Source organism: Numenius arquata, chromosome 2 (assembly GCF_964106895.1).
Source record: "Numenius arquata chromosome 2, bNumArq3.hap1.1, whole genome shotgun sequence".
Taxonomy (NCBI): Eukaryota; Metazoa; Chordata; class Aves; order Charadriiformes; family Scolopacidae; genus Numenius; species Numenius arquata.
The window spans coordinates 75992181-76127862 of NC_133577.1; the positions used below are offsets into that span (position 1 = coordinate 75992181).

The 135682-nt window shown below is 53.1% G+C and overlaps 11 protein-coding genes across 12 annotated transcripts; 7 read left to right on the forward strand and 4 right to left on the reverse strand.

Annotated features, from left to right (window-relative positions):
* Positions 1–7252: 7252 nt before the first annotated feature.
* Positions 7253–18734, forward strand: TRIOBP (TRIO and F-actin binding protein). Its single transcript, XM_074167972.1, has 13 exons — positions 7253–7303; positions 7644–7712; positions 8276–8365; positions 9192–9301; positions 9778–10336; positions 10904–11014; positions 13030–13177; positions 13598–13709; positions 14167–14326; positions 14667–14780; positions 15093–15179; positions 16088–16251; positions 16594–18734. The coding sequence occupies exons 1-12, from the start codon at positions 7277–7279 to the stop codon at positions 16247–16249; spliced, it is 1749 nt and encodes a 582-aa protein (XP_074024073.1). The 5' UTR covers positions 7253–7276; the 3' UTR covers positions 16250–16251; positions 16594–18734.
* Positions 18735–22655: 3921 nt separating this feature from the next.
* Positions 22656–23586, forward strand: H1-0 (H1.0 linker histone). The gene has a single exon (XM_074169098.1). The coding sequence runs from the start codon at positions 22820–22822 to the stop codon at positions 23402–23404; it is 585 nt and encodes a 194-aa protein (XP_074025199.1). The 5' UTR covers positions 22656–22819; the 3' UTR covers positions 23405–23586.
* Positions 23587–26114: 2528 nt separating this feature from the next.
* Positions 26115–32137, forward strand: GCAT (glycine C-acetyltransferase). The gene is made up of 9 exons (XM_074167937.1): positions 26115–26327; positions 26432–26562; positions 27190–27291; positions 27820–27966; positions 28268–28422; positions 30178–30260; positions 30636–30807; positions 31204–31325; positions 31779–32137. Exons 1-9 carry the CDS (start codon positions 26120–26122, stop codon positions 31928–31930), a joined length of 1272 nt encoding a protein of 423 aa, XP_074024038.1. The 5' UTR covers positions 26115–26119; the 3' UTR covers positions 31931–32137.
* A 2720-nt stretch (positions 32138–34857) lies between these two features.
* On the reverse strand, positions 34858–35673 carry LOC141462451 (noggin-like). The gene has a single exon (XM_074144270.1). It carries the CDS (start codon positions 35671–35673, stop codon positions 34858–34860), a length of 816 nt encoding a protein of 271 aa, XP_074000371.1.
* Positions 35674–38206: 2533 nt separating this feature from the next.
* Positions 38207–40039, forward strand: GALR3 (galanin receptor 3). The gene is made up of 2 exons (XM_074168881.1): positions 38207–38556; positions 39154–40039. Exons 1-2 carry the CDS (start codon positions 38207–38209, stop codon positions 40037–40039), a joined length of 1236 nt encoding a protein of 411 aa, XP_074024982.1.
* A 9953-nt stretch (positions 40040–49992) lies between these two features.
* ANKRD54 (ankyrin repeat domain 54) lies at positions 49993–56217 on the reverse strand. Its single transcript, XM_074168918.1, has 8 exons — positions 55971–56217; positions 55490–55537; positions 52962–53060; positions 52445–52516; positions 51990–52037; positions 51736–51860; positions 50746–50853; positions 49993–50067 (listed from the first exon to the last, which is right to left on the reverse strand). The coding sequence occupies exons 1-8, from the start codon at positions 56215–56217 to the stop codon at positions 49993–49995; spliced, it is 822 nt and encodes a 273-aa protein (XP_074025019.1).
* Positions 56218–56583: 366 nt separating this feature from the next.
* EIF3L (eukaryotic translation initiation factor 3 subunit L) lies at positions 56584–66522 on the forward strand. Of its 2 annotated transcripts, XM_074164717.1 has the most exons (13): positions 56584–56667; positions 56762–56810; positions 56935–57145; positions 57692–57771; positions 58068–58129; positions 59518–59587; positions 60288–60361; positions 61400–61571; positions 61843–61997; positions 62826–62996; positions 63966–64463; positions 65435–65515; positions 66264–66522. In XM_074164717.1, exons 1-13 carry the CDS (start codon positions 56635–56637, stop codon positions 66300–66302), a joined length of 1695 nt encoding a protein of 564 aa, XP_074020818.1. In that variant the 5' UTR covers positions 56584–56634; the 3' UTR covers positions 66303–66522. The 2 variants fall into 2 exon arrangements, with proteins under 2 accessions (XP_074020818.1, XP_074020826.1); XM_074164725.1 differs by lacking the exons at positions 59518–59587; positions 60288–60361 and having other exon boundaries at positions 56635–56667.
* A 3571-nt stretch (positions 66523–70093) lies between these two features.
* Positions 70094–91675, forward strand: MICALL1 (MICAL like 1). Its single transcript, XM_074168526.1, has 16 exons — positions 70094–70239; positions 76905–76953; positions 78912–79053; positions 80173–80276; positions 80995–81131; positions 83500–84080; positions 84611–84674; positions 85509–85894; positions 86230–86705; positions 87185–87319; positions 87639–87765; positions 88123–88213; positions 88591–88664; positions 89008–89122; positions 89448–89494; positions 89803–91675. The coding sequence occupies exons 1-16, from the start codon at positions 70094–70096 to the stop codon at positions 89922–89924; spliced, it is 2796 nt and encodes a 931-aa protein (XP_074024627.1). The 3' UTR covers positions 89925–91675.
* Positions 91676–92615: 940 nt separating this feature from the next.
* Positions 92616–97088, reverse strand: C2H22orf23 (chromosome 2 C22orf23 homolog). Its single transcript, XM_074169104.1, has 6 exons — positions 96989–97088; positions 95530–95592; positions 94946–95131; positions 94334–94468; positions 93051–93151; positions 92616–92738 (listed from the first exon to the last, which is right to left on the reverse strand). The coding sequence occupies exons 1-6, from the start codon at positions 97086–97088 to the stop codon at positions 92616–92618; spliced, it is 708 nt and encodes a 235-aa protein (XP_074025205.1).
* Positions 97089–97244: 156 nt separating this feature from the next.
* Positions 97245–101261, forward strand: POLR2F (RNA polymerase II, I and III subunit F). Its single transcript, XM_074168851.1, has 5 exons — positions 97245–97287; positions 97434–97503; positions 97688–97818; positions 99394–99465; positions 101076–101261. Exons 1-5 carry the CDS (start codon positions 97268–97270, stop codon positions 101164–101166), a joined length of 384 nt encoding a protein of 127 aa, XP_074024952.1. The 5' UTR covers positions 97245–97267; the 3' UTR covers positions 101167–101261.
* Positions 101262–104819: 3558 nt separating this feature from the next.
* SOX10 (SRY-box transcription factor 10) lies at positions 104820–114475 on the reverse strand. Its single transcript, XM_074168357.1, has 3 exons — positions 113797–114475; positions 107700–107965; positions 104820–107309 (listed from the first exon to the last, which is right to left on the reverse strand). The coding sequence occupies exons 1-3, from the start codon at positions 114204–114206 to the stop codon at positions 106594–106596; spliced, it is 1392 nt and encodes a 463-aa protein (XP_074024458.1). The 5' UTR covers positions 114207–114475; the 3' UTR covers positions 104820–106593.
* Positions 114476–135682: the final 21207 nt, after the last annotated feature.

The following is a 135682-nucleotide window of genomic DNA, read 5'->3' on the forward strand; positions in this document are numbered from 1 at the left end:
TCTACAGGAAATCGGAGACCCTGGAGGCCTTCCAGGCCCTGGAGGAGGGCCGTGTGGAGCGGCTTGATGGCAAGACCCCAGTGCCACCCAGCAAAGGCCGTGTAGTTCGGAGGCAGTCCAGCCCCAGCCTGCCCAAGGAGGTGAGGCTTGGCTGTGCGGTGGGACCCCATCCCAACTCCCCAAGCTGGGTTGCTTTTCCCTGCCGCATTCTCCTCTATTTCTGCCATTGCTTCTCCCTTCCATTTCCCTGCTCCCCCTTCCCTCTCTTTCCAGCCCTCCCCGGCTGTGGACTGGGACTCTTGGCTCTTAAATGGCAGCAGCCCTTTCACCCTGTGGGTGCAAGAGCTTCTCTTCAGTACAGGCTGGCTCTGCGCACAGGGAAACAGTTGCTGTCTGGGGAACTATTCAACCAAACCATCTCCCAGCTCTAATCCTATCTTCTTCTCACTCACCTGCACTTATTTTTTTTGAAGAGGACTCTTTGCTCTCCCCCCTATCCCTAGGGCCAGCGGCTCTCCTGGCACCTCGAGCAGCGCAGTAGAGACCCCAAGGAGACCCTGCATTCCCCCAGCCCAGCTCGGCACCCCGAGAAGGCCAGCAGGAACCGTGGGGATCCTCCGCGCCCTGCCAGTCCCAGCTGGCTGCTGGAGAGAGGCAGCCGGAGCCCACGCTCTGTAAGCCCAGCCCGCCGGTTGGAGAGGAGGGCAGGGGAGCCCGTGAGCCCTCTCTGGCGCTCAGAGAAAAGCTGGAAGAGCCAAGGGGAACCCTCCTGTCCGCCAAACTCTGAGAGGGGCCGAGCCACCTGGCAGGCAGGGGTTACGGGGCAAGCCCCGGAGAGGAAGAGCCGAGGGGACTCCCTGCATCCCACAGGCCTCAGGAAGGGTTTGGATAACAGCGGACTGAGCCGAGCAGGGGCACCGCTGCGGGCCCTCAGTCCTGGGAGGCATACGGAGAGCACATGGAGAAGCCAAAAGGAGACCTCCCCTTCCGGCCCAGTGTGGGGAGCAGAGAGGCAACGGGTGAAGCCAGGGGAGCCACCGCACCTCGGGGGGCTCAGGAAGCCATCTGAATGCGGCTGGCAGAGCCTCCGAGAAAAAATGCCACCCTCCCACCCTGGGAAAGGTGCCAGCAGTGACTGCAAAGGCAGAGGCAAGCCCCTGCACCCCACGAGCCCAACACGACCACGGGAGCAGGACTGGAGGGGCCAGGGGGATGCCCACCAAGCGCGGGCGTGGGAGAAGGACTGGAAGCGCCAAGAGAAGCCCGTGTGCCATGCAGACTTGATGCGCCAGCTGGAAAGGGACTGGAAAAGCCCTGCTAGATGTTTGGACGTAGGACTACGGCCGGATGACAGCTGGAAAAGGCCTGAGAGTCCAGCACAGCGGCTGGAGGACAACTGGAAGGGTCCCGAGCACACCCAAAACACAAACAACCCAGAGAAGCCATTGGAAAGTGACTGGGAGAACAAGAGGCTTCTCATTTACCATGTGAGTACAGCAGGAGCCAGAACTGATAGGGACCCTGCCAGGTGTAAAACTGGCAAGGACAGAGTGGGTGGGTCTCCTGGGTTGCAACTCTGGTGCACCCTGGCTCCCCAGATCCTCTGCTTCTCCAGGGGAGCTACACTGCCTGCCTGGCACTGGGAGGAGGGAGGATGCTTCCACCCCTGGCCCTCACGGGAGGCAGATGCTCAGATCTGGAATACCAAGGTGAGGACTAAACCCTCACTCCTGCTTTCTCCCCCTGCAGCCCCGGCTGGGTGGAGGTGCCTTCCCACCACAAAGCAGCGCTGGCTCCTCGGGAAGCTCGCAGCCATGTTCAAGTGCCAGTGAGAAGCACAACAAGGTAGGGACCAGGCCCTGGGAATGGTGAGGAAGGGCAGCTGCTCTCACTGGAGGTCACTGCAGGCAGCACCTGGGTCTCCAGCACTTGATCTGGGCAGGCTCAGTGTGGTGTTGCCTTCCTGTGGCCTCCTGGGCACCACACTCACTAACACCCACCTTTCCGTCATCCTTTGCCCATTTCTCAGGTGGGGAAACTGAGGCACAGAGCCTTTTTTTAAAGACAGAAAGGGGTGAGCAGTAGACGTGGGACAAAAACCTCAGCATAGCTGCTTTCTTTCCCTTTATTATTGCCCGGTGCTGTGATGGCACCGAGGGTTTTAGAGGGATGAAGTGGGCTTTAGTGGCATGAAAGAAGATATGGTCGATTGTGTTGGCATTCCTGGGATACCAAAAATGGCGTGAGAGTATCTTTGGACAGCTGCAGAAAGTGTTTTGGGCACCCATGTAGCTGGCAGCTGTGCCCTAGTCCCTGCCCCTGTCCCCTTCCATGTGCATTAGTTGTCTGGGCCAGGTTGTCCCCTGCTAGGGCCTGGCTTGTGCTTCATTCAAGGACAAGCTGCAGCTGGGCAGGAGGCTCCCAAAGGCCTCCGAAACTCGAAACGGGTGACATCCCTTGCCTCAGTTTCCCTGCCCTAGGCCAGAGAGGAGCCCAAAGCCCTGAGATCCCCCTGCACAACTGCGGCTGGCTCACCCTACCTATTCCAGGTTTCTTCAGTGCAAGAAGCATGGCATCAGTGTAATTGCCCAGTGGAGCCTGGCATTTCGTGGTGCACAGCCCCCTGACCCTTTTTCCTTGGGTCCCCCTCTAGCAATTCCCCTTCCCGGTGCCAGCTGGCTTTCCTGGGTACCGGGGACCCCTCCTGCTACCACCTCTGCCAAGGCTGCAAAACGCTACTTTAGGGATTCATTGGGGTGGGTGGGGAAGGGGATAAAACCGAGCAGCTTCAGGAGCGAAGGTGAGGACCCTGCTCCGTGCACACACAGGACGGGACTGCCGAAAAATCCCTGTCCGTGAAAAAATCCCTGCCTGAAAGAAAGCCCTGCCCGGGGAAGGGCTGGGCTCCCGGCGGTCCGTTCCTGGGGCAGCAGCGGCGCAGCCCGTCCCTCCCTGGGCTTCAACTTTGCCCGGGCCAGCGGGGAGGGAAGGGGGCGCGGCTCAGCTCCAGCATCGCCCCTGTCACGTCCCGTCCCGCCGGCCGCCCCTCGCCCCGGGGCCGGCCCCCCCTTTCCGTCCGGCCCGGCGGCCTCGCCCGCCCCGGCGGCTCCATTGGCTGCGGGCGGCCGGGGCGGTGGCGGCTGGTTGCCATTGGCCTGCCCGGGCCCTCCCAGGAAGTTTGGGGGGAGGAAAGAAAAGTTTTTTTGGGTTGGGTTTTGGGGTTTTTTTTTTTTTTCCTCCTCCTCTTCTTTCTTTTTTTTTTTTTTTGATTTAAAAAAAAAAAAAAAAGGGAAAAAGGCGAGCCCCGGGGAGGGCGGGCGGCGGAGCGGGCATGGTGGGGCCGCGGGAGCCGCCCGGCCGCTGAAGCCGCCCCGCCGCCCTGGCTGCCAGCGCCCGGCCCCGCCGCGACCCCGGCCCCGGCCCCGCCGCCGGCCGCGGCGCTCCCGCCATGACGGTGAGTCGGGACCGGCCCACGGGGGGTGGTGGGGGAGCAGGGTTTGGGGAGGGGGGGAGTCCTCAACCCGGCCGCTCTCATCCCCCTCTGCCGGGCCTTGGGGTGCCCGGCGGGACCCCGCAGGGCTGGGAGGGGGCGGGGGGCCGGTGGGGCTGTCAGCCGACGCCTCCCCGGGGTCCCTCCGCTCCCTGACACCGCTGGTCCCCGGGGGACTCTGGCCCCGCCGGGTACTCAGAGCTGTGGCTGAGGCTCGATGCCTCCTTGCTTCCCTTCCCCATCACCGCCGGGCTCCCCTCCTGGGCTCTCCCTGGCCGTTCGGTGGAATCACTTCATTAGCGTCGCTTCATTAGCAGTGGGCACCACCCCACCTACACAGACAGCGCTAACGCTGTGTGTAAGCGTGGACTGGGCTGAGGCCTGCTGAGCTCGCTGCACTGATGACCGCAATCGGATGCGAAATCTGCATTCCCCCTGGACGTGGGGAGCTCCTGCTCCCTGTGGGAACCAGATGCGGTTTTGGGGTAGGGAGTGTTCCTCCCTTGGGGCAAACCTTCCTCGGTACAGATGTTTGCCGGCCCAGAGAGGGAGGGTGTTGAGCAGAGTCGGGTAATGGAGGTGACAGACCGGGCTGTGCCCACCGGCGTTTCACACGGGGGCAAGTGGGAAAGGGAGAGCCTGCCACCCGGTTGCTTTTGCAGCACATATAGATTCGGGAGCCGCGTGTGTGCTCCAGCCTGGCAGCGGTTTTGCTTTCACCAAACCCGAGCTGGAGTCGTTTTGCTTTGTGTTTTGGCCTGAGGCCCACGCCTTGCAGCGCAGGTTCCCTTTTTGGAGGAGAGGAGATATTGCACTTTCCAGGAGGCCAAGAGCCCCTCGTGCAATCTCTCAGAGGTGAGAGGAAGCAGTGCAGCTCTGAGGAGCTTTTGGGAGCTGGAAGAGCGGGAAGCACGGTGATGGCAGAGGCTGGCGATGAGAAGAGCACACCTGACCATTCCATCCCTCCCCTTGGCCACCAAGCTTTCTCAGCCTGCTGCAGCCTCTTCTCCTCCACTTCTCCATCCTGGCGCCTCCATACCACCCAGGAGCCATTCTTTCAATCCCACCCCATCCCCTTTCCTTCTTTGGTGTTTACATTCTTCAGATACTTGCAGGCTGTTATCACCTCCCCTGTAGCCCTTCTTCAGCCAGAGCAGGCAGCTGCCTCTCCTTAACCTGCTGTTGTAAGCCAGTCCTTCCAGATGTCACCTATGTCCCCGGCTGCTTGGGACCCCCTCTGGTGCCTCTACCAGGCCAGCTGCAGGGCTGAACATATAACTGTGGTGGGTATGGATGCACCCAGGCAAAATTGCTGCTGCTGCCTCCTGAGCCGAAGCCTCACCATCCGCAGCCCCGAGCTGCGCTGCAGGGCCATGCATTTTGCCGGAGGTGCATCCTGCCTCATCCTTGCACCCGGATCTCTCCCAGCGGTTCAGTTTTCCTGCATGTTTCCTCCTCCCGCTGCCGGGCCGTTTCCTCTGGACGGGGGGTTCGGTTCCCGAGCTCTTTAATGCTGGATGAGAAAGCTGGATTTGGTTGTGGGGAGGGGGAGAAAAGTGGCTTTAAGTGCTTTGTGCATCAGCTGATGCCTCGTCCTACGGTACAGGCCCCGCTATGACATGAATAGTTCAAAGCCAATTCCAGAGCTGTGGCTCTGCAGCTGGGGGTGGCAGGGAAAACAGTAGCCTTGTGCAATTCACCCGCTTGGGAGAAGCCATCCAGGGGGATTTTCTGGCCCCAGCACTGAGTCAGGGACAGCAGTTCTGGCAGGACTTTATGACGGTTTTCCCAGCAGCATAATTAATCATGTTCATCATTTTGGCACCTAATGCTTTGGCATTGTAAATCCTCAATAAGACGAGACCCAGCTGATCCGTACAAGAGCCCTAGCCAGGAATCCTTTTGCTCCCTCTCTCCCTATGTTGTTTTTCTGCCACTGCGGAGCCTGCCCGGCTCTCTTCTGCCGAGCGCACGTGTGTCCCAGGAGGGGGGGGAGGTTGTGCCTTGACGTTTCGCCTCCTTTCCTTCCCTCCCGCCGCTCCCAGTTTGGAGCCGGAGCTGAAGTCACTGGATTGGAAGGGATAACGGGAAAAAGGGTGGAGCTGCTGCCACAGGGAAGGAATTCATTTTTGGGGTGCTTTTTGAGGGTGGCAGCAGGGTTGGCAGGACATCCGGGTCCATAGGGATGGGGATGCATGTGTCCCCCTTGTTTCTCAGCCACTGGCAGTGCCCATCACCTCGGTGGGAGGTGAGACATGGGAGCTCCCCTGTGCCTTTTCACTCTGGTTTCCCTCCCTTCCCAGGCAGCTCGGGGCCACCGTCGGACGCTTCTGGCTGGGCCTGAAGCTGTAGCAGCCGGTCACCCTCCCCTTGGCGGGCCTCCCCGTGCCTGCTCGAACCAATAGCTGGAGCGCCGGCACATACTGGGCTCTTGCCGCCCCGTAACCTTGGGTGTAACCCAAGAGCGGCAGCTTGGGGAGATGAAAGCAGGGAAAGGCTTGGCCTGGCTGGGCGGCCAGGGAGCTGGGTTTGCAGGGTAGCTGCAGCCAGCCACCAGACTCATTCTGGGGGCGCGGAATGGCCATCAGCTTGCTGAGCCAGCCCTTCTTGCCAGCTCGGTCTCGAGTGGTGGTTGTGGCACTTGAGGACTGCTGGTGGCTTCCCTGGGGCTGCAGGTCTGGTGCAGACCACTGGGAGGTCGAGCTCTGGCACTGTCACCTCTCCAGCACTGCCCCACCTGGCTCAGCTGTCAAAGAAGGGGCTTCCCAGGGAGAAGAGGCGTGTGACTGAGTTATTTGGTGGTGCAACTTCTCTGGAGCCAGCAGGGTTGGGAGGAGGGACCAGCTCGAGCCTGTTTGGCTGAGGGCAAAGCCTGCAAGAGCAGTTCCCCTGAGTCAGCTCTCCAGTGCTCCACCTTGGGAAGGAGATAAACTGGTTGGGATGCTGCACCAGTGGCGTGAGGTTAGGAGGAGGTGGGGAGCGGGGGGAAACTTCTTTCTAGCTCGGGGTGATCTGGGTGAAACTCTGGTCATCCTCATCTTCAGTGTCTGGGCAGAGGGCAGGTTCTGCAGCGGGACAGAGCAGGTGGAGCTGGGTGGTAAGAGAGGAGCCCCCAGCACCTCAGAGAGGATTGAGTCTCAGAGAGGATCAAGCACTGGTTGTGTCTCTTGATTTCATCTCTACCCTGGGGCACATCGTTTAAAGGCAACGTGTTTTCACAGCTGTTAAATTGCCTCCTATATGTTTGCGGTGAGGGCTGTTTTGTACAGAGCTGCTTGCCTCTTTAATAAATGATCGGTGGTGAAGTTACTGGAGGGACATAGCTCTGAGGCACAGATGGCCAAGGTTTGGACAAGGCGTGTCTGGTTCTTTGTGACTTTGCCTCCATCTCCGAGCCAAGCACTCTAGCACTCCCTTCTGCCTGCTCTCTTGCCCCTACCTTCCCCCTCTCTGAATAAATACCTCTGAGGCACCCTGTGGAAACCTCACTGCTGCATATTTTCCTTTAATTTTTTTTTTAAACCTCTTTCCTTATCTCCTGCTTCCTCTAACAGGAATGACTGCCTGCTGCTGAGAGCTAAATCCAGCTCTCCTTCACCACTGGGTCCTACACCCCCATGAGTTTCCTAAAAGCAATGCCAGGCTATTCCCACTTGTTCTGCCACTGGGGACTCGCCTTCCACCCCCTGGCATGAGAAGCCCTTTTGTGGGTCACTCCCAGATGGTAACCCTCTGTTCTTGTCCTTTCCTTTCCAGCCGGATCTTCTCAATTTCAAGAAGGGATGGATGTCCATCCTGGATGAGCCAGGAGAGGTAAGCCCTTGGCAGGGGTCTGCCTCTTCCCCTAGCCCCTGCTGCTAGAGATCCCCTGTAGAGCAGCTGATTTCCTTCCCCCTCCTTCACTGAGGTCACTCCCGCTGGGAAAGGCAGAGGGAAGCCTTTGGTGGCGGTGCCTCACTGTGTGAGCACGGAGGTTCATGCAGCACCCTTCTCCCAGCTGAGGGGTGTGAGGGGGAGCTGGAAGGGACATGGAGGAGGGGGAAGAGGTCGCAGTGCAGAGTGTCCCTTCCTGTTCCTACGCTTCCCCCAGTAACTTCCTATCCATTTCCCTCCTGTCTTTTCCCTTCCCTCCCCCTGCCTGATCCTCCTGCAGTGGAAGAAACATTGGTTCGTGCTGACCGACTCGAGCCTGAGGTATTACCGGGACTCGAACGCGGAGGAGGTAAGCATGGCCAGCCTTTCTCCAGCCCTCTTGTCCTTCCCCACCCTGTGCATGTGGCCAGGGGGGAGAGGAGCACAGCCCTGGCATGACCAGCGGGGTCCCGGGAGAAGTGTCAGCATCCTCTCCTCCTGAAAGGCAGTGGAGGTTGCAAGCTGCTCTTTGCCAAGGGGTGGTGAAGAGGATGGGTGTCTGAAGGCGGGCTGGCAGGGTGGCAAACCCTGGCAGGGGCTGTCAGTGGCGGGAGGTGAGGGGAAGGGGTGACCCCACGTCTGAGCATCTCTGATGCTCTCTGTCCATGCTGCTGGGTTACCCTTGGCTTAAAAGAGGCCACACTGTGCTGGGGAGCTGAGAGTGGAGCATCCGCCGGTGGTCTTGGCTATAGAGTGTTTAGCCTCCACCATCCCCAGTCCATACGAGCTGTGTGAGTGCTTTGAGCCTGCAAAGACATGAGCTGTGGGGTAAGGCAGAGGTGGCCTGTGATTTGGTTAAGGTGCCAGCAGGTGACAGGGGCTTTTTCAAAGCTGGGCTTGCACTGACATCCTAGTGCGTGGCTGTGCTTGCAGGCTGATGACCTCGATGGAGAAATTGACCTCCGCTCCTGCACAGACGTGACGGAGTTTGCAGTGCAGCGCAACTATGGCTTCCAAATACACGTGAGTGTCCAGCACCAAGGGACACTTGGTGGGAATGCGTGCTCCCTCCCAGTGCCAAGATGCTGAGACTCAAGCCATGCAAACCTTGTGCTGGGACAGCAGCCCAGCAAGGCTCATTGGTGACATGTGGGTGACAGTGCTTAAGGACACGGGTGCTGCCCGCCTGCAAAGGAAGGGGGAGGAGGCGGCAGCTTTGGAGGGCTGGCCAAAGGCTGTGCTGGAGGCAACCCAGGAGCCAAGTTAAACGCCAGGAGTGTTTACTTGACCCGTTGGCCAAGGCAGCTTCTCTAGAGCTGCAGGGAGGGAGTGGTGAGTGCTGCAGATCTCAGTGTAGCCTGGCTGACCGTGCTCAGAGTAACAGCCTGTACCCTGGATCTGGCCCCAATACAATCCTGTCCTTGGCTACTTGGTGTAGCAGTGGGAGACGGCTGCTAAGGCAGCACAAAAAAATGGTATTTCTGTGGGTGTGCGAGGTTGGGCACTTCGTGGTCTGGGTTACCCTGTGGCCTCCTGCTGGTGCCCAGCTCCCAGCACCAGAATAGCTGGATTGCACCAGCTCATGTTTGGCCAACGTGCCAGCAAAGTTTCTTTTGCCTTTGCTTGGAGATAGTCTTATGAAGGATGTGTAACAGGCTTCTCTGCAAAGAGCGTGTCTCCACTCCCACCCCTCCACCTGGCCCCAAGAGTCTTCGAGACACCAGGTGGCCTCTCTAGTACTGTCCACCACCCTTGCAAGTGGGTGCCTGGGGAGGTCTCAGGGAGCAAGTGGGACCTGCCTGAACCTCCACCAGGCGCTGACAGAACCTCCATTGCCTCCCCGCTGCAGACAAAGGATGCTGTCTTCACCCTGTCAGCAATGACGTCAGGTATCCGGCGCAACTGGATCGAGGCCCTGAGGAAGAATGTGCGCCCGGTCAGCGCTCCGGACGTTACCAAGTAAGAGACACCCTGCACTGATTCTCCTCTTCCCTGTCCTGCTGCACCTCTACCCTAGCAGGCAGGGACCAGGAAGGTCCCTCTGGAAATCTGGCTGCTCTTGGATGAGCCCTGCCTGCCCAGCGGTTCCCCTGCCCTCCGCTCCTCCAGAACATGGCTTGGAGACACCAGCCGGTGGCAGGGGTTGAGAGCCCGATTGCTCCCTCCCTTGCATCCGCTTTTTGCCTTGCCACATCAGTTTAGCCAGTTTCAGTGCTGATGTAGCTGGAACGGGGGGTGAATCCTCCCCACCCCATGGGGAAGCCAGCTTCACTGAGGGATGGGATGCTGCAGGCCCAGCCCTGCACTCAGAGTGGCGTTTTGTAAGGCTGGGCTGAGCAAGGGCTGAACCTTGGGCAGTTGGCAGTGTCTCCGCTGGCATCCTTTCCCGTATGGTGCCTCTTCTTCACCAGCCACCACCGCCACTCTGCTTTCAGGCTCTCCGACTGCGATAAGGAGAACTCCTTCCGTAACTGCGTCCCACAGAAGGGCTCACTCCGGACAGAGGAGCAGCAGCGGCTGGGCTCGGGCTCTGAGGGGAACTCGAAGGGCAGTCACTGGAAGGCGGACGGGCAGCGCCATGCCTTTGACTACGTGGAGCTGTCTCCTTTGCCACAGGACCCCGGGAACCAGGGGTCCCTGCAGAGGACAAGAGGGAGCTTGAGGATCTCTGACCGACCTTCCAAACAGGAGGACCTGGAGCAGGATCTGGCCACCCGTTCGGAGGAGAGGCGGAAATGGTTTGAGACCCCTGATGGCAGGGTCCCAAATAGTGATGGCCTGGTGGGGGACTCTTCCCGCAAGATGGGGGAGCTGGAGCCCCCCGCTTCCCCGCTTTCAGAGGACCAGCAGATGCGGCTGAATGAGGAGATAGAGAAGAAGTGGCTGGAGCTGGAACGCCTGCCCTTGAAGGACTCGCGGCGGGTGCCCTTGACAGCACTGCTGAACCAGAGCAAAGGGGGCCACGGAGAAACCAATGAGGCGCTGAAAAAGGAGGTAAGAGCATCTCTCCTCTCTGAAACTAGGATTCTGGTGGCTTCCTAGTGTGGTCCCTGGCAGCAGGAGGCTCCGCAGAAGAGCAAGGCAGAGGTGCAGGGAGATGTTCATTCTTTCTGGCTCCATTTGCCACTCCTTGAGTGCATGGGAGCTTTCGCAACCAGGTAACGCGAGGCTGGAAGCCTGCTCTTGCACACCTGGAGAGGTTTCCCAGGCAACATTTTGGTCCAGGATAAGTTAGTTGGTGGCACTGCTTGTGCGGAGTCTGTGTTTCCCAGGAGTACATCTGTCTTCTCTGGCTGTTCTCAAGCCTGCAAGCATTTCACCAACTAGTCTTTGAAAGAATTTGGGATATCTCGTCCCTTCCTTGCTAACGCTTACCAGGCTGGGTCTGGCTATGCTGGTTTGGTCCCTTGGCAGGCTGCCGTTCCTGTGGGAAGCAGACATCCCCGTTGGCCATGCATGGTCCTCCCCATCCCTAAGCCTGAGGTTCGGATATGGCACGTCATTTGGGTCGTGGCGCTTTTCCACCCCTGGCTGAGCATCTCTCTCCCTTTCCTGGCGCAGGTCCAGTCACTGCGGGCTCAGCTGGAGTCCTGCCGGGCCCGAAATGAGAGCCTTCGGGAGGCGTCGAAATCCCAGGGAGACAGCCATGTGCCCCGGGGGTACATCTCACAGGTGAGCAGGGCACCGGACAGGGGATCCTGGGGTCACTCCCAGTCCCAAACTGGGAAGTGCTGGGACTTGGCTCATTGCTGAGCAGGTATTGCTAATCGTTGGGTTGCCATGGTGACCCTAACTGGGCTCACTTGTAATCAATGTTAATTACATAAAGGCTGGTGTGTACTGCTTGGCCTTAAAGGGGCCAGACTATAAATGGGGAGGAGGAGGAGGAGGAGCGTTACGGGAGAGGGTCTGTGCTCTGCTTTGTGTGTGGGTGCGATGCTGGCCTGAGCAGCTGGGATGAGCCGTCTCCCAGCTTGGGAGTGGGTCAGCAGCTTTCTGCCAAGCTGCCTGCCTGTTCCCCAGCAGTTTGCAGCTTGCCACATGCGGTTCTTGCTAGCAGGGGCTCCCAAATCCCTTGTTAAAAGCAGTCCTTCAGGCCCTGGGGAGCTCCTGTCCCTGCCAGAGCTGCCTGAGCACTGAAGGTCACTTTGACAGCACAGTCTGTTCGTTTCCTGGGACTGCACGTGGGAAAGCCTGCAAAGCAGAGTTTGCTCATGCTTCAGCCTCTCTTCTCTTCGTTTATTTATTCCCCCCGCCATGGACTCATCCAAAGAAAGCGAGGTCACATCCCGCAGGGATTTCCTGGGGGGGAGGCTGCCAATGCACCGAGCTGTGGGGATTTCAGGATGTGCTGTACGTGTTGAAAGACACCAGGGGGAAGGAAACTGGGGCTGGCGAAACCCGTTGCAGTGGGTTGGCCATACCTAGCCCAGATAAAGAAGCCCACGGGTGCTGTGGCACCGAGCCCAGCCAGTTAGCAGTCTCTCTGTCATCTTGATTTAATGTTTACAGCTCACAGGCCTTTTTACGGTCAAAAAAAGCAAAAGGAGTAGGGAGGAATGGCACCTTATCTTCCAAATAACTCGTCTCAAAAGGTCAGTGTTTCACATCTGAAGCTAAATGTAGCCTTTCCCCAAAGTGCTTGTTCTCTCTCAATTTGCTGAGGTTCGCACCCAGCCTGTGGGCAGATCACCAAATTGATCTCTTGCCTTTTCCTCTCCTTTGGTTGATCTGTGAAGCTTCCCAACTTCTCTCATCTCAGTAGGGAGGAACAGCCAGCAAGCACTTGCATTCCCACATGTTGCAGCACCCTTTTTATCAACCTTCACCTTAGTACTGGGGAGAGGAAGGGGAGAGGAAGGGGCTGTCAGGGAACACGATGGCTTCCTGGCTCTCTGCTGATGGCTTCAGAGGCCCTGACCTTTTAAAATAATAACTCTGCTGTGGTTTGGTGGTGAACAAATCCTTCCTGAGGGCCTTGGGGCAGCACTGCCAGCATCTGGAGGGAGAGCTCCAGATGTGCTCGGAGGCAAGAACTGCTTTGCTTTGCTGTAACACCACTTAACCATAGCGCTCGGTGTTGAAAGAACCATCCCCTTGGTCTCAGAGCTGTGAGAAAGGAGGTCGAGCTGTGTGAGGAGGATCCCTAATCATTAGGCTTTGGGGAGGGTTCTTTGGCAGCCTCCGTCGGGCCACAGGGTAGTATAGGGTATCACTTTTCAGGAGAAGAGGCTCAGTTTTCATCGATTCCAGGGGATGCTGCTTCATTTAAAAGGCAGATCCTGGGATGCAGTTCCCGCTGTTGATCTCCTCCAGCCAGGCAGTGGAAGGGTTTGGGCTGGGATGTCGGGCACGTTATTCCCAGCCCTTGGCCCAAAAGGGAGGTTCCTGTCTTGATGCTTCAGTTTTAAGAGGAGTAGGAGGAACATTTTGTCCTCTGCAAAGCACAGGGGTGTTGAAACATGCATGGACATGTCAAATGGTTGTGCTCAGTGATAAAAGTGCCACCTCACTTTCCCAGGATGGTCTTTTCTTTCTGAAAGTGGTCTTGCTTCTCTCAAAATGGCCCTGGACTTGGGTGAGGTTTACAAAGGCAAATGTCAGCCCGGCTGGGTGCCTGTCCTGGCCCGAGCCCCTGCATGCCTAGACCTTTGAGTCCCTCCCCCCTCCTTTCCCTGGCACTGCAGGAGGCCTGCGAGCGCAGCCTGGCCGAGATGGAGTCATCCCACCAGCAAGTGATGGAGGAGCTCCAGAGGCACCACCAGCGCGAGCTGGAGCGGCTGCGGCAGGAGAAGGAGCGGCTCCTGGCAGAGGAGGCTGCAGCGACAGCAGCAGGTAGGAGCCGACAGCAAGCCGTGCCCCTGCTCAGATGGGTCCCTCCCACCTCTCCCAAATGCCTCCTGTGAGAAACCAGTCATCCCAGTCATCTGGAGCCACACTGCTTACCCTGCTGGTGTGATGCGGATGCTCAGCACTTTCCTGTAGGCAGACAGGACTGGAAGAGGTGGCAGGGAGCTCCCATGCTGCTCTGTGTAAGTCTCCTTGGCAGCGCTTGGTGTGTCAGGATGATCCCAGGGTGTGGAGAAGGTGGAGGATGCCCCAAGAGCAGAAGGGATGGAGGGGGAACCTGCAAAGACAGGTCTGGAGCCTGCAGCAGTGAGAGCTTGGCTGGTTCCCTGGCTTCCCACATCTTCCCCAAGATGTGCCAGAGCTGGCACAGTCTGATCCCCCATCTCCCGTTGTCCCTCTCCGCAGCCATCGAGGCACTGAAGAAAGCCCACCGGGAGGAGATGAATAAGGAGCTGGGTAGGACACGAAGCTTCCAGCAGTGTGTCTCAGTCTCAGATGCCCTCCAGAAGCAGCACCAGTAAGAAACCACCTCTCCTGCTCCCCTTGCCCAATGCTGCCACCCTATACTGGTGTCACAGCACCCCATCTGTGGCTGTAGCCCACAGTTCTGTCCCCCTTGCTGCCTCCCTAGCTCTCTCCCTTGGGGGCGGTGGGTGCCCAGTGGTGACTGCCAGGGCTGCTGGAGCTGTAGGGCAGGAAGGTTTATCCCCTGCTTGGTTATTTTCCCTATAGCATCACTGTTTTCTCTGTGGCTTCTTCCCTCTATTTTCTTTATGGAAAGCTCCTCCATTTCCTCTGCATGACTTGAAGCCCCTAGAAGCACCACATTTGTGTGCAGGAGGGTGGGAAGTGAAGCCTTGGTCCACAGGGGACGTTATTTTGTGCCGATGACTGATGTGGGCAGAGGCTGCCCATGGCCAGTCAGGGGCCAGTGAGGACTGTGGGGCAGTGATGAGCTGGTGCCTCTTTGACAGGTTGGACGTGGAGTCTCTGAAGCGGGAGCTGCAGGTGCTTTCCGAGCAGTACTCCCAGAAGTGCCTGGAAATTGGGGAGCTCACCCAGAAGGCAGAGGAACGGGAACAGACGCTGCTGCGCTGTCAGCAGGAGGGGAAGGATCTCCTCCGGAAAAACCAGGCAAGAGAATGGCTTTCCCTGCCAGCAGAGACCATGGAGCCTGTTTCTCCCTTGCACAGCATAGCCCCTCTGTTATAATTCCCCTATTTGTTAATATTTCTTCCCTGGTATTTTTATCAGAAAGAGGAAAAAAAATTAAGGGCCTGTCTTAACTATGGTGTTAAATACAGCAAATGCATTCTTTGCTGCTGGTTGTAGGGATCACCATCGCCTGTGGGCAGGGGGTTACAAGGAGGTCTCTAAGCTGGGACAGTGCTGAAGAGCATGAAGATGGAGAGGTCAGGACAGCGGAAAGGCCCGTGCCATGGCTACCCTGACGTCTTTCTTTTTTTTCCTGCAGGAGCTGCAGATGCGCCTCTCTGATGAGATTGGGAAGCTGCGAAGCTTTATTTCATCGCGGGGCTCTGGGGACCGCTCTCCGCACAACAACGAGCGGAGCTCCTGTGAGCTGGAGGTATGAGGGTCCCCCTCGGGGTGTCCTGCTGCCTCCATCCCCACCCCACGCCAGAGGTCTCCTCCTTGTGGCAGTTTTGGCTTGGAGCTGGTGGGAGGGGGGTGCCGGATGGAGCAGCGGGGCCGGTGCAGGAAGGAGGTACGCAAGCTTCCCCTCTGCCACTCTCCCGGGGCGCTCACGCCGCTTCCTGCCCCGGCCCTCCTGGCCCTTCCTTCCTTTTCCACTGCCGCGCTTGCGCCAGGGCCCTCCGGCCTTTCCAAGGCGGTGGCTCTTGAGTCACCTCTGGTTCCTCTCCCCCCGGCTCTGGCCTAGGTGATGCTGCGGGTGAAGGAGAACGAGCTCCAGTATGTAAAGAAAGAGGTGCAGTGCCTCCGGGAGGAGCTGCAGATGATGCAAAAGGTCGGTGTTTTCTGGGAGCCATTGGGAAAGCAGCAGGAGAGGGGAGGGAGGGAAGCACCAGGGCTGTGTATCATCAGCAGGGTTTGGCTGGGTTTGATGGGATGCTCAGGCCAGACCCTCTTGTCACCTGTGCTCCTTGTCCCCGCTCGCTCCCGAGCACATAGCAGCCACGTGCTCCCAACAGCATGGGCTGGCATAGGCTTATCTTGTACAAAGGAATTATCATAGAGACTTTGCTGCTGGTTTCCCCAGATGCATGTACATATAAGCATGGACAAGGCAGAAGCCCTTCTTTCCCAGGTGGGAAGCCCAGATAAAGCCTGCCTGGCACTCAACTTCCCCAGCCACCTCTGTCCCCGAGTTGTCCCCTCACTGGGTGGATGTGTTTCCTTGGGCACCGTTGCTGGGTGTGCTGCTCCCTCCACTGGCAGCAGCTCCTTCAGAGGGATTTTCAAAGACCGCTGCCAAAGAGCTACCTGAAAGAGGCTTTGAGATTCAGTGATGCTCCAGGAGCTTATAACTTTCTCCCTTAAGCTTTTTGCCGTATAAGTGGCTGGGACCAGCCCTTTCAGCAGCCTGCATCTCTGGTGGGGTTTATTTTTCTTGTATGCCTGGCCCAAACGCACACGAGTCATGGTAAAGCCCATATCACCCCCTCGATCTGATGCTGCAGATTCCTGCTGTTGCGGGACCAGCAACTCAGCCTCTTCCCTGGTTCAAGGTTTGAGAAGTGCTACCTCCACACTCTTCTGAATAGTTTCTGCATAGCCCAGATTGGGACGGACTTCAAACCCGGGGCTAGCTCTCCCTTCCTCACCTGCCGGCCCTTCCCCTGCCAGGCTCACCTTGCTGCCCCCCTCCCTAATATCAGCCCTAAAACCTGCTGACCCTTCTCCCTCCCCTGGCAGGATAAGAGATTTGCCTCAGGGAAATACCAAGATGTCTATGCGGAGCTGAATCACATTAAGGTGCGCTCGGAGCGAGAGATCGAGCAGCTGAAGGAGCACCTGCGCCTGGCCATGGCGGCTCTGCAGGAGAAGGAGTCGCTGTGCAACAGCGTCAACAAGTAACGGTGAGCACTGGGGATGCTGTGATGTTCCCTAGAATCATAGAATGATTGGAGTTTGGAAGGGACCTTAAAGATCATCGAGTTCCAACCCCCCTGCCATGGGCAGGGACACCTCCCACTAGACCAGGTTGTTCAAAGCCCCATGCAGCCTGATCTTGAAGCCACCTGCAGGTACAGGTGACTGAGACAGGCTGCCCTGCTTTGACAGGGGTGTAGAAGCTGCTGGTTCCTCCTGCTCCACTGAGTGCTGAAACTTTAGGCTTAAAGTCTTCCTTCTCAGAAGGGATGGCATTTCTGCTCTTGGTGGAGTCTTTCTAAACCATCTCTGGTTTTGTCTCTCTCTAGGTCTGCTCTTCGTTTGTTTATTTGTTCTTGTTTTGTATTTGCTCCATTCCTCAATTGCGGGGAGGGGAAGATGGAATCCCATCCATTATCGCCTTGGCGAGGAATCCCACCCAGCCCCCAGCCTCCTCACTCCCCTCCCAAAGCTTTTTTGATGAACCCCTTTTGCCTGCATACCTGAGCACATTGTTTGGACTGGCTCCTTACATGCACCTTCTTCAGGATTTTATATGTGAAAATTATATTTTATAGAGGAATTTTTCCCCCGGGAAGAAGGGGAAGAGGAGGGGGAAAACCTTTTACTACATCACCAGCGTTTTCTAACCTGAAATAGAGAATCTGTTTTTCCCCCCTTCCCCAGCCCCGTTGCTCCTGGCCACACAGCCACCTTCGGCACATGTTCCTCTCTTCCAAATGTGTCCACGGCCTCCCTAGGATGTACGGTGAGGACCACACTCCCTCCTCCCCATGCCACCCCCAGGGACCTGCGGAGAAGACATACAAGCCATAGGAGGGAGCTGCTGGGGCAGTCTGCCATGGATGTGCTTGCCTGGGACTTTTGAAAGAGGAAACCTTGGCAAAGTCTGCATGATCGAGCTCTCTCAGTGACTGTCCTTTGGCTCCTTCAAGAACCCACATTGGCAGGAGCCCAGAGCCACAGCGTGTCTCCTTTCTGGGGAAGAGGAGCTGTGAGGCTGCTACTGCACCCGCCGGAGCCAACCTCCCCCAAGGTGGCAGCTGCTGCTGCTCTGCTGCGCCCTTCAACTTTTAACTTAATAAAATCTTCCCCTTTCGCTGAGAAAAACGTGGTTGTTAAGGGGAACATGTACCTAACCCCATGTGGCAGTGGGGTGAAGTGTAATTTCTCCAGGTTCCTGTGTGATTTTGGTGTATCCTGACCCATTTCTTTTCTTCTTCTGGATTTGGGGAGGGAAAGCAGCTGGAGCACCCCCTCCCTGGGCAGAGAGCAAGAGGAGCTCTGCAGCGCTGTTATCCAGCGTTCTGCTCTACCTTTGGGTTTGGGGAAGAAATAATCTCCTTCACCACACCACCCCAAAAATCTCATGTGGACCCTCAGCCCCACAGAGGAAGAGCTGAGCCTGGGCTGCATTAGTAAATGCGGTATTGGGGAGGGGGGACAGATGGCACTGCAAGTTACCGGCAGAGTAAACAGTATATGTAGATCCTGGAGATCAGAGGGGTCTCAAATGCTTTCCTCCTCCTGTTTTTGGATGAAGCACCTTGCTTTTTTGGCAGGATGGAGGACCTGGGGGTGACTGCTCCTCGTTCAGCCCCATGCCAATGTAAACACGAGCTGTTGGTCTGCAGGGAGGCTGCTGGCAATGACGGAAGAGCCCTAATTGCAGGCTCATGCCGGGGCTGGAGGCACCGTCTGAAGAGGGGAAGACAAAAGGGGTCAAGAAGGACACTTGGATGGAGGTGACTGGGAGGCTGGAGTACTGCAAGATGCGGGGATGGGAGTGGGGTGTAAGGACACGGTGGCAGCCACAATGAGTTATGGCAGCACACCTTCCCTCAGCATGTGTTAACCTTGCTGTGGTATCGGTGGCCCCTGGGGCATAGGGGTGGGCACAGGCACATGCAGACCCACTCCTCCATGGGCCACGGCTGCGGCGACTGCTTTCCCTCAGTGGGGCAAGCCGCTTCGTAAGTCACAAATTCTGGTAAAACTGGGTTGCAGGCTTTCATCACGTGTGTGAGGCCCTTGGGCAACCCTGTGTATGGTGCAAGAGGCCGGGCACCGAGCTCAGCAGCCAAGTCCCCGTTGCACCCGTGCAGAGTCAGGGCTTGCTCTCGCTGGTGCTTGGCCTCCTGCCTCCTGACTAAACCCTCCCGTCCCTGCCCTGACCAAGGTCCAGGCTTTTCCCTCCACCTCCCAGCAGGACACGGCTGGTGCCATCGAGTTTGGGATAGGGCAAGCATCTGGCATGCTGGGGGCCAGAGATGGGAAGGAAAGAGGGGACAGAGCAGTTCAGGGCAACAGCTTCCAGGCTGCAGGGGATGGTCGTGCTATGGGGGATTGTTAAGGACCAAGAGAGGAGCGAAAAAAAGTGGGGTTCAGGGCACAGTGTTGCAAGCTGGGGGAGGCATGCGTGGTTTTAAGAAAAAACAACTGTTAAAGCAAAAGTCTGTGTAGTCATACCTACTCCTGGGGGAGGAAGCCCCCAAAAGTGGGGCACTGGGGGCAAGTGGAGGGTGAGCAAGGCGTGAACCACAGGCTGCCGGTGCGTGTGACTTACCAGCCCCTTCCCTGAGGGGTTTGGTGTCTCCTGTTTGTTTGGGTTGGTTTGCTGGTGTGGCGGTGTTTTTTTTTTTCCCTTCCTGACTGGGGGCTGCTGACCCCGATAACTGTGTGGCATAAGCACGGGTGAAATGTGTGGGTGCCTGACATGCTGTCAAGCCACCCCTCCTCCGGGCTCTGTGGCTGCAGATCAGCCGCCAGCCGGGCAGGAGCATCCCATCATCCCGGGGTGACAGGGGACCGCCACCTCCCAAACCGTCGCAGCGTTAATCGGGCAGCCTCCGTCTTGCCTGTGGTGGGGCGATACGGTCGCCTCGTCGTCTCTGCATCCCTATCTCCTGAGTGCAGGGGAGCTGGGTGGGGGGGAGAGCGGCAGGGAAGGGAGGCGACTGAAATGCCAGTGGGTGACAGGCATGATGGCCAGCAGAGCCCAAAAAGCACCCCAAAGCGATGCCTGTGCCCCATCCACTTGCTTTCAGCCGGGTTGTGGCTGTGAGAAATGTCCCGGCCTCAAGCACAGGGAAGACCCACAGCCGTGTGGCACCCTGGTTGCATGAGGAGCATTGGGAGCTTGCCCTTAAAAACCACCTTGTAAACCTTTTTTTGTAAATCTTTTGTAAATCTACAGCAGGCTGTAACAATACTCGTTTGCCATTTATTGGCATCATTAAAGCCCACTCTGCCCTTAGCAGCAGCCTGGCTGAGCGGCTTTGTGCTGGGCTGGCCGCGCTGCATTGCACGACTCAAGGCTCGGGGCTGAAGCTCTGATGAGCACAACTGGAAATTCAGCCAATTTCCCAGTTTTGCCACTAAAAAAGCACTGAAGCTCATGGAACTGAGTGCCAGCCAGGCCAAATCCCACTGCTGGGTGTTTTGAGCCTCTTTGGAAATGGAAACCAGGTAAAACAAAATGTTGTCGCTGGCATTAGTCACTAGAAGTGTCCTGGTGCTCTTGGATGGCAGCGAGCAGCCGTCCTGCCCCTACAAGGCAGGGGCTGTTGCCCGGTGCATCCGTAGCACATCCATGATGGATGCGGTTTGACCATTTAAGATGAAATCCGCAGCTGGAAGAGCTTAAATCCCCACGGGGTCTGGCTGAACACAGTGTGGGGAGGGAGGAGAAGGTAAACGGGATTACGGAAAGAATTCCTCTGCCAGGCTGTCCTCTGGGGTTCGTCGGAGAAGCGGGATTTCCCAATCTCTGCTGACTAACGCCAGAAACAGCAGGCACAGGAGGCTTGGAGCGGTTGGGTAGCTCTCCTTGAGGAGAAAAGGGAGTGCAGGGGGTAACCCACCCTACCCGGGGCATGGTGGTAGGTTCCTGTGGCCAAAAACACAGGCACAAGCCTAAACCAGGCATGGGGGAGCGGGTGGCCCATGGGAACAATTTTTCCTTCTGGATGAGCCCCCCCCCGTGCTGCCTGCAGTGGGGTGCCGGCAGCGCTGGACCCTGCTTCCCAGAGGCGGTGGGGCCTGCATTGCCCTGCAGCATCTGCATCCCACCTCCAGCACCGGTATCCCAGTTTTCCCCCAGGGAAAACCCCTCTCCATCCTGCCTGGCCGGCTGGTGTTAAGGATGCATTTGTACAACAGCACAGGGTTCAAGGGGGGCTTTCCAGTATCAAGTGGGGGCATTTAGGGGGTTACCTTGGCCGGGTTAGCCCCCCCAATATGCAAGGTCATCAGCAGCCTGATGAGCTGTGACCACCCGTACGCCTTCCCTCCACCGCGTCGCCTGGGGGCATGGGGTGTTCCCCCTGTTTTGATGGGCTAAAAATTAGGGAGCCGGTCTGGATGAAAGGGTCGGAACCTCCACGTACAGGGGAGAGGGTGTTTGCTCGCCGGCAGCGGCACCCGCCGGAGGAGGCTGAGCAGCCCGGGTCGGCTGCAGGACCTGCCCAGGTGACCGGCTGAGATTAGAACCCTAATTTTCAGCTGGCTAAAGTTAGGTAAAGCATCTGCCCTCCTTTCCTCCCCCCTCAACACACACACCCTCTTTGCCTCCCCGTCACTGCGCTGCCCTGATAATGGCTTTTAAGGCTGGAGGCTCTGTGGTCAGCCCGCGGCACCCTGCCAAGCCCGGGAGCTCGGGGACGACGCTGACACCCCTGCTCCTCCTCTGGCCTCAGAGCCCGGCCTACGAGCAGGCCGTCTACGCTTCTGACGGTTAAAAACTTGGATGCAAATAAAAGCAGATGGTGCCTTATCTGCCCGCGCCCGGCTTTGCCTACGTGCAGGCAGACAGCGATGGCGGTTTATTCCCCGCTAGGAAAAATGAGCAGGCCTTTGGCTGGCCAAAGGGTTGTGCAGAGGCCACCAGAGCTCGCTGCCCCTGCACTCCGTATAGGTCGGAAAGTGATGTATTCATCAGGTCTTAAGGAAAAAAAAAGGGTGGTTATTCCCCTCTGTAATTAGCAGCTCTTTGCTCTTAATAAAATCGAGTGGTTTTCGGGTGCTGTGAACCCGACCCGCTCCCCAAATGGAGGGGGGCATGTGAAAGAGCGGCCCTGGAGAAGGAGGCACAAGGGGATGCCCTCGGCGGGATGCATTCCTGCCACCCCTGGAAAAGCATCAGGGGGCCCAGTGCCTCCTCCCAGGACAGGGGCACACTGCGCCCTCACATAGTACTTGTGTATGTTGGGAAGGGAGCATCAAATATTTTTATTTCCATTTATATTTCTTCTATTATTTCTATTTCTTCTATTATTTCTATATTTATTTATATTCATACCTCTGTATATTTTTATATATGCTTCTGTGTGTCTCCTGGCTGGTGGTTTTCACGCCCCTGGGCATCCAGGGTGCATGGAGGTTACAGGAAGGTGCTCGCTGTGTATTTTAACGCCCTGCTGAAGAACTGAGAGGTTTGGAGGGGCTGGGGTTCACCTCCGAGCACCACACGGCGTCTCGGTGGGCATCAGGCGGCTGGCACCCGCGTGTTTTTAAAAAAATAAGAGGGAAAACATCTAAGTGCTACGGGCAAGACGATGATAGTGGCCACATTTAATCTCGCAGGAGCAGCCGACTGCTTACGCAGCTGGGGAAGGACGGCTGGTTGTCACTGTTACACGTTCCTGCTCCATCCCCTCACAAAGACTTGTGTGCCCCCTCAAAAAGGGGACAGGCTGTTATTTGTGACCCTGGCCACACACACGCAAGGGCTGAGCTGATGTCCCCAAAGCACCTGGTGAGGAGCAAAGAGGGCAGAGAAGTGGGGCAGAGGCATTGGGCTGTGGGGTACTGCTGCTGAGCCTGTTTTGACCCCAGTGCTCCCCCTTTTCTCCTTGGTGTCCCCCTCCCAGTGTCCCCTAATGTCCTCCCCTGTGTCCCTCCTTATCCCCTGATGTTTCTCACTATGTCCCTCCTTGTGTCCCCTTAATGTCCCTCCATGTGTCCTGATGTTGCTCCAAGTGTCCCTGCCCTGTCCCTCCTTGTCTCCCCAGCGTCCCCAAGTGCTTCTCCTTGTCTCCTCCATGCCCCCCCAGTGTCCCTCCTTGTTCCCACCCAGTGTCCTCCCAAGTGCTCCTTCTTGTCCTGCTGTTGTCCCCTCCAGTGTCCTTCCTTGTCCCCACTCAGTGTCCCCCCAGAATCCCTCCTTGTCCCGCTGTTGCCCCTCAAAGTGTCCCGTCTCATCGCCCTGATGTCCCTTACTGTCCCAGCCCGGCGGGCTCCCGGGGCGTGGCGGGGGACACACGGGGACACCAGCGGCGGCGGGAGGGCGGATGGCGCGCGCGGGGCAGTCCTCCCCGCGGTCCGCACCGCGCCTTTAAAGGCTGCCTGCGGCGGGCGCGGCCCCAGCGGCGGCGGCAGGAGCGGCACCGGCAGCGGCACCGGGTCCGCTGCGGTCGTTCCCCACCTCTCCTTTCCCCAGCCTCTCCCCGCTCAGGGGCGGGGGTCCCGGCCCGGGTCGGGCCAGGCTTCCCACCGTGAGGGGATAGCGGGGCATCCCGGGACGAAGCACCAACCATGACGGACAGCCCGATCCCAGCCCCGGCTCCGGCCGCCAAACCCAAGCGGGCCAGGTCGGCGCGGCGGCCGGCGGCCCACCCCACCTACTCGGACATGATCGCGGCGGCCATCCGGGCCGACAAGAGCCGCGGCGGCTCCTCCCGCCAGTCCATCCAGAAGTACGTGAAGAGCCACTACAAGGTGGGCCCCAACGCTGATGTCCAGATCAGACTCTCCATCCGGCGCCTCCTCGCCGCCGGCGTCCTCAAGCAGGCCAAAGGGGTCGGCGCCTCCGGCTCTTTCCGCTTGGCCAAGGCCAACAAGGCAAAGAAGTCTCCGGCCAAGAAGAAGAAGAAGAAGAAGGCAGCCAGGAAATCCACGTCGCCCCGGAAAGCAGCAAGGCCCAGGAAAGCCAGGTCGCCAGCAAAGAAGCCCAAGTCTACCGCCAGGAAAGCCAGGAAGAAGTCAAGGGCCAGCCCCAAGAAAGCCAAGACGACAAAGACTTTTAAGGTCAAGTCGCTGAAGTCATCCAAGCCGAAGAAGGCAAAGCGGTCGAAACCCAAAGCCAAGTCCAGCGCCCGAAAATCACCCAAGAAGAAGTGAGAAGTCTAGAGGCGTTTCGGTACTCTCCCCTTTGGTTTCTGTAAATAGCTTTTGCCTTTATTTTTACCCCCTTCTATTGCATTTTATAAAGAATTGATCTATTCCTTTCTGGAAATCGCTAAAACAAAGCAGTTAATGAAAGAAAAAAAGGAACATCTTTGGTATGGAGAGTTCCAATTTTTAAGAGTTATTGGTCTGGGTTTTATTTCGATGTTTCAGAAATTTCTTGTGTGTGTCTGTTGGGTTTTTTTTTAACACTGGGCTGCTTGTTCTGTGTTGATGGTGATGGTGACTCCGTGTGTCTGTCGGGGCCATACAGGGTTTCAATTCCTGATCCTGCCCCAGCTCCTGGGGAGTTGTGTGTTTGCTGGGGGCCAGGCAGATTTTGCCTATGTCAGAGGGAAAGCGGGAACGTATGGCGGCAAGAGCCACAGCCTTCCTGGGAGGAGAAAAAGGGGTTCCCTGTTCCCTCTTCCGTCACCCCAGGTCCCCACCACGGGGCTGAGGCGAAGTGTGCTGGGCTGCTGGGTGCAAGGTCTGGCTGGTGCTGGAGATAACCAGTCAGCCAGCCAGGCAATGGGGCTGCCCGCCTGCCCGCGGAGCTACCGGGGGGAGTCTTGGGCCAGGAACGGGACAGAGGAGGAGGTGGAGTGGGCCCAGAGTCTGTTCACATTTACTTTCAAAGAGTTGGAGGTGTCCAGCAAGTGGGAAGAGGTTGGTTGATCCCTGGGGAGGAGGGACAGACATGGCTACGAGCATCTTTGCTCCCTGGGGAGGAAGAGCCGGAGCACGGCAGTGGGCATCTCCGCAGGCAAGGCTGGGGTAGGCAGCCAGGGCGGCCCCGCTGTCACCGCGGGGCTCAGGCTTTGTGCCCAGCAGGGACTGGCACGGCTCCAGGGCCTGCCTGTCCCTGCCTGTCCCCTGCCAGCACCTCCCTCTTCAGGCAGGGATGGGTGGTTCTGATGGCCGGGGCTGGCAGGGATCCTGTGAGCCTGCCCTACTGCTCAGCGGAGTCTGAGCCTCAGGCAGGAGGTGCCTAATCCCACTTAGATAGAGACATCTAAGCTCCTTGGATGTCAGGATCCCCAACCACCTGGGCCAGGAGCTCTGAAATCCCAGGGGCTGTAGGTCCCCAGTCCACTTAGGCTTGCTGTGCCTAAATCTTGTGGGCCCAGAGTCTTCACCCTCCCGCATGGCAGCTCCCAGATCCGTTGGCCTGATGATCTTAAATCCCTTCAGCAGATGGTGCCTGAGCCCTTTAGCAACCAAGGATCCCAAATTGTGTAGTTCAGAGTACTGAAATCCTTGGCCTGGAGGCACCTAATCCCTTTGGGCTCTTCTTCCTGAGAGCCTTGGACAAAAGACTCCCAGACCACCTAGGCTGAAGACCCTAAATCCTTTTCAAGAGCCTGGTGCCCTAATCCTTCTGGACATGAGGCGTCTAAACCACTCTGGCCACAGGATCCCAAATCAGCTATAGTGGAGGATGGAGATGCCTGATCCAGCTGGGCTCTTTGTGTCTAAACCCAGTGGGCCTGTGGGTCACAAACCCCTTCAGCCAAAGGTGCTCAAATTCCTTAGGCTAAGGTACCTTATCTCCTTCATCTGGTAAGTCCTAAACCTCTCAAACCAAAGGATTCCGGATCACTTCAGCTCGATGTACCCAAGTCCTATAAACTCTTGGTTCATTACCCTCTGTGGCAAGCACCCATAAATGACCTACACACAAGGATCCAAGTCACCTGTGCTGAGAGGACCCCAAATTCCTTACGTGGGGGCACCTAATGCTCCTGGGATTCTTCATCCTCAAGGTCCATGATGGCCTGTTGCTCCAAAATCCCACAGGTCTTCTGCTCTGATGAGACCCCATCTGGAGTAACTCGTCCAGCTCTGGAGCCCTCAGCACAGTAAAGACATGGACCTGTTGGAGTGGGTCCAGAGGAGGGCCAAAAAAATGATCAGAGGGCTGGAACATGAGGACAAGTATGAGAGCTGGGGTTATTCAGCCTGGAGGAGGCTCTGGGGAGACCTTATAGCAGCTTTTCAGTACTTAAAGGGGGCCTACAGAAAAGATGGGGAGAGACTCTTTATCAGGGAGTGTAGCAATAGGATGAGGGGTAATGGTTTTGAACTAAAAGAGGGGAGAGTTAGACTAGATATAAGGAAGAAATTTTTTAGAATGAAGTTGATGAAACACTGGAACAGGTTGCCCAGAGAGGTGGTAGATGCCCCATGCCTGGAAACATTCAAGGTCAGGCTGGACGGGGCTCTGGGCAACCTATCCAGTCGAAGATGCCCCTGCTCGTTGCAGGGTGTGCGTGGGGGGGTGTGGACCAGATGACCTTTAAAGCTCCCTTCCAACCTAAACTACTCTATGATTCCATGATTCTACACGACCCCCCCTGATAGTTCCTAAATCCCCTGGACGGGCTGGCCGCGAATGCCTCCCAGGGACCTGGTTTGGGGGCGTCTAAACAACTTGGGACAGAGCCTTGCTCCCTCCCCCCCAAAATGAAAGGCTTGAACAACACCTAGAGAAAGGTGCCCGAGTCCCTTTAAGCCACAGGAGCGGGGAGGGGGCGGAACCATGGCGGAGCCCCGCCCCTCACTAGCCCCGCCCCGCCCCCCGCCGGCGAGGGGGCGGGGCCTCGGCGGCCAATGGCCATTGGCCGCCGGGGCCCCGCCCACTCGCCGGCGGGGGCGGGGCCAGCGGGGATGTGGCGCGGCGTGGCGGCGGTGCGGCTGCTGGGGTCCGGCGGGGCCGGGGGTCCCCGGGCCGCTTCGGGGACGGCGGCGGTGGTTCAGCTCCGCCAGCGGCTGGAGAAGGAGCTGGAGGACATCCGTGGGGCCGGCACTTGGAAAAACGAGCGGGTCATCGCTTCCCGCCAAGGCCCCCACCTCCGCTTGGCGGGCGGCGGAGCCGGTGCGTACCGGGGGGGGAAAGGGAGAGGGCTCTGGGCTTCTTCCCCCGCTGCGACACATGCCCTTCTCTCTCTCTCTCTCTCTCTCTCTCTGTGTCTCTTCCAGGGATCCTCAACTTCTGCGCCAACAACTACCTGGGTCTCTCCAGCCACCCCGAGGTGATCCGTGCTGCCGTGGAGGCTCTGGAGAAGTTTGGCGCCGGGCTCAGCTCCGTCCGCTTCATCTGCGGTACCCAGGTACCGGGGCAGCATCCCCTGCCCCAGGGTAGCCTTTCTCGAGGGCTCCGCTCAGCCTCCCCTCTGGGCACAGGGCTAAGGTACATGTGTCCAGGTGAAAAAAAAAAAAAAAACAACCACCAAACAAAAAAAAACCCTGCTTGCCAAAGATCTGGAAATACGCCAATTTAAACCATTACAACCCCTCAGAGAGCAAAGAAACGAACCTGCCCCACCCCCCCTCCAAATTCAGAAAATGAATGTCTTTTCTCCCTCACTTAAGGGTCAAAATTACAGCGAGCCTGGCTTGAAAGGGCTCTGTCAAAGCCACCCGGGTTTATCCCCGTTGGAGGCCTTTCAAGAGCCCCAGCTGATGAAGTGCAGAGAAAACTCAGAGCTGCTCCCCCGTGGGTGGGGAGGTTGGAGTCTCCCTGCTGTGCTTTTGGCATCCAAACCCATAACCGCATTTTAGGGCTGCGTTTGCAAACACCTTCTGAACACAGCTAACTTCTCCCATGCGCGCACACACCTTCTCTGGATAAAACTTGGCTGTTTCTGCCCTTGCAGGCGGCGTCTAGCATCAGCGGGCAAGCAAGAACTTGTGTTGCCCTGCTGGTGATGCTCTCTCCTCTCCTTTCCTCTCTTTAGAGCATACACAAGGACCTGGAGGAGAAGATCGCACGCTTCCACCAGCGGGAAGATGCCATTCTCTATGCCAGCTGCTTTGATGCCAACGCTGGTATCTTTGAGGTTCGTAGGGCTTTCCTTGTGTTGTGCATGGAGGAAGGAGGTGATGGCAATGTGCCTGCCATCCCTTCTAGAGTCTCTGGCGTGAGCTCTGTGCAGCAGAGGAGATGGCAGTGACTGCTGGTGGAGAAGCCTGGCTTGGTGCCCTCGGACTGGGGTTGCCACGTGGAGCTGTTTAAACAGCCCTCACCTCCTGCTTTCCCAGCCAGCTCCAGCTTTTGGGAAGGGCTCCTGTTTCCTGGGAAGTCTGTACTCCCCCTTGGAGCGTAAGCAGGACAAAGGGGTGATCCCTCAGGCTTCCTAGGGAAGGGGAGGGAGGTTTTGAACTCGGAAGCCACAAACAAGAGCCTGGCCTAAGGAAACTGAGGTATAAGGTGGCTGGGAAGGGAAGTGGAAAGTTTAGTGTTGCCAGGAGAGACGTGGCAGCTGCAGTCAAACGCACCCTTGTCCTCTGCACTGAGAGAGGCTGGAAGATCTTAGTGAGATGGCACCCCCGAGCAAAGGATGATCCTTTCTGTTTGGCATGGCCAGGCCCTGCTGACCCCAGAGGATGCAGTGCTGTCGGATGAGTTGAACCATGCCTCCATCATCGATGGCATCCGCCTGTGCAAGGCGAACAAGTACCGCTACAAGCACATGGACATGCAGGATTTGGAGGCCAAGCTGCAGGAGGCGCAGGTACAGAGGTCTGCTCCCGCCCCAACGTGAGGGTGCTCGCTTGGCTGTGCTACCTGCGCAGTAACCAGCCTAGAAGCGTGAGCTCTGCCTTTTCCCATGCAATAGGCATCCGTTTTGCTGATAGGCACAGGTAGGCATGGATAGGCAAGGTGGGGAAGCAGCTGGTTGCAATGCAAACCCCTCATCTTGGTTAGATATACTCACTCCCTACAGGAGTTGGACTACGTTCCGGTCTCCTCTGCCAGCCCCTCTCCTCAGGGTGACAACTTCACCGCTGGGGATGCCGCTCTCCCTCCCACAGAAACATCGTCTGCGGCTGGTGGCCACCGATGGTGCCTTCTCCATGGATGGTGACATTGCACCCCTGAGGGAGATCTGCCAGCTGGCCCAGAAGTATAATGCCCTGGTCTTCATTGACGAATGCCATGCCACAGGCTTCCTGGGACCCAATGGCCGGTGAGTAGCTGTGTCTCCCTGACTGCCTCTGAAGCAAGGCCAAAGGCGCTGATGACCAACATATTTTTGTGTGGGGACTACTGGTGCCACCGTTTCTTGAGGTTTTCACATCCCACCTTTGGGGCACTTGAGGGGATTGAAAGGAGGTACTTTTGCCGTGACCCATTCCAACATAACAGCCACTTCTATGTTTTAAGGGATGGTGCGACCATCTCATCTGCCTTTCCTGGCAAGCAGTTGGACTTCCTGACTTCTGAATCCTTCTCCTCTCAGCCATCACTTTCAAATGCTTGGGTCTTGGGGGTTTCGTGGCGTTAGCTTTGATTACTTCCCTCAGAGTGCTTTTTCCTCCATCCCTGAAGATCCTCCGGGTGCCAAGCAGTGCACTTGCTGCAGGTTTTTGCTTAGAACAGATACTTCACGTCCTTGTTTTTTGGGGGGCATGTGAGCACCAAGTGCTCCATTGCATGGTCCTTCCTGCTCTCTCTCTACTGGAAGGTAGAGACCCATGTGAGACACCACTTGTAGGAACAAGCAATGGGTCCCTTCTCAGATGGAAGGTTAGTGCAGGAGATGACAAGAGGAGAAAACCATCTCTGAAAAAGCCAAAATTTTCTCTCTGAGCTTCCTCCCAGCTCTCTCCTCTAGGCAGATCTCATGTGGGAAGCTGGCAAGTCCACATCAAGCTGTGAAATGGGTGAGAAGTGGGAACTAAGCAAGAGAACTTGCCTCCTTTTCTCGACAAGGCCATGGCAAATGTTTCACCCTGGATCAAAATGATGGTGCAAGAGGCATCTTTTAAGAGAAGGGATGACACTCCTGGTGGCATTTCATCACTAAGAAGAGAGATGGTTGTGCTGAGCCTTAATATATTCCACACCCTGTAGCTGTACTGAGCTTTCTCAAATTTAAGTCTTCATAAGGAAGAAATCATAGGATGGTCTGTTTGTCTTGTAATCTTCCTTCCTTGGGGCACAGTAGCCATCCTGTGAGTTGAGGTAGACCTTGTCTCTCTGTCCCAGTGGGCTCTGTCATCCCACCAGCTGTAAAAACAAGTGTTTGACTGCACTGAGGTCTCTAAGTGCACAAGGACTTGAGGAAGGGGGAACAGTTACTGAACGTTTTGTGAATTGTGATAGTTTCAGTACGAATCTGATGCAACACTGTGTTTTCAGCATCAACACTGTTTCAAGACAGCCAACAGCTGGGTGGCCATGCCCTGTCCTGCCTCTTTGGGCTGGTGGATGTGAAGCTGCAGAGCACATTTGCCACGTCTGGTTGGTTCCACTAGTGTAGACCTTGACATGGGTGCTTTAGGCCTGTGTGCACTTAGGGCAGCACAGGAGTGATGTGCACAGCCCACCTCAGAGGACATCAGCTGCTCTAGCCAGACAACCACTTTTCCCTGATGTATGCTAATGGTGTGGCATATCTGAGGCATGTACAAGACCTATGTCCACATCTAGTGCTCTGTTTGGACTATTAAGCTTCTGTGAGGGAAGTTTGAGTGCTCTCCCATCTGTAAGGAATGAAGAATCCATGCTCTTACCTTGGGATATCCCAGCTTAGCCTTTCTGTAGGAGGAGGACAGGTCTACACTGGGGCTGAACTAGCACAGGGGGGTGTTCCTCCTTTACCAGAAGAGAGGACATCAGAGACCTGGTGGGGCTTTTTTTCCCTTCAGACATCAGGTGTAGAGTGGCTTCCCTGGTGCGTGTTGGCGCAGCTGATAACATGATATTCCTTTTTCTACAGGGGTACAGATGAGCTCCTGGGAGTGATGGACAAAGTCACCATCATCAACTCCACCCTGGGAAAAGCTCTTGGAGGAGCTGCAGGTGAAGGCATTTCCCTGTTGAAGGACCTCCATGCTCTAAAGAGCTCCTCAGCATCACTTTGATGTTTCCTTCCTCTGTCTAATGACAGAGCAACAAATGCATGTTGTCTTCTGGTGGCATGTGGCTCAGTTTGGGACCCTGAGTCACAGGGTTGAGGGAGGTCCTGCCATGTGTTCCTTTTGCCTGTCATCTTCCCTATGCATTTGCCTTTGGGGTCAAGGTGGAAACTCTTGGTAAAAGGCACGAGCTGTGATTTTTAGGCTTAGTTTGTAATCAAATTCCTGCTGTAGGTGACAGGTTGGCTTTATCAAGGGGCTCCCCTCTGAACAGGTCACCCTGGGGTGCCTTGTCCATTTCTCTGTCCTCCATCTGCAGGCGGGTACACGACCGGCCCCAAACCCCTCATCGATTTGCTCCGCCAGCGTTCCCGCCCGTACCTCTTCTCCAACAGCCTGCCCCCTGCCGTGGTGGGCTGTGCGTCCAAAGCCCTGGACCTCCTCATGGAGAGCAATGCCATTGCACAGTCCATGGCTGCCAAGACCCAACGGTGAGGGGGTCATATTGGGGTGGGAACAGGGGGAGAGATTCGTTGGGAATGAGTTGTCCGTGTGTGTTTATTCACCTCCCTGGTGACAGCTGTGAAGGCAATTTGCAAGTCATGGCTGGGGAAGGCTCAGGGGAAATCACAGGATGTGCCTCTGTGTGTCAGACAGATGTGCAGGCAGATGTGTCACAGCTGGATGCTCTGCAAGCTGGGACAAATCTGCCCCTCAAGCAGCTGCAGTTCCTCTGCCACTGAGCAGGAAATGGCAACAGATCACACAAAAAAGAGATATCCCTTCCCTGCACAGGAGATGCAGGGCCTCCCAGGGGAAAGGAAGGCAGCGGTCCCCAAGGACAGGGGTGATGAAGTTTTTACTCAGCCTCTTGTTCTCTCCACCAGGTTCAGAAGCAAAATGACAGCAGCTGGCTTCACCATCTCGGGGAAGGACCACCCCATCTGTCCTGTGATGCTCGGGGATGCTCGGCTGGCTGCAGTGATGGCTGAGGACATGCTGAACAGAGGTGAAACGGGGAGGGAACTCTGGATGCAGACACATGCCTTGAGGGAAGGGACAGCTGGTGGTGGTGCCACCACCATCCCTCCTCCAGAGGATGTTCCTGTGTGAAATTTTTCTTTTCTGTACTCTCCAGCTGCAGGTTTCCTTGTGGTCTCCCACAGATGTTGCTGGCTTCACCTCCTTTCCCTCTGGGGGGTGGGAGTGGGTTTACATTAGCCCTCTTGCCCTGCCATGCTGGACTGCATCCCCATCACTAGCCCCATCACCTTTGCATCACTAGTCCTAACCCTCATTTCCATGCTCGGGAGCAGATGCTGCTTGAAAATCATGAAGCCTGGAAATGGTTATTGAGAGGGGAGGGAGGATCCAAAAGCCTTTCTGTCACTCAGTACCACCTCAGTCTCCTTTCCCCCACCCCCCCAAGCCAGCTCTGACTCTCTATGTGTTTCCTCCCCAGGCATTTATGTCATTGGCTTCAGTTACCCCGTGGTCCCCAAGGGAAAGGCCCGCATTCGGGTCCAGATCTCGGCTGTGCACAGTGACGAGGACATCGACCGCTGCGTTGAAGCCTTCACCGAGGTGGGACGGAAACACGGAGCGCTGCCTTGAGGGGCAAGCAAAAACCTCCTCTGGCACCCTCCTTGCCCATGACCAAGTGCCTGTGCCGGGGGAAGAGGCTTGAGCAGCACGCTGCCGAAAGCAGGACAGGTCCTCGAGACATCACAGCCTGTGGGAGGCTGTGGCTGTTGCCGCATGCTGGCAGTGGTGCTGGCAACCAGCTCTTGTGTCATTAAAGGTGTTCTGCAGTGCAGTGGGTATTTGTCCAGCTCTTATCTGTTCATCCTGGAGCTGCAGCCTATCCTCCATCCTCTCTTGCTGTGACTGGCCACTCTGCTGTGTCTTCCCTGAAGCTTCAGTCTGGGCTCTGAAGTGCCGCAGCTCCTGCTGTCTCCTTGCTGGTATGCCTCAGGTTGCCTGCTTCCTCCACCTCTCCTGTGGGTACAGGAGCATCACCCGGCAGATCTGCCTGCTGTAATTCCCCACCAAGGCAGGGGGGGTTCCCAAGCCCTTGGCAACCTGTGCCACCAGCAGCTGGTTTGGGAAGGAGGGCGTGAGCTGGCCAAAGCTCCAGTCCTCTTTTTTCCCATTCCCATCCTGGGGTGTTGGGTGTGAGGCTTGCTTGGTCACCAGGGCCAGTTCTAAGGCTTTGCCTATCCCTGTGGCACTCCCAGATTTGCCCTGTAAGCTGCATTTTGCCCCAGAAAAGCCATCGGGCAGTGGGCAAGCTCAGGGGCAGAGGCCAGTAACCTGCCTCTGCCTGGGGCTGAGGACGAGGGCAGAGCAGGTGACAGAAACCTGTAATTTTCCTCCATCAGCTGCAATTTTCACACAGCAGAGAACACACAGCAGGCTGGGATCTCTGGATTTGTTCCTCCAAGCCGTGCTGGGGTAGCGATTTAGCGCTTAAGCAGGAACAAGTGGGTCCTGAGCATCTCTCAGGATTGCTTTGTTTGCATCAGTTCTGCTCAAAATGAGACATCATGTGTCTCCTGCCACCTGCCCACGTGCTGAACTGAGTACCAGCTGCCTGCAGCCAGGACGGACAGACTCCAGACGAAATGCGCCTGTGCTGGGCTTGGGTGCCAGAGCAAAGACCTGCTCCGAAAGCGCTACCTGCTGTTAGGCAGTAACGAGGGCAGTAACGCGTCTGACCTGAACCAGAGCCAGCTGCTGGGGAATACAGAAGTTAATCCAGGGCTGCAGTGCTCTCCGTGCTACAGAGGGTGGAGGAGAAATTTATTTTCCATGGGGCTGCTGCAAGACCTTGTCAGAGCATCTGGTAGTGTAACTGTGTGCCAATTTTATTTGATTTTCCACCTCCACGGGGACCTGAGCTCAGCCCGCTGATAAAGTATGATAGGGAGTTCCCTCTGTGTGGGGCCAGGCCCTCATGGTGCCGCAAACCCTCCCTCCTTACCAACAGGCCGTATTTTGGGAATGGGGAATGTAATGGGGAAAGGGCAGGGGGCTGCACTCAGGCCCCTCTTGCAACCTGGAGGAGATGAAGCTTCAGCTAGACGGGACCTTGTACAGGGGGTTTGGGTCCCTCCACTGAATCACTGCAGTTGGAACCTGATGCTCCTACACCCCTTGCTCCCCCCTACTTGCCCACCTCCATTGCACACCTGTATCTCTGTCTCTGCTGTGCCCAGGGCAGGCAGCCCAAGCAGTTTAACCCTGCTCCAGCTTTCAAATCCTTCCTCAGTCATACAGACATCTTGCTGCTCAGCCGCAAGCAAGAACAGCAGCAGCCTCCCTCCCCTGCGATGCACATGCTTGCTCTTGCATGCACAGACGTGCTCCCCCCGCTTCTCCTCCTCCTCCTCCTCTCTTCCCCAGGCACCCTGACCTCCCTTTCCCCTCCATCTCTCCCAGGCCCCTCGGCAGCTGACCCCTGGCTCCGGCTGCCTCTCCGCCTGCTTCAAGGCCAAGCTCTGCAGCAGACTGCGGTTTGCACGGCGGTACGGTGAGTGCCGGAGCCCGGGGAAGGCAGGAGGGTCAGGCGATGGCACTCTGGAAATGAATAATGCAGCGCCCATTGACGGCAGGCGCTGTGTTAATATTGCATTCCCAGGCAAAGCCTCCAGCTCTTTTATTTCTTCAAGGCTTCCTGAGCTAGGTCTGATCCGCAGCTCTTTGCAGCTTTTAGTCCAAAAAGCAGAGGGCTTTTTGCTGGGTAGGATGTAGAGGGAGATGCCACTTTCTGAGGTTGCAATTCCCACCCCAGGCACACTGACCCACCCCAGATCCCTATGCTGATCTGCCGGGTCTCCTCAGTCCCTGGCTACTACCCTCTCCCCCATGTAGGGTAGGTGTCGGAGCCCTGTATCTCTCCTGTTGTACCTCCAAGTAGGGAAATGTCCTGTCCCATCCTGTTTCCATAGATACCCACCCCCACAGATGCTTCCAGCCCTGAGTGCCCACTGCCCCCACAACTTCCTCCACCCGCCTGGCCGAATAATCCTCACCGGGCTATCCCCTCACAGCCCCAAACCCGTCCCCCTTCTCACTGAGGCCCTCCAGCCCCTCTCCACACTGCTGTGTGACCCACCTCCCCCTGACCCTTCCTAGCTGGCATCCCTCTGTCCTTTCTCTCTGCCCACAGGGATACCCCGGGATTGTGGGGCCAATGCAAATGGGGTTTGAACCAGCCGTCGGGTGTTGTGATTTTCCCATCTCACGTCCTTCTCTGGAGATAAGTGCCACCCAAGAGCCCCCACCGGTGCAACCTTCCAGCACTGGCAGGCGAGGGACGAAGTAGCCGTGTCCCCCCCCCAGCACTACCCAGGGACTTTGACAAGAAACAGCAATGCCAGCAGCCGCTCCCCGCTTCCTTCTGGTGGTTTATTTCTCCAGTTGGGACCCCCCCCCACTGACACCCCGGCCCCGGGGGTGCCTCCAGGTGGCCGCTCGCTTCTTCGGCCAGTTTAGCTGCAGGAACAGGCGCCAGGCGGGGGGTCCCTCCATGGGACCCCTCAGCGGCAGGAGCACTTGCAGGCGGCCACGACGGGGTAGGGGATCTGCCTCCAGGCGCAGTGCGGGGGTCCAGGGGCCCGGGACGCCCAGCAGTGCCAGGCCAGCAGCTTGATGTGGGTGAGCTGCGCGGGGCGGCAGGTCATGCCGGGGGGCCAGGAGCAGCCGGGGGGTCCGGTGTCGCAGGCTGTGTGGCGCACCCAGCGGGGCCAGAAGACGGGTCCCAGGTCGACCCAGGCGGAGGTGAGGCGACAGGCGGCCCGCTCCACCAGCCACTGCCGCAGGCGGCGGGCCAGCAGCCCCGGCAGCTCGGGGGGCAGCCCCGGGCCGGGGGGCAGCAGGGCGGGCAGCTCCAGCCCCTCCGCCTCCCGCCACAGCTTGCGGCGGTACCGCCCGGCCCCCTCCGCCAGGTCCCGGCTCAGGGACTCCGGGTTCCCCTCCTCGGGGGCGCTGCCGTTGCGGCCGCGGGGCTCCTCGGTCGCCATCCAGAAGGGGTCGAAGGCCGAGCCCAGCAGCCGCCGCAGCCGCCCGGGCCGGAGGTGCCGGGGTTTGGGGGAGTAGCGGTAGTCCTCGGGGGAGAGGGAGAGGCTGTAGGGCCGCACCGGGGCCGAGGGGCGGCCGCGAAGCAGGTGGGCGGCGGGGTCAGCGGTGCTGGAGGGCGGCGGCGGCGGCGGTTCCCGGGACTCCTCCGGCGGCGGCGGGCCCGGGGTGCCCGGTGGCGGGAGCAGGCAGAGGAGGAGGAGGAAGAGGAGGAGGAGGCAGGCACGGCGGGGTCCCTCCATGGCGAAGCGGCACTGCGGGCTCTGGCTCGGCCGCATCCCCCGGGCTATCGCCGCGTCCCCAGGCACGGCCTTCCCCTTTTCCCTGGATACCGCGGCTGATAGCCGGCTGGGACACCCCGCTCCCTCCCGCCCGAGGGGCAGGCGGGGAGGGGAGGACGCACCGTCCCTCCCGCCAGGCCAAGGGGTGCCGCCGACGGGGACATCGGGGTTTCCATGGAGGTGAAGGGGCTGGTGCCTCCTCCTCCACATTCTGCTCCATCGTTGGAAGAGACATCCAGGACCTTCCCAGCGAAGAGAGAAGCTGGTGGCCTTCGAGTCTAGCTGCACTCGGCCTCAGTGCACCTGGAAGCCCACAGGGGACAGGTCCCATCTTGGGGGTGGACACGGTGACAGGGTGGCAGGACAGGAGGGCTGTGTGCGTCACTGTTGCCTCTCAGCATGTCAGCCACCACACGTGCTGTCCTGAGCAGCAGTGAGGGAGCTGAACTTCTGGAGATGGCCTCCCTGGGTGGCTTGTCCTCCCTTCTCACACTGCAGTGTCCTGACGGTGCTGGTGGAGGGCAGACCCAGGCTGGATGGAAATCAAAACCTGCTTTCCCCTTCTTCCCTGGGTCAGACATTGTGGGAGAGACTCGATCTTCTCTGTGCCGTGCTACTAACAATGAATTAATAACAGCTAGTAATAGCAATTAATTGCTAGGGTTTAGACCCATATTGCAAGGATGAGGCAGGGTCCAGGCTCGCTGTGGTGGAATATTCATGTTCCCCAGCTGTGCTGGGCAACACATCCTGAACACCGCATCGAGGGGTGCCTGCAGGGCCTGCCAGGGTCCGTGGGACCCTGTCCCCTTCCATCCTCCCCCCGGCGAGCACAGACTTTTTTGGCTGCCCTCTCCTCACTGGAGTGGGGAATGTCTCAGTCCGCAGGAAGGCTGGGCAGAGAGGAGTTAACTCCAAACCCAACCTCAGAGAGAGGGGAAAAAAAAACCAGAGATCAATGGATCAACAGCTAGAGCAGAGGGAGGGAAAAGGGGGAGACAGAGAGAGAGGAGAGGAGCTCCAGAAGGAGAGAGACGAGTGTGGGAGACAGAAGAGAGAGCAGAGCTGGCAGTGAGCAGGGGTTGGCAGCGGAGCACCGGGCAGGGGTGACAGTGCTGCCGCTGCCCGGACAAACTCTTCAGTGGCCGACCTTCCATCAAGCGCGGTGAAGCTGCAGGCCCTTCCTCACAGAGGTGAGTGCCGGCTTCCCAAGCAAGGGATGGCCTCAGGCTCCCTGAGCAGGGACACAACGCAGGGACACAGTGCCCAGAGATGCCACACTGCCTACATGTCAGTGTGTGTCCAGAGGGCAACTGGAGTCCTCTGCTCAAGCGAGGAGATCCCACGGGGCCAGGATGGAGGAGCCAGATAGTTACCAGTAGGACAGAGGGGACCACAGAGCCAGGGAGGCAGGGACAACCTTTCAGTGCGATACAGAAAGACTGCTGGGAAGAAGTGGAGTGAGCCGAGGGATGGGGAACCGTGTGGCAAAGGAGCTTGCATGACCCAAAAAAATAGGAGTTAATTGCATGTCAACAGTTGCTAGATAACAGAGTCTTTCCATCTTGGTTGCTGCTCAGCGAAGGACAATTTGTTCTAATGATAGCACAACACTGAAAAGGCTCATTAGGAGATAGGCTGTTGGTGCTCCCTGCCTGAGCGCATTGTTACTGAGGGCTGAAGGAAGTTTTTGCCACAAATCGCAATACCTCGAGCTGCGGTAATAATTACAGTCCTTCACAATGACCATCGTGTTGTGTTTCAGGCAGCTCCAAGGTCTCCCCCCATCTTCTCCTAGCCACCACCGTCCAGCCCGTGACCAGCCTCTCAGCATCAAGAAGAGCTGCCCCAAGTCACCTCTTGTCTGTGAAGCAAAACTACTGCAAAGGGAGCAAGGGCCAGCCAGCTCCGGGGTGGAGGTGGTCCCAGTTTAAGGCGCTCCCTTGGGGTGGGAGTGTGGTGGGGTGCTGCTGCTGTGGGGTGCCATCCAGGCATCAGGGTCTCTGCTCCTGGAGGTAGCGCAGCCCTGGACAGGAGCCCCCCTCCCCATGGCCTCTCGGCCGAGCCCTGTTGAACACCAGCCAGGATTTAGACTTGCTGAAGCAAGCAATCCCAAGAGGTTTAGCGGCTTTGGGACTGTAGGAGGAATGTAGGGGAGGGCAGGCGGCAGGGCAGGGGGGGTTTTCAGGGGGCTGGGAGCACAGGAGGTGCCGTGTTGGGGACATGAATGCAGGCAGGAGAAGGGGGCTTCATCTCCACTCGAGCCTGGCAGATGTGGGCTGACTGATCCGAACAGCATTCTCGCCAGCGATGTCATGAGGATCTTGATGTCATCATTTAACCAGCTGGTTGGGACTGATGTCTCTGGGAGAAACGTGGGTGTCAGACAAAGGCAGGGATCAAGCACCTTAGGGTGGGAGCTCTGGTGGCCCCAGTGGTCAACACCAAGCAGCACCCGCTTACCTACAGCCCTGCACAGGTGCTGTGTCTCCCTTTCTTCCCTCGCAGGTCCCCACAGTCAGATGGGGAGATGCCGGGAGGCTGGAACACGTCCTCTAACAGCCCGGAGCTGCGAGCCGCAGGGATTATCGTGCCCGTCATCTTCTCCCTCATCTTCCTCCTGGGCACTGTGGGGAATGGGCTGGTGCTGGCCGTGCTGCTGCGGAACAGACAAATCAAGTACAATACCACCAACCTTTTCATCCTTAACCTGGCCATGGCCGACCTGTGCTTCATCATCTGCTGCGTCCCCTTCCAGGCCACCATTTACACCCTGGATGGGTGGCTATTTGGGGCCTTTGCCTGCAAGGCTGTGCATTTCCTGATCTACCTCACCATGTATGCCAGCAGCTTCACCCTGGCTGCTGTCTCCATTGACAGGCAAGTGTCCCCTCCCCTGTGAGTCTCTCAGCTCAGGGACAACGTGTTTGCTACCCTTGAGCTAAGGGGTGGGGAGTCTTTATCCTGATAAAGGTCCTGTAAGAAGCAGGTAGGGTCTCCCCAGAAGCAGGGCCAGCAAAGCCAGCCTCCCCATCTCACTGTGCCCTCTCCCAGCACCAAGCCAAGCTCTCAGCCTGGTTACTCATCCTTCACTTGGAAAGAAGGAGTGCAGGCATATGCTGAGGCTTGGTGTCCACCATGCAAAACCGAGCCCCAGGGCAGCAACGCACCAGAGGAGAAAGAGAAAGCCCTCTGGGTCCTGCTTCTGTCCTTCTCTTTCCTGGTTCAAGAGGAACACTGCTTGCCCTTCCCAAGCTAGTCAGCATCATGGGTGATGGAGATCCCAGACCCACTGTTGGGATCACCCTGATCTCTGTGTGAATTCATTGTAACCCTCCCTCCCAAGAGTTGAGGAGAGGGAGGGATGGATGGCTGCATGGGCAGGGGTGCACAGATGGGAGCTCCACAGGGTAGGAGAGATATCTCATCTCACCCATGTTGTGTTTCGTCTCTCCTCCTCCTTCACCTTTCCACCAGGTACCTGGCCATTCGCTATCCGCTGAAGTCCCGGGATCTCCGCACTTCCCGAAATGCAGGAGTGGCCATTGTAGCAATCTGGTCACTGTCGCTGCTCTTCGCAGGGCCTTACCTCAGTTACTACCAGATTGTCCATTACCACAGGGTGCCCATCTGCGTCCCCGTCTGGGAGAACCAGCGCCGAAAGATTCTGGACATCCTCACGTTTGTCTTTGGATACCTCCTGCCTGTGACTGTGGTGAGCCTGGCATACGCCAGGACCATCAAGTTCCTGTGGACCTCTATAGACCCCATAGAAAGGATCTCGGAGTCCCGGAAGGCCAAGTGTAAGGTCACCAAGATGATCGTGGCTGTGGCCATCCTGTTCTGCCTCTGCTGGCTGCCCCACCACCTGGTCATCCTGTGCTTCTGGTTTGGCCACTTCCCCTTCAACCGAGCCACTTACGCTTGCCGCCTGGCTTCCCACTGCCTTTCGTATGCCAACTCCTGCCTCAACCCCATCGTCTACGCCCTCATCTCCAAGCATTTCCGCAAGCGTTTCAAGCAGGTCTTCACTTGCATCTTCTTCCAGAACAAGACCAGGAAGAAGAAGAGAGTTGGAAAGAAAGTCCACATGGTCCATGTGGGCAAAGGTTTCACCAACAGCACCAGAAGTTTCTATGGAGGCAAGACTGAGGTGAACCAGGTCCCAGAGGAGAACACGAGGAAGAGGGACCCTGAAGGTGCCAGTCGTGATGCCAGAGCACAGACTCACCAGCTACAAGATGCCATAGTCTCTGTGCAGAAGGAGCTACTGGAGAAGGAAAGTTTGGCAACAGCTGGCCATCCCCTGGCCATGACCTCTACAAGAGGAACTGAGGAGTTTCTGACTGTTCATTACAGATGAGCCAAGTGAAGGAGCCTGTTTTCCAGCCTGTGAGTAACCACTCCATTCCCAATGGGCAGAATAATATGGGACTGAGGGGAATGGACACAGCAGAGCCACCCAAACCGCCTGTGGCAATGGTTGTCATTGTCCCCACTCACCTTCATTCCCTGGCCCACTGTATACATATGAGAATGGCACAATCCACCCATAGAAATGCAGAGTGGAGGGACATGTTAATGTGATGCCATGTGACCTTGGTGGCATTCCTGCAACAGGTTTTGAGGCCTCCATTTCCCTGCTTCCTAACTTGCTAATTTTGTGCAGCACCTTAGAAGTCTAAGAGGGAGGCAACCAAAATGGAAACATCTTGGTAGGAGATCCAGGCTACTAAGGGTGCATTAGAGCATGGGTGGGAAGTGTGGAGAGAGTGCATGGGGACCTCTCTCCCTGGCAGGGCTGGGGAACTGTGCCCAGCCCCAACCCATAAAACACTGTTCCTTGCCCACATGTCCTTCTCCTGTGGTCCAAGGGTAGACCTAGTCGACCACCATCCCTTTCCCTAGCCCCTGTATCCAGATCAGAGGGCCTTTGCCACACTGTCTCATGCACAAGGAAGTCAGCCCTCTGTGCCAACAGCTCAATGATGCAAACTCTGTGGCAGTCACTAGTCACACTCAAGTGATTTATGCCACAGCAAGTGAGGAAAGGGAAGCCTTGTGTGCCGATACCTCTGCATGCCTTCCCTCTGCATCTGTAGCATCTCTGCAGTTCAAGGAGGAAAGGGTTGCCTGTCCAGTCTCTTCCCTCGACTCTGACCCACCAGAATTACTCTCTGGACGATGTTTCCGAGACCTCTATCTCACCTGGCTTGAGCTCTTGCAAGCAGATCCTGCAGGACACTGACCCACTTCCTAATGCCACTTGTGGTTCAGAAATATTTCCTTATAGCCATCCCCAGTTCTTCCTAAACAAACCCAGTACCTTGTCATTCCACCGTGGTGTTGTTCCACCTGATTCACCCCTCTGCTTACTTTCTGTTTGTGTTTTGCAAGCTCCTGAGGGTTTGCTGCCTCCTCTTTGATCTTTCCTTGCTACGTGGAGTTTCATTCCTTCCTTTTGCTGCTGAAGGACCTGTTGCTCTCTGAGCGGTGACATTATTCATTGATATTAGCCTTATGTGTGTCATTTGCTGACATGGCCAGGCAGTGTTTTCCACGTGATGGTGATGATTGTGAGTGAATTGATGTCTGTCACCAGAGCAGAAGAAAGTAGCTAAGCTGCAACATGAGCTGTGGAGCCAGGTGACAGTTGTGGTGAGGCGTAGAAAGAAGCAGACCCATGTGCACTTAGTTCAATCCTATCTCCTCAGTGTCCCTTTCTACCCAATGGATAGGGTTTCTAGAAGAGTGTGAGGCCACCACCGCTCAGTGGGTTGGGACATCTTCTAAGACGGCCACTGCTGGGGGATCCACGTCTGCCTCAGAGCAAAATTTTCCCCTGCTCCGTCCCCTGCTGCCCCCAGCAGCTGTGGAGGAGCCTCTGGCTGGGGCAACAACTCAATGACACTTCGCAGCAGGACCAACCATCCCCCCTGGCCTGACCATGGGAAGGACGGGAAGCACTGCGGGGATGGCATGGTGGGACAAAAATCACAATCACCAGAAGGTGCTGGAATTTCTCCCCTGCTTGACCTGAATAAACCCCAGTCATTTCCTTCACCTGCTGTGTTTGCTGTGTGCTGGATACAATCTCTGCCCGGCACGGGGCTCGGCAGCTTGGGCTGGAGGCGGTGGAGGCTGTGTGAGCCATCTGACCACAGCCTGGTGCTCACAAGTCACTAGCAGGGGGTCATTTGTTTTATTTGATTTTGCAGACACTGCAGAAGTGCGCGGAAGAAGCAAAGCTGAGGTTTTTAAGGTGGAGCCTGCACTGCTGGTGTCCAAGAGAAAGCTGTGGGAGAGGGAGACAGAAGCAGAGAGAGGGTAAAGGAGGGATGGCGAGAGGACAGGTGAAGGGGGCAATTTAAATGATAAATGAGTGGGGCTGGGTGGGAGCCATCCACAGGAACAGATAGCAGCGGTGAGAAAGCAGTGCAAAGTGAGGGGTTAGAAGCAGAGGGCTGAAGGGTAGATGAGGGGGCACGAGGGAGGTGGGAAGCAATGTGGTGGCAGAGCACCCGTGTTTTTGCAGGAGCCTTCTCACCTTCTCCCCCACCCAGCGATGTCACACTGCTCCAGAGCTGGGGTGAGCATCACTCGGCCACATTGGACCCCAGCCCCATGGCAGCCTTCTCCACCATTTTTCTGCATCATCAGGCTGCCGGAAAGCCCAGAAAAACATCATCCAAGCAAGGTCTTTGATCGGTCTAGCATGCATGGGAGGGAGGGAGGGAGCTGGTGGGGCTTGCATTGCTGCAATGCCGTGATTTGCCCCGGTGCCTGGCAGAGCTAGGCCTGGGCACATGGCTGACTTCACACAGCTCTGGTTTTGTCACATAGTCCTGACATGAGGGGAGAGGGACTGAGCAGGGTACTCGGCTTCCCCAGTGTGTGTCAAGTCCCTGAGCCACAGGTAATCACAGCGGCCTGAGGCCATCCTCTTTGGGACAAGACAGCTTTGCCTTGGGGGGTCACAAACTCTGTGGTGCCACCTGGCTTGTGAGTGCAAGCGGGACAGATCCTGCTTCCTTTGCCAGCACCGGCATAGCCCCTGAGCATCAGTCCCATGGCTTGGGAGCTTTTGGTGGTGCTGTAGGACAAACCCAGGAAAGAAGGCCTAGGAAGGGGACAAAGACAAGTCACCTGAGAGACTGGAAGGGGGGAGAAAGGGACTCCTTTTACTGACCAGGCAAGGCCTAAGGAAGGGAAAGAGACCAGCCTGTGGAAGGACTTCCTTCCATGGTGAGAGGCAAGGGAGAAATGTCCATTAGCATCACACTTCCGGACCACATCCCAGGGGCTTTGCTTTCCTCCAGGAGAGGCCAGGATCATCAGGCCCAGGCCTTATCCCCACTGAGGTTGTTTTCTGTTGGGAGCAAAAGAAGTGAGCTCACTCATTCAGACCTGTTAAACTGAGCTCAAGCCCCACAGAGTTCCTCAGCGACTTCCTCTTTAATCCTGCAGCCAGGCCTGGGACACCTCTGCCACAAATTAGACCTGCCACCATCCCAGCTCAATATTTACAGTAAACTTTACATGATTGCAACAGCCCTCTTTGTTTTTTTTTTTTTTAATTACATACAGCATTTAATTAGTGCTGCGTGGCTCCTGAGTGTGTAACTCTTAACGCGAAGCAGATCTTCACCCATAATTCCCTAAGAGCAGATGAGAAAGGTGAAGCTCGGCAGAAAGTGTTTAGTGAAAGCGGTGACATTGTGGGACACTCCAGACTTCTGTGATAAAGCTGGGAAACAGTTCCAGATCATCATGGCAGCAGTAGGTTTCAGAGTGAACGCGCTTGCCCTTAACGAGGCAGACAGTTCTCTTTTCATGGCAGTTTGCTTTCCCCTGCTCCGCTGCCCACAGCCAGCATGCACATGGAGATACCCCTCCGGGCAAACCCCAACAGGCTGACTTTCCAGGCAGAGACGCAAGGACTGGGTGCTTTGGTAGACTCTGTAACCTGGAAATTTGCAGGGACCACACTGCTCACTTTCTAGCTAATTAAAACCGCGAGGGAGCTAACATGGGGGACCTCCAGCCAGCAGAGAGGAGCCATTTACTGCCAGTCCCCTGATTGTCAGGAGATGCTTGCCAATATGAGCCTGTGGCAAACATGAAGTTGTTGGAGACCGCACAGCCCCATTCGTGGTGTCCTGAGCCCCACAGGGGCTGTGGAAGCCACCAGTGTCCTTGCTGTCCCCATGCACGGTGGGACCTCGGCAAGGCAGCTGGGGGCTGCATCCAAAGCAAAGGAGCTTTGGCCCCACCCTTGTCCTTCAACACTCTCAGCGCTGTAGGTGTTGTACAGCAGGGATGGGGGACATCAGACAGCAAGGGGCTTGCAGAGCTGTGGTGTGCGTGAGCAGAGCCACGAGCCCCCCCATTATTTCTCTTCTTTCCATCCCCTGCTTCTGCTTGCGTAAATCTTCCCTTATTGCTTTGTCCCGCCCGCTCTTAAAATTCCCAGGCGATGTGGTATTTCTAACCCTCGCTGAAGCTGTTGCACGCCTTGCTAGAGCTCGGCTCCGAGGACACCTCTTTCCCTGTGCAGAGACCAGCTGAAAAGCTGTGCTGGGAATTATTTTTCTTTTTCCACCCGAGTGCTTGATGTTGCTCCCTGCACCTTGATCCTCCCTTGTCTCCCATCCCTGTTTCTGATTCCTCCGGCTCCCTTCCTCTGCAGCCGATGCCTTTCGGCAATGTGCCCAGTGTGTTTTGCCTACCTTCCCATCCTGCAGCCGCCCTTTGCATGCGATGCTATGGCTGGTGGCCAGCTCGTGTGGCCACAAGCAGCCTCCGAGTATCTATCTATCTATCATCTGCATTGTTTCTGGGGGTGAGGCCCCACTTCACAGCCCAAAGCATCGGAGGAAGAAGGGAATGGCGGTCAGGAGCGGTGGTACAGCACAGCCGGATGCTGCCTGTTCTTGCCCGCTTGTGGTCAGGCTGTTGCTCGCCCCTGATCTTGCTCCACCTGGTCCCAGCTTGCAAAGGGAGTGGATCACGTCAGGACTGACTGCTGCACATTGGGGTGAAGCCTAAATGAAACAGGACAGAGAAGACAGGGGGAGAACCTGGGGGAGAAGGCGCATTTGTCACGGCAAGCATCTGCGAGCCGCGGCTCCCATCCCTAAGCTCTGCCTGGTGCTAAGCCCCAGTTTTGGGGAACACATGAGCGGAAAAGGCAGCTGCTGAGCCTGGCTTGGAGTTGCTCTGGAGCCAGAAGGGAATTCCTGTCTGCCCAGTAACAGCGTACACACTCCAACTGGTTTCACAGCTTGAAAGTAGAGGTGAAGGTGTCATGTCCTTGATAAGGAGCAGAGTTTAATTAAAGCTGAAGGAGCTTGATTGCTGTTTTCCACGCAGCCTCCTCTCCAGACTGATTTGCATTCTGCAGTCTCCGCTCCCAGCTTCTTGCCTTAACTAATGACTTCTTGCTTTGTATTTTCTTTTCTACTTGTCATCACTCGGGCTGACGTGCTTGGCTTTAACCCTGCAGAGGCCAGTTTGCCACACCGGCTGAGCGCAGCCGCACCGGGAGCGGGCACAAGGGTCAGGAGAGGCGAGGGCAAGTCAGGGCTTTGCAGCTAGTGGCCAGCATCAGCTCCCCTGCAAGCCAGGCATAGTTACTTTCTGCAGAGCAACTCAGTCCTGCCCATTGTGTGCCAGTTCTGGCAGCTAGGCATCTCCCCAGCACGCATGCCATGAGCCTGGTGCTGCTGGGAGGTGTCAGACCCAGGTACCAAGAAGTTCCTGTGCAAATCTGGCAGTGCTGGTGGGGGTTTCCCCTCCCTGCAGACACACGGGGCTGGGGGAGGCAGAAGCCCAGGGTAAGCTCTTACAAGGACGTCTCCCAATGCCCTGGCAGGGCAAGAGGGACTCAAGTGCTGCCCTTGTGCTCCTGGGAACAGGACCTTGTACAGACACTCTGCAAACAGCCCAGACAGAACCGCAAATGCACCTCGTGGCAAGGCCAGAGAGGTAATGGCGTGACAGGGGTGGTTAGAGCACAAAGCACTATTAGCTAAAGGGAATTCTGCTTATTTGCTTTTGGGTTTAGATGCTGGTTCCTAATCCATGGCCAGCCTCAGCAGGGTACCAGCTGATTATTTTAATTCTTCTAACAGCCACGCGCTCTCTTCCCCTCTCAGAGCTTTCAGAAAAGCCCAGAAGAATGCTATCTGCCGTATTTCCTGTATCAGCTTTCTAATCAAAACTGCTGGCTCTTCCAACTAGTCACCCTGTGGGCCCCAAGCTGCCCTCCCACACACTGGCCAGGCACAGTGCACGAGGAAAGCATTTTTCCTCAAGTATCTTTCCACAATGGACGAGATCTGTCTTGCTCTTGGAATGAGCGGAGGAGGCAGATGAAAAGGTGGGAGGTTTGCCAGAGATACTTCATGGGGCTTCTTTAGCAGCGCAGATAATTACAATGATGGATCTGGAGTCTGCTAGAAAGGCAAACGTGGAGGAAGTAATGGAGTTTCAGACGCTGGCTCAATACCCTGGAGTTTAATTATTTCAGCTGCTGAAGAGTGGAACAGATCCTTGATGTTTGCACATACTGCAGCGTGCGCTTCGCATTGGCTTGCATGGGCGAGTGGCCGCTTCAGAGAAAGGCTTTTTGCTTAACAGCATCCACGCAGCCTTGTTGGGAGGCTTTTTTCGGGGCCTGTTGCTTCTGCTGTGGGTCCTCGGTGAGACACAAGCAGATTTTCAGTCCTTCTTGGATGAGCCAGATCCTCAACCCTGGCTGGTTTTGGTGGCGTCTTGCAGCATAGCAGTGGCTGCAGAGCCAGGGAGGCTGCTGCTGGGTTCAGCGGCTGAGGATTCAATTCAGCACATCACCGCAGAGCCGTGCTCTGAATCGAGGAGGGGAAATGGAGCGTATTTGAAGGCCAAGCAAATGGAGGAAGCAGGACCCCGGGTCAAGTCCTGGTTGACGTCATGGCCCCGAGGAGCAGGACGCACCACTGCTTGGGAAAGCGACCTGGGAGGTGTGTTTGATCGTGTAGCACAAGGGAAATGAGGAGGTTGGATTGAGTTTAATGGCAAAATAAATAGCAGAGGGAAACGTGCTCTTGTCTCCATTCTCTGTTATTGCAGCAGACACCTCTGGAATAGGCAGAAAAGCTGCCACCAGCCTCACACCTATGGGTCATGCAGGGAAATCTGTGGCCTGGGATGCAAGGGCAGGGGGAAAAGCTGCTGGGAGACGCCAAAGACTCTAGGCCAGGAGCAGGAGAAAAAGCAAGCAGTGGCAGTGAACAGCTCTTGGCACAGGGTAAAGCCACATTCTCCTCCTCCCCTGGAACCTTTTCTTTCCTTCTTTCCCTCTCCCCAGCACCCAAATCTCTTTTGAGATACAGCTGCTGAGCATGGTAGGGTAGTCAAGGCTTTGGCACCGACAGCTGACACAAAGAAACCTAGAACTTTTCTCAGTCCAGTGCCAGACACGTGACGTGGCTCTCAGCAGCCCAGCGCTTCGGCCCTGAGGCAGGAAAGCAGAACTCACTGCAGTGATTCCTCCACGCTGCTTTTTTCTCCCCCTGAAAACCAGATCCCCCTTTTCTCTTTCTTACCTGGCGTTACCGCTAAAGCAGCGGCAAAACTTCCTGTAAGCCTGCTCATTTTATTTGCCTTCAGCTCATCGTGCGGGTCTCCAGGGGGCTGCCAGCGCTGCCTCACCTCCCACGGAGGGAGCAGAGCTGCAAAAGCAGCAAGTTGCTGCAGCACCCCCACCTTTCCCCTCCCAGCCTACGCTCAGGAGCAGTTATGAAAAATTTCAGCACCGGGCAAAACAAAGACCTGGAGAGCTGTGGATAACATCATCACGCGCGCTCAGGCTTAAAGCTTGGGTCTGAGTCCCAGCTAGATGCATTCCTGGTTTTGAGGCAAGCTTCCAAGCTGGACAACATCAGCAGCTAAGGTAACTGCAGCGATAAAGAGCATTTAAGGCACCTGCTCTTTGAGCATCTTAATGGTCTCCTCAGCAACAAGGCTGTTGAGTGCAGAAGCATTGAGAGATGGATGTATGTGGACACCAAGACTAGGCTGTGAAGAAACAAGTAAAGACTAAATATGAAGGACACTTGCTCCTCACACAGGGACCATCCTGAAAATGCCCTGCCCTGCCCAGATGTTTCTCTCCAGCCCCTCATCTGTCTGCTGTCTCTTCCAGCCATTTACCTGGCACGGGGCAAGGCACGAGTTCAGCTGCCTTCTCCCCACCAACTCCACACTTACACAGGAGCGCAGGTTGGGCAAGGCTGCTTCTCCTCTTTGCAAAACATCCCATCTTCCAGCCTGAATCAATCCCATGGGGATTCTCTTCCCTCTATTTGTACGGTTTCACAGTAACTAACTAGATTGAAAGTTTGGATTTCTTGGCTGTGGGAGTCAAGATCAGAAGGTGAGTCAGCAACTGTGTGTACTTCCATCTGCAAACAGCCTGGTGTCTGAATTTAAACAACATCGTGTTGTCGCTTCTAATTTCAGTGCTGGGTATCAGAGTAGCAGTTACCCAGTCCAGCGCTGTGCCCGGGGCCTGGAACATACGTGAAGAAAGAGGAATGAGCTGCTCTGAAAAAAAAAAGAAAGAACTTGGCTGAGCAGTCTGAAAAGGCTGACAGGGTTTTATTGAAGTTCGAAATACAAAAAAGGTCAGACCGTCTCCCACCCCCTCGGTATCCTTCCCATCCAGCACATCTTAACGAAGTATCAGTATTCACAGTGACAGCTCCAGCCAAACCACAAGACAGTTAGTCCCAGCCATGGCCTCCAGCACTCCACCAGTGAATCCATCTAAAAGCCATGCCTAAAAGCTGGTATCTCAGCTTTGAACGTGGAGGTCCACTTACCCTTTTCCTGTACAAGAGGCCAGATATTAGAGAATGTGCTGACCTGAAGGTCTCTGAAGAATGCTCCAAAACTGTGGCTGTTGCATGGTTAAGCTGAATCCTAAGAACGGGCACTTCCAAACTGGCGATTCGCAAGCTGTGGGATAGGTATCACTACCAGCACACCGTCTGGTATGCAGGTGGGAACTCAGATTGCTGCTGGGCATGTTATTGACACCCTGCTGATATTTACACCCTACCAACAAGATTTTATGGATCCCTGCTCCCAAACAAAGCCATCTACATCTTCGTTACTAACCACAGTGGTGCAGAAGCAAGAAATTAGCAGGGACAATTCCCTGCATCCTTCACAGCTGCATCACTTCAGGCTCCCAGCAGAGGTCATAACTCGTTCCTCAGGCTGCACCGAAGGTCCTGAAGCAGCACTTCTCCATAACAAGCAAGAAAGACAGTTATGGGTCAGCTCTGGGTTTGGTGCTGCTGAGGCATACGTAAATCCACCTCCATCCCAGCCCAATAATACGGCTGACTACACACCACCTACTATTGCAAATGGACCTCCTGTCCAAGACCGTCAGTAATAGAAAACACCAAAGTCAGTTACAGTGGGTATTCGTGCAAGCTGTAGATGTCTGCCTAAATCTGTGCTAGGAGTAAGTCACCCCCCAAACCTGCATCAGGCAGCTCTGAGCTGCTAGCTGTCTAACTGGGTATTTTTAGCAAGTGTTTCACAGTAGTATTTAAGCCCTAACTTGCAGCTTTGATTTAAAAACCGAGGCCAGCGAAAGCTGTTAGTCTAGTGATTAAAAGCTTTGTATCCAATTTGTAACCAGATAGATTCTCTGCCCTCTGACCACAGGCTCCGGGGAAGGTTAGGATTAAGTCTGGGTGGGCGTTTCGCAAGGCAGTATGTTTGCGCAGCTGCTAACATGCAGAATTAAGTGCATGTTCTTCTCGCAGCACAAAGCCTTCTGCTGTCCAAGGCACCCACTTTCTCCCCCGTGCAACTGAGTACTGCGGAGGTGGCTAAAGGTGCCTGTTCCAAGCATTTCTGTGATGTTGGCCAGCTGCTCAGTGCACTAGTCAGGGCTGGTGACCGCACATGGCATCAGCCACCACCTACATCAAGCTGAAGTGCTTAGGAGAAGGCAGAATATCTCAGGCAGGGGCATCCTATTCAGCACCAGCCCATCTGATAAAAAGAAGAGCAGCTCTTTTTTTTTCCCAAAAGTCTTGGCTGCAGCTCTCTGTTGTCCAAAGCCTGCTGCCTCCCCATGAGGCAGCTGCAGCAGCACGCACGGGGACAGTCTGAGCACCACTGGAGAGCAGATCTGGCAGGAACGGCCGCTGGCAGCAATGTTCATTCAGCGATCTGGGAAGCAAGCTTCAGCTTCCTCTTTTTCTTACTAAAGCTTCTCCTGCTGCATCAGGAAGATGATTTGGAAGCCCTTTACCTCTTCTCCATCTTCTGCATTTGCAGGCTGAGTGACGTGAAGCTGGCCAGGAGGTCTGTAACCTCGTCCACCTGACAGAACACAGTTGGCTGTTAGGCAAAGGAATGCAGATGTGCAGTCGCCCACCACCAAAGAAGAAAATCCCATGCAGAAGGGACCACCCCTGCACCAGGACTCCCAGTAATGCCTGCGCTGAGCTTATACTGGGACAGGATCCCTTTGGTCCCACAATTGTGGAGAAGGGCTCCTCCTGTCCTCATGATCAAACGTCCTAATCTAAGGCAATGGGAGCTCCTCCCCATTCCTCAGGAGGCTGATGCTTGACCTCCACTTCACATGATTTAGCCAGTCCTTAAAATTGAAGCATGTTGCTGCCTTACCCAGTGCTCAACAATGGTATCAGGGCTGCTTCCTCTAAGCCTGTTTCTAAGGACTAATCTTTTGTAGGAAAAAAACCAAACAGGCCCTGCAACGCTGCGTGGTTGTGCTGATCCTGACCTTAAAAAGCCTGTGGTCTCAGCCCATCTGGTCTTCAGCTTCTCTGCTGAGATGCCAGACACAGCTGCACTTTGAATTCCAACACAAAGGAGTACAACAAGTCATCATGTAACTTGTCCACTATACCAGATTTGAGCAAAAACACTTCCATAACCATCTCTTCAATGTCACCTTGCTCATGCACTTGTGTTCTCCTGAATACAGAAGTCACAGTACGAGTAGGTGAGTCACAGTAGCTCAATGCTGCCTACCTCCTCCTTTGTGCTAGTCATCTGTAACCTGGAGCAGAGGTCATCCAGCTGTTCCTTTTGCTCGTGCCTCCCCAGACGCTCCAGGTATTCCCGCAACATCTGGATAATCTGAAACCAACAGGCATAAGAGGCAAACATCAGACAGCTGCACCAGGCTGGGATTTTTTTTACAGAAAAATTAAATTGCAGTTAAATTGCCAAGCACAGCCTGGACGCTGCAGTACATGGCAGAGTACATGGCCCAGAGAGAAGAACACAAGCAAAGCAACCAGAGAGCACTAATAGCAGCATCAGAGCCCCATGAGTCACCAGAGGTGTTGATCAGCCACAGACTAGTCGTGATCCCTGTGCCTTGTTGAAGAATAGGGAAGAGAGATAGGTCCAGCTGAAGCAGCACAAGGTCTAGCCCTGAAAGCACCAAGCTTTTCTTTATGGCTAGCTAGCTTCCCTCACTGTGAGGACTAGGGACTTCCCACTCTGGCAGGATGTGCTTGTGCACTGAGGATCAAAATTCTTGTGGCTCCTATAGGAGCCTCGCTTCGGTTCCTGAAGCGAAGTCTACACCTTGTGCATTTGTGATGCAGCCCCGTGACTGCTTTCCTACCCCATGCCTCCATGTATCGGAGCAGGGCAGACTGCACTAGGAAGGCAGAGTCCCTGTTGGAATGTGTACACCATGGCTACAGCCCCATGCCGTGGTCCCTCTCTTGCCAGAAGCCATCTATGTTACATGGTGGTTGAAGAAAAGAGAGTGCTTCATACAGTCTGAGAATTAAGGCATTCAATGCATCTTGGCCTACCAGAACCAAGAGAGGTCCTGCAAAAATTCAGAGTAGCGGCTGGGAAAAAGGAAGGTCTCTGAAAATAGAAGGAAAAAGTCAAACTCTACCCAGAGCAGCTAAGAGCCTAAAGACAAGTATTTAAATAAAGGGTGCAGGAGACTGCCAGGGGCTGCAGCCCCTTACCAGATCACGGGACTGTTTCTTTTACCTGTTTCACTTCAAGGCGTACAGCCTCCAGACTGTGGGAGAGTCCTTCCTGCAGGATGTTTAGCTTTGATTTAGCGAGGTGCAGCGGGGTTCTGCCAGCTCGATCCAAGGCATCAACTCTGGCCCCTACAAGATGGTTGAGCAAGGACAGAAAGTGAGGTCTGTCTTCAAGACTTGGTGTCCCCGGGAAGTATCAACAGGGGCGGGGCAGGGCAGGAAAGGGACAGGCTGTAATTGTTATAGAGGAAATGTTACCTCCGCGCAGCAGTGTGGTGATGACAGGAACGTGGTTCGTGCAGGCAGCTGGGGAGGGAAAACACAGGACACGCAACTCAGAGGTACTAGCAAACAACAATGGAGTTTCTGCTCAAGCCTGAAGCTTGCCGCTTCCCAAACGGCTCTCTGCCATGACAAAGAGGAACAGCCCAACCGTTAAGGGGAACCTCACGCTCAAGCCTAGGTATTCTCTCTGGAACAGATGACATGCTCCTTGGGGCTGGCAGAAGGAGGGAAATGGATTTTCTCTACCTCTGACCCTTAAACCTTCATAAGGAGTGAAGCTAATGAAATGCAGAGAGTGCCTCCTAGGTCCTTAAAGCTGAGGATGCATACTGTGATGCACAGGAAAGAGGAAGGCGGAGAGGAAAGAAACAGCAGGGCAGTGTTCACCTCACCTCTCTGTATGCAAAGCTCATCTGTGTGGCGCTTACCCAGGTGTAAGGGGGTGTTTCCCAGCCCATCTCTCTGGTTTGGGTCAGCCCCGTGGTCCAGAAGCAGTTGCACTGGAAACAAGGAAATAGAACCACATCAGTCCCTTCCCTTTGCCCCACAGGTCAGGCCCACAAGGGCCACAGGTCCACACGGTAGCCATCAGGCTGCTTCTGTTCAGTTCATCAACTAGCTCTCAGAAACAGGGGACAGGGATTTGTGCAGCAATACAGAAGGACCCAGCACAAAGCCAGGCAGTGTCACTGCCCTGGGCTCCCTGAGGGGAAGACCTGGGACTAACAACTTCCTTCGGCACCAGTACAGGCCGAAAGCAGGGAGCTGCCACTCCCCCTTCAGCAGGGGAACACAGCAAGCCCTGGAGCCAGAGTTCAGCTGGCAGCTTTGCCACAAAACACACAGAAATCATCGATCTCTGTCACATGCTGAACCCAAATAAAGAGCAACCTTCAAAATCTTCACCAGAGAGAATTTGGATGACAGAACTCCCCACCCACTCACCGATGTGATCGTTGCCGTTGCAGGAGGCAAAATGCAGGGCTGTCCGGCCTTTGTCATCTGCGGCACAGGGGTCAGCTCCATCCTCCAAGAGTTGCTGCACTGACAGTGCCAAGGGGAGAAGAAAGCAGGTAAGCTGAAGGGGCACCTGATCAGAAAGGGGTAGTGCTACCTGCTCTTCTGCGGTTAGATACAGACTCCGCCAGCTGTCAAGTGAACTGGACTTGAACCAGCTCCAGTGAGCATCCTGGCTCAGCAGAACCAGCCTGGGCAACATTCTCTCCAGCCTCTGTTACAGCCTTCACCAGCTTCCGTGTACTGCCATAAAAGATAAGCCAACAGCTCTAATGGCTAAAGCTAAGGATCCATCTAGCCAAATGTTCAAGCTCCTAGGACAATCAGCAGCAAATGCATACAGAAGAGTATAAAAAGATGGCAAGGATGCAGGGCTAATTCTCACAGCCTTTAGTCAGCTGCATCTCAGGCACTTCTCAAGGCAGAATTAGCATCCTGTGCTTACTAGCCCTCCGTGGACTTTCTGCATAGATTTGCATGGTCATTTTCTGCATCCGTGTAAAGTTTTCACATCGACATGGACCCATGGCAAGAAGTTTCACAGTGTAACTGCATGCAGTGAGAAAAGCCACCTCTTCACACCTGTTTTGAATATGCCCCTTCTTAGATTCATCTCATACTCCTAGTTTTTTTCCATACTAATGGTGGCTACTGATTGGGAAGCGGGTAGGTGAGTGCACCAACCTGCCAACTGCATATCCTCAGCCCCGAGGAAATGATGTACTGAAGTGAGGTAGTGAACAGCCCGAGCAGCCATAACATCATCTACTCACACTTGTTCCCCCTGCTTTTCCACCCAACCATTTCTTCAATGCCACCACTGGCACTTCTTGTAACCTGAACTATCTTCTTTTCCCAGATAAGAAGGAAAAATCTGCTCATGCAGAAGACAGAGAAACTAGTATGACTCTCCAGTATTGGGTATAACAAAGGCAAAGAGACCAGTAAAGTCTGAAAAGATTACGGACATAAAAGTAGCATCTACAGCAACACGTGTAAGGGCACCTGTACGGGCTATTACTCCTGTTGTTTTGAGATTATCCTGATATACTAATCAGTGTGTAAAATAAAGCTCATTCCGCAGCTGTTAAAAATACTGACAGATTCGCTGTATTTTGAGGTCTTTAATAGCACAACCTGAAACAGTGAAGTCTGACCAATATTGGAGACAAGAAACTAGATAGCTCGGACCACTGAAAGTCACCATTCGTCTCAGCTTCCAGAGGTCAAATTATAGCCACATTTGAATTTCTTCCTGTACACCTGCTGCTTTAAGTGTGGTAGAGAAGTGAAAGGAACACCTGAAAAGATGGAAGTGGCATTAATGGGGAATGTTTGATAGTCCAGAAAAAAGATAGGGACACTGACAGTGCCACCAGTGAAAAACGTTAATGGAGAACACTTTACCTAGTCCTTCACTGAAGCGAGTAGGAAATGACATAAACTCTCCTACCCAGTGCCACCACAAGAAAGAGCAGACATTTTTACTTGTTGATGAAGAATAAATTCATCATCAGACACTTCCTGAAATTGCAGAGTACGCAAAACACAGCAGGACTGTAAACAGGGGAAGCTGTGTATCAAATACAGGTGTAAAACTCTAAGATGGACTGAAACCAAGACCTTCATAAAGCCTGATTCTTTCATTTTTCCTCTTGACTTGGTGACTGAAGCCAATCCTTTCTGTACTGACAGAGCTCACAGATGAACTTTATCCATCAGTTCATGAAACCAGCTGTATTGTGTAGCCAAAGGGTGAAGCATGCCAGACAAACCCCCGTCCTGATATACTGGGTGTTTCTACAAGTCAAACCAGTCAACCAGTTTCCAATTCTGTTCACAGAATGTCCCAATGAACAGTTAAGCCACCACAGCTGAGGGGACAGTATAGTCTAAGGAGGGACAATGATAAGAGGCAGATACTACATGCCAATATTGCTGCTGGACGCTTCATATCAAATCCCATCTAATCTACAGTACAGAGAAGTAAAGGGAGTCACAGATAGGCCAGGAGCCTTCTCTGAAGTCATTGTGAGAGGCAGAGTCCAGCGCTAGTTCTGGTTCTGATCTACTGGGTCACACTGTCTCATCACACAAGGTATGGCTTCGATAATCCTAACTTTTCCACTTTACCACAACACTACTCTCTTGCTGCTTACAACTGGGCAAAAGTTACATACATATCAAAAAAAGCTGGAGTAGTGCAGCGCTGATTTAGCTTGAGGCAGACGGAAAACTAACACTATGAACCAGATGCAGTGAAAAAGTGAGTATTATAACCAGCCTCTCTCTGCTCAGAGAACGAAACAAGGCTCCTGAAAAGCAGTTTTGAGATTTACACCTAAAGCACCACATCTGCAAACTATCCGCACCCTGCTCCTCTCCTAAAATAAAGGTTCTCGACAAAATTGCCCTTCCAGAAAGAGGTTCCAAATAGGACTGGCCAGAAGTCTTACCTGTGTCCAGGTCGTTGCTATTGGCAGCTTCACGCAGCCTTTTCAGAGCTATGAAGAAACGAAAAACACAGATCACTGCAAAGCACAGAGGAAAAAGGACAGTTTCCCTACTGAAACATCTCATCCCAGCGCTCGAAACAAGGTGCAAGGCCCTGGTGCTGGCTCAGCCCAGAGACGGGGAAGCAGATTAAGATGCCAGGTAACAAGCGCTCTCCTTGCCTCCTCCTGAGGCTGGCCACGGGCTCTCCCATTCCTGACAGACACCCTCCCTTGGCAGGAGCAAAGGTGCCTTCCCAAGCCGTCCAGCGAGAGATCCGACCTCCTTCCAGAGACCCAGCACGGGGGAAGGCCAGAGTTTTACCGGCTCCCGAGATCGCAGCCTCTCCCTCCTGCCGAGGCCTGGCTGGCAGCACGGCCGCTCGCCGTGCGAGGGACGGGCCGTCCCGGGGAGAGGCGCTCCCCGCTGCCCCCCCCCGCTCACCGTGGCTCTCCTTCCCCGTAGGCCCCAGCCGGCGGTGGAGGCGGGCGGCCCTGCGCAGGCGGCGCGCCGGGATCTTGCCCGCGGGCTCCTCCCGCTGCCACACGACATGCAGGTAGCCGAGGGGGGCGTCCGCCGCCGGCTCCAGCGTCAGACCGGCCCCCAGCTCCGGCTCCCGCTCCCGCTCCGGCTCCGGCCCCGGCCCCCGCTCCGAACCGGGCGCTGCTGCGGCCCCGCCGCCGCCCTCCATTCTCTCACGGGCCGGACCGGGAGGGGTGCGAAGGGAGAGAGGGGCGGGATCGGGTCGTCGCTATAGCAACGGGGCGGCCCATGTCCTCTCGACCAATCGGAGGCGCCGCACCTCAGTGGGTGCAGCCAATGGGGAGTTCGAGGGAGCGGGAAGAAGAAAGGCGAGGAGAGAGGCGAGACGGGCGGAGGAGGAGGTGCCCAGGAAGGGCTGACGGGCAGGCGGTTATCCAATCAGAGCGAGGGGCGGGCCGCATCAGACCCATCGCAGCGCCGACGGCTGAAGACAGACAGTCGTTTTAACCAGTGGAAGAGCGCAGCGCCCTCATCCGCCGCCGCAGCCCTTTCCGCCCCTGGTCCCACCTCCCTTCTTCCGGCCCGGCGTTGCCGCCTGTAGCGCTTTCCCTGCCGCGCCGCCGCCATGGCCTATCCGGGGGAGGACTACGACAACGAGGTGCGGGGTGGTGGTCCCAGGGCGGTGGGGGGGAACCGAAGGGCGTCGGGTCTGGGCCGTTCGGGGGTGACTGGCTTCCTCCCTCTTTCCACAGGCCGCCTACGACCCCTACGCCTACTCCAACGACTATGATATGCACACAGGTGAGTGTGGGCCTCGGCCGCGCCGCCGCGGTGGGCCCTCGGGGCCTGCTGGCGCCCGGCTGGGTCTGTCGGACCGGGTCGGGGCCTGCGGCAGCCGCCTCACTGCTCCTCTTTCCCTCTTCAGGAGACCCGAAGCAAGACCTGGCCTACGAGCGGCAGTACGAGCAGCAGACCTACCAGGTGATCCCCGAAGTGATCAAGAACTTCATTCAGTATTTTCATAAGACGGTGTCGGATCTCATTGACCAGAAGGTGTACGAGCTTCAGGCCAGCCGTGTTTCCAGTGATGTTATTGACCAGAAGGTGTATGAGATCCAGGACATCTATGAAAACAGGTGAAAAGCTGTTTTTCCCACAAAGGAGATCACTGTTTAAACTGCGGTGAAAGTGCACCCTACTTTTAAAAGGAAAGGCTGACTAGCTGTCTTGTCCCCAACCTGAGCTTTCTCCAAAATACAGCGTGAGGCCATTAATGTAACAGAAGTCTAAGTGAGTTGTCACCTGTCTGAAAGAAAACACCAAGATAGTATACCAAAGTACTAGCACAAGGTAGTGCTAGTTAGGCAGTTTACAGAGAGCTGTGAGGTGTGATTGTTGTGTCTGTTCTCTACAGATACTCCCACTTGGAGCTGTGCTAGCTTACCATAAGGGAAATGCAGAAGTAACATACACAGCTGTTCCATATTTCAGGGATAAATTAAAAAATTTTACAGCTTAGTTTGCCATTTTCATTCTTTGCTTGAACACTGGACTTACTAAAAGGGGATGGTGGTGGTGTTCTACTTTCACGAAGGCCAAGGCCTATATGTTGTGATCTCTAACTCCCAACACTGTTGTACTGAAAAATGGTTTATAATATTGCGTGTGTGTTTATTTTTCAGCTGGACAAAGCTCACAGAAAGGTTTTTTAAGAATACCCCATGGCCAGAGGCTGAGGCTATTGCCCCTCAGGTTGGAAACGGTAGGTCTTTTACTTTTTCTTTGCTTGTCAGAAAAAGAAGGAATTAAATTACTTTTGATACATGAATGCGGTGCACGATGTTGCTACTGCCTGAGTAAGTCATCTTTGTTCACTCTGGCAACACCTTTGGTAGATGCCTGGCAAGAAGTCAAAACTGAAGAAATTATCCTTTTGTGTGTGTGAAGGAGATATCCCTTTATTACTATAGCAGGAGGAGCACCAGTGGCATATCTGAGAGATCCAGTTGCCCAGGCTGTGTGGCTTGCTAATGTCAAGTTCTGTCATTTTTTTTCCAGATGCCGTTTTTCTCATCTTATACAAAGAGCTGTATTACAGGCACATCTACGCCAAAGTCAGCGTGAGTGTTTGTTCTGTGTCTTCCTGTTGGTTGCATGCTGGCTTTGCCGTATCATAAACTTGCCAAATCTTGTGGCTGTCCCAGCATCAGTGGTTCTGTAACTTTTGCAAGACGGGATTGGAAAGGTGTATAAGTCAAGTGGCTTTTAGAGAAGCGTTATTCTTGCCTTTTTTTAGTTTAGTAAGGATGCGCTGATTGCTGAAAAGCAAGAAAGACTTATCTTTCTGAGGCTTATTAGCTGTCTCTTCAAGCTGGATTGTAATGAGTGTGCAGGTTTCCTTGGCAGTTTATATGACTAAGAAAAACCTGGTCTGAGTTTTCAGGCAGCTATTTTGTAAAAGTTTGTTACTGACACCAAATGTTACTGAGTTAGAGAAGAAGGAGTTGTTGGGAGGGAACTGAATTTTCTTCTTGATAGGGCTGTATTTCAAGACCTATAGATCAGTTGGTTTGGTGTGCTTCTTTGTGGCTCTTTGTTCTTCAGATTAGCAGGTGGGTGGGAGGGGGTGTTAAAAGATGATGGTGCATTATTTGTGATTAAAGAAACACATGGGGTCAAAGTGCCTTGCGTAGAGGGAGACATTGGGCACTGTAAAGGATACAGGAGAAGGAAACAAAAGCAATAATGGTCTGTAAACCAAACCAAAATAAACCCCACTTGGTTTTTTTTTTCTTAAGCTAATTTGAAGACACTGAGAAAATCACAATAGTACTCGGTTGTGTAAGAAAAGAAGCTGAACAGGCATGTGACATATGGGGTAAATGAGTAATAACTGCAGTTTTGGTGTGGACCAGAGGGTGGAGAAATGGAGACTTTTAAAAGGCTGCTGTATTAACTTGAGTCAGGCTTTAACAGGAGAGACTGGTTTCTTGAGTTGTGCTGTTAGTGGTTCTCAGACTGCCCTCGAGTGTCTCCAGGTGAAACAAGGAACATGATTCTAGGAAGAATGGATTCCCTACTGTGTTTGCTGGTCTTTCAAAGCTTTAGAAATACTACCTAGAAGCAGAACTGTCAATCTATTAAGGCCTGTCATGAGGGAAGAAGGAAGGAAAGCTGTTGAAGGTAATAGGAAGCTCTTAAGTCTGGACAGCAGAGAGGAGGACAAGGAAGGTTAATGCATCCTATTCGGAGAAGGTTTGAATGCTCCGTCGTCCTGGGAGAAGTTACCTGTACGTGAAAAGTCACCCCTGTTCTGTGGAACAATAGTGATACAATTTCAGGTGTTCTGGGTGGTGCTGGTGGGTGTCCTGGATGAATATTGGCTCTAACATTTCTGAAATAGACCCTCTGCCACTGTGACTATTGACTGTCCTTCATACGCTGTTGCCCATAAAATCACTCTTGCCGTGCTTGAAACTAAACAGGCTGTACTGACTTCTCATTGCAGGGGGGGCCCACGCTGGAGCAGAGATTTGAATCCTATTACAACTACTGCAATCTCTTCAACTACATCCTCAGTGAGTTGCTCCAATTCATTTCTGATTTGTGAATTTTGGAGAGGAAGAGTGGATGTAGAGGGGAAAGCTGGAAAATGGGTCAGAAGAACCGGAACATGTTTGTTTATAGCTCGTATAGGGAGAAGTAGTCTTCGAGCTTTCCATATATTTGAGTTTGTTGAATGAAGAGCGCTTTACATCCATGCATATAAACCCACAAAAAGTGCAAGTAGTTTCCAGTGCTTTCTGAAATACTGTAGAGAATAAAACTTATTTAACTTTCTGCCTTGCTGAGAACTGCTTCACCTATCTTTATTATAAAGCAAAATGAAGCTGTAAGCTGGAGAGAATTTGCAGTGTTTCACAACTGTTTACTATTGTTGACTCCCCTTGGAACAAATTTTAGTGTTTGTGACTCCCCGCCAGACTTCTTGGGGAGAATAGATCGTTTAGGATAAATCCCTGTCTGTGTAGCTTCTGAGAATCACTGCTGCTGCGCAGTCATGCTCTAGATGTTACCCCATGCACACTCATATTCTTTAAAAGTGAAGGCAATTGAGGTAGCCAAAGCTACATATCGCTGCCCTACTGGAAGCTTTATTCATCTGCTGCTGCGTCTCTCACTTCAGGGAAGTTCTTGTGTTCATTAATTTGTTTGTTCTTCCAGTTCTGCTACTGTTCTTGCTCAAGGTATTAATTTCATCTATTACTTCTTCTGCAGATGCTGATGGCCCTGCTCCTCTGGAGCTGCCCAACCAGTGGCTCTGGGATATCATTGATGAATTCATATACCAGGTACACGACTATAAGACTGGGCCATTTGGGGATGGCCTTGCCTCTATTAGCACTATACATTTTCCATTTCCTTCCTCTTTGTGGTTTTCATAGTTGAGATACTATTGCAGGCCAAAAAACTTTGGTGAGCACTGTTATTCCTGGGTCACCACGTAGATGAAGTAGTTGCAAATACACAGATTTTTAAGTTACAGGGAGCTCTTTGGGAAGTCCTGGACTACTTCTGATACCTTTTTCAGTTGCTGCTTGTGGGATTTTTTTTTTTTTTAACTCGCCTTCATTTCTGCTTGATTTCAGCAAAGCAGCCTGACTGAAATCTGCTATAATCACAAAGACCTTATTAAGATATTTGTTCAAACTAGTTTTATTGTGTTCTATGGTTTTACTTTAGTTTTGTATTTCTTAATCAGTAGGGTCTTTATGCTTTCACCGAGAAACTGGTTACCTGATTTGAAATCTATGGTCTAGAATCTTGATGTTAGAAAATATTTTTCCCCTTATTGTTCTGAGTGCAGTAATACAGATCTGAAATGCTACTGTTGGTTTGTTTTGTTTGTGTTTTTTTTTTTTTTCTGTAGATTGCTTTTTCCATAACTTTTTATTATAGAGCTGCCTGGAATTCAAGCACAGTCTTGTCAGGCTTATATGAAAAAGGATGCGTGCATATGTAGAAAAAGATGTGTGTATATGCAGATATATCTTATGACTTTGTCACTCTCTTTGCTAATTGTTCAGACAGCAAATTTCTGTTTAGTTGCCTGTCCTAATTGTCTAAGAGATCCTTCTCTTCTTCACTCTGGTTTTTTTTGCCTTTTCCTTCAGATTGTCTCAGCATTGTATCAGATTTTCCCTAGGTGCTTTAACAGTGGTTTAATTTGTTGTTTTGATTACCATGTGACCTCAGATAAAACTCTTATGTTGTTTCATGCAACTTGTAGCTTATTGTAATGCATTTGTGATCAACTTGTGAGCTTAGTGCACTTAGGTGAATATTTCAAAACCAGCTTTGCATCATTGAATCTCTGCTTTCTCCTGTAGTTCCAGTCTTTCAGCCAGTACCGCTGCAAGACAGCCAAGAAATCTGAAGAGGAAATTGATTTCCTTCGTTCCAACCCCAAGATCTGGAATGTCCACAGTGTCCTTAATGTGCTGCACTCTCTGGTGGACAAATCCAACATCAACCGACAGCTGGAGGTCTACACAAGTGGAGGTGAGCTAGCTGGGTGATGCCAAGCAAGACTGGTGTCTGTGCTGCCTTGCTCTGATTTGACCAAGCTCTCTTATCTTTGTTTGGGAGCTCGATCAAACCCCTAATCAGTGGATGGATTGAGCAGGAAGAGATTCTGTTGGCCTTATGTGAGAAATGGCAGTGATTGCAGTTGAGGTTTTGCTCCTTTTGCCTTTAAACATGGAGGTGTGAAAGCAGAACCCGCTTCCTTGGAGGAAGGCATCACTGTTCCTTTTTTTTTTTTTTTTTCTAGGTGATCCCGAAAGTGTGGCTGGTGAATATGGTCGCCACTCCCTCTACAAGATGCTGGGCTATTTCAGCCTGGTTGGGCTGCTGCGTCTGCATTCTCTGCTGGGGGATTACTACCAAGCAATCAAGGTTCTGGAGAACATTGAGCTCAACAAGAAGGTAATACAACATATTTTAAACCCTCCGTTGGAGGTTTCCAAATGCCTCTGTTCAAACATGCTGGTGAAAGATTGTCATAACGAATATTCCAGCTGAGGAGCTGTTTGTGGCTGTTGTAGTCATCAGGAGTTTGTTTGTAGGTTGGCGGGCAGAAGTGTCTAGTTCCACACATGTGTGCGTTACACATCTGGGGCTTTGGCATTAAACCAAGCCATATGGTAATGCCTGATGCTGTTGGAGCACAAATGCCTAGTTTTTTCAGGAAGTTTGCCGTGTTGTGCAAGGCAGTGTTGTTACAGGGACTATTATTTGAACTGTAAGAGGTAGTGCAGTTGTCGGTAGCTGAACACATCGTTACCACCTTGGTCAATGTCTCATTCTTCTATTTTTGACTCCTATTCTCACTGTATCCATTCCCACCTTGCATGTGTTTGTACTGGACTTGGGTGCTGCTTGTGATAGCAGTGGCTAATAAAAGTCCAGCTGCAACAGGGGCTTGGCACAGATCTCTGTCTGTGCTGTCTGGCACAGGGTGTGGAGTGGAATAGGGGGAAAGGGAACTGAGCAAAGCAATATTAGGCACAGTGCAAGTGTCCCCTGCTTGCAGGAAGCTGAAACTGGAAAACATAGGAAATGGGATGATCTAGTAAACAGTGAGGAAGCCGCTGCAGGGATGGGTGGGAGGTTAGATATTCTGAATTAACTTTCTCCTTTCTTTATTTGGGACGGGACTGAAGGCTGAGGTGGCTGGATTCCGGGTAATGAGCTATTTGGATCAAACACAGTTGTCTCCCCTCTAACATAGTGTGTTGATTTTTTCCTTCAAAGAGCATGTACTCCCGGGTGCCTGAGTGCCAGGTGACCACGTATTACTATGTGGGCTTTGCATACCTTATGATGCGGCGCTACCAGGATGCCATACGTGTCTTTGCCAACATCCTCCTCTACATCCAGAGGACCAAGAGCATGTTTCAGAGGACAACCTACAAGTATGAGATGGTAAGAGATAGATCTAGGCTTCCAAAAAGAAAAGGCAGTTGTCATCTTTTCCGCCCCTCCTCTGTCACCTGATAACCTACATCTGAGTTCAGCCTTATTTTCCTGGACTGTGCTGCTGGTGGTGACTGGAGATCCTTTGATTTCCTTTGTCATATTTGCAATACTTCCTCTTAGCTGTGTTACTCGTTCCTTTGGTTGTTCACCACGCAGTTGCCCTGGCTCCATTTGCTCTCTCTCTTTGCACAGTGTTGTTAATGAATATCAGCTGCAAATGGTACTTTTGTTGATGCTTCTTCAAACCCAGTCCTGTTCCTAGTCCAGTCCTCCATTTCAGGCTACTGCCATTATCGTATATATTTCCATTACCAGATAATCATTCACAGGCTGTTTAACTCAGCGCAGCTGAAAAAAAGCTTCTGTCTCTTTCTGCCTAAGCTGCCTCTGGTGTCAGTTTTACTCCCTGCTGCTGCTATCTCCTCTTCATCCTTATGATTCATTTCTAACTACAGACTAACTAGCCAAATCCTGCTGTTCTTAATTCCATGACACGTCAAAAAAATTGGTGTGTCCGTTTCATCCCACACTCAGATAAATCTTCCTTTTCAGTCTTTTCTTCACTAGCCTCCCTGGTAACTGTCCTTTGTCAGGAGATGGCCATTAAACTGTCTGGCCTTCCCTTCTCCTCTGCACCATTTCTGCACCGAAGCAGTCAAACCTGCTCCGGCCATCCAGGTTCTCTGTGGCTCTGGATACATTCCCTCTGTACTTTACTCTTGTCCAGGCCTCTCTTCCATTGATGAGAGCCCTGATACAGCATTCATCTGCTGTGCCCAGAGGCACTGCTGCTTTGTGCATTAGGACCTCTGGGTAGAGGGTCTTTTGTCTGTGAAAAACACAGCTTCCAGCTCTCTCCTACACCATAAGGCCTGAGCACAATGACAATCTAACAGGTTCTCCTCTCTGTCTCAGATTAACAAGCAGAATGAGCAGATGCATGCACTCCTGGCCATCGCCCTCACCATGTACCCCATGCGCATAGATGAGAGCATCCACTTGCAGCTGCGAGAGAAATATGGGGATAAGATGCTGCGCATGCAGAAGGGTGACGCACAAGTCTATGAGGAGCTCTTCAGTTATGCTTGCCCCAAGTTCCTGTCCCCTGTGGTGCCCAATTACGACAACGTGCACCCCAACTACCACAAGGAGCCTTTCCTGCAGCAGCTCAAGGTCTTTGCTGATGAGGTTCAGCAGCAGGCCCAGCTCTCCACCATCCGTAGCTTCCTCAAGCTCTACACCACCATGCCTGTGGCCAAGCTGGCTGGCTTCTTAGACCTCACAGAGCAGGAGTTTCGTATCCAACTGCTCGTCTTCAAGCATAAGATGAAGAACCTGGTATGGACCAGTGGCATATCTGCCCTGGATGGGGAGTTCCAGTCTGCCTCTGAGGTCGACTTCTATATTGACAAGGTTGGTATCTGCCCCTTGCTGGCTAGAAAGTTCCTTCACCTGGGAAATTCTGGAAGTGGCAGCACCTGGTTTTGCTCCAGTTTGTGGGAAACATCCCTTCCTTTGCCATGTGAAGGGCTTGGCTGCCCACAGTGAAGCTGTAGTCCTGCTTAATAGAAGTGTCAGTGGATGAACAGTGATCAAGTATCACAGGCAGCTTTGGGAGTTATTGTACTCAGAGAACAAAGGTCCTAAATGGCTTCCCCAGGACAGAGGGACCTGTTTGTGATTGTTCTTGGGAGGTGAGAGTTGGGCGACAGGTAATGCTGTCAGTGTGTCAGGTGGGATTTTCAGCTTTGTAGGTCTCCTCCACACCTCTCCTTTGCTTGACAAAGCAGGGATCTTCCTTGGTCATGTTACGGGTCCATTTTTCACTGGAGCAGCATTTAGCTTTCTCTGCTGTAGGAGGAATCTAAGGGTATGATCCTATCACCATCCTGCCCCTGGAGTTCCAGGCAGCAGAAAGCATAGCAAAGAGTCTTTTAGGACTTCATTTTCAAAGAAGATAGCAGTAACCATTAGGTTTCTTGCCAGAAAGACCAGGTTGCCCCTTGTTCTTGGTCCTTAGAGCTGACCTTTTCCTGCAGGGTGTCATGCTGTGTCTCAGCCTAGCTCTCCTGGTAGATAGCACAACTCTTAGCTGCTGGTAGAGGGAAGGGGTTGGGACTGTCAAACTGACAAAAACAGGCAAAGCATGCAAGAATGTAGAAAGTGAATACATTGTGAATTTGGGACCCATCCCAGGCAAAGGTATAGGGAAGGCAGCCCACAGAGAACTTAGTGGTTGCTGTGGGACTAGCACAGATCAGGTATGTATGATGCTGTATTGGGGCTGGAGTGAAGACCATTTGGTTGCTCCTCCCATTTGGCAGTGCTTGCTCTCTCCCTGCTAGAGCAGTCCTTTTCCTGACCTTATGCTATTCCCTGCCCAGGACATGATCCACATCGCAGATACAAAGGTTGCTCGACGCTACGGAGACTTCTTCATCCGCCAGATCCACAAGTTTGAGGAGGTGAGGGCGAGAGAGCTGTGTAGCTTTGTAGGAAAAGTAGGGCAAGCACTGGGCTATGCAGTCCCTGCAGGAGATGTGCTTGGTGAGACAGCTGTGTGATGCCTTGCTGGGGTGAATCCCAGCTCTTCGAGGCACTGGACAAAAGCAAGTGGTTTGAGCAGCAGCTGCTGGCCTTTGAAGAATGGTATGTTTTTGTGAGAAGTGCTCATTTGAGCCATAGTGGAAGAGGAGGAGGATTTTACTTTCCAAGAGCACTGACTCCATTGTCCCTAGACAATTGCGGTGTTCCTTTCAGTAACACGACCAAAATCATATCTCTACCTTCATAATTACAGCCCTAGAAAGCGGCCTCAAAGATTCCTGGAGCACAGATGACTTCAGCGTTGTGCTCAACCAGGAGGTGACATTCTGTCACTGCTCCACTTTCCTGACAGAGGCTGCAGCACACTGGAAACTTAGGCAGCAAAATCCTGAGATGTGGGGACTTGAGCAATACAGGGTTGCGATAGCACTGCTGGAAGTTGGCACCCTTTCTTCTCCCCACATCTTCCTCTGCTGTCTTGGAGAGGAGGAGGGAGTTTTACTAGTTCCCCTTCTACTTCGAACACTGCCTGCCCTTGGCGCAAGAGGTCCTTCTGTCAGAGTTGGAGAGGAAGGAGTAGAGGCATTGGATAAAGACGGCTGAGGGGAACAGTAGTGTATGTCAGTCATTACGTATTTTTCTGACCTTTGCTTTCTCTAATTCCAGCTGAATCGAACCCTGAAGAAGATGGGCCAGAGACCCTAAAACTTCTGTGGATGCAGTGATCGGCCTGAACAGAGAAGTGGGTGGGAGAGATTACTCTCTTTGTGGTGAGGGAGGGGAGCTCAGGGTTCTGGCATTTCTGGAATCTCCTGTGACTCTGAAAGTTTTTTGTATTTAAATAAGTAAACTCGTTTGGCTCAAACTGTCCTACAAAGGACAAGACATCTAATAAACGAGTGGAATTTTCCCGGTGAGCATTCAGTATCTGATGTACTCATTTATTTTTCCTCTGTGGAAGAATATAATTGCATCTGGAGACGTGGACAGCTGCTGTTTGTTTGTGCTGTCTTAGGTCCATGCTGTTGCAGGTAACAGTGGGGAGGAGATCTCTTTCCATGCTCTGTAAAGGCACTGCATGCAGTGAACAGGGAACGCTGTGGAACTGATGAACAGGGAGAAAATTAGCTGTTCCACGGTGTTTCCACAGGATATGGAAAGAGATGCAAAATAATATTATTACTTTTAGCTCTTGCTCCTCACATTGAATCAACCTGAGTTGTAGCTGCTTTCCTAGAAGGTTCCGTGCCTAGAAGGCACTTTTGCCTTCCCACCACTTTTTTTTTTTTTTTTTCAGTTGCTATGAAGCAGAAATGCTCCAAAGTGGATTGACAAGTCTTTAAAGGCAGGGGCAGGATTTTTGTAAACACTCAACCAGTATTAACTTCGGTCATCTGATGAGATGTCCTTGCTGGAGGTTGTGTTTTATTTCAGCACAAGTGATGCCCAAGCCCTGGCCCTTAATTTAATGGAGTTCAGTTTCGACAGAAAACTCCCTGAGGGTGTTTAATTTGCAAAAGCCCTTTAAATGCTAATTTTTTCAGCTCTCCAGCCACTTTGGATTCTTAAAGGCAAACTTGCAGTGAAAGAGGAAAAAACAGTTGAAAACTAACCCTATAAAGGAGAATCAAGGACCTGTAAATATTGGGGAAGAGAATGCAAAGAATGAATCCCATCTCATCTACCCTCGTCATCCTCTCTCTTGTCTCCTTTTTGCAGACTGTCCTTAAATAGTTGGGTGTTTGAGTGGTAGAAACAGGTGCAAGTGAAAAACCTGTGTGTAATAGGAAAGCTACACAAAGCATGCTTCATATATATACCATCTGCCTCTTTGTACCCCTCCCTCTCATTCCTTCCCACTGAGAGAGGGGTCCTGGCAGTCCAGCTTGGCTTCCTATGCGAATCTGTTTAGAACTCGGGAATAATTAGCCTTTGTTGGATTAGATGCCTGTGTTTGAATGAGTGTCAAGTTTCTAGTGTCCTAGATACTACTCAAAGGTAAACTGTGTTTCCCATCGCAAAGTCAGGTAACTCGGGCTGTCAGGGTACAGGCAGCACAGAGTCAGGTGAGATGGGCAGCTCTTGCTGGCCTTCAACCTGCTGCTGTTAGTGTTACACATGCTGAGGACTTACTGCCTCCAGTTCTGAAGGGTTTGAGGCAGCCATATCGTTAAAGAAATCAAAGGACTACAATGCGGCTGCATTGCAGCAGCCCACGGGAGCTGGGTTGATAGCGAGAGAATCTGCTCCTTTCTATTTTTAAGGCTGGCAATTTTACTTGTGTGTATTTACTAACAGCAGCACAGTGAGCATAGCCGTCAACAGCAGCTCTCCTCCTACTTTCTTGTCATCTGAAGCCTAAATCTTTCACGTAACGTGTGCGAAGATAGATGTGATGTATGACAGGAAAACCTCTTGCAGGGCAGTCTTTCCATAATCGGTTTTGGTTCATAGTACAGCCAAGGAATCCAGTGCGTTACTGAGATTTGGTCCATTTTTAATCTGTGATCGGCATGTTGGAGTTACAGCCTTAATATATGTGTGTGTGTGTGTATATATATATGTATATATATCCCAAACCCTCCAAGGGTTGCAGGCTGTTCTCAGGTACATGAATATGCTGCTGCTTGTGTTTGTGTCTGCCAGAGTGGCTTCCAGAGGATGCACGGAGAACATCCACCGGTCTGCCTGACTCCACGCCTCATCCCAGGGACCGCTGGAGGTTAACTGAGAGGGACTGGCACTTGGTGGAACCGAGCCAGGAAGAGCTTGCACGGGGCGGAAAGATGGGCTCAGCGAGCCGCGGTGCCAGGCACTGCTTGAAGCTCGAGGAATGCAGGGCGTTCAGCAACATCAACAGAGCCCCACTGCTGCTGGAGAAGGCAGCGTTCTGCAGGGGGGGTAGGGAGGGGTTGTTACAGCTCCAGCCTTGCCTGCCGCAGCCGGTTTCAGTTAGTAGAAGTGTTCTTGGGCAGTTCTGGTCAAAACGGTTTTATCAGAGGAAACCACAGCACGGGGTTATGGACTCTGTCTCTGAGCTGCAGTTGTGAAGGGGGGGGAGTGTGATTATGGACCCTGGAAAAGACAGTTAAGAAAACACCCCTGATCCTGCTCTCCCTTAGGAGATGCATCAGGAAGGCGCTGTCAGGTAGGCCTGGGGGATGCTGAGCAGCCAGCTTGGTCGTTACAAAACTGAGACAATGCTTCATTTCCTTTTTGTCTACGTAGCAGCTTTTCCAGTGATTTACACCACAGCTTCTCAGGGGGAGGCTGTACAAGCCATTCTAGGAGGATTTATTTTTCACTTGTTACAGTTCTGGGGGCCATGGAGCGATAAAATGAAACAGTGGAATAGAGGAAGGAGGGTGCTAAGCGTGAGAGCTGGCTGCAGAAAGGAATATAGAGCCCATTAAAAAAAAAAAAAAAATGGAGAGAGGGGACTCCTGCTGATTTGAGGCTGCCAGCAATAAGCTCAACAGCTCTGATGGATTGGTCTTCCACAGAGGTAGCTATTGCCTCTCCTTTGCCTAATTGGAAATGAAAAAAATGTTTTGCAAAATAAACTACTGCTTAATAGCGTGCCTTCTCCCCCTCCTTGTCAGACCATCGCGCTGAGCATGCAAGCCAGCTCTCGTGACAACCCATCTCCTCGATGTCGTGGGTTCCTGACATTGTATCGCAGCCTTCCTCCGCTTCTTCCAGGGCTTCCTGCGCAGCGCTGCCTGCGACTCCCAAGTGTCCTTCCCTCCCTGGCCCTGTGCCTATCCCGGGAGCCACCTACATCCCACATGAACCCCGCTGCCTGATGTTTCCATGTCCTAGGGCAGCTGAGAACTCCTTCTGCCTACGTCTAAGGATCCAGAAATGAGGTTGCCTGGTGTTTTGGTTTTTTTTTCTTTAGCTGAAGTTAAACTCGAGTTCAGCCCCAGCTGTTTTCAGTTCCTGCTTGCAGCCTTACCCCCGCCCCGGCTTCCTTCAGGGTCTGAGCAGGAAAAAAAAAAAAAAGGCTGCAACTTTTTTCCGGGGCTTTTCTCTGAGAATTCAGCCTTCCCTGTCTGGGGAGACCCACGGGGCAGACGTGTCTTCCCCCCCCACACCCCCAGCCTGCTGCCCTGGGAAGCAGAAATCCCTGGGGACGGGCTGCCGTGGGTACCTCTTCCTCTCTCTGTCTCCCGTGTTTTCTACCTGCCCCGCTGGCTGCTGGGGGGGGGTCTCACCCTTCCCCTTCTCCATCTCCTCTCCGGGAGAGGCTCCGGTGCTCCTCCCTCGCGAGGGGAGCGGGCGGGCACCGACCCGCCGCCGTGCGAACCCCGGGGCGGGGAGGGGGCTCTGCCACACCCGGCTGCCTGTGCCCGGGGACACCCCAGGCCCCGCCCCAAACACGCCCCGCCCATTTGGACCACGCCCACTTCAATGCCCCGCCCCCCTGAGGCCTCCGCCCCGCCCCTGGGCTGGCGGCGGCGGCGGCAGTGGCAGTCGGAGCGGCGGCCGCCCCCATGTCGGGCCCGCGGGGCGCCCTGCAAGCCTGGTGCCGGCGGCAGTGTGAGGGGTACCCCGGCGTGGAGATCCGCGACCTCAGCGCCTCCTTCCGCGACGGCCTGGCCTTCTGCGCTATCCTCCACCGGCACCGGCCCGACCTGCTGTGAGTCTGGCGGCGGTGGGGGTGCAGGCCGCGCCGTCACCGGCCTCCCCTCGCCTCCCCCGGCGGACCCCGATTCCCAGCCGCGGTCGCTGGGGGTAGGAGGAGGAGGAAGAGATAGAGGATAGAGGGCAGGCCAGGAGGTTTGGGGTGCGGGGGACACCGGGAGCCCCGTTTCTGGAGGGGCTGAGCCGTCCATGCCCCTTTGTCGCTCTCCCCCGGGTGGCTTGCAGGGATCTGTGGGGTTGGAGGCGCCGTAGGGAACGGCTCCAGGCTGGCTGGCAGGGAGGGAGAGGGTCTCCCTGTGCATGGACGTTGGGGGGTTCAGGCACAGAGAGCACAGCAGCGGCTCCGTCACTTTCTGAAATAATTGGGTACCGGAATGAAGATGCTGTGATTCTGGAGCAGGTCCAGAGAAGGGCAACGAAGCTGGTGAGGGATCTGGAGAACAAGACTTACGAGGAGCGGCTGAGGGAGCTGGGATTGTTTAAGCTGGAGAGAAAGAGGCTGAGAGGAGACCTTACCACTCTTTACAGCTACCTGAAAGGAGGTTGTAGCCAGGTGGGGATCAATCTCTTCTCCCAAGTAACAAGCAATAAGACAAGAGGAAATGGCCTCAAGTTGTCCCAGGGGAGGTTTAGACTGGGTACTTGGAAAAATTTCTACACCAAAAGGGTTATCAAGCATTGGAACAGGCTGCCCAGGGAAGTGCTGTAATCGTCATCCCTGGAGGTATTTAAAAGATGGGTAGATGTGGTGCTGAGGGACGCGGTTTAGTGATGGTTTCTGTTGGTGTTAGGTTGATGGTTGGACTTGATGATCTGAAAGGTCCCTTCCAACCTAGACAATTCAACGATTCTATGATTCTATGTTTCAGTGAACAACCTTCTGAACTGGGCTTGCAGACCCGTCAAGGTCAGGGTTAGCAGGAGTCACGTGATTTAAGGCCGAGGAGAGCATGGAGGTGGGCTAGGTCCAGCCTGGAGCTAGTGCGCTGCTGTACACCCCACTGGGAGTGGTGCGGGCCAGGGAGGAGGCATAGTGCTGGCAGCTGGGCATTGGGGATGTTTCGCCTTTGCGAGAGGTGGACATTCCCACTTCCCCAGAATCAGAGTCCTGCCTGGCACAGGGACATTCCCAGCTGCCAGAAGCAGCCAGTCCGAAACATGCAGAGCCCTGGACCAGGGTGCTTCTTGCATTTGCTCCCAGCTTGTTTGCTGTGGATGCCGCAGTGAAAGCAGGAGTGGCAAATACCAGCAGGGATATCGAGCCTTGCTAGCCTCCCCCGGAAAATGGCTTGGAGTTGAGGTTCTTCTGTCCACCTCCCTTTCGCAGGGTGGCTCTGAGGGGGAATATATGAGTATCAAGAGGCAGACAGTGAGTTTGGGATTGCTTGGGGGCACGGTGTCAGGCTGGAGAAACTGGCTGAGCAGCTGGAAGGAATCTGCCCTGACCTGCTGCCATAACCCTGCGTGCCCCAGTGCTGCTGGGAATTCACATCCCGCCTGCTCTAATCTTTGGTAGCCCTTGCAATGCAGGTAGGCATTGCCTCACCTTGCTGTGCCTCCGGCGGGCACGCGCTCCTCGCCTGTCAGCAAAGCCTGGTGGTTGTATCCCCTGTCACATTGTGCTCTGGGGCTGGTGGTTTTTCCTCTGAGGTTGCCTGAATTGACCAAATCCTCTTTTATGAGCTGGCCCTGGGATGGCCCTTTGTCACGACAGCAACAAAAAAGGCTATCTCTAGCAGGTAGAAGGTTGACAGCGACACTGCTGTGGAGCTGTGGTGCCCATGAGAGGGCAAAACAGCCCCACATTCTTACAAGCAGAAGCTGAACAGGTAGGCTAGAAACCAAACTATTGCCTGATGTGTTTCAGGTGGCTGCCACAAAACCCTCAGCGTGGCTTTTGGAGACACCGAGACGTATGGTGGCTTTGCATCGCTCTGGGCCTTGAGGGAGCCAAGTGGTGGTGTATCCTGGCAGCTCCTGTGTGGTGTAGCTCGCTCTGACCGTTTAGGACAGAGCCTCTGAAAACTCTCCTGGTCGCAAGGCGGCTGGAGTGGGAAGAGGTGATTAAGGACAGGAACACCAGCAACTCCCATGTTTCTGAATTTTTTTAATTTTTTTTTGGTCAGTGGCACACCAACTGGGAACTGCAAAGCAGAAGTTCAGCAAAAGCTTACAATCAACACCACTAAAACCACCTGATGCTTTCTCATTAACCATATTTACCATCCCATTAAGCAGCAGACGCTGCTCTTGTCAGTGGGCTTAAATCTGCGCCTGGCAGATGTCCTAACGAAATGCTTCACAGGTCCTCTGCACGCGCTGTGTTGTAGAGGCAAAGCCCAGGGCCTTACAAGGACATGGCATGTTGTAGGATTTTCAGAGGGTGGTCAGAAGAGTAGCATCATTTCATCTGATTCCAGCTTCTTCAGCCTGTCCCGATTTGGAAGTGGGAAGATCGGATCAGAGGCAGTAAATCTCCTGACGGCAGAGGGGAAAAAGTGGTTGCCCTTCTTTTCTTCTAAAGTGCTTTCAGTCAGCCCGGTAATGGGACTTGGCAGGGATCTGCGAGTACGTTTCTGACCTTGCGTGGTCCTTCCTTTGTGCGGGGCTCTCCTGGCCCGGGTGAGATGGCTGCACTGCTCCCTCAAGGCTGAAGTTCCTCTGTACTCGGCTACTTCCCCGCTTCCTGCTGGCTTCCCCCTGCGTCGCAGAGGGGAGGAACGAGCACATCCATACCGGAGCTGAGCTGGAGCCCCCTTCTCTAGCTGTGTGGCACCGCTCTTTTGGCACCCTGATCCTCCGAGCTTTCTTTTGCTGCTGTGGTGGCTGTTGGTCTGTCCCCCTTGTCTGACCCTACCTGGACGCCCCCTTGTTATGCTGCTGTACTGATAGGTGACATGCTGTCGTGAAAGGCCATATGGGTAAGTGAGGCCGAGGACAGTTTTCTGTGTGACCCTTGATTTGAACACAGTTACCTTGGGATAAGGTAGGTGGCATTAGAGGGATGCTCCCCTGTCAAGCTCTGCACCAGCTCCTGCAGAGCTCTTGGAAACACTAGGGTTGGTTTTTTTTCTGAAAGAAGTAGACTGGAAGTGCTCAGTGTCTACTGAATCCAGCTAAAGGTGTCTTGAACTGACCACCAAGGATGAGGTGCGTATCTGCAGGACCCGTGTGTTGAACCACGAAGCTGAAAGTCCCTGACTCTGGCTTGGCTACTGTATGCACCTAGTTTGGTTTCACTGCCTTTATCTCCCAATCAGGGAAATGGGAAACCTGGATTTAGCCTTTGACTGCACTCCTGGCTGTGTGATCTCAAGGCGAGACATTTAATCTCTTCTTTTCCCTTGTCAGTTAAGCTGGAAGCATCCAGGCCAACTTGACAGTGGACCGTGGGGATTAATGAGTTTGTTTGCTCAGTGCTCTAGAAATGTAAAGCACGAAATTAGTGTTTACAAGGCATTTGCCGGAGCTTAGTGAAGTAAAAAGCATCTTTCAGCGTCCCAAGCTCTGCAGCCTCCCTGGAGCTCAGGGGAGGTTCTTGGCATCCAGGGGCGAGAAGAATAAGAGAGCGTGGCACATGCCTTTCGAGTGCTGAGAGAGATGGAGGCTTGAGGAAAACAGGAGATGAGAGCCGTGTGTTAGAAATGCTGTTTTGTGTCCTTAGAGCCGTGGCTTTGGTTACAGGCGGGATCACAAATCTTATTTGTTCCTTCCCATGTACAGCCTGCATTTCCCTGGCAAGACCTGGAAAGCTGAAGGGCTTATTATGCGGCACTGCCGTTAAAGTGCTCATGATTTATATTTGAGGAATCCAGGAATTTGCTCTGGTTTTAGCTGTACGGCATACCCTTCCCCCCTCCCTGGGTCTGCTGCGCTCCCTGGCAGCTGCCCTAAACCCCGGAGTGCTTAGTGGCTCTGTATGTATCTAATTAGGTAAGCACTTGGGATGTTATTTGCATGGAAATATTACTCCAGGATATGCTACGACGCTGGGGTTTGCTGAGTCAAGACAGTTGTTCAACTGGGATGGCCAGAGTCTCGCCTGTTCTTACATCCGATCCCTTGGACTGGTATGAGGAGCCTGAGCAGGGCTGGATGAAAGGCTGCTGAGATCAGGGCAAGGAAATAACGTGACATGTAGCCGCATGTCACAGGGCTGCGAGATGGCATGTTCTGGTCTTTCTGCAGAGGAGGCAGTTTATAGAGAGGAAAGGGGTATGTCTGGGGTGACTTTCCCCCACGCCTGAGGGGCCTTGCTCCTTGCACGTTGGTGTAGAGAATGTGGCCGGAGCCATGGGGATGCTGCACAGCAGAGCGGCACGTGGGATGGTGGAGACCATCAAGGTCCTGCTTGGCTTGTTCAGAGAGGGAGCTGGAAAATGCTGTGGAGAGGAACCGGGTAAACTGTGGTCCCCGGGGCATTGTACTGATGGACTTTAATACCTCAGTAAAAGCTCAGAGTCTGCAATTCTGCATTAGGAAAAAATTCTCCTTGTATTCCCTTGCTCCTTGGTAGTCCCCCTGTTACCTCTTGAGCTTCACGTTCTCTCTGCTGACATCTGCTTTCCCAGGCAGATTTGCCTTGGTTTACTAAAAACGGTTTGGTTTGCTGGAGCAGAGTGGAATGAACATGATGTTTTGTCTGTCAAAAAATACTATCCCAGCCCAGGCCACCAAGGAGTCTTCGAGCTTCCAGCTGCACCACTCCAATATCCTGAAAGTGAGGGCATTCAAAATTAAGGTCATGAATGTTTAGGGGGCAGTTGATATATAACTTTGCTGTCATCACTCCTCCTGTGTTCCCAAGCTGGTATTTTCTTTAAAAGGAAAAAAAAAAGAAAAAGGCAAGGTTAAAGGAGTTCTCTAGGAAAAAAAAAAAAAAAAAAGACTTGGGGAAAAAGCGTCTCCCATCTAGTGGAACTTCCATCTTCCATCCAGTGGAAACTAGTCATAAATACAAAAAAAGGAAAAAAGGCACTAGTTTTCAGATCAAAGCGAAGGCTGCGGCTGATGCCTTTTCTCACCAGCATGTAGAGAGGGAAAAGCTGCCATATTTTGAACAGGCTGAGTTCTGTGCATGTGTCTGCTTGAGCTTTCAGAAAGGTGCTTAACACAGAGCTGAACATCCAGCCCACCTTCTCAGTGTCTGCCGCCTTTGCTCCCGCAGCAGCGAGCAGCTGCAGTTCCGTTTGTCTGGGAGGAAACGGCACCAGCAGCCTCTCGCTTTTGAACGGAGGAAGTGTAATTTTATGGTGTCACAGGCAGCTGGGAAAATCTTCCTGAGCTCATCACGGACTTCCTCTGCAGCATCAGGAAAGGCGCGCGAGGGGCTTCGAGAAGGGGCCGGTTGGGCTGCGGTGCGGCACCGAGGCGAGTTGGCTCGCTGTTACAGGAAAAGGCAATAAAATCCAAAGGGGGATGAAGGAAGGGGGATAGAGGAAGGGAGGCTCCCACAGCCCCTCTCCATGGGCACACAGCTGAGGATTCACTGTCTGGCCTGATTCCTGCACACCGCCTTCGGGGTGAGGGGGACACTCTCCCCCTCCCCTAATCTGAATTGTCTTTCTGGGTCGGTCTCCCAAGCCTTAGCACCTCTCTCCAGGCCATTGGGGTGGCTTCAGCTGACCCTAAACCTCTCTGGGCTGTATCTTCCTCCATGAATCCAGCTCACGGACACCCCAAGCTGCTGCATGAGGGGTTTTTTTTGGTAACACAGCTGAGATCCTTGGCAGGAAGGAGCTGTAACCAGTTTAGCGTGATGCTGTTTTCACACATTATACCCACGCGCGCATGCAAGAGGCATAACCAACTCCTTCCTGTATTTCTCCCCCTCTATTGAAAACCTGAGGGCCGCTTTAACCCTCTGCCCTCTGCTCCTCTGATGAAGGCAGCTAGTCAGTCCCTGTGGCCAGGCTGATTTGATCCCCCAGAGGGATCCAGGGGAACAAGTGAAATGCCACAACATGCCCAGATCGGGAACTGCTGGTGTTCCTCTCTGTGCCCTGAGAGCCTTGCGTTTGGCAACCTGCCTCGCTGTAAAGGCTGTGGCCGAGGACAGTTTGCTGTGTACTACAAGCGTTGGGGGCTGCAAGCGAGGACAGAAGTACAGTTTAAGACCTTCTGTATCACCCTAAATCCTGGGGTGACCTCAAATCCCTTGAGGTGGTGCAGGGGGGTTTGTCTAAGGACCTTCATGAGAGGGAGAGATCTAGCACAGGCGGCTCTTTCTACTGAGATGGGGTATCTGCTTCCCCGTCTTCCTGCTGTTGTGCTGGTGGCCTTGGAGGGGCAAGTTTGAGGTGACACGCACCCTTTCGTGCAGCAGTGTTTGGTGCTAATTGGAACATGGCCCTGGTATTTCAGCAGCCTTTAACTGTGAGGGCAGAACAAGTAGGTAACGAGAGACGAGAATAACATTTTCATTTCCTGGCCACCACCCATTTGGGACTTGCTTTCTTCTTTTGATTATAATTTCCCTTTAGTTTCTATGTCCCTTTTCAACCTGAAATCCGGTTTGCCAAGGTTTTGTTTATCTAGGGTCTTATATGTTGAGTTGTAATGCCCCAGGAAGGCTGGTTGTCCTAAGAACCTGCATGTGGTGGCATTGGGACACTCTTCCTCTACATCGCATGTGGCTTTTTTTGTGCTTTCTCATTTCAGAGACTTTGATTCCCTCTCCAAGGATGATGTCTACGAGAATAACCGCTTGGTAAGTCCCCATTATGCTGTACACAAAAGGAAGAAGGGACATTAGAATGACTTGATGGAGGTTATATATTTTGGGAGGACTTCGTGACAGTGGTGAGGGGGTGAGAAAAATCTGTGTTTGTAAGTAACAAGCAGAAGCTTCTCTGGAAACAAAGGAATCTGAAACATCAGCTTCCAGTCTGGACTGAAGAGAAAATAAGATGGTTGTCCTGGTAGTTGCCAAGACAACATTTCAGGTGAAGATTAAAATGGTGCAACATCTTGACCTCAGCTGTTCTAGACTTGCAGGCAATGGAAGCAGGAAGCTAATTTTACTCCAGGCATAAGTGGAGAGGAAGGTTGTGCTGGACCTTGGCTGGTCTGCAGCATTCCCCTCTTGCTTGTGACAGCTGGAGCCAACAGCAGAAGTAGGCAGTGAAAACAGGAAGATGGCCAGCACCAGGGGCTAGGGGTAGGACAGAGCAGCAATAGCCTTGCTATTTTGCTGAGAGAAAGACCTAATTGCCACAGGTTCCATCTGACAGTCCGTGGAGAGACATGGGCCATCACCTTCCCAAGATGAGTTGAGCTAAGTCATTTGGGTTTTTGGGATTAGGGCTCTCCAGTTGGGTCCTGGTCATGCCCTTTCCTAGACCAACTGGCCCCTTTCAGCCATTAGCAGCTATCTTTTCCCATTCAAGAGCCATGCAACAGGTTTCTTGCCTAAGCTGGGGTCTGTCATTGCTGCTTGCTTGCAGTCTTATGACCAGCAAGGCTCAGTCTGGACAACCAGCTTAAAGCTGGGCTGAGCAGACCTGGGTGCCCCCTGTGGGCATTTTACACCCCGACTTACTGCAAATAGCCATTTTCATTTATTTCTCCATTCCTTTTCTTTAGATCCCACACCCTGCACAGCATCTTGTGTTCCAGAGGCCAGGCACCCTCAGTCTTTACCCACACCCTGTACCTGGTACCTCACCATTCAGTGCCCACACCACTCCCGTCCTCTCCTGACTCGCTTTCTCTTCAATCCCTGCCATAGTCGTGCGTCCCCTTTCTCTCAGAGATCACTGTGGGTGCGCTGCCCTTGGCACAACAGCGGGATGGCTGGTGTATAACCAGTAATTCACATACACCACTAAGTGGGAAGCTCTCAAACAGTTATTTTCTTCCTTCATGACTTCCTTCCAAGTAGTCATATATGCAGTTGTAGGAGCTGTGTGCTTTTTATCACAATGTCCTTGTCATTTCAGCTCCCCGAGACACAGAAAAGCACTGAAGTAGCCTCTGCATGGCAGGCTGCTGGCTGTTGAACAGAGAAGGCTATGTTAATGGTGGGAGGGGACGATGTGGCACCTCAGAGCATGAAAGGATGGGCTGGGTCAGTGTTTCTGTGGGGTGAGCATTTGGGGCGGCCACGGCTACTGCTCAGTAAAGCTGGTGTTTGGCTGCATCATTGGAATTATCCACCAACCCTCGGCCCTTCATGGTGCCAGCTGTTTACTGGGCTCTTGCATGAAGCAGTGGTGGTGTGCCTGTTTCACGGGTTGAAGAAACACTGGGTATTTTTCCAGTGAAAACAGGCCTCCTGAGAGTTACCCTCGCTGTGCCAGTGCAGCAGCCGAATGCCAAGACCCCTCAGGTGGGAGTTTCACTGAATTTCACTGAATTTTTTTTTAGAGTTGGAAGGGACCATCTAGTCCAACTCCCCTGCTGAAGCAGGATTGCTTAGAGAATGAAGAGTTCTAGGGGCACAGGCAGCTGAAATCACTTGAAGGAAAGGGCAGCTGCAGCAACTTGTTCCCTTGCTTTTGATGCCACCTTTGCAGTCAAGCTGCATGTCTGGGAGCCTCTTTCTGTCAGAGGTGTTGTAGGCTTACTACTTAACCTTTCTCAGGGTCTTTCCAGCTTTATTTCTCTGTTATTTGTCAGAGAGTATCAGTTTTCTCTCCTTACCATCTCTCTCTACTGTTCCTGCAGGCCTTTGAATTGGCAGAGCGGGAGCTGGGCATCCCAGCCCTGTTAGATCCCAATGACATGGTCTCCATGAAAGTCCCCGACTGCCTCAGCATCATGACTTATGTGTCTCAGTATTACAACCATTTCAACAACCCCAGCCAAGGTGAGTGTCCTCCCACCCCTTTGGCTTCCAATTTGGCCCCACTCGAGGACGGGAAACCGAGCATTACCTTGTCCTTCCTCCTTCCTATGGCAAATGGGAGACGTGTGTGTTTGTGGGGAAAGGGGGGAGGAGTGGGTAGTACCTGCCACTCCTGGTTCTTGCTGGTGAGAAGGGCCTGGAATGTTGAGTTAGAGTAGGATGAGGTTTCACAAGAGGTGGGGAGTGATTTAACAGCTCAGGCTGCGGAAAGAGGAACGCCTTGTTTCTCCTCCCTCTGCTCTGCATTCCTGCTGCTTGGGTTGGGCCACCACCCCTGGTGCTCATCAGACCCCTTTGTCATCTGCTTTAACCCACTAACATGGGAGAAAGCTAGATAGGCAGCCTGCCTACCGCAGCTAATTTTTATCACATCGACAAGTGTAAAGCAACTGGAGGACAGGAAGGGGGGCCAGGGTGGAGTGTCTCACATCAGCTCATCTATCCTTGCAACTGCAACCTGAACTGAGTGCTGCTCTGAGACAGCTCTTCCAGGACATCCCTCCTGGGTGGAGACAAGGGCTCCAGGTCTCTTCTGCTCTGCTCTCTAGCCACAACGTCAGATAAATCTCTTCCACGTGCGTATACTTCTCCAGAGATACTGGCCTCCCAGCCGAGGACTCCCGCTGAGGGCTGGTGTGTGACTGCTAGCCCTGACAGGCAAGGGATGCTTTGCAGACCTGCTGACAGCCCGGAAGCCCTGGGGCCCAGCGTGTCACAACAATACATCAGCAGCTACCCCGGGTGCTCTGGGCTTTAAGCGTTGCTTAGGGAGTCGGTTACAAGGAAGCCAAGCAGCATTTGATGAGTAAATCAAATCACAGTGAGAGCCTGGTGTCCCTGGGCCACAGAAGGGGATCCGCAGCAGCGCCAGGCTCTCTGGCAGCCTCACAACCCATTATTAGATTGTGTTTGTCCCTTCCACCTAAAATAGGCGCTGAAGTGTCGGGAGCAGCAATTCCTGTCCTATGTCACAAGGATAGATGATTTTTTTTTTTTTTTTTCCCCCTCCCCTTCGCCGACATGGGTGGTGTGAGTCACCGCTCCTCTCGGTGCTTGATCCTCCCTGCCTTCTGCCTCCAGCCAGAGTCCCTCCGCCTATGAAGCGCTCAGCTGCTGCCTCCTCGCCTCCTCTGCTGTCCCACAAGAAGCCCGTGGCTGCGGTAGAGAGTCCCCCAGCACCACAGGTACCTCTTTTCTCGATTCAAAGCTGGCCTGGGGCAGTAAGTGCTTCCTGGGCTGCGCGTGAGGAGATGGGAGAGAGTCCATCACAGCGGGATGGATCTTTGCAGGGGGCTACCTATGTATTTCGGGGTGGGAGGGTTGTTTGGGATTTTGGTGCCTTGCAGGTCCCATCTGAGAGTGATTTCTCTCTAGGAGTCCATGGACTGAAGTTTGTCCATGGCAGGCAAGAGGTTGGGCAGATTTGGTGCCAGATGGTTCCTTGAGCCACCCAGGGCACAAGCACCCTCCTTCGTATGAGAGGATAACCCTGTAGATGAGGAAAGAGCAGGAATGTGGGATTAGGAAAGAAAAAAAGGTGCCTTTTTCTTTCTTGGCCCTTTGTTTCAGGTTTTAGCAGATGTCTGGAATGGCACATTTTCCAAAGAGAGGGGGTTCCTCTTGCAGGTCCCTGCTGCCTGGAGTTTAGATTAGTCCCTTCCAGAGCCCTTCAGCCCAAGATAGGGGCAAGGCAGCTTTGGGAGTTGCCCCTTCTAATTTGGGAAGAGGCAGCCTGCCTGTCACTGAACTCAGGGGCAGCTGTTCTGTGCCTTGTCAGCCTCTGAGCTGTGCCACAAGCCCTCAGTGACAGGCCTCGCACAGGGAGCAGCTGCTCTGGAGGAGCCATGGGCTGGGGAGCAGCTCATGGCCCCCATCCTGAGCTCCCCATGTGTTGTGTCTCAGGACGATGCTCCCTCGGACCCGTCGGAGCAGTCCCAGCGCACCACGCTCAGCAGTACCTGCGCAGCCTGCCAGCAGCACGTCCATCTGGTCCAGCGCTACCTGGCCGAGGGCAAGCTCTACCACCGCCAGTGCTTTAGGTATGTCCTGGACAGGCTTGGTGGGGTGGCTGCAGTCCTTGGTAAACTGGAGGTGTTTGGCCAGCTGCACCCAGTTTTTGTATGTCCGTGTCCTTGGGCAACACGGAGCATCGATGATAGTGTCTGAAATGATACTGGAGAGGATCTGTTTGCCTGCCAGTCAGTCCGAGAGGTCCAACTAGCCCCTTGTGTCCTGCCCTATGCTGCTTGACTCCCCTACTCCCTGCCTCCCCTGCTCTCTTGCACTTTCCCACATCACTGACTTGGGATCCCAGCCCCTTGTGCTTCTCTCACCTCCATAAACCAGGATGCTCTGCCTCTTTTACCACCTGCCTGCCCAGAACCCCCACCACCACCTTCCAAGGATGTCTAAGCCAGGATATCATCCTACAGACCTCCTTCCACCTACAGTCCACATCCTCAACTGGATATACAGGCTCCCACGCTGCTTGGGGTGATGCTGAGCTCTCAGGGGAGCGTGTGGAGAGATGCAGACTGTTACCAAACTGAGGAATGAGGGATTAGACATCAGCAGCTCTGTGGTTACTCCCTGGGTGCAGGTCCTTACCTGCAGCACCTGTGAAGTCATTTCACTTTGCTTTCCCTGCTCTGATGATGAAAGGATGGGATTTCTCCTGTGGGTCACAGGACAAGAGCTGGCAAGTGGGCAGCTGGCACATGAGGACAGAAATATTGAGCCACTGGGAAGATATGCAAGGTCTCATTCACCTGTATAAACAGTTCCTGCCTAAGCCAGCTGGGGATGTGTCACAGAAACAGCGTTGCAGGAGGGGAGCTGAGCTGGGGCCCATCAAGCTTCCCACCTGCAGCTGTGGCAAAAGCAGGAGCTTTGGGATGCAGGTGCAGCATTGCTCATGGGCCAGGAATAGGAGAGGTGCTGTGTCTGCCTTGGAACAGATTCATGGCCCTTCAGCCTGAGCAGTGACATCCCTGTAATTTTATCTTGAGTGTTTTGCCTCCTTATGCTTTCCTTGTCTTTTTTTTTTTTTTTTTTTTTTTTTTCCCCTCTGCTGATTCATGGGCACTGTTTGGTCAGGAATGTCCTGTGGCAGCATTTTCTATGGATTGAGGGAGATAAAACCAAAACAAACCTCTTTCTTCCCTTGCCTGAACTTGCCACCTCTTCATTTCATCATACCCCTTCTCTCCAGAGCCCCTGCGTCCTCACGCTTCTGCTCTACATTTCAAAGGAAACCCCAGTCAACTGGACACCCAGGGCAGAATTCCTCACCAAAACTATCTGCTTGCAGCGTAGGGCAGCCAGCTGCTGTGAGCTGCTGTGAGCGCCAGGTATTCAGACAAGAAGGAACAAGCTTCGTTTTCATGGGAGTGCTTGATCAGCCCCTTGCCCTTGGCTCCCTTTCATGTATGCCATCCGCCTCCCTTCCCAGGTGGAAAAGGGCTGACTTGGTTGCCAGTGCTGCGCATTACGCTTGCGCCTGGAGGGCTTCGTTAGGGAGGATTCAAAGGCTCAGTGGGGAAAGAGTGGATGATCCAAGGAGATGTGGCAGACAGTGAAGGATGGGGAAGCTATTAGCCCTGTTTCAGCAGACAAGGCAGAGTGTAAGAATGGCCTTACTGTGTCATTCCCTCATACTTCCAGCCAGATGCCCTGACCCTGGTGGGGGCTGTGGTCAGCACCAGCGAAGATGGGTGCGAGACCAGGCTAGGCTTGTACACTGCTTCTCCTGACTGCTCTTCAAGCCTCTAGTGCAGGGATTTCCTGAGTTGAAAGTGGCATAATTTTATTTAATACTCAGAGTTTGGGGGAGACACAGCTCAGAATTGTTTTATTTTTTTCCCCCACAAATGTGTCTTATGGTTCTTTAACCTGTCCTGGACCCTTGGCCCCCTCAAGGCAGCCAGTAGCCTACCTGTGCTGTTTCTGAAGCAGCTGCTCCCCAATGCCAGATGATACTTCTGTTTCTTGTCTGTGAATGGTTGATCCCTCTCCCCTTGTGATCTTGCAGCTCTCTCTCCTGTCCCCCATCAGCTTAATCTTTTCCAGGAAAACTGTGGGTTTCTACTTTTCTATGTCTGGAAACCCTGCCATATCCCAATACCAGCTGTTGCCCTTCCACATTTATTAGATCCTTTCTGAGCTGAAGGAGCAACCCAAATGCACGCAGTATTTGAGTTGTGAACTCCCTGTGGGTTCATACAGTGGCATGGTGACGCTTCTCTGTTCCTCTCCTTTCCTGAGTGACTTCCCCATGACCGCACGAGGATTTAGTAGCGGGGTGGCAACTAACTCCACAGCCCTGCAAGGATCTCCCAGGTGCGGTGTTTTCTCTGAGGGGCAGGATGGAGTTCCCCATCTCACAGGGCTTTCTCTTCTTGTTGGCAGGTGTAAGGAGTGCTCCAGCACGCTGCTCCCGGGGTCATACAAGCCTGGGTCAGAGGCAGGGACTTTCGTCTGCACGCAACATCGTGGTAAATTGACCATGAGTGGAAAGACGGACAGGAGGCCCAGCCCAGACCGACGGTCGCCAGAGCTAAGAACTGAAACTGGGGCGGGCAGCGTGGGTGAGGATGCTGTCCCTGCAGGAGCGGAGGTGGGGAAGGATGATGGTGACTCCCTGGAGAGTATTGCAGAGACCCGTGTGCCTGTGGAGGGGCTGGCCAGCCCAGTGGAGAAGGACAGCACGCCCAGCAAAGCAGAGACAGCGGTGCCCCTTGCCCATGCAGGGAGTGGGGCACCCATCTCCCAAACTCCCCCCAGACCTCCCCTTCCAAGCAAGCCCACGATGCTCCCCCAGGACAAAGCGATCTCACTGGATGGACGGCTCAGAGACACACGGCCCACCCCTGCCCCAAGAAGGGCCACTGATGCGTCAGCCCTCTCCCCTCCAACCTCTCACCCTGTCCCCCGGCCCAGGTCCACTCTACAGGGCGAGGGCAGTGAATATGGGCCTGGCATGGTGAACGGTAAGAGAGCACAGTGGTGGCAGGAGTTACCCTCCATTTCTGCAGTAGCTGAGGTGGTTGGCTGCAGGTTGGGTTAGTTTTGCTCCTTCTCTGCAGCCTGACACCCTTCTGCCTCCTAATAAATCTCAGTCTTGAACACCAAGCCTTCAATTGTCAGCCATCCCCATAGCGGGAAGAGCAGCACTAGGTTTCACGCCTGCCTGCTCCCTTGTAGTTCTCTGGAGCTCTCAGGGTGGTGCTGCCAGCATGGAGGGAAGGTAGCAGTGCTAGAGCAGTTCACAGGTGTGGGGACAGAGGGGGTGGGTCAGTTCTCCAGGTGCACCTCCAGGCATGGGGTGGGGAGAAAAAGCCAAGGGGGATGTTTGGGGTTGATGGACTGCACCAACTGTGGGAGGAACGCCATGAGGTCTTCAGAGAGTGGGAATAGCCAGCCTTCCACAGGTAGATGCATAATAAGTGCCTCGTGTTGACTTAACCTCTTTCTTCATGTCCTTTTGGTGTTGTGACAGTCTGACCCTGTGTCTTTCTAGGTAGGGTACCTGAACCCAGCCCCCCTGTCCCAAAACCCCGAGGGAGACCCTGCTCCTCCGATCGGTAGGTCCTTCTGTTCACAGGTCACCTGCAAACCCCATAGCGAGGTGGGGCTGTAGGGATGGCTCAGCTGTGGTTTCCTCTCCCACCTCCATTAGCCCCTGTTCTTTGGAGGATGTAGACTATGATCGAGGTCCCTTCCCTTACCTAACAGGTGCCCAGTACAGTTGGGCTGACAGTGTTTGTCCATACCCCCCGGGGTCTTTTTCTTTTAGGGTTTGTAAAGAATTTGGGGGCTTCAGAAAGGCATTTCTGTGGCATGTGCAGACTGCCAAGTGCCTTCTGAAATGGCCCTGCTTGTGGGTGCTGAGAAGGGGACACTTGTCTGCCTCATGGAGGGTTTGTCCCAGGAAAGGTCCAGTGCAGGGATGTTGTGAGTGCCCAGCTGCAACCTTTACACGTCCTGGGCTCTTACTCAGACCACTGACTTTGGTTCATTCTTCCCTGCTGTTGGGACAGAGGTTGCACAAGCACCCCAGGTTTGGAGTGGCAAAGGCACGGGTGCATGCAGCAAGTGATAGCCGCTTTCCCAATGAACAGAGATTCACTGAGCCGTGGTGCGGGCCTGGAGAGGTTGTAATATTCAGAAACCAAAATGCTGGGCCCGGTGGGTGAGTCGGGCAGGCTGTGCTTCCCTCAGGGCCGTAGGTTTGCCCATGGAGAACGAGACACTTTGTGTCTGGGGAAGACCAGAGCTACCCTTGGCTGAGAAAGCTGCTTCTGCATGGGAGACATCCTGCTCTGTCCATCCTTTCCCCTGAGGGTGAAGTCTCTCTCCTGTGCCTCACCCTCCCAGCTTGTCTCTGCTCCCTGCCACCTCTGTCTCTCTTCTCCCAGTGCTGGAGCTGCTGCAAGAGCCAAGGACCCACCATGGATGGCCTTAGTGCAAGCAGAGCCCAAGAAGAAGCCAGCTCCCCCTCCTCCCCCAGGCAGCAGCCATGAGACACCAAGCAGGACTTCAGAGGAGGAGGATGGGGAGGGGGTGGGGAAAGCCAGGAGTGAGGAGAACAGGCCTGATGTCACAGAGCCCAAATCATACAACCCCTTTGAGGAGGAGGACGAGGAGGAAGGCGACAGTGCTGCCACCCAAAAGTGCACGCCTGAGCAGGAGCAGAGCGAGACTGCTGCCAAGCCTCTCCACCCCTGGTACGGCATCACTCCCAACAGCAGCCCAAAGGCGAAGAAGCGGCCAGCTCCACGAGCCCCCAGTGCTTCCCCACTAGGTGAGCTTCCCCCCACCCTCTTATCCCTCCTCCGCAACCCCTGTGCAGGCATTTGGAGGCTCCCCCTTCCCAGGGCACCTCTGCACCACCCTGGCAGGCCAGGCCTTTAGGAGGGGATGGTTGTGCTGGGATTTCTGTTAGCCATGTCCGCTCTACCCCCTGGAGCACAGCATTTGCAGGCAAGACCTTTTCTCTGCAGGGTCCCATCTGTCCTCTCTGAAGAGAGACAGACAGTGGTTCCCTTTGCACTCATGACTGCCCCCAGTATATACCACTCTCCCCTTCTCTCCTGGCTGGCACCTCCTTCCTTCCTGAGCTCTCCCTTTGCTTTGCAGCCCACCACCCTATCTCCAGGCTGTCGCACTCTGAGCCATCATCTTCCACCCCGTCTCCAGCCCTCAGCCTCGAGAGTATCAACTCTGAGAGTTCAGCCAAGGTGCTGGGTGAAGCAGATGAGGCCTCGGTTCCCAAAAGCTCTTCCGAGCCCACCGTCCACACGCCGACAGCCACCAAGACCTCTAGCACTGACATGCCACTGGCCAGCGTCTGCTCCAGTGAAAGTCCTGCTGCCCCAGCCAGCCTCTCCACCAACTCCTCCTTCTCCTCCAGCGAGCTGGCCAGCTTCAGTGGGGAGGCACAGCCCAGCACACCACATGCAAGCAGGAGTATCTCCACCGGCAGCTTAAAGACCAGCCCCAGCCGGCTGCCTCCCAAGCCTCCTGCTGGGGCTAGCCCTACACCCATCCTCTTGGCTTCAGATGGAGGTGCTGGGAGCCCTAAGACCCCCTCCTCCCCCAAACCACAGCTCAAGGTGAGATGGTGACCTGCCTCCTATCCAGATCAGGGTTTTTTTTTTTCCTGTCCATCACTCGGTCACAGTGGGGATCATGAATCTAGGCTTGTCCTTTAGTTAGGTTTGGTGTGTGACCCCCGGAAGCAAGCCTCAGGCGTGTGCTCATTAAATGGTGGCTCTGCTCGTACTCTGCCTGCCCCACATGCTAGAGAAGAGGCAGGATGTTTTGTGGTCAGAGGAAATGGGAAGGGAACCGTGAAGGAAAGTATTTCAGCATCCTTGTTAGAGAGAAGCTGGGGAACTGATGCCAAACAGGAGCACGGCTGTTTTTCGCCCCATGGCTAGGCTGCTGGTGGAGATCAGTGCTGCGTTGCTCCTCTAGGAGGGTGTGGGGCAAACCTTAGGGCTGCCCTGTCTGCTCAGTCGCAGCTGTTGGGATGCTGTATCCCTTCCCTTTCCTGGACCCTCATGCATCTCCTTTTGTCCCCTAACTCCAGTCTTCCTGCAAAGAGAACCCCTTCAACCGGAAGCCATCGCCTGCCGCCTCTCCCTCTGCAAAGAAACCTCCCAAGGGCTCCAAGCCAGTGCGTCCTCCTGCACCGGGTCACGGCTTCCCCCTGATCAAACGCAAGGTAAAAGGGCTCTTGGGAGCAGGGGGGCAAAAGCCAGCTCTGTGCTATCCCCAGGGCAATAGCTGTGTACATGCACCCTGCTGATGCAGGTGTGGGTGGGGATGGCAGCAGGTGGCTGTGGCTGAGGAGAAGGATGGTGTCTAGGCTAGACCCTGTTGATGGCACCCTTTGCTCCAGAGTGGGGTGGAGATTTCGGATCCACACTTAAGTAGAGTGTTCTGTTGTCCCCCTCGCCCCCATTAGCGTCAACCAGCCTTAAGGTTACCCCTGGGAACTGGAGGTTGATGGTAATGGAATTCTCTGCCTTGCGGTTTGGCAGGTGCAGACAGATCAGTACATTCCCGAGGAAGACATCTATGGGGAGATGGATGCCATTGAGCACCAGCTGGACCAGCTGGAGCACCGTGGGGTGGCCTTGGAGGAAAAACTTCGCAGCGCTGAGAATGGTACGTGGGGTGGGCTGTCTGTGGATGTGGGGCAGGACAGGACTCTAGGGCTGCCCTGTATCCAGCCAAGGAGATAGCAGTGGTGACTTCCTCCCTGCTGATGCTGGGGTTGGAAGAGCACAAGGGGCTGTGCTTGGCTCCAAGAACAGTCACATCCATACCCTGGCCATGGAGATGTCCCTAGAGTGCAAACAGGTGGGAGAAAAGAAAAGGTCTCTCTGGGGCATAGGAACAGGCGGAGGTCAGGTTTTCTCTAGCTCAGAGTCCCTCTTCTGGCTTAGCAGAGCCCATTCTGCTGCAGGGTGGTGGGATCCTGCAGGGGTGGGGATGGCTCTGAATTGTCCCTTTGCTTGGCAGACAGCCCTGAGGACAGCCTGCTGGTGGACTGGTTCAAGCTCATCCATGAGAAGCACATGCTGGTGCGCCATGAATCAGAGCTCATCTACATGTAAGTGTGTGCAAGCATGTGGGGAGACACTGATGCCCTTGCGGGGACCCCTGTCTCAGCCCTCCTGAAATTGTGCTTCCAGGGGAGAGCCTCCCACGGCCTCCTTCCCTGGAGAAGGGAGGGAAAGAGGGCAAGTAGACAAATGTATCCAAACACACTCAGAACTGACCCACTGCAAATCACCAGAGCCTCTGCAGCATCTCCTCCAGGAAGGCCTTGAACAGCCAGGGCTGGTCCCTACTGGTGCTTGGCTCCCTGACCCTTTGGCTCTGTGGGATAAGGCTTGGTTCTTTCCAGGCTCACCCCATACCTTGGGATGACGTTCTGCCTCTCTGGAGCCTTGCAGTGGTTCCTGGCAGTGCCCCCTTCCCTTGCAGCTTCAAGCAGCAGAACCTGGAGCAGCGGCAGTCAGACGTGGAGTATGAGCTGCGTTGCCTCCTCAACAAGCCGGGTAAATCACCACTCTGGGTGCAGTTACCTCCAGTTTTCCCCTGCGTGTCACCTCATGGATGAAGAGAGACAGATCTTTAGGGATGCCAGCACAATCGGCAGGCTTTAGAGCTGCTGCCCCACCTCATTGCATGCCCTAGCCTTGTGCAGGGATGGGCTCCTTTGGTCCCCATGGGATGCCACCTACAGGGCTCTCCCTCCGCAGCACCGGTAGCCCCGCTTGCCCTGCAGCACGCCAGGGTAGCAGGGTATCCTGCTAGAGGATCTCTGCCCCCACAGCTTTGGATTTCAGAGTTCCTTCAGTCATTTAATTGCCTGTCTTTCCTCGGCGTTTGGCTGGGTAGAGAAGGACTGGACCGATGAGGACCGAGGAAGAGAGAAGGTGCTGATGCAGGAGCTGGTGACCATCATTGAGCAGAGGAATGCCATTGTGAACTGCCTGGATGAGGACCGGCAGAGGTGAGTGAGGAGTGGGATGGGCTGGAGAAGTGTAGCCCATCTGACTTAACACCACATGAGTGTCTTGTGGGGGTGACCCAAGATGTCACAGTTGCTGACGTCTCTCCCAGGCTTCCCGATTCTTGTCTATTTGAATGGCTTGTGTGGGAAAGACTGGGCAGGACTTGGCAGCAGGTGGGATTTATCCTGCTGATAGCAAATGCTCACAAGACAGTGATGGATCTGCCCCTCCATGGCTTATAAGTAGGAGGTTCTCCAGCCTTAAACAATACAGCAGCTGTTTTCAGGGCTGAATTGCTGACCTATTTCCCATTCTTTCTTTCAGAGAAGAGGAGGAGGATAAAATGTTGGAAGCCATGATTAAAAGGAAAGGTAAGAAACAGTTGGGAAGTTTTTTGGAGTGATGTTTTCACTGCTGACCCCAGTGAGGGGCAGCATAAGCCAGTCGTGAAATTGTGTGCAGGAGGAGAGACTGAATCTATTCTTTGTAGACTCTGGAGCCTTTCATTTAGGGCTGTTAAAGTTTGGGGCACAGTTGTGCTGCGCACCCCTGTGATCACAGAAAGAAGTGTGCATACAGTGGAGGGCTTTGATTCATGGCTCTCACCCTGTTGCCGTGCATGTGTGTGTGTGTACAACCATCAGCATCCTGCAGTAACAACCTCCCTTTGCAACCCCAGAATTTCACAAGGAGACGGAGACCGAGAGCAAGAAGAAAGGCAAATTCAAGCCCATGAAGGTGCTTAAGCTGCTGGGCAACAAGCATGACTCCAAGAACAAGTCACCCAAGGAGAAAAGCTAGAGCAGAGGAACACCAGCAGCGGGGGGGTTGTGCTGCCCGACTGCCCTGTCCTCTCGGCAGCTGGCCGGGATGCTGCCGGGAAGGGGGGCTTGTCTCCCTCTGCTCCCCTTGCCTCTCCCCCCACTCCCTCCCCAGGCACCGGAGCTGCTGCCCCAGGGAGACGCCAGCCCTCTGTCCGGAGTGGGGGTGTCTGACGAAAGCGCTCCCCTTCCCGAGGCTGACTGTCCCCTCTGTGAAGCCTTGCTAACGAAGCGGGAAGAGGATGGATTCGCTGTGCGGATACATCGCCCCATTGCGTGTTCTTGTTATTAACTGAGAAGCAAGCCAAGGAGTTTGTGGGAAAACTTGCACTAACTGCCCCCCATCCCTTCTCCCGCTCTAACTGTGACAGTTCCACGTGCCTCTGACCTCTGCCAGGAGGGGACTGGGCCTGCCTGTCCCTCCCTGCCCGCCCGCCCACTCTTGTCCCCTTCCTGTCCCGTTTTTAACTTCAGGAGAAAACTCTGGCATTAGAATCAGGATTCTTTAGGTTTTACTGGCCTAAACTAAAATGTTAAGAAAACACTCCCGCATCACAAGGCTCTAGAGCCACAGCCAAAAAAATAACTGGTGCCCTATTTATTTTGAGCTGTCCCCTCCCTCGAGCACCAGGGCTGGGTGGGCTCCGTTACAGGGCTGAGAGGACCCAAGGGGACGGTGTACAGCTGCCGGGACGCAGCTCACTCTCCCTACTCAGGACATCTTACCCCCCCACTGCTGCTAAACACCGCTGACTCTGCTGCCTTCGGGGGGAGGGAGGAACATTCCTTTTCCAGGCAAGGGCAGAAAAGCTCAAGACTGACTCAGTGCCGGCAAGGGACACTAAGCTTGTGCCCCTGCTTACCAGTGCCATCCTTGAGCTGCTGGGGAGAGAGGCACGGTCACAACTGACCTTTACCCAGCTTCATCTGTGTATACTTTAAAAGTGTGCAGGGGTTGGCTGGTTACTTTTTACACCTTTCCTTTACTAGAGGAACTCAAACCCACCCTAAAACTTTTTAAACCCCTTATTTTATTTGTCATGTGTGTGTGCGTGTGTGTACAATGGAGGAGGGAATGGGGGGGCGGTGTTCTTCTAACCATCCCTTCTTCCTTCCATTTTTGTTTCCTGCCTTCTCCTCCAAGGCGAGGAGCTATTTATTGAATTATTGGATCAGTCTGAATTAACGTTTCATGGGTGTCTGGTTGGTCAGCTGTTCATCATGCCTTCTCAGCAAATTAGACATAACCAGCCCCCAGCAAACTGCTGCAGTCCCTCCTAAAAACCCAAGAGGCTTTAGCCAAAAGGCTCTCGGAGCCGTGCCTTGCAAGGGGGCTGGCGTAGCATTCTGGAAAGGGATCCTCATTTCCCAAAAACCTGAGGGATCCGAGCCCCTCCTCAATCCCAGCGTGGTCCCCGTGGCTGGGAGGTGACAAGCTCAGCCCCACGCTGGTGACACCATCTCGCTCTTGCCATGCCCCAGGCAGGCTGTAGAGGAGCAGTGGTAAAGAGAGGTGGAGATCATAAAGCACAACTTCTCCAAGGAGAAACAAATCCGCTTTAGAGCCTGCTGTTGCCTCACTGTTGCCAAAGGCCATCAGGATCACTGCAGGCTGACACCCTTTGGCCCCGCACCCGGTCAGAAAACTCTGATTTGTAAATTATACTGTACTAACTCCATGACTTCCATTCACCTGAACAGAAATAAAAGAAACCATGGATTTGAAAACTGATTGCAGCTTAGGTTTCTGCTTCTTTTGTGCCCTCTTGCTGTCCCAGGGATAGGGCACACTGCCTGGCTTTGGGGAGTGGCTGATGAGTACTGCTAAAAAGCAGATGATGGGATCTGAAGGAAACTGGGAGGCAGACTTTATGCTGGGATTTACGCAGGAATAGCAGTGCATTGTGCTCCAGCCTGCTGGAGGACAGAGGTGGGGGTTATTCATGAGGTGAGCAAAGAGCCACTTCCAGGCTGTGTGGGAAGACGATGGCTATTCTGCATACCATGCTTTCAGGAACCAAAAAGCCACATGCAAGCCCACAGCAAAGAGCAGCAGGCGCTGGGCTGAAACCCCCTCTCCCTGCTCGGCGCAGCTGTGTTCCCGAGCGCCTGCCCAGTTCAGCTGCTGCCGAGAAGTTTGCTGATGCACACAGTCACGCTGACCTGCAGCAATGCCGGAGGCTCAGGCTTGCGCAAGGGCCACGCGGCTGCACCTTCATCCCAGCCAGCACAGCCGTTCCCAGACATTCCCACGGGGACAGGAATGGGTCATAGATGTGGCTCGCAACACGTGTGTTATCATCATACTGCCACGAGAAACCTCCACCTCTGGATGGATGGAAAGGGGTGACATTTTTACCAGTGGATTGTCGTACTCTGAGAAACTGCATAGGCAAAAGGAGGCTCCGCTTTGTCATGCTTTGGTAGCTGCCTCTGTGTGTTTTCATCTATTTAATATTGTTGAGCAAGAAGGGATCCAGCGCGTGGGTAGGATTTTACAACAGCTTGCTTCTACTGGTTATGTACAAATTGCTCCTGCCTGCTGGCTTTAGGCAACAGGTGGTGCTGCCTCCTTTTCGGGCACAGGCACAGAGCAGCCCTCGAGACTCTGATGCCAAGAGGCTGGGAAGAAGAGGTGGGAACAAATTGTGCTTGTGTTTTTTCCCTTGGCCTAGTCCGTGGGATCAGATTTCCTACCAGGGAAAAAAGACTTCCCACCAGGGAAGTCTTTTGTCATGATCTCTCTCATTTCCTCACTTCTCTTCTTGTCAATGAGCTCCATCTCACGCATTTTCTGCAAAGTACAAAGGGGAAGGGTTGAGTGGGGAAAATGCTGGCAGCTTTTTTTTTCTCTTCTTCTTTTGCCAACCCCAAGAACAAAGGGTCTATTTCCCTGATTAACTTACATGCAGAGACAGAAAAAAGGCCTGAAAACCTCTATCCCCCATTCCCCAAATTCACTCCTGTCCCATGCCACGAAGGGACACACTCAGTTATCTGCTTCCTTCCCTGCTCGGGTATCAGAGGAGACTCTGCTTTAAGGTCTCTGATACTAGGCATTCCCTCCACACACTTTATGGCCAATGCTGCCAGGACCCTCACGTACCTGTGAGATTTCAGTGAGGACAATACTTTGATACTTCTTGCCCTGTCCTAGAGCTTCCATCTCTGCCAGGAACTCCTTCCTCTCCTGAACTTCATTCACCACTGATGGATAAGAGAAAACACCGTGGAAACAGGATTCAGCCAAAAGGCAAGAAAACATATTTCTGTCTAAATCTGAACCCACAATTTCCTAGCTCTGCTTGAACAGTGGTCCCACCAAGGAAGGCCAATGTCTGCTGTAACACTTATCTTGCATATGTCATCAAAATACCTCAGCAGGCCCTTACGCAATAGGAAATGCCCCCCTACCCATCTTCTTACCATTCCCCATCTTGCAGGAATGGTAACTTTCTTGTTTTCTTTGTACAGACAATTGCTGTTGGCAATTGGTTGGGGGCAATTTAACTGGTTTCTGCATGGAGACAGAGCCTGCTTGAAGCCGTTGAGGTTCATTAGTTGAAATGCAGCACCCAGTGACCACAACCATCTCTGCTCCCAGGACCAGCACAGGCACAGAACACTAGCTGTCGCTTTGCAGCAAAGACCTGCAGCCAGCTGGTCCCCAAATATTGCCACAGTACAAAGTACATAGGTATTTCAGATGTGTCAAGGACAACGCTCAGTTTGTGACAAGTTTTAGAGGATACAAAGCATGTGTGAAGCCAGTCGTACTGGCTTCCCTGCAGCAGGGACCAAAGCACCCCTTCTGTACACCTTATTCTAACATTGTGCATCTTTGTGCTACCCCGACTAGCAAAGGCCTGGCTGGGGTTTGAAGATTCAAGCACACATTGAAGATTCAAGCACAGAGAGGTATTAGGCAGGGTTTGGCCATCCCAGAATACTCCGCAGGCCAAAGTCCTGCTTAAAGTTCTGATCGACATTTAAGCTTCGCTAGTGTAAGTGCTCTGATCTTGGAGTGAAAGAAAACAGCCCAAGCCATGGTCAGGCTGGCAAGCACCCTAGTCTATGTTGAGTTATGCGGGCTAGAAAAAGGACCCGCAGTACCTGGGCTTCCTGCCCAGTCACCCTGCACGTCCCTAGGGTATTCCCCTGCCAGCAGAGTTCGTTTTGTGCGGGCAGCCCAGGGAGCTTGGATCTGCCAAGCAAACCTCTGCGAGGACAGCTGGATCACAGCGTCATAGCAGCAAGTCCTTCCTCTTGGAAACTGGGCTTTGTGCCTCGTCCGCGAAGGGCTTCAGGTTACCAGCAGCACGGCCTGCCACCCCAGCCCAGCTTCCCAGGCTTCCCGCCTGTCTTCCTCCAGGATACATAAAGACGTACATTCTTCAAACCGGTCAGGCTCAGGTATCTCCTCTTTCTTTGTCTGAACCAGCGTCTGCTTCACGTTGCACTCCACCACATCCTTCCCTGTTGCTAAGATGTTTTGGAGCCTTTGCTTCTCCTTTTCCAAATCTCCTGTGAATGCCAAAGGGAAAATAAATTATTATCAGCCTGTCACCTCAGGGAGGAGCCTGGCCACACCGCTTCCCTGCTAATGGTGCCAGAGGAAGCGTTACGTTAATGACAGTCCATCCCCAGACTGAACTACACAAGCACCTCACAGGCACACAGAGCCAACCAAACTGATGTCAGAGGTTTGATTCACATTTATAAGCTAGAAAATTCTGTAGCACTCCCTTCTTATGCAAGGACTGTGCAAGTCCCTACCATCTATCATCCCTCCTAGCCAGTGGGCAGAAGTCAGTGAGCACTTACAGCAGATGTTCCCTCAGAGATCCATTTTTAAAGCATCTTTGAAAACAGAAAGCATGAGGACAAAGAGCAATTAAGACACCCCCTGCAGCTGCTGAGATTGCAGGCAGGGGATGGACAGAAGGCGAAGAGAGGGAGCAGCTGGCATCATTTATTCATTAGCGGTGTTTGCCGACTTACGCCTTGCCTGTGGCCTGAATTTCTCTCGCGTGTAGGCATCTCCTGCCTGGCAGACCTTGGCAGGTCGGAGATGTGGTTTAGCTGAAAGCCTGATCGGCTGACAAACTGCTGGGGAGAAAGCAGGCGCTGCAGGCACTGGCTCTTTGCTGGATGTGGGGTGGCACTGGCGCGGCAGGGTATCTCCTCCTGGAGAACAGTCCAAAAATAACGGTAAGTCAGACAGAGAGAAGCCTAGATGGATGACCCCAGGCTACTGCCAGCAGATCTACCTGTTGATCTGATGTAGCACCACGAGCGAAGACCCTGGGTGCCACAGATGTCTCACCCTGGGTGGTCGTACATGCTGACATGAGACAGACTGTGGCTCAAGTCATGCCATTATGTCTTGTTCCCTGGATGATCCTTGGGCACACCTTGCCCTGTACGTCCCTGTGTGTCAGCAGCAGTCATGCTGCTGTTTCAAAGCACTTGCCCATTCAAGCAAGCTGTAGGCAATTGCCTCCATCTCATGGTGAGCAGCAAAAGCTCTTCTCCACAGAACAGCAGCTGGCAGGAGAGCAAGAGGGCCGTCACCCATCACTCACGTTTCACGCAGTCCATCAGGTACCGCCTCTGGAAATGCGTCAGCTTTGACTCCTCCATCATCACTGAAAAACAGGATCATAGAATAGTTTGGGCTGGAAGAGACCTTTAAAGGTCATCTAGTCTAACCTCCCATTCAATAAGCAGGAACACCTTCAACTAGATCAGGTTGCTCAGAGTCCCATCCAACGTGACCTGGAATGAACAGGGCACCTACCACCTCTCTGGGCAACCTGGGCCAGTGTTTCATCACGCTCATTGTAAAAAATGTCTTCCTTATATCTAGTCTGAATCTCCTGTCTTTTAGTTTAAAGCCATTACCCCTTGTCCTACCTCAATGGACGCTGCTAGAAAGTTTGTCCCCATTCCTCCTGTAGGTCACCTTTAAGGACTGAAAAGCTGCAATAAGGTCTGATGGAGCTTTCTCTTCTCCAGGCTGAAAAACCCCAACTCTCTCAGCCTGTCCTCATAGGAGAGGTGCTCCAGCCCTCTGATCATCTTTGTGGCCCTCCTCTGGACTTGTTCCAACAGGTACATGTTTTTCCTGTGCTGAGGGCTCCAGAGCTGGACACAGTACCAGTCTCACCAGAGCAGAGTAGAAGGGCAGAATCAGCTCCCTCAACCTGCTGGCCACACTTCTTTTGATGCAGCCCAGGATATGGCTGGCTTTCTGGGCTGCAAGCACACATTGCCAGCTCATGTCCAGCTTTTCATCCACCAGTAGCCCCAAGTCCTTCTCGGCAGGGCTGCTCTCAATCCCTGCATCCCCCAGCCTGTATTGATACCAGGGGTTGCCCGACCCAGGTGCAGGACCCTGCACTTGGCCTTGTTGAATCTCATCAGCTTCACACGGGCCCACTTCTTAAGCTTGTCCAGGTCTCTCTGGATGGCATCCCATCCCTCAGGAGTGTCAGCTGCACCACACAGCTTGGTATCATCTGCAAACTTGCTGAGGGTGCACTCAATCCCACTGTCCATGTAATTGATTAAGATATTGAACCGTACTGGTCCCAATATGGACCCCTAAGGGACAACACTTGTCACCAATCTCCATCTGGACATTGAGCCATTGACCACTACTCTCTGGATGCGACCATCCAACCAACTCCTCATCCACCAAACAGTCCACCCATCGAGTCCATGATGCATGGGTGAACATGGCAGCCCAAGGAGGCTCCACACCTCGCCCCAGGCAGTGGGCCCGGGCTGGAAAACCCTCCCCAGGCTGATCCTCCCTCACCACCCAAAGGGGAAGACACAGCTTCAGAAGACTCAAGCCGGGGCGCCACTACCGGCGCCGGGCCCACCCGGTTCCCCCACTCCCGCCCCGGGGGAACAGCGGTGGGACCTTTCACTGCGGGGCGACAGCGGGGCGGGAGGAACGGGCCGGCTGCCGGTGCGCGGGGTAGGGGGAGGTCGAGCAGCCGGGCCGGGCCGGGCCCCCGTCCCGCTCCTCGTTACCTCTCAACAACTCCCGGGTCGCCGGGCTGTACCGGGTTCCCCCCGCCGCCGCCGAGCTCCCGCCGCGGCCCGGTGTCCCGCAGAGCTCCGACGTCTCCATAGCGACCAGCGGCGCACCGGGAGGGCACGGGGGTGCAGAGGAGGAGAAGGGGCGGGGGGGGCAGCGCGGCTGCGCGTCGCCACGGCAACGGCGCCGCCAGGGCACTTCCGGCAGCGTCACGGCAGGCAGCCGGAAGTGATTCTTACTTCCGCCGGGCAGGAAGGCGGCGGGGAGGCAACATGTCTGACAACGAGGACAAGTGAGAGCGGGCTTGGCTGGGGGTAGGAAGGGAGGGCGAAGCGAGGCGGTGTATCGCGTCCCGGGGCGCCGGGCCGGAGGGAGCCCGTGGCAGCCCGTGGCATGGGCGGCCCGCTCCGATGTGCGACGTGTGTGTCCTTCCCGCAGTTTTGACGGGGACGACTTCGACGATGTGGAGGAGGATGAAGGGCTGGAGGACCTGGAGAACGCGGAGGAGGTGGGTGCTCCGCGGGCCACCGGGTTTGCCGGCTCGGGCAGACTCTGCCAGTAGCCTGGGCCTGCGTTGCGGCCTGGCTAGGTGGTGGCTGGGGCTGGGGAGGCCTCAGGGGCTCTCCCGGCAGCACGAAGCCTCAGGAGTGGGCACACACAGCAGAGTTGCAGCGCTGGTCTGCTTTCTCCAGGAGGGACAGGAGAACGTGGAAATCCTCCCCTCGGGAGAGCGGCAGCAGGCGAACCAGAAGCGGATCACTACCCCCTACATGACCAAATACGAGCGAGCCAGAGTCCTGGGCACTCGTGCCCTCCAGATAGCGTGAGTATTGCACTCCATGTCTCGAGCGTAGCCACAGCTTCTCCTCCCTTCCCAGTGAAAGCTGGCTTCCTCCTTCCTTAAAAACTCCTGGATCTCATGTAATCCCTTATGTGGCTGCTGCGCTTGCAGCTGGCCATCTTGATCAGCACAGGACTATGGAGCTCTTAGCTGGGTGTGAAGTCTCTTGTCTTTCCCCAGCTGAGACTGTGGTACTTGTGTCTAGAGGGAGGGGCATTCAGCAGCTGCAATGAAATTCCATAGGTCACAAGCAAAATAAGTGGGGAATATGACAAGATCCAGGTTTCTGTCTTCCATAAGTGTGGGCTGAAAAGCTCAGAACTGGTTTGCAAAAGCCAGTGTTGGAGGGAGAGATGTTTCAGAACATCTCCACTTGATACCACAGGGCTGTAGGAATTGGGAATGGAGTAAACAACACAAAATCTTTTTTAAGTACAGTTGCTTTGTGGCAAGCTGTAAGTTTTTTAAAGTATTTGGAATGGTGGGGCCTCATTTATAATAGGTAATACCATTTAAATTCTATTTTAAGTGCTGTTAAGGCTGCCTGCCTTGATCCATTTATCTGTCTAGACTTGTTTTAATAATACTTATCAAAAAGTTCTGTGCTTTTTGAAAAACTGCCTTATGAGCAAGATTATTAGAGTGTGGCAAGGTTTGTCTGAAAGCACATCTGAGTTCCATCTTGGTTATATCCACCTTCAAATCATTTTCTCTTCTACACTGTTTAGAAGCTCATAGGTGGTGATCAGATCTTGCTTTAATCATCGCTTTGCTGAGCTATCCTTTGCACAGTCTTCACTCTGTGAAGCTATTTTGTGCACACTCCTTCAACTGGTGGAAGGCCAGAAAAGTGGGGGAAGGCAAGATGAGCCCATGCCAGGCCTTTAATCGAAAACACTGTGGCACCCGCTTCTGCTTCACCTACATCTTCTGCCTTCGGTGCTGAACCTAGGCCAGCAGCAGCCCCCAGTGGCCTTATCCACACATAACGAGAACTTTCTTTGCAGCCGTTGTCTAACGGGTGGATATCATCACCCATGTTTGCTCTGCTGTCGCAACCCTCTGCAAAGTGCTTAATCTTTTCTTCCTAGAGGTAGAGTGCATTGTAAATCCAGTCCCTCACTTCCCCCCAAACTAAGCTTGGAAGGTGTGAGCAAATCGGAATGTAAGAGATGTGCTGGAGTTGTAGGAGGCACGCCCATTTTAGTGTTTCCTCCCTCTTAGTTGGATTAATTTTAGAACCAGTCTTTTTCTCATGTTTAAATACAGCAGAGGGTGACTAGAAGGGTGTGGATCTGACCAGCCCTTGAGCACCAGCTGGTCAGCAGAGGCTGAGGGATGGGGCAAGAAGAACATTCAAGTAAAAGCTCAGTTCATAACCACTTAAGGGAATTTTCTTCCCGAAGCGCATAAGAGAGTGAGTCAGATTTGCCCAGGTGGGGTCCCACCCTCCTACTTTACTGACCGTTGTCTGGGTGACATAGCTACGCATGTGCTTAGCTGTCCCTCTTCTCTCTCTGTGCGTTTGCTCAAATGATTGTCAATGTTCTGTCCCAGGATGTGTGCCCCAGTGATGGTGGAATTGGAAGGAGAGACAGACCCCTTGCTGATTGCCATGAAGGAACTCAAGTAAGTCCTAGTTTTCATTTCCATAAAGCCAGCAGTGCTCTCCTGGTCCGAGTACTTAGCAGCTTATTCCAAGACAGCCTTGTCTTCCCTTGATAGCAGTGAGCACAACAGTTACCTTCCCCTTTTTCACCTTGGGACTTCTCCACAGCTGCTCTCTCCCATCCTTGCTGCTTGTGCAAAGTACAGGTGATGAGGAATGCTCTGACCTTTTTTACCTCAGAGTCCGAGTTCTATATTTCTATGATGAGAACCCAAGGTCCTCATCTTTCTGGAATAAGTTAAATTCCCTGAATTGAACTGATTTGAAGCAGACATCTGAACAGACCTGTGTTCAAATTAAGTGCTGGCAAAAAATAAAATAAGGGTCAGGCTGGTGGTGTGGAGACCCTGTTAAGAATGTTCTTTTCCCAGGCCCTTGCACACTTGGCTTACTGTGCTTGCGGGGAGGCACATCCCCCTGCTTACAGAAAGATAAATAAGTGCCTCCTGACTGTAGCAGAGGCAGCTTTTGGATGACCACTGACAGGCCCACCTTTCCACAGCAGAGTTCCCTGAGTCTACATGGTCAATCCAGAGCAACTGGACTCTGTTACTGTTTTAAGTCCCTGTTCTTGAACTGAATTGTCCCTCTGCTACCCCAGTTTCTCAGTGCATTGCAGTTGCTCTTGCAGATTTTTATATCTATTACAGCTCCCTTTTTCATTGCCAAAAGCTCCTTAGGTCATGTTCCTGTCAGATCTCCAAGCTCAGCCTGAGTTGCTTCTGGTCACTGTCTGAGCATAAGCTCTAGAAAGTAAGTCAGGGTGTGACAAAGCATAGTGGCATTCTGTTCTCTGCCAAAATTCAGTTGTAATTCTTGGCGTGAGGGAGCTGCTTTGCTACTGGAAAAACAATGGCCCTGAATATGATCATTAAGAAGTTGTATTACTTTTCAAGTCTGATATGGTTGAAACCTGATGCCCTGGTTAGATTCCAGACTGTCTGATTACATTCTGCTGACTTAAATCAACTTCCATTAAGTTAAATTGTGGTCAGCACTTCCTTACTTTCTAATTGGAAGCACTGTAAGCAGATGCTGTGCTCCACCCCAGCTGTACCAGGTTTTCGTACCTGAATAGTCCCTATTTCATGTATCCTTCTTATAATGTAACTGTAAATGCTCTCCGGGTGCAAAATACTTTGTAAATACCAGTTTGCCGTGAAGGTTTTTGGAATTCTACCACTTTTTGTAGTGTCTTGAGAAAAATCTTCCATCAAACTAAAAGTGGATTTGTTCTTCAAGCCCCTTGAATTTTTTTTCCCCTATATCTCTTAGATGCTTGGTGTTGTCTCATAGCGGGGTGAGATCACAGGGCTCAATTCCTGCAGTAGCAACAGAAGGCTGACCTTCTGTGGGTGTTTGGTTGATTCGAGTCTCAGTGCTTTGCACCTACAAAAGAGAGAAGGTTGTTGGAACTCCCCCCTACTGTATAGTACCAAATCACTGGTGCCACACAGGTGTTTCAGTTAAACCTGATGAACTTACTGAATGCCTGAGTTCCCATTGCATGCTGAATTGGTATACAGTGAAGGCTCTGGCATTTCTGTTCACCTCTCTGTCCTCCCTTCAGAGCACGCAAGATTCCCATAATCATCCGTCGTTACCTGCCAGATGGGAGCTATGAAGACTGGGGTGTGGATGAGTTAATTATCACAGACTGATCAGCCTCCAGCCATTGTTTTGGTTCTTTCCTTCTCCAGAGATATTTCTATTTTTGTTTATATTTGTGTAAATAAATTATAAACCTCCACATTTTAAGTTTAATGTGTTTGGGTGTTTTTTTTTTTTTCATCCCACCTTCTCTTTTATCTCAGTCCTGTGTGCCTAAGAGAAGACTTTCTTACTTCTCTCTACCAGCTTAGTCATCTGTCTGTCTGTCATGGGCTATATTAGTAAGACTAGAGAGCCAAGTGCCATGTTTTTCTTGCAGCTTTTTTTCACCTGCGAAGGCCCTACCTTTTAGTTAGGCTAAAGACTACAGTAACTGCTTCCTCCTCCAGCACTGCTCCTCCCTGGTTATAGGACCAATAGCCAATTAAGTTCCTGCTGTACAAAAATGCTTTTGCAGGTACTTTGGCTTCAGAAAGACTCCAGCTCTCCACCCCTGTCCCTTCTTAAAACGGGAGTGCTCAGACACCTCCATTGCTTCCCCCCAGACAGTTGGGCCTTTGTGCCCTGAGCACGTTGCTGTGGTAACCCCCAATTTCCTCTCCGGCTGGGGCTGGCTGTGGGGCTTCTCAGGAGTATCGTAGAGCAGCTCTCATCAAATCACCTATTGTTTCCCTGCTCCTGCTGCTTATCAGAAGTGGGGATCCCCTTTCAGTGGCACTGCCCCAGCCGGAAGCGCAGTCGCCATTCTCTGTCCCACCAGCTCGGTTGCTGTAGGTTCTCGCCACGCTTGCTCCTCGCATAGCCCTTCTCTGACACACGGTGGAACTGATGGTCCTGGGTGTGTGGGTGCTCTCAGGCCATCTCAGTAGTACATACTCTGGTGGTTCTTATGGTGGCACAACAATATTTAAATCCTAGAGTTCCTTTAATCTGTAGTGTGATGAAAGATCAGTCATTTGTCCCCTGCACTCTCACCTCTGATATGCAGGGAGGTTACATGCTCAAGTCAAGAGTTGGGTGGATGCATTACAATCTGCACAGGCTTCTAGCCAGCCACTACCTAGTTTTCATTTCCTCATCTGTGTGCTCCAAGGTTCTTGCTCTGCATAAGGAAGATTTGAGCTCTTGGATGGAGAACACTGAGTCTTTCTCAATTACCTTACTAAAAAGTGCTCTCAGAATTTTTGTTTTGTTTTGTTTTTTAAAGAGAAGAAGGGGGAAGGTGCACCTCACCTGTGGTTTCTGCTTTACATTAATTTTTCTGTTTATGCTGGCCCAGGAAGAGTATTTCCAAGTATTTTGTGTTAAAGCTTGAGCGCTCTCCATGCTGTATGTGTGGTCAGTGCCTGCACATGAGCATCCGTGTCCCAGAGGGAGTTTATATCCACCTGCCTGGGAACTCGGCTCATATAACCAGCCATGAATGTCATTCTCTTACTGCTCCCTGTAAAAGCACCAGTCCATCATTCCTCTGTTGGTGTGCATAGGAGGGGCTGGTTTTGGAGGTCATATGCAAGACCTGAATGGGTCCCTGAGCAAAGTGACAGGTCAAAGGGAACGTGGAAGCTCTTGCAGGTGTGGGAAGGGGGTCGACTGTGAGAAACACCAGTGCTTCCTGGTCCAGGCCATCCTTACCAAGAAAAGGTTAATTTGCAGCACTGTGGCCTTCAGCCTTCTCCCCCCACCCTCCATGGAATCCTTTAATCACGTTGGTGCGGTGAAATTTCAGCCCTGAAATGGTGCCTTTGTGCAATCGTTTTGGCGTCCGCCATGGAGCGCGGGGGTCGTTTTCTTGTCCTTTTTTTTTTTTTTTTAAATGGATTCTTTGTTCCCTACCAGCCTCCCCTCCCCAGCCTTGCATCTGTATCAGATATGATTAAAGGGATAGGGAAGGATGCCGGGCCAGCCACTGCTAGGCTACAGGAGGAGTGGTTAACCCCTCTGTTACCAGCGGCATTCTCAGTCCTGTCTTAGTTGTGAGGACCCTCCTAGATTAGAGGAGGTATCCCCTTCCACTAGAGAATGGTTGAGGCAGAGCCCACGCGCTTTCTTAGTTCGCTTTTTGAAGAGCTGGAAAAGGGTACTTGTGTGTGATTAAGAACTTTCTTTTCCTGCTCTTCTGTTCATCTACAGCATGTACCTCCTCTCTCCCACCCCTGTGATGAGCTTTGTCCTACCCCAAACTCTGCCTTGGCTTCCCTTCTTCCCCAAACATGCTCCTGACCTGCTCGGCTGTGTAGTAGTTCCCTTCTGCACTCTTCCCACAGCCTGTAATTTGGGGTAGAGATTTCTCCTCCTCTCCAGTGTATGGCCACAGTCCTATTTTGCATGGAACAATTTAGCTGGCGTCACCATTGTTAGATCCATTAAGCTATTCTGCTGCTGCTGCTCTTGGTCCTATACAGGACTTCATCTGAATAGTGCTGCGAGTTTTAAAAAGCTTTGAACGTGTTCCATGGTTCCTAGATGTCCTGCTTCCTCTACTCACCCATAAAATTTTTAGTGGACACAAACTCACTGGATCATAGAATCATAGAATCATCCAGGTTGGAAGAGACCCTTGGGATCATCGAGTCCAACCATCTACCCTACTCTACAAAGTTCTCCCCTATACCGTATCCCCCAACACCACATCTAAACGTCTCTTAAACACATCCAGGGATGGTGACTCAACCACCTCCCTAGGCAGCCTATTCCAATGCCCGACCACTCTTTCTGTGAAAAATTCTTTCCTAATGTTCAGTCTAAATCTACTCTGTTGGAGCTTGAAGCCATTCCCTCTCGTTCTGTCATAAATTACCTGTGAGAAGAGACCAGCACTAACCTCTCTACAGTGTCCTTTCAAGTAGTTGTAGAGAGTGATGAGGTCTCCCCTCAGCCTCCTCTTCCTCATTCTAAATCGATCCTCATACTGGATCGATCAAATGTGTTGGCATTGAAACCCTTTGAAATCAATTTGTAGTTGTTATGGAGTCTCTGTGTTAATTTGGATCCTACCGTGCTACCATTGGCCTTGAGAGGTGTTCTTAAGCAGACTGACATCTGCTGCATGTTTTCTTTCCAGACATCTTCAGGTAGACTCCCAGGACCTGACTACAGCCAGGATGCCTTCTTCAACGAGTTAGAAGATGTATATATCTATTCTTGAATATACTCTCTGTGTGTGAGTGTTTGTATTTAGGTTCTTGCTTGTGGAAGGCAAAAGGCTGGGAGCAAAACTAATGGTTCTACATTCTACAGCAAAACTATTGGTTGCTTCCAAAATACATGAGTTTGTGTATGTGGGGAAATTTTTATTTTGAAGGAACATCGTCTGCCGCCTGGTGATAAGCTACCAAGACGAGAAACCCCACGCTCCTATTCTGGAGAGCATTAACAATCACACTTAAGAAATTCTTGGGTGAAGCACATGCAAAACAGTGCTCTTTTTAATCGCACATGCTGGAAATTAGCTGAAGAACAGAAATCAGTGTTAACTACGTTTATCATTGAAGAAATGATGAGCTGGGGGCAGGAACAGAAGATGAGTTTCATCTCCGTGAAGGTATCTGGTAAGCTGGAGTTCTGCCTGTGTCCTCTTCATGACAAGCAGAGGAATGCTGTGCATAGGATCTGTGTGGTGGTGATGGGACCCATCACACACTTACCGAGGGAAAAAAAACAGAGACTTGCAGGAAAGAGGTCAAAAAAACCCAGACAATGTGAAAATGCAACTTTAAAGTTTATTATTCTGTATGTTTAATGCAAAGTTAATGGTGCTAGGACAGCATAGAGACTGGGGAAAGGGAGGTGGGGGAGGAAGGTGCTACTTGCATAAATAAGGGGACAGGGCTGGAAGAGGTTACATGCGTACAAGGAGCAAACATTCTACATGATCTTTTCAGACACCACAAGGATAAGTCATCCATAGCTAAGGGAGGCAGGAAGGGCATCTGACAGTCATATCAGCAAAGGCATACAGTGGCACCCATTACAGTCCACGGTCAATATTTCATCTTTCTATACTGGAATATCCATTGGAAGGTTCCACACCATGTCTCTGCGATCAATTGCCAAGGAGTCATCTTTTCCTGCAGCAACTTTTGTGCCAGTTCACTCCCTGTCATGACAAACCACGCCAGTCGTGAAGGTGACAAAGGAGAAGTAAGCAGACTGTCCTCAGGTGTTGGGCTGAAAAAAGGAGGTTGATCTGACTGTGAGAGCTGGTCACTTCCAGTTTGAAACTCAAAGGGGAAAATAGATTCCTTTGCACCTAAATAGGCTTCTTTTCTTTAGACTCATCCGAGATTGGGTGCGTATCTCCCTTGCTTGAAGCTACATCTTTCCATCCTCAGTGTAGGCAGGAGGGAGGTGTTGACTGACTGGAAGACATGATGAAGAATCGAGCGGGGATGCACACCCCGTCAGCCTGAGTTTGGAATGGGGGTTCAAAGAGAGTATTGGAATCAACCTGGCATGTTGGCAAGTGCATAGCGGCTTCCATGGTGCCCCTTCATTTCAGGCAGGCACAGTCAGACATGGAAGAGCAAGGACCAAGTTTGCTCAGAGGTTGTCTGGGATACTGAAGAGATTAGAAAAGACTGAGATGCCAGAAATACTAGATGTAAATGAACGATACAGAGTAATTGTAGGAAAGGAGGATTCACCCACAGCACCTTAATGATTCACTGGTCCTTCCCCACCTCTCCTGCACCTCCATACATGAACACACATGCGCACACAGGCTGTGACATGAGTAACATTAAGGCAAACAATGCAGTTCCTGAGTCCTGCGCATTGTCCAGGGAAGCCTTAAAATCTCTGTGCAGGAAAGAGTGTGGGATTAAACAGAGACAAGGTGGAGAGAAGAGGCGGGGAGAAAAGCTAGGATGCAGCTGTGAAAATCAGCAGGGAAGCAAGCATGGGCTGGTCTTCCAACGGGGTTCAAGATTCATGCATGTGTGAATCGTAGGCAGGACTGCTGCACGACGTTGATCGCAAGGAACCTGGCCGTGCCGTCCTCCCTACTACTCCTCCCATAACGTGTCCACCAAGGCTGAGCAACCACCCTTCACCCGCAGCAGGTGACAAAGTGTTGGCCATTGTGGCCTGTTGGAAACACTCGCTAACTCCCTGGAGCAGTTTGGGGAGGGGAAGGAAAGGACAGTCTCTCTCATCGTCCAGTCCAGGGTGCACACAACGAAACCCACCACAGACCAGTCACTCCATGTCTAGAATCCTCCTCATCTAGAAGGCCAGTAAGGTGTCGCAAGCCAAGTCCCATGGCCTGCGTGAAATTGGTAAAGGGTGAAAGGACGAAAAACCTTCCTCTAGGCGGGTGAGCCAGCGATAGCCGGGGTCAAGAAAGGCACTTCTGTATACTCAGTGGGTTCTGGTGGCTGCATGGCACTGAGTGACCTCGGAGTTCGGAGGCTCTTCTGCCTGTGCTGATTCTTCGGAGCCTTTCCGTCGCTGCTTCGGTCACCGTTCCCCATTCCCTACGGTCTGGAGAGAGTCGTATACACAGGCTGTTCCCAATGTGTGGGGCTATGGGACTGTGGCACGGAGGGTGCAGGGTCAGAGATGGCAGTGTAAAGGGGACGTTGGGAAGGTCCCATATAGGAGAAGGCAGAGTAGAGGCCAGAGGCTTGGGTGGAATGGCTGTAGTAGGGTCCCGAGGGCTGGTGGTCCGGGTAGTCAAACTGCGGCCTGGAGATGGAGGGGAAGGCCGAACCGTAGTGGGGCAGACTCAGGGATGTATAAGCTATCTGGGAGGTGGAGGGCTGGTCGGTGTAGTGACCTCCAGGGGCGGACCCCTCCGTTTTCACCTGGGCCTTGGAGTCCACCACCGATGAGGTGGCAGTGGACAAGGAGACTCCATGCTGCTTGGAGATCCAGGCAGAGTGTCCACTGGCTGCAGCCAGGGCGCTCCCGAGGCCGTAGCCAGCAGCCGCCGCGGCCGCATAGCCCCCAACATGGCCTGGGTGGCCAGCGTGTCCGTTGGGCGGCAGGTATTGGTCAAATTCATTGACATCGAAGGTTTCCATGTTGGACATCACTTCGTGGCTGATCTCCCCGATGTCCACATTGCCAAAGTCAATGTGTGGCTTTCCCCCTTCCCCCAGGGAACGCCCTTCTCTTTTGGAGTCGGCTTTGCCTGCCTGCAGCTCGGTCTTAGGGGTGGTAGGAGGTGTGGGGGGCCCATGGCTCTGACCTGCAATGTGAAAAACATTTTGAGGAGGAAAGAGAAGAAATGAGTTACTGTTCTATGCCTGGACTTTATACACATGCCAGCTCTGGTCATCCCAACATGCCAGCAACTGGAGACTTCAGTGGAGGGAGAGAGAAATAGCCAGCCAAAACCAAACCTTTTTATATCATGTGGAAAAAGAGGGAAGGTGCAACGATACCTTGCCTGACCAGAGGAATGCAAGTGCCTGTGAAACTCAGGCACATCCCTGTACTGCTGACTCCAGCAGAGTTTGTTGGGTCATGAGCAAGGTGTGAGCCACATCGCTAAGGCTTTCACTGTGGTGACTTGTCTTTTTTGAGCCTCCGAGTTGGCTGTAACCTGTCAGTAGGTTCACAGAGACCTGGAACTCACCTGAGGAGTGTTCTGGATGACCATCGGACATGGGCGACCCTTCGCCGGGATGCCTGTGATCCAGGTGGGCGTTCTTGTAGTGGGCCTGGATGGCGGCAGCCCCGCCAGCCTCCCCCTCCACCTGGCCTTCGCCCTCGCCCTGTGTGGCCTTGCCATTTTTCCGCCGACGGGGCTGGTACTTGTAATCGGGATGGTCCTTCTTGTGCTGCATCCTCAGCCTCTCTGCCTCTTCGATAAAGGGCCGCTTGTCGCTTTCATTCAACAGCCTGCAGAGACCACGGTGGTAAAGAAGAGGGGAAGGAGAGGGGCAGGTACGTCAGAAAAATAAAACACCTATACACAGCATTGTGCGACACAGTGTATAAATCCAGATGTCAGGGTGTTGCCCCATTCACAGTATTTCCCAGAACAACAGGGAGAGCTTGGAAGTGTTTCAGTGGAGACAGCAATGTTTTCTTCCTCCTCATTAATTATTAAGCCCTGATACTGGTTCCTGCCAGCACTGGGTCCCTCTTCCCCAGCTGCGTGATGTTTCTCACCTCAATAAGTTCAACACCCTCTCTTACCTTGCCCAAAGGCAAAGCCCAGCCTTTCATAGCGTTGTAAAATAAGGCTGGACAAGCTGCTTTCAAAGACTTTGGGAAAATTAAGGGTAGTTGGGATCATCCTTTGGACTAAGACAGTGTGGCACACCCTTGCTACCTCTAGTGCTGCCTCCTGCATGTCTTTTGCTCTTTCCCAGACCATATTTACTCCTGTTTAACCTCCCACCCTTCCATAGGCTCTGCTCCAAGTTTGAGGCTCTACTGAGCACAAATGGCAGCAATTGGCATTGGCTCCACAGTACTCGTGTTGCTGCGTGGAGCTTGCTGGGCCTTTAAGCATCTTGAAGTACCCTAGAAGGGAATTAAAGAAAATGTTGAAAGGGGGGAAACAGTGTATTTTGCTATTCCTGGAGCTCCTGCTCACCTTAGACATGGATAATACAAAAGGCTGAAGCACAAAGGACCAGCCCTTCTTGAACTCAGCTGAGCAGCTGTAAAAAAAAATAGCTGCTAGGTTGCTAGCCTTGTAGAAATAGATGAGCTATGGTCTGTGGATGAAAAGCACTGCAGAAATGTAAGCTCCTTCTCTGTATTCCTGCCAGATCATGGGCTGCTCGGTTAAGATAGGCTCTCCAAAGAGAGAATGGTGAAATGTGCGGGCAGGATGGCTCAGAGCACTTGAAGGTGAGATCATCCTCATTGTTCAAGCCTTTAGCAGCGTCTCGGTTGGAAGCACTGCATTTTCATTTTATGATTTTTCCCCTCAAATATTCTTGTGACTCAAAGTCATCCTGCTTCTAATCAGAAACCAGTGCTCTCAGGAGGGACCAGTCTTCCCGTGACTTGCAACTCCAGCAGCCATTACACATGGCAGGGCTCCCAAATGGCAAAAAATATTCCATTTATGAGATGTGCATGCCTTTTTCTCCTCAACAAAAACACTACTTGGGGATGGGGCTGTGCCACCACCTTGGTACCCTTAAGGCCCTTAACACTAAAATATGACCAATTCTGTTAAGCTTTAGGCACTGAGGAAGATACAGAAGTCTGAACTGGCCTGAAAAACTGAAGACAAAGAGGAGGCACAGCTCAAGGAACACACAGATAAATCTGGCGGGGGATCAAAGAGGTTGCCAGCAAGTAATGGATTGGTTCCTAAGCACCCCCTTTCCCTTGCTCCTTGTGCATCCCCTCAGCCAGCTGCCAGAAGGTGTGTGGCACGGGCTGGAGCCCATTATGGTGCTGACCTGGGTTCACTCCAGGCAGCCTGAGCAGGTCGCGGCCGCACACCACATTCCTCCACTGCCTTAATCCTGGAGATTAAAGCAATTGAGCCTCCGTGAATCCAACACCAGCTTTCCTGTCTCCCTCCCGCCACCATACACCATGCTCACACGTCCCAGAGGGCTCTAATCCCTCAGCCTGCACTGCTCCAGACAGCGCTCCAAGGGGTCCAAAGGGACATCATGGCCAACTCTTGTAGGCATCGTGGACTGGGAGGCGACCTTGCCTTGGCAAAACCTTCATCCTTGCAGAACGCCCCCTTTCCACAGGAGATGGAGGATAGAGGTAAAACCTGCAGCCTTTCAACCCGGGATACTTCACTACAAGGCAGCCAGGCTCCAGTGTCCCTGTATTCCCAGCCCAGATGGTGCTAAAGCTAATAAGAGTCTGTGATTGGGAATGAAAAGTCTCTGTGGGTACCTCTCGGAGCGAGAGGGATGTAGTCTGCACAGCCAGCTTTGATCTGTAGGGCGTACTGCATGGCGAGCTCAGAGCAGAGCTTCCCATGGAGACCAAAGCTCAGCCTCCCAGATCCATCTTGTGGATGGCATGAACCATGGACTATGCAGGAGCCATGCCCGAGGGCCTCACCTCCTCTCCCCTTGACAGCAGCCCATGGGCAGTGCCACCAGCAGGGCAGCAGCAAGTCCTCTCCCCATGTCTTTGCCTTCTCCTTTCCAAGTTTGCCTGCTCCCTCCTCCTTCCTGCTGGGATCAGAGCTCAAATCGGCTTTAGCAAAGTGAAACTGGTGCGAGCAGGCAAAGGCCAGGAGATTTGGGGGGATTTGGATTTCACTTGCTTCCTGCCCTCCCCCTTCTGCCCCCCACGCTCCCCAGGCCATAATGCAAAGGAATCTTGCACGGGCAGAGAAGTTATGGCTCATGGAGCAAAGCCCTTCATGGGGCTTAACTGAGCCCTTGCCACCCTTCCCAACACCCCTGAGCGGAGGGGAGAGGGGCAAGCATCCAGTGCCCTGCTCCGGGAGGAGAAAGAGGGGCTCAAATTTTCTGCCCGCCTCTTGCAGCCTCCCCTTCTGCCACCCGCCACTGCACCGTGCTGCGTGCCAGGCGACAGGCTCAGTGGCCAGAGGCCTGACCCTGTGCTGGGACTCAGCTGCCGATGAGTCAGGGTGGTGATGGCGCTGGGCATCGGGGCTGATGCAAGGCAAGGGCTGGCTGGGAGCAGAAAGCAGCTGGGTGGGCTCTCCTGCACGTCCACAGCCCCAGATTTTGTAGGCATGACCCTATTTCATGCAGAGATCCCTCCATCAGGTCCCCTTGCTCCTCCCTACCGAGCCTTCCTCCCATGCCTTGCTTGTTTTCGGCCCAGGAGGTGGTGCTGGCTAGAATTTTGGCTGAGAGTCATGCCGACATTTTCAGCAGCCGGCCTCCATTTGAGAGCTGCTCCCTGTCCCAGCCTGGGGAAGGAAAGCAGCCAAGGCGAGAATTCATGACCGTCGAATATGGAAACCCTCCCTTCTTCTTTTCCAGTACATTTGGTTCGTTGACTGCACCCCTCACACACCCTAAGTGGGTCATAACCCCCTGGCAGCACACTTGGAGCCATCGGGACGTGTCCTGCAGCCCTCCCAACAAGGGCTGGAGCCCATGGAGGACACGGCGGTGGCACAGAGCCGGAGTAAATGCCAGGCTTAATAAAAAAGCCCAGGGCATTGCAGCCCGTTTTGCAGAGGAGCATGAGGAACGGCACTGGGGTTATGCCTCAATCTGCTAGCTGCCTTTCAAGGAGATTTCCAAGGAGATTTCCCAGCCTCTGCCGCCCTCACCCAGTGTCTATCACTGGGGACATGCTTGGTTTAATGGTGGTCTGCAGGCAGTCTGTGCTCACCAGCGCTCCTCTCTCTGCCTAATGTGCCCTTTACCTCTATAAGCTCAGAGCAGCCCACATGGAAATATGTTGCCCACATTGTCCAAAGCGACTAGCAATGTAGGCTGTAGGGTTTGACTGGCCACCTTAAAAAAGATGGGGATGCACGAGCAGCCAGGACCCTTTTCAGGGACCCTCATCAAATGTTTGAGATTAAGCCGCCCAGAGCTCAACCTGGCTGCTCGCAGTTGTACCGACGCATAGGAGCTATGCCTTGAGGACAGTGTAGATGAGGGCAGTGGGAACCTCAGTGGAGGAAGACCCAACTGTACTGTGGCTGGAAGGCGAGGCTTGGGGCTACTATCCCAATAACCTTTGGGCCACCTACCCTGGAGTTTTGTGGGCTGATATTTCCCCCCAGCCTCACAGAAAGATTCATGCATGTGATCCTATCCAGGCCAAACACTGCATCCATAACCCAGTTTACTCTGCTGTAGGGACTGACAGCTTGGAGAGCCACAGTCTGCACTAAGGACACTTGGAGAGGAGATATGTTGAAGCAAAGCAGCTGGGTGGTAAACCCAGCAGCACACAACAACCCCAGACCCGATCCCACAAGTTTCTCTTCCTGACCCACGCTCCCTGGCTGCACGGTGCCCTAAAAAACACCTGCCATGCCCTGGGAGCAGGGAGGCAGTCGGGTGCAGGAATATGGCCATGGGCTGGGGGCTGTCTCCCTGCACTCTCAATGCAATATCTATGGAGGGTTTCACTGCTCTGCTATATTTTCAAGGGAAATGCAGTGTCCGGAGGGAGGCCATTGCTCTAAAATCTGGCCATATTTTGCAATAAAGGAACAATACCTTTGAAATAACACTTTGGGAACAAAAGAAGTGGGTTCCCACACACACACACCCTGTTTCCAGCACAGCTTCACAGTCCAGAGGCTGGCAGCAGAGCCCCAGATGGGAGCAAGCGCCGTGGCGAAGGGAAGGGAAGGCAGGGGGGAACAAAGCGGGAAGGAGCATCAGATGAGACATTCGCAATCACGCCCTCCCTTCGACTTTGCAAAGAAATCCCTTTGCTGGCCTTACACTAGACACTGATGGGCCAAGGTAAATGGGCTGATGTAGCAGAGGGAGAAGCTAATGCCCAAGGGCTCGGTTCCCTGCAAGCAAGGAGATTCAAAGCCACAAGGGGACCTTGGCATCAGCTGCTGGATGGGGTGTGTTTTGCTTCTCCTTGGAAAAATATCTCTCGGCCCACCTTAGGTTGAGGGCTTTCTCCATGAAATGCCGTCGGGGCTGAAGAGAGAATGAGAAGACCCATTTGCATGAGCCTTGGTTTGCATTGGTTAGTGCAAGGCAATGCGGGGGGATGGGAGGGTGATGGGGGCTTGTGGCAGAAAGTGTTTGTAACAGGTTGATGGGGTTATAGGCAGAGACCATCAGATGGGAAAGAAGTGGCAAGGTCAGCCTGACATGCTTGGCTTGGGCACGACAGCTCTCTGCACGTCCACAGGCTGGCTGTGATCAACTGGGGCAGCCTGTTGGTCTGCTGGAGGAAGGAGGAGTGGATTGGGGAGGGTACATTAGGGACCTGGGGGTCTGCACGAAGCTAAAATGAAAATGGGCGCAACAAACTGGTGGGGCCAGAGGGACAAGTGTGTGGGTGCCGGCAAGAAGGGAGGGCGTCTCTGGGTGCAAAGAAAATGGGGATGGTTTGAGCCAGTCTGTGCAAGAAAACCTGTTAAGGCTGCGACTGTTGCAGGTCCCTTCCATTTTGCTAAGCCTCAGCCCCCCTTTCTCGCAAGGTCTGTCCTTGTCCACCCGGCTGCACCTGCATAGCCTGCCAAAACTGGGGCTGTCCTGGGAAGGATGGGTGTGGGGCTCCAACCACCTGATTCCCTTCCCCTGACCTTCCTCCTTGGCCAAAACTTTGTTTCCCACTTGCTTTGCAGCACCGCATGGAAAATAACCCCTGTTGGCACCAGGACCTGAGTTCAAACAGGCTTGAGGCAGCCACCAGTGAGTTAAGTTGGATGGGGCTCAGCCCAGTTCCTGCTAGCGCACAACTTGGCCCAACAGGAGGGCGAGCCAAGAAAACAAGATCTGCCCTGGCAGTCAGGCAGGAGAGGACCAGGACGAGAGTGTCCTGGTCGGGAACAACAGGGGAAGTTAGTGGGAAGCATGTGGAAAGGGCTGTCGCCCAGGATGGAGGTGAGCTCTGCTGAGAAAGCCTTCACTACATCCAACCACCACTCTTGCCGCAGTCACTGACCGTGCCTCCTGCAAGGGGGCTCCCCACAGGGAAGGAAGTCCCCTCAAAGGACACCCCTTCCATCCCGCTAAGTCTCCATCCTTTTGCGTGACCACACAGTCCTCTCCAGGACACCTCCGGACCTCAGCCCTCATGCTCCCCCTCTGCCCGCTCGCTCTTACCTCCAGAGCTTCCCCAGGGTTTTACTGAGCTCGGCGTTGTGGAGGTGCGGGTACTGGTCAGCCAATTTCCTCCGGGCAGCCTGTGCCCAGACCATGAAGGCGTTCATGGGCCGCTTGACGTGGGGTTTGCTCTTGTTACTTCCATTGACCCGGACAGGCATGGGTACCAGGGTCCAGTCATAGCCGCTCAGCACCTGGCTGACCGCCTCACGGATGCACACCGGGAACTTGTCGTCATCTGCCTCCGAGTCTTGCTGTTCCTTCTTGACCTTCCCCATCTCCCCGTTCCCAGAGCCAGTGAGGTGTGGGGAGTTGTCTGATGCCATGGAGGGTCCTGGCGAGAGGCAGTGGTGGTCTTCAGAGCCCACCGGGCTCATCTCCACCTCCGAAAGGTCTTGGTCGTCAGCCATTGTCGTTCTCAAGCCCTGTCTCTCTTCCTTCTTGGTGTCCTTCTTCTCACTGGGGAAGCGACAGAGGAAGACAAAAACAAAGGAAGAAAGAAAAGAGAGGGGAAAAAAGAGAGAAAAGGAGAAGAAACCACCAAATCTGAAGGGGACTCGAAGCTCTCCGAAGAGCTGACCACGAGACAGGGGCCGCTCGATAAAAGTGCAAGCAAAGCAATTGCCGTGCACACCGCAAAACCCGTGATCGATGGGGGTGGGGATGGGTCAGGGCCCCTGATTAATTAGGATATCGCTCCCTATCTCTGCAATCATCCGGAGCTGACGTGCGGAGGGGCCTGGGGCAAAAGGAATAAGGGGAGTTGGGGACCTGAAAGGAGAGAGACATGGACTGTCCTGCCCGGGTGCAGCTCCCCATGGGGAGCAGGATGGGGGGACAGCCACAAAACTTGTGTGGGGAAGTGCCCCTTTCTTTCAAAGATGTGCAGTGAAATGCCAGCACAGAGCCCGGGGGGAGGCATAGGAGGGGGAGCGCCGGCACTGTATCGATAATCCAGAAGGGACCTATATCCCAGCTACTGGGGAAGCTGAGCAGGCAGCACCACCGAGAAGGAAACCAGCCCGGGCCCCAGATCCACACCTGGAGACCCTGATGGGAAAGTGCCTCTGTAGAGACACCCCGTCCCTCACCCTCCTCCTGCAGCTCAGAAATCAAAGACTTAAAATACATCTACATCGCATCCCCAACAGATGCATGTCTGTGTGTATGTATGCATTTTCACATTCATATTCACATTCACATATACATATATATTTATATATATATTTATACAGGTACAAACACAAACCAAGTTTAACTTTGAGACAAGCCAAGGCTTTGGGTTGCCTGCCCCACACACTCCTCCTCTCTCCTTTCTGCAGTCACCTCTAAAAGTCCCTGCCACTGTGCAGCAGTTCCCCCCCTTGGAGAAAGAAACACTCTAAAAATAAAGGCCTCTCTATTTCCCACATCCAGCAATTAAAAAAAAAAAAAAAAAAAAAAAAAAGAAGTAAGAAATTTAAAAAAAGAAAAAGAAGTGATAGAAAAGCATGCCTCTGGCTTAGCTGAAAAAGAGCCAACACAGAGCAAGGGCTGCTTTCCCCTCCAGTTTCAGAGGGTGACATGGACCCTCGTTGGGGAAATTGAAAAAATAAGAGAAAGTAAGGGGGGAAAAAAGTGAGAGCGAAAGTGTGCGCGCGTGAGAGGGAGCTCAGGTAGGAAAACTTACGTGGCTGGCCAGTGTGCCGGGCAGATCCTGCGAGGACTGTGATTTGTATCCCAATAGCCCCCCTGTTCTCCCTCCCAGCCCCAGCGGCGTCGGGGCGCGCGGTGCGGGGAGGCTCTCAGGCGAGTGCCATTCCTGGAGGGAGGCTTGGTTTTTACTAATACCCCAGCTGGATGTCTCTAGCTGGCTTTGCTGCTTAGCACCGGGGGAGGGAAGGGCGGAAGGTGGAGCCAAGCACTCCTCAGAGACAGAATATGGTCGGTCGGGGATGGCGGGGAGGGGACGCGGGCAGCCCCCCACCCCACCTCGGCCGCTGGCACGTTCCCCACTTTCCCCCAGTGCTGACTTCTTCACGAGAGCCACTGATGTTGGGCTGCTCTCGGCAATTGTGGTTGCCCCAGAGATGGTGTTGGAAGATTCAACCCCAGGGAGTTTGGGGTGGCTGGGTGCTGGAAGGGGTCTGAGGTGTTTTGGGGACATGGGTGTGCACCCCAGGACTGGGATCTCTCTCCTTCCACCTGCTAGCATGGTTGCTCCTGCAGGGTCCTCCATGTGCCCAATGAGTCCCCTGGTCTCTGTCACAGAGTCTCACAGGAATCCCAGTGTGCTGCAACGAGCTGGCCTGGGACCCCAGGGTCAAGATGCTGCCAAAAGAGTACCCTCATTCAGACCTGAGTCTGTGGGGTGGGGAAGGGGATGCAGGAGTTCAGGGGTGACCCGAGGATGGAGGACACTAGGTCCAGGGAAAATAGTGTGCTGCTGGACAGTGGATGCCAGTTTGAACCTTCTTAGGACTTTTGCACCCTAGGGATGGGCTTGTCACAACATGTTCATCTCTGTGGGGTCTTGCCAAGACAAGCAGGCTCTGCTTCCTCCAACATGCTGAGCTGCTCCAGAAGGCAAATGTGGGGTCTCTCATGAAGAAAGAGAGGTCTCCTGATGAGAAGGACTCTCTCACACTCACTCCCCCTCATTCTTCCTGCTCTTGCACTGGGACACGTAGAGGATCTCAGAACTCAATGGGTTGGGATGTTTTCCATCCTAACTTCCATTTTCTAGCTCATTTTCCTTCCCAGATGCCTTAGGTAGTTGGCTTCCTCAGTTTCCCTTATCACCGGGGCTGGTATAGACCAACACCAAACCTGTAACCATGAGAAAATCTGATGATTTTCCCAGATACTCTGCGGTTAGCAATGAGATAATCCTAGCTCCTGCCCCAGCTCCTTGCTGGAGAGCCAACCTGCAGGCACTTCAGTGCTAAGTCAAGTCAGAAAATACAGAGAGATGAATGGATATGACCCAGGGAACCAGCTTCAAGGGATTTCAAGAACATTTTCAGCTCCTGTAGCAGATATTTGGTCTTCAGAATCTTTGTGTTAGAAAGATCCAGCAAAACCACCGGCTGGCACCACATGAAGAATAAGGGAACCAGTCCAAGGATGGTGCTGAGCTCCTGAGCTAAAGCTCCCAGAGCAAACCTGTCAGCCTGGCCACTTGCAGACCTGTCTGACAGCATAGGGCCATTTCCCTGCACATCTGCTGTTGTCTGGAGCAGGTAAAGCTCTGAAACCATAGAGTAGCTACAGGGAGAACCTCACTAGAGCCCAGTGAGCAGTCTTTACTGAACAGAGTTTTGAGGGGGGAAGGCTGCATGCCATTGGCATCAAGCAGGCAGAGGTGCTTAAAGGTGCCCCTTGCATCCCTCAAAAAACATCTCAAGGGGTCATTTCCTGCTTTTCTTCTCTTCAGCGTTACCTACTCCAGAAAAAAGATGGGCTCAGATACTCTTCTCCACATGATGCCTTTTTCCCGTTGGAAGAGAGGAATGTGGGTACCTTTCTCTTGCATGCCAAGAAAATCCAATGGAGAGCCAGCATCGAGGTCCTGCTTCCTCAGCCAAAGCAGCGGCTGGTGAACCTCAAGTCTTGTCTCTCACCAAGAGAGACCCGGGTTGTAGTTGACGCAAGAAGGGGTGTTGCAGCACGGATGGGGAGGTTTGGCAGCTCACTCTCTATCTGGCAGACAACCAGCAAAAATGAAGGGGGCAAGGTCGCTTCATACAAAATTGACCATGGCCCCCTAGATGCAGAGTCAACGACGCTGCAGAGCTCATGGCATCTTGCCCCAGCCAGCAAGGGTCATCCTCAAGTTGCAGGGACCCTGCATATGAGGTGTGGGAGAACTGGAGAGGGGAGGGTTGGTCTTCTGTCCCACAGAGAGACACCCACTGCTGAGAAACACTGCCCTGCTTGTTCTGCTGGTTGCAGTCAACCTCCAACCTATGGCAGGGAGGAAGAATGCCGCAGAAAATGGCCAGGAAAGGGTATTTATTTGTCCTCCCTTCAGGTGTCTGTTTCCTGTGGACCCCATTGAAAAGAGGCAATGGGGCAGGGATTTCTTGTTTCTCTCCAGAGTGGGGATACAGGGTGCTGGGTACCAAGTGGCAAAGAGCAAGAGGCTGGGGGTGCAGCTAGCGCTTTGATGGAGAAGATCCCCAATCAGGAGACAAAGGAGCCCCACAGGAGCTCATACCTCAAATGCAGCGGCCTCTTGGCAGACTCTGTGGGGAGAATGAGACAGTGCCTGACCCCAGCAAGAGAGTGAGTGGTGGGGCTCACATCTTCCTGCATGCCCACAGGATCTGGGTGAGCAGAAGAATGTCTGATCCACCACTCCCAATTGGGACAAGAAAGGGATTTCAGTAACACACAGGGGTCTAGAACGGTGTTTGTCCCACTGCTCACCATCCCCATCAGGGGCTGCTGTCACCTGCCAGATAGGAGACGGGTCCCATTCATGCCTTGTTGGAAGAACTGTGGGTGCCTCAGCTGCAGACAGGGACATCACCAAAGGAGCATGTACCAGCCACATAGTCTCTGCAATCTGCAGTCTCAGTGTCTCCTCACATTTAAATGACAGGGAAGAGTTTTTTTCCCCTTCATTCTGCCTTTCTCCCATTCTTGCTTTTTGTCTCCTTTGGTCCTGTCTCTTCCTTCTGAACTCTCTTTCCATGTAGTGCCTTTTCCCCTGTTTCCAGCCGCATCTCACAGCACTGACTGCTCATATATCTTTTTACCAAGTCTTTTCTGTCCATGTGTCATCTCTTCTCTTCTACTACAAAGAGGTAGATGCAGGAGAGCGAGTTGTGGAAAATATACCTCTATTGCAGCAGGAAGAGGTGTGACACTTTCTCTTCAGTTGAGGGGAGAAGACAGGCAGAGGTGACGGAGAAGAGACTATCCCTGTTTCAGGAATCACCGGGGTGGCATGTCCCTTCCTTCACTGGGAGCCCTTTTAAGAGACAAGGACCGTCCGAGAGCCACTGCTAGTCACAGCAGCTAACATTGCAGAAGTGGTCTTTCTAAATGCAAGTCTTCCTAATTGCTTTCTGAGGAAATGCTTGAATAACAGGTTCACCACCCCTTCTTTAGAACATGCATTTATATGGATGAGATGCCTCAGGTCCATAAAAAGGGACAGTCCTTTGCAGATGAAGGATCTACCAGCGGAGGAGGTTCATGAACCGGAGACATGACACATCACTGAAATGTTTTCTTTGGGCCTCAGTCCCCAGTATGCAAAGGTAGAAGGATGCAGCTTGTCCACCATAAAGGCATGTCAGGAGGGTAATGGGTAAAACTGGGTGGGAAGTGGAGATGCCCCACCATGCTAGATGCCCCTACATCTGCACCGCTCCCAGGGACAATAGGAAAGGTGTTCTGTCTGGTCTGGGTGCTTGTTGAGCAAGTTGCATCATCTCAGGGGCAGGTAGGGGCACCTGCTCAGTAGGATTTCAACAAAGGGACCACATTGGTGAGACACTTCCACCACCAAGGTGGGACCACTGAGGTTGCTGGGAAGGAATTTTGCTAGATGACACCTATCCCCTGCACCGGTGGCAAGGGAGAAGCAAGAGGGGAGAGCTCCGCAGCAGAGAAGCAGCAGGATCCCCAGCAGGAGAGCCAGGGCCGGCTTTTGTCCCCTGCCCAGCTCAGGGGCACAGCACTGGTATTGTCCCAGGACTGCCTGGGAAAATGGGAGGGGTTCCCTGTGAAATCTTTCCATACAGTAAAACAGCGTCAGAGCCGGGGAGCGAGGGGGGGACGACACAGACATTCAAAAAAATACACACACACCCCCCAGCCAAACAATACCCGCAGTGTGCTGAGGGAAAGGGAGACCCATGAATTGGGAGTTTGATAAGGATTTTCTCCCGCGCGCGCCCGCTCTCTCAACGGCCCCTTCAGTTTTCCCAACACCCCCCCCTCCTTCCCTTGCTGGCTTTCTTGTTTGGGCCTTAAACAGTGTGCCGTCTTTGTTCAGGATACAGGTGAACGACAATCATGTGATTAACACACACTCACACACACACACACACGCGCACGCACATAAAAAGCTTTTTAAGAGCGCCCAGCTTGCTCCAGACCCGAAGACGGGAGAGGAGACCCGGGCTAAGAGGAGCTGAGGCGGCAGCGGTGGCCAGGATGGGGACGGCCACTGGGATGGACAAGTGGGCGCCACCGCTTCTCTGCAAAATTCCCTTCCCATGGAGGTGGGCACGCGAGAAAATGAGGGGCAGGAGCGGTGGCAAGGGGCAAGGTTTGGGATTTGGGGGTGGAAGAGGGTCTTGCCCCTGCTGTCTTCTTACTTGCATGGGGCAGGCTGGCGTGGCTTTGCACTGGCTGCATCCCCCCAAGACGCTGTGGGAAGGACAAGGGGTGAGTATCCCAACATCGTGTCGGGGAGGGGCATGCAGAAGTCTCCCCTTCTCTTCCTCAAGGGAGGTGAGCCGGGTTTCCCATGCCAGAGCCAAATCCTCAATCGTCCCCAGCTCCCACATGGGATTTGCCTCTTCGTCAGCATGACGCTTGCTGGTCCCACCATGGCTGGAGGGGAGGGCTTGTGGAGAAGGAAGAAGAGGGGGGCAGCACCAAGCTGTGATGCAAGGAGATCTGAATGGATTTCCTCGGTCCCATGGTGGCCCAGCAGGGAGAAAGAGAAAGGGAGAGGACTAGGCAACCAAGGCAGTCGTAGGAAGGTTGTGGGTGGCAGGGGCAGTTGACCCATGCTGGAAGTCCCACTGCCCTGGGCAGAAATAGTACATCCAACTTCCTCACTGAGGACTGCATGTCCCCTTTGGTGTGGAGATGCCATGGAACCCCATCACACTTCATCAGCATGACAATAAAATACTTGGTAAGCTGATTGCTTAGTCCTGGAGGAAAGTGGATGCTAGTGAGGGGATGGCCAGGTGACTATCGGAACCATCTACGGAGAAAGTCAGGAAGGAACTGGAAAAAATAGCAAGGTTTCAAACGGTTACTCTTTTTATTTGAAGATTGCCCGAGTATGATGCTCCAAGGAAAACCGGGGAAGAGCAAAGGGAAAGGCCACCATAACACTTGGAAAATCTATGGGTCTGCAGCTGGTCTCACTCGTGAGACATCATGGGACATGATTGATGGCAGCCTGTGAGAGATCAGGACCAGGCCGTACCCTTTGCCGGAGCACCCAAGCCCAGCCCTGTCTCCACCACTTCCTCATGCCTTTCTCTCCAAATTCCTCCTCAATCCAATGTCACGACCGCCCTCTCAGGCTCCAGAGCGCGGGTCATTTTCAAGGCCTTTCCATGAACAGAAAAACAGAGGGTCCCCAAAGTGTATGTTTGTGTCACCCTCTCCGATTCTGTGGTAGCCGCGATCTCCAAAGAGTCCTTCAATTTGCCTTGTGCTGTAGGTGTCCTCCCAACAGGGAGCTGGGCACAGGAACCACTGCTGGGCTCTGGTCTTCATCACCCCTCGCCATTTTTGGCTGAAGCTCCCCATATTGATCCGAGACCTCCCCAGATGCCTCTTTGCTTCCAGCCATGGGCCGACCATCAGGAGTCTTGGTGAACTGGTTGCCCACGAGGCAGCCTGAGGAGGAAGAAAGTGGTGCGGGTCCCTTATGAAAAGCAAAGAGCTGCCTGCAGACCTGCCTGGATTTTGGCAGCGTGACACCGTGTGCGTGTGGCTACAGGACAGTTGGCTGCAGGGGGTGTGCAGTAATTTTTGCCATGGGGTATCAGGGGAAACAAAAGGCATGCAATGCCTGGAGTTGTTTACTCTGTGACCGGGCTGCTTGTCTATCTCTGTCAGACATAGTGTCTTGCAAAAGAAATATCATGGTGGTTGCTCTCCTCCTGGGTTATCATTCCCCACCAGTGACACAGGCTCGGTGATGCCAATCGGCATGTGGCCCTGCACTCCCATCACCCTGGGATGGGACGGGAGATGTCAGGAAGCTCTTTGGGGACTGGGGCTGAGACGTGGTCGCAGAGTCCCACCCAAATCCAGAGCAGGAGAAGCCCAGTTCCCTCTCCAAGGCATGGTGAGGGCTGCTGCAGGTGCAGGAAACCACACCACTGCTGTCTCTGGTGTGCTGCCTTGATGTGGCTGAGCAGGAGACTTTGCTCAGCGGCATTTTTTGCTCTAAAGCAGTGGATTACAGTGCCAGCTGCTCCAGAGAAAATCTCATGGAAAGGAGAGGGGAGAATTGCCTCTGAGCATCACAAAGACCCTGGGCATCTCCTGGCCAGGTCATCTTGGCCAGCCCAATGTTTCCTGGGGATGGGGAGGACTTGCAATGGCTAAATGGGACAATTTTTCCTGCATTACTTGAGTCTGAGAAGATCAAAGAGGAATGGGGCAGGCACGTCTTTCTGCTACCTGCTTTGACGGTGGCACAGAGCCCCCCTGGCTATTAACCCCCTCGTCTCCTGCTGGAGAGGCCAGGTGCACTTCCAAAACATGAACCCCAAAAAGCGAGCACTGAAGGGATGGGGAACTGGGGCGGGGAAGAGTACTGGTTTTGCTTTTTCTCGGATGGAGTCTGGCATATTCAGTGCGATGTAATGAGGGGAGCTGAGTGCTCTCGGTCTGCACAACAGAGGAGAGATGCCCAAAGAAGAGGGGAAGGGAATTGTACAAGATTGGGCAGAACAACCAGAAAAGGGGACCTTCCCAACGGCACCTGTGGTTATAGCAGTGCTGGGTGACCCTGGTGGGCTCAGTCAGTGGTGGCCGAGGTGGCTCTGGGGTGATCTTCACCTCTGCCAGTCGTGTGGCTGCAGGGAGGCTGCTGGGGAGCCTGGGGAAGGGTTAAGTCAGGAAGGCTTCAGCCTGCTGCCTTGGCCCCTGTAATTCCTCCAGAGAGTAGGACTGGGAGAACAAGGAGCCCTTTCTGTTCACAGGAATTAATAGCAAAGAGTCATCTGGGGTGTCATTCAAGCCCTGATCAGCTCCCGGAGGAATGCGAGGGAGAGCGAGCGAGGGAGCACGGCCCGAGGCCGAGGCACCAAAGCCAGGGCAAGAGCAGTTCGGCTGGTAACCAGCGTTACCGGCTGGCATTCAGGCGGCGGGACCGTCTTCCCCTTCACCCCATCCTCCACGTCCCCTCTGCCCTGTGCAGGGGCTCACCCTGACACCCGTACTCAAAGGGCTCCCACCAGCTCCAAAACTTGTCCCTTGTTATCCATCGATTTGTCCCAGGGAAGAAAGATGTCCCAACCTGTCAACACTGCAGCCTCCCTCCACTCAGCTGGGAGGTACAGGCCAGGCAACCAGGCACCAGCACAACCCCAGTGCCCTCACTGTAGATGTGAACTCCAGCAGACACCCCTCTCTAAGGCTCAGCCATCACCTCATCTGTGATGGCCATGGGATTTGTCCACCCAAGCAAGCTTGCTCATGGAGAGGGTGTCCAGGGAGCTCTCAAGCACGGCCAGGGACATGGGGTGGTAGCTCAGAGAACCACAAAGTTCAGTGCTGAAGCCTTTGCCACTGCATCGTCTTGCCCAGAATGACCTTGGTCACTGCAATTTCAGGTGAAAAAGATCAGGCCAGCGAGTTATCATGCTAGCGTTTCACAGTATTGCTTCACAGCCACACAGGCAGGCTTGAAAGCTGTACCATGCACCATGGTGGCACCGCAGCCTTGCCTGTAATGGCAACCAGCTCTAGTGAAACAAGAACAGATTTTGGCCACATCTCAACCAGCCTGAGAAGGGGACCTTGGAGTGGCCTGTCCTGCTTTGTGACCAGTCCACCTCCTTTCTACCTGGCTGCATTGCTGGTGGCCCATATGAGCATGTCAGGTGGCACAAGGTGACCCAAGGCTACAGTGATGCACCGTGGTCAACACTACCATATGGACTATGGGGTCTTCAGGGCAACCTTTCATGTCAGCCCTAGGTGCATGCACTGACCCTGAGCTGAGCTCACCAGCCTGGCAGTGAGTGCAGGTTGAGGAGATGTTCACCTGCATGAAATGTGAATGAAGCCATGCTGCAGTGCACAAGTTGCTTTTGGTGGCCAAAATGCATTTCACCAAAGCTTCCCCTCCTCCCTACGCACACCAGGTTGGTGCAAAACCAGGCTTAAGCACTAGCCCTGCATCTCAGCATCCTCCAAGAGACATGCAGTGCTGCTGGGATGGACTCCTCCGCCCCCTCCCAGCTCCCCGTACCACCGCCACCACCACCGCCACAATGAGCACCCCTTGTCGTAGAGGGGTTAATAAATGATGCAAGAAAGGAGCTCTTTAATGCAGAGTGACCTTTGGCCTTTCATAAATCACAGTGTTGGGCTGCGAGTGCGCGGGGGGCGCGAGGCGGTGGTGGGAGAGGATGGGAGGGGGTCCATGCAGCTGCGCCACGGAGTTGACATTGTTCCCACCATCACTAAAGTGCAACAAATCCCTCTATTGTGTTCCTGGTTTATCTGGTTCCTCTTGTTTATTAGCAGAGGTTGTTTGGCGCTGGTTCCAGCCCTGGGCGGGTGGAAAGAGTGTTGGCACGCACCAGAGGAGGGGAGGGAGGGAGTGGGGGGAACCGGGACGGGAGGACGAGAGCAGTTCATCAATGGCTGTATTGTCCCATCTTTTTTGTTGCTCCTGTAATGATATGTTCGAAAAAAGGGGATTAAATAAAAAAAAAAAAAAAAAAAAAAAGAGGCGGGGGGAGATGAGAGGGAGAGAAAGACAAATGGCACAGAAGGAGTTGGTAAGAATGGCCGGTCTGGGCCCACAGCGGATGCTGTCGCAGCTGGGGAGGATGGGTCGGGACGGAGCCGCGACGGGGCTGCTCTGTGCCTTTATGCTGCTTATTCAGGTCGGGAGTCGTGAGCCCCAGTGGCTCAGGCTGGACCCACCCGTGCCAACTCTATTCATGGCCAGAGGGGACCACGTGCACATGGCGGAGAGGATGGGGTGGCGGGAGCGAGGGGCTGGGGCCAGCGGGGAAGGGGGAGGAAGGCTATTCTTCACATCCCTCAAGTCTGAACCTGCCTTTGTACAGAAGAGACAGTTGGGGGGCACAGCGTCTTCTCAAAGCACTGTCAGTGTCCTTCATGACACTTGGTCATCATCCCTCAACCTACCCACCTATTATGAGAAGTACCAGGCCCTCTTCCCAAATTAGCAGGGATTTTCTTGCTCCCAGAATTTGCTTACACTTTTATTTTTTCCCCTGGAGCTGCCTATGGACTCATGCCTACAGAGAACTCCACTGATTTTCATTGGGATCAGTGGGACAGTGCTGGAAGATGATGGCACTTCGGTCACAATTTTGCCTAAAGCTAGATGACAGCACGGGTAGAACTGCCACAGCCACAGGGGCTTTGCTCGTCATTGCTCTGCCTGTTGCTACCCGGGAAGCTGAACATCCCTAAGAGGTGCACATCCCACCATGAACAGCCTTATTGAGAGCAGAGTGAAATTTATTGAGATAAGAGTGAAATTCTGTCTGGGATGTTCAAGGGCATTTTATAGCTCATCTCATTCTGCTACCTGGCTGGTTTTATCCCAACCAAACCAGCCGTTTGTGCTCCAGTGTCTCCATCATCTCAGAGGTGTTAGGCAGGGGTGGGTTGATCTGGACACGCAAAGGAGCTCTGCTGTGATTTTTTTTTTTTTTTTTTTTTTTCCCAAATGGCAAAACTCAGACATTGAAACATTCTGCTGAACTTGAAATATCAAGTTTTATTTTGTGGTTATTAGGTTCTTGTTTCTGACCTCTCATCTTTCAACCTGGGTCAAGTTTAAAATGCAAAATGCTAGTTTGAAATGAAATGTCAGAAATTCCCTTTGAAAATGTCCATTCACAACATTTTGGCATTTAGAAAACAGAATAATTCAGTAAGATTTTTCTTGAAATGAAATGTTTTGATATTTTAAAAATCTCCCTCCCACACTCGCTTTCCAGCCAAAAGTGCTTGTTGAATTGGGTCTGGATCTGCAACTGAGTCCATTCCCCTGAAGTCTCATTTCTTTGCAAATTATTTACCAATAAATACTTCCTTGGTATCAGTCAATTCCACCCTCAGATGATGCTACATTCTTGCCATTCCTGGGAGATCTCAGGGTCTCCACAAAGTGCTGGAGTGTGCCTGGATTCTTGATTTCCCCGAGTCCCACCTTGCCACAAATTATCTCAGGACTCATGGCAGGCTTGCCATCAATCTGTGCCACCCACTCCCTGAAGGTCAGGCATGAAGCCCAGCGCTGGCACAGCTGTAGCTTTGTGGCCTTAAGAAGTAGAGGCTTAAACTCATGTAACGCGGTCGCACATATTTGTGCGGCTGCAGCTCAGGGTGTTTCTAAAGGGACATATGAGGAGCTGGGTGGCAGGGCTGTGAAGGTTTGAAACTGTAGGAGAAGGGGAGGGAAGGAGAGAAGGGGACAGGATGGACTCTCCCTTATCACAGATATGCGTGGCAATGCATGCAGAGGGACTCCTTTTCACCTGAGTGGAAAATGAAGTGCATCAAAGCCAAGAAAAAATGCTGATTTGATTAAAGCTAACACTTTTTGTACCTTTTCTCCTATGTAAAGATAAAATGAGAGAGTGAACCATCCTGGTAGCCACATAGATATGAGCCAGGTAGTGACGACAGGGTTATACAGTTGTCAACAGCTTCCCATTTCAAGGGTGGTTCAGCTCCCCACCTCCTCCTCTGCCCATCACACTCCTTCTCCAACACAAGTCTGATCTGCTTCTCCACTATAGGAAATTCTCAAACCTAATGCTGGCTTCCCTCAGTCAGTTACTGCTCAATATGCAGCAGGTACCTCCCTACTCAGTGTCATCCACAGTATCTTCATCTAACCTCTGACAAGAATGAATAGTTCCCACCAGCAGTCAGTACCACTACTTGTTCAGATAAAATATCCAGGTCCATCTGTACTTCCACTCCTCCAGTACAGTGAGAGGGGCTTCATAGGACTTCTGGATTACAAACCCGAACAGTTATAGGGTTTTGCTTGGAAAAGTCTGGTCACAGATTGAGTGATCTGAAGTAAACAGATGAGTTTAGCTGCAACCTGGAAACAGAGTATAGTTTGCTTGTGCCAACTTGAACCAGGTGGCAACACCAACCCTACACCTGAGCTGGACAGTCACAGGAATGTATCAAAGTCAAATACCCTTCTGAGACTCTCATGTCTCTCTTTTTTCTCATGGGAAGTCTAAGCTTTGCCTAATCTAAGGCTACCTACCAATCTCATCAGCCCTCACAGCCGGTGGCACTGGTAGCTTTGAAGGAGATGGTCTTGTCTGCCCGGAGTAAGTCATGTCACATCACAGAAAGGACAGAGCACTGGAATCTGGATTTAGAGCAGACAAGTGCACTCTTGAGTGTCCTCAAAGGCAAAGTCCAGGCTGATCTGCATCCCCTGAGAGCAGCATCTGGATCACACCACAGATGTCCTCAAGAGCATTCAGTGGATAGTAATGATGACCAGTCAGGTTGCCTCAAGGCTGTGCCTGCAAAGCACTGTAGTTTGCAGCAGGGACCACCTCTCTTTCTGCATCAGCAGATAATGGAAGAGAAAAATCCTCATCATGCACATGAAGAGGACACCTCATCCGAGACAGTGTGGGAGACACTCCTTGGACACTGAGGTCTTTGCTGTGCTCATGGTGGGCCTGACTCTGCTTTCAGAGGCATCCTTTGGGGCAGGCACAGGACCGTGGCACTTGCCATGAACTTCACAGTCTGAGCAGTTGTTGAGAATCTTACCATTAGATTTCCGAATCCCAGGGAAGGTTGAGGAATCACTTGTCTGCCAGTGATTGTCTGTGAGTTTTTTAATGGATATCAGCACTAGGCTGGAAATTCCTAACAAGCCCAGATCAAGTTCCTAATCAAGAGGTACATTTGGGATGTTTTAAACCCAAGTGCCACCTCTTGGGAACAGCACAGTTCCTGTACCTCTGCAGAGAGTCTCACTCCGCATGTTTTGCTCCAAAGGGGGAGAGGAGGCACAGCCCATGGCCCCCGAGGATGTGCGACACGGTGACTAGAGGAGCATGGCACTGCTCGCTGAGCATCCCGGCCCAGATGGCACAGCTGAACCTGCTGGGTGGCAGGACTCCCCAGCATCGCCGGCTGCACCAGTGCCTGCTCCAGAGCTGTCCAGGGCACAGCTGTGTCCCCTCTTCTCCCTACCCCCCAGGAGACTGCACGGCATCTGTGGTCCCCTGGCCACCAACGTGGCCCCTCTCTCAGGGGTCCCCTGTCTCACTGGTCAGCTCTGTCTGAATCGAGGCATGAGAATTTCTCCCTCATTCGCACAATCATCTTGCCTTCCCCCCCCCACCCCAGCCATCAAAATCCTCCTTCCCTGCCTCCCTCCTTCTCCTTCCCGCCGCCTCCCCCTTCTCTCCCTGGAACTTCCCTGCAGCTGCAGAGCTGGCCAGACAATCGGGTGTTTTAGAGAAATACATTTTTGGGCTAATTTGCCATGCATAAGTGTTTCTCTTACCCTTTAAAGGCAGGGAACAAAGAGCACATTCTCCGGGAGCTCTGCCCTGTTGTGAGCAGCCCTGCAGCTGTACAGCGCTGTGCTACCCTCCGCTCTCCTGCTCCACTCTCTGCAGGCTCTGTAAGGAGATGGGGCTCTGCTTCTCCCCGGGACCACACCAACTCCCACCCGTCACTACACTTTTCTTCCTGGTTTTTAAAAGAGCAGAACCAGAACAAGTGGGGAGGGAAGGGATTTGGCAGCTCTGTCACCTAGACTGACTTGCCAGGTCATCCAGGTACAGTCTTTTATGTTGAGATGATGTTTATTTGGAAACAATCTGAATTTTCCTTTATTTGGGGCTTAATCCTGTGTCCAAGTTAAGTGTTTATGTCATCCCCTCAGCAAGTATCACTGTGGCAATGCATTACACACACCCATATTAGACTGCATGAAATTTTGCACCATCAAGAAACCCTAGTCATTAAAAAAGGTCATGTGTGGGGTTTTCAGGTCCTGTTTCCTCACTTCAAGCACTGGTAGCCTGGGGAATTTCTCAAACTGGAGGATTTTCCTTTTTAATGCTAGGATGTTGAGTGATGAACACATTCAACCTGGTGGATCAGATCAGGAAGGAGATGCAGATGTTCTGTGATGAACCCACTCACGAACGTGCAAGGTTGTGGGAGAAGGTGGCCTGGAGCAGCTGGAACCTGAGGAACTAAAGATTTTTGTCAGCTTTTAGGGGACCTCTTTTTAGCACTTGCCGAATAATTTTTTTCCTGTCCATGGAAACTTGGTCCAGCAAACGGCTTCCCAGATGGGGCAACAGTTCTGGTATAAGTGAAACAAGGCTTTTAAATCAGCCACAGTGAAGTCACCCACCCCATTTCAGCAGCGCTGTATCCAGGCGAACTCTTCCCATCAGCCAACTCACATGTACCGTAAATATTAACTCAGTCCAAACCATTTTCAGCTCCAAATTCAGCGCAGTCTGAGGCAGCTAACCCAGTCAAGCCTAGCCTACCCAGAACATGCCTATCACAAGCTGCCGTCTCAAACCTCCATTAGGATTGCACTCAGTCCATGTTAAGTGTAGCTCAGTCGGATCGAAGCCAGTGTAAGTGAGGCCAAGCCATTCATACTCAGGCCATTCTGACCAAATTCAAGCCACACTCCGTTCAGGGACTAGTATAGTCTAACCTGTCCAGTAGCACTCAAAGTCTAACCCCATAAGGGGGAGAGAACCAGGATGTGCCAACTGCAAGGCAACAGAAGCTCGGCTCTGATACACTTGAAATATGTCTTCAAGTAAAAATGTCTGGATCTTACAGAGGTCACCATGGCTTTAAGAGCTTGTAGCACTATATCTCAAACAAGTTAACAGCATTGGTCCCCCTGAAATGCCCCGCATACTATACCGATACAGACACGCTCATTCTTCAGTTCTCTCCCACACCTTGAGCCCTATCGTTTTGCCTCCAGCAGATCCTCTTGACTCAAATCCAGATGGATCTCTCGCAAAAAAAAAAAAAAAAAAAAAAAAAAAAAGAGAGGGACTTTGCTTTAAAATTCTTCCATCTGTTTTAAGAACAGATGGAAAAAGAGTGGACACTGGAGAGAAGAGAGGAGAGGAGAGGAGAGGAGAGGAGAGGAGAGGAGAGGAGAGGAGAGGAGAGGAGAGGAGAGGAGAGGAGAGGAGAGGAGAGGAGAGGAGAGGAGAGGAGAGGAGAGGAGAGGAGAGGAGAGGAGAGGAGAGGAGAATGCAGTCAGCAGAAATGCATTTGGAGGAACATATAATGCAGGAAAAGGTGAAGGTCTTATGGACTGGAGAGTAAGATCCTCAGCTTCTAAGCTAGGAAAGGTCAGCTTGGAAGAAATTATAGCTGGAGGAATGTACAGTAGAAGAAGGTGTAATCGGCAACACCACCCAAGTGCTAGGACAGTGAGACAGGTTGAGCCTCACCTGGCACAGCCCACTAAATCCCTCAGTTCCTTCCTGACTCTTTGAGCTCTTTGCACTCAGCAAGGTCAGTAGCCATAGGCATGTAAGAACTCGGTTACAATAGGAGGCCTTTCGTGAAGCCAAGGCTCAAAGACATGCATTTGTTGATAGTGTGGTGGCACTTGTTCTACTCAGAACACCACCTGCTCTTAGCTTGGCTGAGGTCCTGTCTAGCTGTGCTACTGTGAATGAGTTGTATGAGGGAGAAATGGAGAACTTCAAGCTTCTTAGTTTCCAAACTGCATTTCAAACTCCAGAACTTGCTCTTCTGACTTTGTAAGTAATTCCAGTAAGTGCCAGTCAGGTATTAAAAACCATAGCATCAAGAAAAAGTCAATTTCTGCCAGACTCAGAGCTGCAAAAGTGAAAATCCCATTGAGCAATGGCCTTAATCGTATTTAGCATCCCCTCTGGGTAAATGTCCTTCAATCCCTCTAGCAGGCTGAACTTGAAAATTTCCCTGGCAGGGCTGCAAGGGACATCACACAGCACAGGTGGTCTGAGTGGCACAGGTAGGTTGGACAGCAAGACAAAGTGCCAACACAAACACCCCATAGCCCAGGATGAGGTTAGCGGGAGCAAAACTCAGCTCCAGCCTTTGTGGTTACCATCTCAGTAAGACAGAGGGAGAGATAGAAAGGAGAGGAAAGGGAGGGAGAAGGTTAGGGAGTGGGGGAGGGCCAGGAGCCCGCAGACTTCTGTTGCCACATGATTTTCCTGGTTGTTTTCAAAGCGCTGCTCCAACACACGCACACGAGTCCCATGTGATGGCTTATTTACGAAAGCACAGTCGTAATGTTGTGTGCATCTCACATCCGCTCGGCGGCCCACCTGACTGCAGGCTCCGTGGGCACCCACTGCAACCTCCCCATCTGTGCCATCAAGCCAAGGGGGATGGGTGACCCATGATGGGTGAACACTGTTCCTGGCCTGGCAAGGTTGGGAAGTGGAGAGGAGGATCGTCTTTCCATTTCCAAACTGCTCTTTGCTTCCCTTTGCTTGGCCCTAAGTGAGGAGGCTCCAGAGGCAGGGTGCTGTCCCTGCTGTAGTCATGGGAAGGAAAAGCTTTTTTATTTCAGATCTGGCTGTGTCACTTCTTTTAATTTGCAGAGCACCCAGAAGCAAGCTTGGGTACAAGCTGACCTGACATATGCCAATATCCCATATTTGATCTTCTAATAGGTGCAGATTCTCTTTCCTTGGGTGGAACTTTTTCTCATACCATCATCACAGAAGTCCCCTTTCACCCAAAGATCTACTCAATAAAAGAGGAAGCCTCCTTAGAAAGGGCAGGGAGGAAGCTAAGGGAGAGAGTTTACAATGAAATATAGCTGGTTGTTTCTTCGGGGATGGGGGATTTGGCTTACCTTGAATTCATTTGCACGGAGAATCCCTAATTCCAATAAAACTGTTCTTCTCAGCCAAAGGGAGGTCTAAGACATGAGCAAGAGAGATGCAATGTGTTAAAACAGAGTTTTTGAAGGCCAACAAGAGGAATTGAATTCACAGAGTCTGTGACAGGACAAGATTATGCTGCAGTAAAACATGTATTTTGGGGGTTGCGTTTTCCTTTCCTTTATCCCTCCACAGACCTAGGTGCCAGTGTCCCTAGAAAAAATGTCAATGTAAAAGAGTCATCGCCTCATATGCTGCAAAAAACCCTCCAGTGATCTTTGCCAAAACCGAAGCTCCTACGAAGAAAGGACATCTGACATTTTAAAACGTTGGTATGGTCAAACCACCCAGCGTCATCCCTACCTCCTCCTCATCCCAAACAACCAATCCTTGCTTTAAATTGCCCAAGAGCCAACACCGCGACCTCACCACAGAGATTATGCCTCCCATGGCCATGCATCTTTCCTGCACGCTCAGTTAATCGCCTCCATGAAGGGTTAATTCAACCAGGGCCTTTTACTCCAAGTTGTTTTCCAAGTAGCTGAGAGAATAGGTCTCTTGTTACAAACATGGCTTCTGGGCATTTGGTGATGCTTTCCCTTTTCTCTCTCTCTGTACCACAAAAGAATCTTTTGTTCTTGTCCCTCTGTCTCATTTACTCTCCCCCACCCTGCTCTCGCCTCTTCCCTCCATTGGCTGCCAAGTGACTAAGGAATGGCAAAAAATGACCATAGCTCGGTCATGGCAAATATTTCTTCAGCTATTATCTGATAGAGACCTTGAGCATCTATGTGAAGGGCCCTCTGCCTCCCCTCGGGCTTCTCCTAGAGATGGGGAAAAATGAGTCAGACACAACAGGGCAGGATATAAGTTGAATCAGCCCAACATGCTAATGGAAATGTCTTGAGAATGGAGTCATGGTGCCTGTTTCAGGAAAATCAAATGATAGGGACCCAGAACTGGCAGGAGTCCGGTGGCGGCTTCAATGGGTCTAGATTTTTATAGGAACTCTGCATTTATTAAAAAACACATGGGAGGCACAAAGAAGTCACTTTCTTGCCTCCACATTTACTGATTCAGCTGTTTGTAAGCCAGAGCCAACACTCTTTGTTGGATGGGTTGTAATGTCATATAGTTTCTCCGCACCATTGCTGTAAATCTTCCTGTGCATGGTCTTCTACCACAGAAAAGCTGTGGCAAATCCTCATGGACATCATGTTCTCCCACACCCCATTAAAATTATACCTCAGGCATTCCCACAGACGTCCTTCCAGCTATAGTCTCCTTGTACATGAGGCTTCACTGAGTCATTTTACATGTACATACATAGATACTTAAAAGTTCACATGATGCTAAAGTCACTGCAACTTCCAGAATGACCTTTCTGCAACAGAAACAATTCCCCAGCCAAGTTCCTACCTCCCTACCTTTTAGAGCATTTGGGTGTATCTTTCACTGATACTGCCTTCCTCAAGAAAATCAAATTCTTCAGTCTCACCCCAAGCAAGTCCTGCTGTTTCTGTCTTTCTGCTCATCTTCTTCTCTACTGAACCTCTTCACTCCTCTGACTACCCTTTGTCCTGAGTCCATCTCAGTCCGTGTGGTGCCTTGAGTGAACATGGCATATGCCGCCTGGCTCCATCTGCCAAGCTTTCTGCACTCTTGTCCCGTTTGTGCCTTAACTATTTTGGAAAGCCCTTGAAACAATGATTAAATTTCAGCCTTAGTGACTTCCTGCACACAGGCATACAAGCTGTGGATGTGAGGCATTATCTAGAGAATTTTTGTTCCTGTAGAGAAGTGGAATGGACTATACAGATAAAAGGGCCGTTATATTCCCGCATTAGAAGGACTTCTTGTCTGGTGAATTTTAACCAAGCTGGTTAGAACACCATGAAAACGATGCACTGACCAACTTCTTACATTCGTATGACTTTCCCCACAATAAAGATTTGTGCTAAGTCAACCATATCTGTTTTGAGACTGCGTGCAGGGCAGCTTTCATTGTAAAGCACCAAACCCATCTAATACGTAATAATTAACAAATATATAATAATCCTCTTCCTGCTGCCTGGCTTGATAACATCTAAATGAATCCCAACACAGACACAGAGATCCTTACTGCAATCCCAGCTGTATACCACTGCTCCCACAGTAGCTCTGTTGTACAGGGTGCTCACCAGGAGTGTACAGTCAGCCTTAGTAGATAAACACGGATCATCTCCATCACAAAGGACAACTATGCACCCTGAGATGAAGAATTTTACCCTGGTCAAAAAAGCAAGTCTCTAGCAGATCCAGAAACTCGTTAATTCAAATGTTGTTATGTCTAATGCTATAAACATAAACTTCCACACCAAGCAGTGCCCCTGATGAAGCAACGCGTTGCTGGATCCTCTTGGAAACCCCTATTTAGCAATGGTGAAATGAAGAAAAGGGTTTTCTTCTCCCTGATTCCAATTCCCCTTCACAGGGTGGAATCCCACAGTCCTGCAGTGGAAACTACTGTAGTCAAAGGCATTACACTGCCTAGAGAGCCTCATCAGGGTCATCTTTGCACCCTGCGGAGACCAAGAGGTCAGCTGTTGAAGTCTTTTTGGAAAAAAGACTCTACCACCATCTCTTTCACAGATGAGAAGCCCAAGGATGGATTATGGATTCTTACTTAGATAATTTTGGATGAATCAAGAAAAAAGAGGAGGGATAGCTGGATGGCTAAATAAAGCCAATGAGATCACATGTTCCGCCTTTTTATCTGCTTTTCTCTTTCTGCTTTTGGACAACAAAGCTTCCTTTGATACAGAAGAAGAGGGGGGTAAGGAGGCTGGGGAGGGGGGGTGCCGGAGTCACCCCAATGGCCCCCGGTCACTTATCCACGCTCCTTAATGTGATGTTCCCACTGACAGAGACAGAAAAAAACAGTGATCTCATGATTCCAGAGACGATTCATGCAAACAACCCTGGGAGATGAGGGGTGAAGGGGACAGGAAAGAGGGGTAAAGGATGAGTGAGGAAAGGTGAGAAAGGGACTGGAAAGGGTAGGAAACATGGGGACATGGGAGCAGAACCTTGAAGGACAACTATGAATACAGTTAGAAACTGAAGGTCAGAATGCAAAAGAGGATGTGTAGAGGGATTGAAGGGAAAAGGAGAAGAAAGAGAAGTCTTGAGAGCAAGGATAACAGGAGTGGTAGAAGAAGGTTAGGTGTGACATTTTATGGCAGGACTGAGGGCAGGACCAGGGCTAAGAGTTGAGTGAGTTGGCGAGTATGTAGGAAAAGGAGGCTGGGCTCAGAGACAGTGTGGTGGGATGAGGAATAAGGTCTTGATATGAGTGTGGGAAGGAAAGGTGGGGGAAGTACCTATGGGGTCGGGAGCAGAAGGAGTAAGACTTACTGAAGCTTGTTACTTCTCCATTCTGCTTACACAAAACCAGGTCACCAAATTTGCCAAGAGAACAATCCTACTCTCTCGCAGCCCCAGAGCCAAGAGATGCCAGGAATGCGATGGGGAGAGTGATTTATCACTGGAGGCATTCAGCCACATCCAAGGGAGGCAGTGGTGAGGCGGTGGGGCTGGAAACAGGCAGCCTGGTTTCCACTTCAGTTGGGTTGATCTCTCTGCAGGGGACCTTCACACCTGCATGGAGAAGCACTGTGTGTGTATTACACTTCACCCGCCAGCAGCCACTTCCGCTTCCTTCAGCCTTCTTCCTTTCCTTCCCTCCTGCCCTTTCATTCCTCCTTCCCTTCTTCCCTCCCTCCGTCCTTCCTTACCACCTTCCCACACGGAGACTCAGTGCAGTTGGCAGGAGATGCCCCACCTTCTTCTCCATCCCCGCAGGGGACCTGTCACCTCAGCAGCCCTTGTCCCTAACCACTGAAGCAGCCAGAGCCCAGCAGGAGGCTTTTGAGCCCACAGGGATGGAGCTGGGACAAAGAGGGGGATGAAGGACTGAGGAAAGAAGTAAAAGAAAAAGTGTCTCCCATTGGGAGCTGCCATCTCCATGTCTCATGGCTCTCCCCAACACTGGTCTGTCC

Coding starts and splice junctions, on each gene's coding strand:
- TRIOBP (XM_074167972.1), top strand. CDS start 7,277: ATGTCCATCCTGGATGAGCCAGGAGAG. Junction 7,304..7,643: donor TCCTGGATGAGCCAGGAGAG/GTAAGCCCTTGG, acceptor ATCCTCCTGCAG/TGGAAGAAACATTGGTTCGT. Junction 15,180..16,087: donor AGCTGCAGATGATGCAAAAG/GTCGGTGTTTTC, acceptor CTCCCCTGGCAG/GATAAGAGATTTGCCTCAGG.
- H1-0 (XM_074169098.1), top strand. CDS start 22,820: ATGACGGACAGCCCGATCCCAGCCCCGGCTCCGGCCGCCAAACCCAAG.
- GCAT (XM_074167937.1), top strand. CDS start 26,120: ATGTGGCGCGGCGTGGCGGCGGTGCGGCTGCTGGGGTCCGGCGGGGCC. Junction 27,292..27,819: donor CCAACGCTGGTATCTTTGAG/GTTCGTAGGGCT, acceptor TGGCATGGCCAG/GCCCTGCTGACCCCAGAGGA. Junction 28,423..30,177: donor TTCCTGGGACCCAATGGCCG/GTGAGTAGCTGT, acceptor CTTTTTCTACAG/GGGTACAGATGAGCTCCTGG.
- LOC141462451 (XM_074144270.1), bottom strand. CDS start 35,673: ATGCGGCCGAGCCAGAGCCCGCAGTGCCGCTTCGCCATGGAGGGACCC.
- GALR3 (XM_074168881.1), top strand. CDS start 38,207: ATGCCGGGAGGCTGGAACACGTCCTCTAACAGCCCGGAGCTGCGAGCC. Junction 38,557..39,153: donor GCTGCTGTCTCCATTGACAG/GCAAGTGTCCCC, acceptor CCTTTCCACCAG/GTACCTGGCCATTCGCTATC.
- ANKRD54 (XM_074168918.1), bottom strand. CDS start 56,217: ATGGAGGGCGGCGGCGGGGCCGCAGCAGCGCCCGGTTCGGAGCGGGGG. Junction 51,861..51,989: donor CACCACACTGCTGCGCGGAG/GTAACATTTCCT, acceptor ACCATCTTGTAG/GGGCCAGAGTTGATGCCTTG. Junction 50,068..50,745: donor TGACTAGCACAAAGGAGGAG/GTAGGCAGCATT, acceptor GTGTTCTGTCAG/GTGGACGAGGTTACAGACCT.
- EIF3L (XM_074164717.1), top strand. CDS start 56,635: ATGGCCTATCCGGGGGAGGACTACGACAACGAG. Junction 56,811..56,934: donor CGACTATGATATGCACACAG/GTGAGTGTGGGC, acceptor TTCCCTCTTCAG/GAGACCCGAAGCAAGACCTG. Junction 61,572..61,842: donor GGAGGTCTACACAAGTGGAG/GTGAGCTAGCTG, acceptor TTTTTTTTCTAG/GTGATCCCGAAAGTGTGGCT.
- MICALL1 (XM_074168526.1), top strand. CDS start 70,094: ATGTCGGGCCCGCGGGGCGCCCTGCAAGCCTGGTGCCGGCGGCAGTGT. Junction 84,675..85,508: donor AGACCCTGCTCCTCCGATCG/GTAGGTCCTTCT, acceptor CTCTTCTCCCAG/TGCTGGAGCTGCTGCAAGAG. Junction 86,706..87,184: donor CCCCCAAACCACAGCTCAAG/GTGAGATGGTGA, acceptor CCCTAACTCCAG/TCTTCCTGCAAAGAGAACCC.
- C2H22orf23 (XM_074169104.1), bottom strand. CDS start 97,088: ATGGAGACGTCGGAGCTCTGCGGGACACCGGGCCGCGGCGGGAGCTCG. Junction 95,132..95,529: donor CCTGATGGACTGCGTGAAAC/GTGAGTGATGGG, acceptor ACTGTTCTCCAG/GAGGAGATACCCTGCCGCGC. Junction 94,469..94,945: donor ATTCAGGCCACAGGCAAGGC/GTAAGTCGGCAA, acceptor TGGCATTCACAG/GAGATTTGGAAAAGGAGAAG.
- POLR2F (XM_074168851.1), top strand. CDS start 97,268: ATGTCTGACAACGAGGACAA. Junction 97,288..97,433: donor ATGTCTGACAACGAGGACAA/GTGAGAGCGGGC, acceptor TCCTTCCCGCAG/TTTTGACGGGGACGACTTCG. Junction 97,504..97,687: donor ACCTGGAGAACGCGGAGGAG/GTGGGTGCTCCG, acceptor TGCTTTCTCCAG/GAGGGACAGGAGAACGTGGA.
- SOX10 (XM_074168357.1), bottom strand. CDS start 114,206: ATGGCTGACGACCAAGACCTTTCGGAGGTGGAGATGAGCCCGGTGGGC. Junction 107,966..113,796: donor ACCCTGGGGAAGCTCTGGAG/GTAAGAGCGAGC, acceptor TGGTCTCTGCAG/GCTGTTGAATGAAAGCGACA. Junction 107,310..107,699: donor TCATCCAGAACACTCCTCAG/GTGAGTTCCAGG, acceptor TTCACATTGCAG/GTCAGAGCCATGGGCCCCCC.